Genomic DNA, 138,446 nt, shown 5'->3' with positions numbered 1-138,446 from the left:
AAGTTCTCGGAACGCTCTCCTCTCGCACTGTTTTGAAGCTCTCGGAACGCTCTCCTCTCCTGCTGTTTTGAAGCACTCGGAACGCAATCCTCTTGCACTGTTTTGAAGCTCTCGGAACGCTCTCCTCTCCTGCTGTTTTGAAGTTCTCGGAACGCTATCCTCACCCGCTGTTTTGAAGCTCTCGGAAACCTCTCCTCTCCCGCCGTTTAGAAGATCGCGGAACGCTCTCCTCTCGCTCTGTTTTGAAGCTCTCGGAACGCTCTCCTCTCCCGCTGTTTTGAAGCTCTCGGAATGCTCTCCTCTCGCACTGTTTTGAAGCTCTCGGAACGCTCTCCTCTCGCACTGTTTTGAAGCTCTCGGAACGCTATCCTCACCTGCTGTTTTGAAGCTCTGGGAACCCTCTCCTTTCCCGCTGTTTAGAAGATCGCGGAACGCTCTCCTCTCACATTGTTTTGAAGCTCTCGGAACGCTCTCCTCTCCCGCTGTTTAGAAGCTCTCAGAACGCTCTCCTCTCGCACTGTTTTGGAGCTCCCGGAACGCTCTCCTCTCCCACTGTTTTGAAGTTCTCGGAACGCTCTCCTCTCGCACTGTTTTGAAGCTCTCGGAACGCTCTCCTCTCCCACTGTTTTGAAGTTCTCGGAACGCTCTCCTCTCGCACTGTTTTGAAGCTCTCGGAACGCTCTCCTCTCCCGCTGTTTTGAAGCTCTCGGAACGCTCTCCTCTCCCGCTGTTTTGAAGCTCCTGGAATGCTCTCCTCACCCGCTGTTTTGAAGCTCTCGGAACGCTCTCCTCTCCCGCTGTTTTGAAGCTCCCGGAACGCCCTCCTCTTGCACTGTTTTGAAGCTCTTGGAACGCTCTCCTCTCCCACTGTTTTGAAGCTCTCGGAACGCTCTCCTCTCCCGCTGTTTAGAAGATCGCGGAACGCTCTCCTCTCACATTGTTTTGAAGCTCTCGGAACGATCTCCTCTCCCGCTGGTTAGAAGATCGCGGAACGCTCCCCTCTCACATTGTTTTGAAGCTCTTGGAACGCTCTCCTCTCCCGTGTGCTGAAGCTCCCGGAACGCCCTCCTCTTGCACTGTTTTGAAGCTCGCGGAACGCTCAACTCACCCGCTGTTTTGAAGCTCTCAGAACGCTCTCCTCTCGCTCTGTATAGAAGATCGCGGAACGCTCTCCTCTCACATTGTTTTGAAGCTCTTGGAACGATCCCCTCTCCCGCTGTTTAGAAGATCACGGAACGCTCTCCTCTCACCTTGTTTTGAAGCTTTCGGAACGATCTCCTCTCCCGCTGTTTTGAAGATCGCGGAACGCTCTCCTCTCACATTGTTTTGAAGCTCTCGGAACGCATATCTCTCGCACTGTTTTGGAGCTCCCGGAACGCTCTCCTCTCCCGCTATTCTGAAGCTCTCGGAACGTTCACCTCTCCTGCTGTTTTGAAGCTCTCGGAACGCTCTCCTCTCGCTCTCTTTTGGAGCTCCCGGAACGCTTTCCTCTCCCGCTGTTTTGAAGCTCTCGGAACGCTCTCCTCTCCCGCTGTTTTGAAGATCCCAGAACACTCTCCTCTCCCGCTGTTTTGAAGCTCTCGGAACGCTCTCCTCTCCCGCTGTTTTGAAGCTCCCGGAATGCTCTCCTCACCCGCTGTTTTGAAGCTCTCGGAACGCTCTCCTCTCCCGCTGTTTTGAAGCTCCCGGAACGCCCTCCTGTTGCACTGTTTTGAAGCTCTCGGAACGCACTCCTCTCCCGCTGTTTAGAAGCTCTCGGAACGCTCTCCTCTCACATTGTTTTGAAGCTCTTGGAACGCTCTCCTCTCCCGTGTGCTGAAGCTCCCGGAACGCCCTCCTCTTGCACTGTTTTGAAGCTCTCGGAACGCTCTCCTCTCCCGCTGTTTAGAAGCTCTCAGAACGCTCTCCTCTCGCACTGTTTTGAAGCTCTCGGAACGCTCTCCTCTCCCACTGTTTTGAAGTTCTCGGAACGCCCTCCTCTTGCACTGTTTTGAAGCTCTCGGAACGCTCTCCTCTCCCACTGTTTTGAAGTTCTCGGAACGCTCTCCTCTCGCACTGTTTTGAAGCTCTCGGAACGCTCTCCTCTCCCACTGTTTTGAAGTTCTCGGAACGCTCTCCTCTCGCACTGTTTTGAAGCTCTCGGAACGCTCTCCTCTCCCGCTGTTTTGAAGCTCTCGGAACGCTCTCCACTCCCGCTGTTTTGAAGCTCCTGGAATGCTCTCCTCACCCGCTGTTTTGAAGCTCTCGGAACGCTCTCCTCTCCCGCTGTTTTGAAGCTCCCGGAACGCCCTCCTCTTGCACTGTTTTGAAGCTCTTGGAACGCTCTCCTCTCCCACTGTTTTGAAGCTCTCGGAACGCTCTCCTCTCCCGCTGTTTAGAAGATCGCGGAACGCTCTCCTCTCACATTGTTTTGAAGCTCTCGGAACGATCTCCTCTCCCGCTGGTTAGAAGATCGCGGAACGCTCCCCTCTCACATTGTTTTGAAGCTCTTGGAACGCTCTCCTCTCCCGTGTGCTGAAGCTCCCGGAACGCCCTCCTCTTGCACTGTTTTGAAGCTCGCGGAACGCTCAACTCACCCGCTGTTTTGAAGCTCTTGGAACGCTCTCCTCTGGCTCTGTATAGAAGATCGCGGAACGCTCTCCTCTCACATTGTTTTGAAGCTCTTGGAACGATCCCCTCTCCCGCTGTTTAGAAGATCACGGAACGCTCTCCTCTCACCTTGTTTTGAAGCTCTCGGAACAATCTCCTCTCCCGCTGTTTTGAAGATCGCGGAACGCTCTCCTCTCACATTGTTTTGAAGCTCTCGGAACGCTTATCTCTCGCACTGTTTTGGAGCTCCCGGAACGCTCTCCTCTCCCGCTATTCTGAAGCTCTCGGAACGTTCACCTCTCACTCTGTTTTGAAGCTCTCGGAACGCTCTCCTCTCGCACTGTTTTGAAGCTCCCGGAATGCTCTCCTCTCGCATTGTTTTAAAGCTCTCGGAACGCTCTCCTCTCGATCTGCTTAGGTGCTGCCGGAACGCACACCTCTGCCGCTGTGTTGAAGCTCTCGGAACGCTCTCCTCTCGCTCTCTTTTGGAGCTCCCGGAACGCTTTCCTCTCCCGCTGTTTTGAAGCTCTCGGAACGCTCTCCTCTCCCGCTGTTTTGAAGATCCCAGAACGCTCTCCTCTCCCGCTGTTTTGAAGCTCTCGGAACGCTCTCCTCTCCCGCTGTTTTGAAGCTCCCGGAATGCTCTCCTCACCCGCTGTTTTGAAGCTCTCGGAACGCTCTCCTCTCCCGCTGTTTTGAAGCTCCCGGAACGCCCTCCTCTTGCACTGTTTTGAAGCTCTCGGAACGCTCTCCTCTCCCGCTGTTTTGAAGCTCCCGGAATGCTCTCCTCACCCGCTGTTTTGAAGCTCTCGGAACGCTCTCCTCTCCCGCTGTTTTGAAGCTCCCGGAACGCCCTCCTCTTGCACTGTTTTGAAGCTCTCGGAACGCTCTCCTCTCCCGCTGTTTTGAAGCTCTCGGAACGCTCTCCTCTCGCATTGTTTTGAAGCTCTCGGAACGATCCCCTCTCCCGCTGTTTAGAAGATCGCGGAACGCTCTCCTCTCACATTGTTTTGAAGCTCTCGGAACGATCTCCTCTCCCGCTGTTTTGAAGATCGCGGAACGCTCTCCTCTCACATTGTTTTGAAGCTCTCGGAACGCATACCTCTCGCACTGTTTTGGAGCTCCCGGAACGCTCTCCTCTCCCGCTATTCTGAAGCTCTCGGAACGCCCTCCTCTCCCGCTGTTTTGAAGCTCTCGGAACTCTCTCCTCTCACTCTGTTTTGAAGCTCTCGGAACGCTCTCCTCTCCCGCTGTTTTGAAGCTCACGGAACGCTCTCCTCTCCCGCTGTTTAGAAGCTCTTGGAACGCTCTCCTCTCACACTGTTTGGAAGATTGCGGAACGCTCTCCTCTCGCACTGTTTTGAAGCTCTCGGAACGATCTCCTCTCCCGCTGTTTAGAAGCTCTCGGAATGCTCTCCTCTCGCAATCTTTTGAAGTTCTCTGAACGCTCTCCGCTCGCTCTGCTTTGGTTCTCCCGGAACGCACTCCTCTGCCGCTGTGTTGAAGCTCTCGGAACGCACTCCTCTCGCACTGTTTTGAAGCTCTCGGAACGCTCTCCTCTCCCGCTGTTTTGAAGCTCCCGGAACGCTCTCCTCTCCCGCTGTTTTGAAGCTCCCGGAACGCTCGCCTCTCCCGCTGTTTAGAAGATCGCGGAACGCTGTCCTCTCACATTGTTTTGAAGCTCTTGGAACGCTCTCCTCTCCCACTGTTTTGAAGCTCTTGGATCGCAATCCTCTTGCACTGTTTTGAAGCTCTCGGAAAGCTCTCCTCTCCTGCTGTTTTGAAGTTCTCGGAACGCTATCCTCACCCGCTGTTTTGAAGCTCTCGGAACCCTCTCCTCTCCCGCCGATTAGAAGATCGCGGAACGCTCTCCTCTCGCTCTGTTTTGAAGCTCTCGGAACGCTCTCCTCTCCCGCTGTTTTGAAGCTCTCGGAATGCTCTCCTCTCGCACTGTTTTGAAGCTCTCGGAATGCTCTCCTCTCGCACTGTTTTGAAGCTCTCGGAACGCTATCCTCACCTGCTGTTTTGAAGCTCTCGGAACCCTCTCCTCTCCCGCTGTTTAGAAGATCGCGGAACGCTCTCCTCTCACATTGTTTTGAAGCTCTCGGAACGCTCTCCTCTCCCGCTGTTTAGAAGCTCTCAGAACGCTCTCCTCTCGCACTGTTTTGGAGCTCCCGGAACGCTCTCCTCTCCCACTGTTTTGAAGTTCTCGGAACGCTCTCCTCTCCCACTGTTATGAAGTTCTCGGAACGCTCTCCTCTCGCACTGTTTTGAAGCTCTCGGAATGCTCTCCTCTCCCGCTGTTTTGAAGCTCTCGGAACGCTCTCCTCTCCCGCTGTTTTGAAGCTCCTGGAATGCTCTCCTCACCCGCTGTTTTGAAGCTCTCGGAACGCTCTCCTCTCCCGCTGTTTTGAAGCTCCCGGAACGCCCTCCTCTTGCACTGTTTTGAAGCTCTTGGAACGCTCTCCTCTCCCACTGTTTTGAAGCTCTCGGAACGCTCTCCTCTCCCGCTGTTTAGAAGATCGCGGAACGCTCTCCTCTCACATTGTTTTGAAGCTCTCGGAACGATCTCCTCTCCCGCTGGTTAGAAGATCGCGGAACGCTCCCCTCTCACATTGTTTTGAAGCTCTTGGAACGCTCTCCTCTCCCGTGTGCTGAAGCTCCCGGAACGCCCTCCTCTTGCACTGTTTTGAAGCTCGCGGAACGCTCAACTCACCCGCTGTTTTGAAGCTCTCGGAACGCTCTCCTCTCGCTCTGTTTAGAAGATCGCGGAACGCTCTCCTCTCACATTGTTTTGAAGCTCTTGGAACGATCCCCTCTCCCGCTGTTTAGAAGATCACGGAACGCTCTCCTCTCACCTTGTTTTGAAGCTCTCGGAACGATCTCCTCTCCCGCTGTTTTGAAGATCGCGGAACGCTCTCCTCTCACATTGTTTTGAAGCTCTCGGAACGCATATCTCTCGCACTGTTTTGGAGCTCCCGGCACGCTCTCCTCTCCCGCTATTCTGAAGCTCTCGGAACGTTCACCTCTCACTCTGTTTTGAAGCTCTCGGAACGCTCTCCTCTCGCACTGTTTTGGAACTCCCGGAACGCTCTCCTCTCCCGCTATTTTGAAGCTCTCGGAACGTTCACCTCTCCCGCTGTTTTGAAGCTCCCGGAACGCCGTCCACTTGCACTGTTTTGAAGCTCTTGGAACGCTCTCCTCTCCCACTGTTTTGAAGTTCTCGGAAAGCTCTCCTCTCCCGCTGTTTTGAAGCTCTCGGAACGCTCTCCTCTCCCGCTATTTTGAAGCTCTCGGAACGTTCACCTCTCCCGCTGTTTTGAAGCTCCCGGAACGCCGTCCACTTGCACTGTTTTGAAGCTCTTGGAACGCTCTCCTCTCCCACTGTTTTGAAGTTCTCGGAAAGCTCTCCTCTCCCGCAGTTTTGAAGCTCTCGGAACGTTCTCCTCTCGCACTGTTTTGAAGCACTTGGAACGCTCTCCTTTCCCGCTGTTTTGAAGCTCTCGGAACCCTCTCCTCTCCCGCCATTTAGAAGCTCTCGGAACGCTCTCCTCTCGCACTGTTTTGAAGCACTTGGAACTCTCTCCTCTCACTCTGTTTTGAAGCTCTCCGAACCCTCTCCTCTCCCGCTGTTTAGAAGCTCTTGGAATGCTCTCCTCTCACACTGTTTCGAAAATTGCGGAACGCTCTCCTCTCGCACTGTTTTGAAGCTCTCGGAACGATCTCCTCTCCCGCTGTTTAGAAGCTCTCGGAATGCTCTCCTCTCGCAATCTTTTGAAGTTCTCGGAACGCTCTCCGCTCGCTCTGCTTTGGTGCTCCCGGAACGCACTCCTCTGCCGCTGTGTTGAAGCTCTCGGAACGCACTCCTCTCGCACTGTTTTGAAGCTCTCGGAACGCTCTCCTCTCCCGCTGTTTTGAAGCTCCCGGAACGCTCTCCTCTCCCGCTGTTTTGAAGCTCTCGGAACGCTCTCCTCTCACATTGTTTTGAAGCTCTTGGAACGCTCTCCTCTCCCACTGTTTTGAAGCTCTCGGAACTCTCGCCTCTCCCGCTGTTTAGAAGATCACGCAACGCTCTCCTCTCCCGCTGTTTTGAAGCTCTCGGAACGCTCTGCTCTCCCGCTGTTTTGAAGCTCTTGGATCGCAATCCTCTTGCACTGTTTTGAAGCTCTCGGAACGCTCTCCTCTCCTGCTGTTTTGAAGTTCTCGGTACGCTATCCTCACCCGCTGTTTTGAAGCTCTCGGAACCCTCTCCTCTCCCGCCGTTTAGAAGATCGCGGAACGCTCTCCTCTCGCACTGTTTTGAAGCTCTCGGAACGCTCTCCTCTCCCGCTGTTTTGAAGCTCTCGGAATGCTCTCCTCTCGCACTGTTTTGAAGCTCTCGGAACGCTCTCCTCTCGCACTGTTTTGAAGCTCTCGGAACGCTATCCTCACCCGCTGTTTTGAAGCTCTCGGAACCCTCTCCTCTCCCGCTGTTTGGAAGATCGCGGAACGCTCTCCTCTCACATTGTTTTGAAGCTTTCGGAACGCTCTCCTCTCCCGCTGTTTAGAAGCTCTCGGAACGCTCTCCTCTCGCACTGTTTTGAAGCTCTCGGAACGCTCTCCTCTCCCACTGTTTTGAAGCTCTCGGAACGCTCTCCTCTCCCGCTGTTTTGAAGCTCTCGGAACGCTCTCCTCTCCCGCTGTTTTGAAGCTCCCGGAACGCTCTCCTCACCTGCTGTTTTGAAGCTCTCGGAACGCTCTCCTCTCCCGCTGTTTTGAAGCTCCCGGAACGCTCTCCTCTCCCACTGTTTTGAAGCTCTCAGAACGCTCTCCTCTCCCGCTGTTTAGAAGATCGCGGAACGCTCTCCTCTCACATTGTTTTGAAGCTCTCGGAACGATCTCCTCTCCCGCTGGTTAGAAGATCGCGGAACGCTCCCCTCTCACATTGTTTTGAAGCTCTTGGAACGCTCTCCTCTCCCGTGTGCTGAAGCTCCCGGAACGCCCTCCTCTTGCACTGTTTTGAAGCTCGCGGAACGCTCAACTCACCCGCTGTTTTGAAGCTCTCGGAACGCTCTCCTCTCGCTCTGTTTAGAAGATCGCGGAACGCTCTCCTCTCACATTGTTTTGAAGCTCTTGGAACGATCCCCTCTCCCGCTGTTTAGAAGATCACGGAACTCTCTCCTCTCACCTTGTTTTGAAGCTCTCGGAACGCATATCTCTCGCACTGTTTTGGAGCTCCCGGAACGCTCTCCTCTCCCGCTATTCTGAAGCTCTCGGAACGTTCACCTCTCACTCTGTTTTGAAGCTCTCGGAACGCTCTCCTCTCGCACTGTTTTGGAGCTCCCGGAACGCTCTCCTCTCGCGCTATTTTGAAGCTCTCGGAACGTTCACCTCTCCCGCTGTTTTGAAGCTCCCGGAATGCCGTCCACTTGCACTGTTTTGAAGCTCTTGGAACGCTCTCCTCTCCCACTGTTTTGAAGTTCTCGGAAAGCTCTCCTCTCCCGCTGTTTTGAAGCTCTCGGAACGCTCTCCTCTCGCACTGTTTTGAAGCACTTGGAACGCTCTCCTTTCCCGCTGTTTTGAAGCTCACGGAATGCTCTCCTCTCCCGCTGTTTTCAAGCTCTCAGAACACTCTCCTCTCCCGCTGTTTTGAAGCTCTCGGAACGCTCTCCTCTCCCGCTGTTTTGGAGCTCTCGCAATGCTCTCCTTTCCCGCTGTTTTGAAGCTCTCGGAACGCTCTGCTCTCCCGCTGTTTCGAAGCTCTTGGATCGCAATCCTCTTGCACTGTTTTGAAGCTCTCGGAACGCTCTCCTCTCCTGCTGTTTTGAAGTTCTCGGAACGCTATCCTCTCCCGCTGTTTTGAAGCTCTCGGAACCCTCTCCTCTCCCGCCATTTAGAAGATCGCGGAACGCTCTCCTCTCACATTGTTTTGAAGCTCTCGGAACGCTCTCCTCTCCCGCTGTTTTGAAGCTCTCGGAACTCTCTCCTCTCATTCTGTTTTGAAGCTCTCGGAACGCTCTCCTCTCCCGCTGTTTTGAAGCTCTCGGAACGCTCTCCTCTCGCACTGTTTAGAAGCTCTCGGAATGCTCTCCTCTCGCACTCTTTTGAAGTTCTCGGAACGCTCTCCTTTCGCCCTGTTTTGAAGCTCCCGGAACGCTCGCCGCTCGCTCTGCTTTGGTGCTCCCCGAACGCACTCCTCTGCCGCTGTGTTGAAGCTCTCGGAACGCACTCCTCTCGCACAGTTTTGAAGCTCTCGGAACGCTCTCCTCTCCCGCTGTTTTGAAGCTCTCGGAACTCTCTCCTCTCACTCTGTTTTGAAGCTCTCGGAACCCTCTCCTCTCCCGCTGTTTTGAAGCTCTCGGAACGCTCTCCTCTCCCGCTGTTTAGAAGCTCTTGGAACGCTCTCCTCTCACACTGTTTCGAAGATTGCGGAACGTTCTCCTCTCGCACTGTTTTGAAGCTCTCGGAACGATCTCCTCTCCCGCTGTTTAGAAGCTCTCGGAATGCTCTCCTCTCGCAATCTTTTGAAGTTCTCGGAACGCTCTCCGCTCGCTCTGCTTTGGTGCTCCCGGAACGCACTCCTCTGCCGCTGTGTTGAAGCTCTCGGAACGCACTCCTCTTGCACTGTTTTGAAGCTCTCGGAACGCTCTCCTCTCCCACTGTTTTGAAGCTCCCGGAACGCTCTCCTCTCCCGCTGTTTTGAAGCTCTCGGAACGCTCTCCTCTCACGCTGTTTTGAAGCTCCCGGAACGCTCGCCTCTCCCGCTGTTTAGAAGATCGCGGAACGCTGTCCTCTCACATTGTTTTGAAGCTCTTGGAACGCTCACCTCTCCCACTGTTTTGAAGCTCTCGGAACTCTCGCCTCTCCCGCTGTTTAGAAGATCACGGAACGCTCTCCTCTCCCGCTGTTTTGTAGCTCTCGGAACGCTCTGCTCTCCCGCTGTTTTGAAGCTCTTGGATCGCAATCCTCTTGCACTGTTTTGAAGCTCTCGGAACGCTCTCCTCTCCTGCTGTTTTGAAGTTCTCGGAACGCTATCCTCACCCGCTGTTTTGAAGATCTCGGAACCCTCTCCTCTCCCGCCGTTTAGAAGATCGCGGAACGCTCTCCTCTCACTCTGTTTTGAAACTCTCGGAACGCTCTCCTCTCCCGCTGTTTTGAAGCTCTCGGAATGCTCTCCTCTCGCACTGTTTTGAAGCTCTCGGAACGCTCTCCTCTCGCACTGTTTTGAAGCTCTCGGAACGCTATCCTCACCCGCTGTTTTGAAGCTCTCGGAACCCTCTCCTCTCCCGCTGTTTGGAAGATTGCGGAACGCTCTCCTGTCACATTGTTTTGAAGCTTTCGGAACGCTCTCCTCTCCCGCTGTTTAGAAGCTCTCGGAACGCTCTCCTCTCGCACTGTTTTGAAGCTCTCGCAACGCTCTCCTCTCCCGCTGTTTTGAAGCTCTCGGAACGCTCTCCTCTCCCGCTGTTTTGAAGCTCCCGGAATGCTCTCCTCACCCGCTGTTTTGAAGCTCTCGGAACGCTCTCCTCTCCCGCTGTTTTGAAGCTCCCGGAACGCTCTCCTCTCCCACTGTTTTGAAGCTCTCGGAACGCTCTCCTCTCCCGCTGTTTAGAAGATCGCGGAACGCTCTCCTCTCACATTGTTTTGAAGCTCTCAGAACGATCTCTTCTCCCGCTGGTTAGAAGATCGCGGAACGCTCCCCTCTCACATTGTTTTGAAGCTCTTGGAACACTCTCCTCTCCCGTGTGCGGAAGCTCCCGGAACGCCCTCCTCTTGCACTGTTTTGAAGCTCGCGGAACGCTCAACTCACCCGCTGTTTTGAAGCTCTCGGAACGCTCTCCTCTCGCTCTGTTTAGAAGATCGCGGAACGCTCTCCTCTCACATTGTTTTGAAGCTCTTGGAACGATCCCCTCTCCCGCTGTTTAGAAGATCACGGAACGCTCTCCTCTCACCTTGTTTTGAAGCTCTCGGAACAATCTCCTCTCCCGCTGTTTTGAAGATCGCGGAACGCTCTCCTCTCACATTGTTTTGAAGCTCTCGGAACGCATATCTCTCGCACTGTTTTGGAGCTCCCGGAACGCTCTCCTCTCCCGCTATTCTGAAGCTCTCGGAACGTTCACCTCTCACTCTGTTTTGAAGCTCTCGGAACGCTCTCCTCTCGCACTGTTTTGGAGCTCCCGGAACGCTCTCCTCTCCCGCTATTTTGAAGCTCTCGGAACGTTCACCTCTCCCGCTGTTTTGAAGCTCCCGGAATGCCGTCCACTTGCACTGTTTTGAAGCTCTTGGAACGCTCTCCTCTCCCACTGTTTTGAAGTTCTCGGAAAGCTCTCCTCTCCCGCTGTTTTGAAGCTCTCGGAACGCTCTCCTCTCCCGCTATTTTGAAGCTCTCGGAACGTTCACCTCTCCCGCTGTTTTGAAGCTCCCGGAACGCCGTCCACTTGCACTGTTTTGAAGCTCTTGGAACGCTCTCCTCTCCCACTGTTTTGAAGTTCTCGGAAAGCTCTCCTCTCCCGCTGTTTTGAAGCTCTCGGAACGCTCTCCTCTCGCACTGTTTTGAAGCACTTGGAACGCTCTCCTTTCCCGCTGTTTTGAAGCTCACGGAATGCTCTCCTCTCCCGCTGTTTTCAAGCTCTCAGAACACTCTCCTCTCCCGCTGTTTTGAAGCTCTCGGAACGCTCTCCTCTCCCGCTGTTTTGGAGCTCTCGCAATGCTCTCCTTTCCCGCTGTTTTGAAGCTCTCGGAACGCTCTGCTCTCCCACTGTTTCGAAGCTCTTGGATCGCAATCCTCTTGCACTGCTTTGAAGCTCTCGGAATGCTCTACTCTCCTGCTGTTTTGAAGTTCTCGGAACGCTATCCTCTCCCGCTGTTTTGAAGCTCTCTGAACCCTCTCCTCTCCCGCCATTTAGAAGATCGCGGAACGCTCTCCTCTCACATTGTTTTGAAGCTCTCGGAACGCTCTCCTCTCCCGCTGTTTTGAAGCTCTCGGAACTCTCTCCTCTCACTCTGTTTTGAAGCTCTCGGAACGCTCTACTCTCCCGCTGTTTTGAAGCTCTCGGAACGCTCTCCTCTCGCACTGTTTAGAAGCTCACGGAATGCTCTCCTCTCGCACTCTTTTGAAGTTCTCGGAACGCTCTCCTTTCGCCCTGTTTTGAAGCTCCCGGAACGCTCTCCGCTCGCTCTGCTTTGGTGCTCCCGGAACGCACTCCTCTGCCGCAGTGTTGAAGCTCTCGGAACGCACTTCTCTCGCACAGTTTTGAAGCTCTCGGAACGCTCTCCTCTCCCGCTGTTTTGAAGCTCCCGGAACGCTCTCCTCTCCCGCTGTTTTGAAGCTCTCGGAACGCTCTCCTCTCCCGCTGTTTTGAAGCTCCCGGAACGTTCACCTCTCCCGCTGTTTAGAAGATCGCGGAACGCTCTCCTCTCACATTGTTTTGAAGCTCTCGGAACGATCTCCTCCCCCGCTGCTTAGAAGATCGCGGAACGCTCCCCTCTCACATTGTTTTGAAGCTCTCGGAACGCTCTGCTCTCCCGCTGTTTTGAAGCTCTTGGATCGCAATCCTCTTGCACTGTTTTGAAGCTCTCGGAACGCTCTCCTCTCCTGCTGTTTTGAAGTTCTCGGAACGCTATCCTCACCCGCTGTTTTGAAGCTCTCGGAACCCTCTCCTCTCCCGCCGTTTAGAAGATCGCGGAACGCTCTCCTCTCGCTCTGTTTTGAAGCTCTCGGAACGCTCTCCTCTCCTGCTGTTTTGAAGCTCTCGGAATGCTCTCCTCTCGCACTGTTTTGAAGCTCTCGGAACGCTCTCCTCTCGCACTGTTTTGAAGCTCTCGGAACGCTATCCTCACCCGCTGTTTTGAAGCTCTCGGAACCCTCTCCTCTCCCGCTGTTTGGAAGATCGCGGAACGCTCTCCTCTCACATTGTTTTGAAGCTTTCGGAACGCTCTCCTCTCCCGCTGTTTAGAAGCTCTCGGAACGCTCTCCTCTCGCACTGTTTTGAAGCTCTCGGAACGCTCTCCTCTCCCACTGTTTTGAAGTTCTCGGAACGCTCTCCTCTCGCACTGTTTTGAAGCTCTCGGAACTCTCTCCTCTCCCGCTGTTTTGAAGCTCTCGGAACGCTCTCCTCTCCTGCTGTTTTGAAGCTCCCGGAATGCTCTCCTCACCCGCTGTTTTGAAGCTCTCGGAACGCTCTCCTCTCCCGCTGTTTTGAAGCTCCCGGAACGCTCTCCTCTCCCACTGTTTTGAAGCTCTCGGAACGCTCTCCTCTCCCGCTGTTTAGAAGATCGCGGAACGCTCTCCTCTCACATTGTTTTGAAGCTCTCGGAACGATCTCTTCTCCCGCTGGTTAGAAGATCGCGGAACGCTCCCCTCTCACATTGTTTTGAAGCTCTTGGAACGCTCTCCTCTCCCGTGTGCTGACGCTCCCGGAACGCCCTCCTCTTGCACTGTTTTGAAGCTCGCGGAACGCTCAACTCACCCGCTGTTTTGAAGCTCTCGGAACGCTCTCCTCTCGCTCTGTTTAGAAGATCGCGGAACGCTCTCCTCTCACATTGTTTTGAAGCTCTTGGAACGATCCCCTCTCCCGCTGTTTAGAAGATCACGGAACGCTCTCCTCTCACCTTGTTTTGAAGCTCTCGGAACGATCTCCTCTCCCGCTGTTTTGAAGATCGCGGAACGCTCTCCTCTCACATTGTTTTGAAGCTCTCGGAACGCATATCTCTCGCACTGTTTTGGAGCTCCCGGAACGCTCTCCTCTCCCGCCATTCTGAAGCTCTCGGAATGTTCACCTCTCACTCTGTTTTGAAGCTCTCGGAACGCTCTCCTCTCACACTGTTTTGGAGCTCCCGGAACGCTCTCCTCTCCCGCTATTTTGAAGCTCTCGGAACGTTCACCTCTCCCGCTGTTTTGAAGCTCCCGGAATGCCGTCCACTTGCCCTGCTTTGAAGCTCTTGGAACGCTCTCCTCTCCCACTGTTTTGAAGTTCTCGGAAAGCTCTCCTCTCCCGCTGTTTTGAAGCTCTCGGAACGCTCTCCTCTCCCGCTATTTTGAAGCTCTCGGAACGTTCACCTCTCCCGCTGCTTTGAAGCTCTTGGATCGCAATCCTCTTGCACTGTTTTGAAGCTCTCGGAACGCTCTCCTCTCCTGCTGTTTTGAAGTTCTCGGAACGCTATCCTCACCCGCTGTTTTGAAGCTCTCGGAACCCTCTCCTCTCCCGCCGTTTAGAAGATCGCGGAACGCTCTCCTCTCGCTCTGTTTTGAAGCTCTCGGAACACTCTCCTCTCCCGCTGTTTTGAAGCTCTCGGAATGCTCTCCTCTCGCACTGTTTTGAAGCTCTCGGAACGCTCTCCTCTCGCACTGTTTTGAATCTCTCGGAACGCTATCCTCACCCGCTGTTTTGAAGCTCTCGGAACCCTCTCCTCTCCCGCTGTTTAGAAGATCGCGGAACGCTCTCCTCTCACATTGTTTTGAAGCTTTCGGAACGCTCTCCTCTCCCGCTGTTTAGAAGCTCTCGGAACGCTCTCCTCTCGCACTGTTTTGAAGCTCTCGGAACGCTCTCCTCTCCCACTGTTTTGAAGTTCTCGGAACGCTCTCCTCTCGCACTGTTTTGAAGCTCTCGGAACTCTCTCCTCTCCCGCTGTTTTGAAGCTCTCGGAACGCTCTCCTCTCCTGCTGTTTTGAAGCTCCCGGAATGCTCTCCTCACCCGCTGTTTTGAAGCTCTCGGAACGCTCTCCTCTCGCACTGTTTTGAAGCACTTGAAACGCTCTCCTTTCCCGCTGTTTTGAAGCTCACGGAATGCTCTCCTCTCCCGCTGTTTTAAAGCTCTCAGAACACTCTCCTCTCCCGCTGTTTTGAAGCTCTCGGAACGCTCTCCTCTCCTGCTGTTTTGAAGCTCCCGGAATGCTCTCCTCACCCGCTGTTTTGAAGCTCTCGGAACGCTCTCCTCTCCCGCTGTTTTGAAGCTCCCAGAACGCTCTCCTCTCTCACTGTTTTGAAGCTCTCGGAACGCTCTCCTCTCCCGCTGTTTAGAAGATCGCGGAACGCTCTCCTCTCACATTGTTTTGAAGCTCTCGGAACGATCTCTTCTCCCGCTGGTTAGAAGATCGCGGAACGCTCCCCTCTCACATTGTTTTGAAGCTCTTGGAACGCTCTCCTCTCCCGTGTGCTGAAGCTCCCGGAACGCCCTCCTCTTGCACTGTTTTGAAGCTCGCGGAACGCTCAACTCACCCGCTGTTTTGAAGCTCTCGGAACGCTCTCCTCTCGCTCTGTTTAGAAGATCGCGGAACGCTCTCCTCTCACATTGTTTTGAAGCTCTTGAAACGATCCCCTCTCCCGCTGTTTAGAAGATCACGGAACGCTCTCCTCTCACCTTGTTTTGAAGCTCTCGGAACGATCTCCTCTCCCGCTGTTTTGAAGATCGCGGAACGCTCTCCTCTCACATTGTTTTGAAGCTCTCGGAACGCATATCTCTCGCACTGTTTTGGAGCTCCCGGAACGCTCTCCTCTCCCGCTATTCTGAAGCTCTCGGAACGTTCACCTCTCACTCTGTTTTGAAGCTCTCGGAACGCTCTCCTCTTGCACTGTTTTGGAGCTCCCGGAACGCTCTCCTCTCCCGCTATTTTGAAGCTCTCGGAACGTTCACCTCTCCCGCTGTTTTGAAGCTCCCGGAATGCCGTCCACTTGCACTGTTTTGAAGCTCTTGGAACGCTCTCCTCTCCCACTGTTTTGAAGTTCTCGGAAAGCTCTCCTCTCCCGCTGTTTTGAAGCTCTCGGAACGCTCTCCTCTCCCGCTATTTTGAAGCTCTCGGAACGTTCACCTCTCCCGCTGTTTTGAAGCTCTTGGATCGCAATCCTCTTGCACTGTTTTGAAGCTCTCGGAACGCTCTCCTCTCCTGCTGTTTTGAAGTTCTCGGAACGCTATCCTCACCCGCTGTTTTGAAGCTCTTGGATCGCAATCCTCTTGCACTGTTTTGAAGCTCTTGGAACGATCCCCTCTCCCGCTGTTTAGAAGATCACGGAACGCTCTCCTCTCACCTTGTTTTGAAGCTCTCGGAACGATCTCCTCTCCCGCTGTTTTGAAGATCGCGGAACGCTCTCCTCTCACATTGTTTTGAAGCTCTCGGAACGCATATCTCTCGCACTGTTTTGGAGCTCCCGGAACGCTCTCCTCTCCCGCCATTCTGAAGCTCTCGGAACGTTCACCTCTCACTCTGTTTTGAAGCTCTCGGAACGCTCTCCTCTCACACTGTTTTGGAGCTCCCGGAACGCTCTCCTCTCCCGCTATTTTGAAGCTCTCGGAACGTTCACCTCTCCCGCTGTTTTGAAGCTCCCGGAATGCCGTCCACTTGCACTGCTTTGAAGCTCTTGGAACGCTCTCCTCTCCCACTGTTTTGAAGTTCTCGGAAAGCTCTCCTCTCCCGCTGTTTTGAAGCTCTCGGAACGCTCTCCTCTCCCGCTATTTTGAAGCTCTCGGAACGTTCACCTCTCCCGCTGCTTTGAAGCTCTTGGATCGCAATCCTCTTGCACTGTTTTGAAGCTCTCGGAACGCTCTCCTCTCCTGCTGTTTTGAAGTTCTCGGAACGCTATCCTCACCCGCTGTTTTGAAGCTCTCGGAACCCTCTCCTCTCCCGCCGTTTAGAAGATCGCGGAACGCTCTCCTCTCGCTCTGTTTTGAAGCTCTCGGAACGCTCTCCTCTCCCGCTGTTTTGAAGCTCTCGGAATGCTCTCCTCTCGCACTGTTTTGAAGCTCTCGGAACGCTCTCCTCTCGCACTGTTTTGAAGCTCTCGGAACGCTATCCTCACCCGCTGTTTTGAAGCTCTCGGAACCCTCTCCTCTCCCGCTGTTTAGAAGATCGCGGAACGCTCTCCTCTCACATTGTTTTGAAGCTTTCGGAACGCTCTCCTCTCCCGCTGTTTAGAAGCTCTCGGAACGCTCTCCTCTCGCACTGTTTTGAAGCTCTCGGAACGCTCTCCTCTCCCACTGTTTTGAAGTTCTCGGAACGCTCTCCTCTCGCACTGTTTTGAAGCTCTCGGAACTCTCTCCTCTCCCGCTGTTTTGAAGCTCTCGGAACGCTCTCCTCTCCTGCTGTTTTGAAGCTCCCGGAATGCTCTCCTCACCCGCTGTTTTGAAGCTCTCGGAACGCTCTCCTCTCGCACTGTTTTGAAGCACTTGAAACGCTCTCCTTTCCCGCTGTTTTGAAGCTCACGGAATGCTCTCCTCTCCCGCTGTTTTAAAGCTCTCAGAACACTCTCCTCTCCCGCTGTTTTGAAGCTCTCGGAACGCTCTCCTCTCCTGCTGTTTTGAAGCTCCCGGAATGCTCTCCTCACCCGCTGTTTTGAAGCTCTCGGAACGCTCTCCTCTCCCGCTGTTTTGAAGCTCCCAGAACGCTCTCCTCTCCCACTGTTTTGAAGCTCTCGGAACGCTCTCCTCTCCCGCTGTTTAGAAGATCGCGGAACGCTCTCCTCTCACATTGTTTTGAAGCTCTCGGAACGATCTCTTCTCCCGCTGGTTAGAAGATCGCGGAACGCTCCCCTCTCACATTGTTTTGAAGCTCTTGGAACGCTCTCCTCTCCCGTGTGCTGAAGCTCCCGGAACGCCCTCCTCTTGCACTGTTTTGAAGCTCGCGGAACGCTCTCCTCTCGCTCTGTTTAGAAGATCGCGGAACGCTCTCCTCTCACATTGTTTTGAAGCTCTTGAAACGATCCCCTCTCCCGCTGTTTAGAAGATCACGGAACGCTCTCCTCTCACCTTGTTTTGAAGCTCTCGGAACGATCTCCTCTCCCGCTGTTTTGAAGATCGCGGAACGCTCTCCTCTCACATTGTTTTGAAGCTCTCGGAACGCATATCTCTCGCACAGTTTTGGAGCTCCCGGAACGCTCTCCTCTCCCGCTATTCTGAAGCTCTCGGAACTTTCACCTCTCACTCTGTTTTGAAGCTCTCGGAACGCTCTCCTCTCGCACTGTTTTGGAGCTCCCGGAACGCTCTCCTCTCCCGCTATTTTGAAGCTCTCGGAACGTTCACCTCTCCCGCTGTTTTGAAGCTCCCGGAATGCCGTCCACTTGCACTGTTTTGAAGCTCTTGGAACGCTCTCCTCTCCCACTGTTTTGAAGTTCTCGGAAAGCTCTCCTCTCCCGCTGTTTTGAAGCTCTCGGAACGCTCTCCTCTCCCGCTATTTTGAAGCTCTCGGAACGTTCACCTCTCCCGCTGTTTTGAAGCTCTTGGATCGCAATCCTCTTGCACTGTTTTGAAGCTCTCGGAACGCTCTCCTCTCCTGCTGTTTTGAAGTTCTCGGAACGCTATCCTCTCCCGCTGTTTTGAAGCTCTCGGAACCCTCTCCTCTCCCGCCGTTTAGAAGATCGCGGAACGCTCTCCTCTCGCTCTGTTTTGAAGCTCTCGGAACGCTCTCCTCTCCCGCTGTTTTGAAGCTCTCGGAATGCTCTCCTCTCGCACTGTTTTGAAGCTCTCAGAACGCTCTCCTCTCGCACTGTTTTGAAGCTCTCGGAACGCTATCCTCACCCGCTGTTTTGAAGCTCTCGGAACCCTCTCCTCTCCCGCTGTTTAGAAGATCGCGGAACGCTCTCCTCTCACATTGTTTTGAAGCTTTCGGAACGCTCTCCTCTCCCGCTGTTTAGAAGCTCTCGGAACGCTCTCCTCTCGCACTGTTTTGAAGCTCTCGGAACGCTCTCCTCTCCCACTGTTTTGAAGTTCTCGGAACGCTCTCCTCTCGCACTGTTTTGAAGCTCTCGGAACTCTCTACTCTCCCGCTGTTTTGAAGCTCTCGGAACGCTCTCCTCTCCTGCTGTTTTGAAGCTCTCGGAACGCTCTCCTCTCGCACTGTTTTGAAGCACTTGGAACGCTCTCCTTTCCCGCTGTTTTGAAGCTCACGGAATGCTCTCCTCTCCCGCTGTTTTAAAGCTCTCAGAACACTCTCCTCTCCCGCTGTTTTGAAGCTCTCGGAACGCTCTCCTCTCCCGCTGTTTTGGAGCTCTCGCAATGCTCTCCTTTCCCGCTGTTTTGAAGCTCTCGGAACGCTCTGCTCTCCCGCTGTTTCGAAGCTCTTGGATCGCAATCCTCTTGCACTGTTTTGAAGCTCTCGGAACGCTCTACTCTCCTGCTGTTTTGAAGTTCTCGGAACGCTATCCTCTCCCGCTGTTCTGAAGCTCTCGGAACCCTCTCCTCTCCCGCCATTTAGAAGATCGCGGAACGCTCTCCTCTCACATTGTTTTGAAGCTCTCGGAACGCTCTCCTCTCCCGCTGTTTTGAAGCTCTCGGAACTCTCTCCTCTCACTCTGTTTTGAAGCTCTCGGAACGCTCTCCTCTCCCGCTGTTTTGAAGCTCTTGGAACGCTCTCCTCTCGCACAGTTTAGAAGCTCTCGGAATGCTCTCCTCTCGCACTCTTTTGAAGTTCTCGGAACGCTCTCCTTTCGCCCTGTTTTGAAGCTCCCGGAACGCTCTCCGCTCGCTCTGCTTTGGTGCTCCCGGAACGCACTCCTCTGCCGCTGTGTTGAAGCTCTCGGAACGCACTCCTCTCGCACAGTTTTGAAGCTCTCGGAACGCTCTCCTCTCCCGCTGTTTTGAAGCTCCCGGAACGCTCTCCTCTCCCGCTGTTTTGAAGCTCTCGGAACGCTCTCCTCTCCCGCTGTTTTGAAGCTCCCGGAACGCTCGCCTCTCCCGCTGTTTAGAAGATCGCGGAACGCTCTCCTCTCACATTGTTTTGAAGCTCTCGGAACGATCTCCTCTCCCGCTGCTTAGAAGATCGCGGAACGCTCCCCTCTCACATTGTTTTGAAGCTCTTGGAATGCTCTCCTCTCCCACTGTTTTGAAGATCACGGAACGCTCTCCTCTCCCGCTGTTTTGAAGCTCTCGGAACGCTCTGCTCTCCCGCTGTTTTGAAGCTCTCGGAATGCTCTCCTCTCCTGCTGTTTTGAAGCTCTCGGAATGCTCTCCTCTCGCACTGTTTTGAAGCTCTCGGAACGCTCTCCTCTCGCACTGTTTTGAAGCTCTCGGAATGCTCTCCTCTCCTGCTGTTTTGAAGCTCTCGGAATGCTCTCCTCTCGCACTGTTTTGAAGCTCTCGGAACGCTCTCCTCTCGCACTGTTTTGAAGCTCTCGGAACGCTATCCTCACCCGCTGTTTTGAAGCTCTCGGAACCCTCTCCTCTCCCGCTGTTTAGAAGATCGCGGAACGCTCTCCTCTCACATTGTTTTGAAGCTTTCGGAACGCTCTCCTCTCCCGCTGTTTAGAAGCTCTCGGAACGCTCTCCTCTCGCACTGTTTTGAAGCTCTCGGAACGCTCTCCTCTCCCACTGTTTTGAAGTTCTCGGAACGCTCTCCTCTCGCACTGTTTTGAAGCTCTCGGAACTCTCTCCTCTCCCGCTGTTTTGAAGCTCTCGGAACGCTCTCCTCTCCTGCTGTTTTGAAGCTCCCGGAATGCTCTCCTCACCCGCTGTTTTGAAGCTCTCGGAACGCTCTCCTCTCGCACTGTTTTGAAGCACTTGGAATGCTCTCCTTTCCCGCTGTTTTGAAGCTCACGGAATGCTCTCCTCTCCCGCTGTTTTAAAGCTCTCAGAACACTCTCCTCTCCCGCTGTTTTGAAGCTCTCGGAACGCTCTCCTCTCCTGCTGTTTTGAAGCTCCCGGAATGCTCTCCTCACCCGCTGTTTTGAAGCTCTCGGAACGCTCTCCTCTCCCGCTGTTTTGAAGCTCCCGGAACGCTCTCCTCTCCCACTGTTTTGAAGCTCTCGGAACGCTCTCCTCTCCCGCTGTTTAGAAGATCGCGGAACGCTCTCCTCTCACATTGTTTTGAAGCTCTCGGAACGATCTCTTCTCCCGCTGGTTAGAAGATCGCGGAACGCTCCCCTCTCACATTGTTTTGAAGCTCTTGGAACGCTCTCCTCTCCCGTGTGCTGAAGCTCCCGGAACGCCCTCCTCTTGCACTGTTTTGAAGCTCGCGGAACGCACAACTCACCCGCTGTTTTGAAGCTCTCGGAACGCTCTCCTCTCGCTCTGTTTAGAAGATCGCGGAACGCTCTCCTCTCACATTGTTTTGAAGCTCTTGAAACGATCCCCTCTCCCGCTGTTTAGAAGATCACGGAACGCTCTCCTCTCACCTTGTTTTGAAGCTCTCGGAACGATCTCCTCTCCTGCTGTTTTGAAGTTCTCGGAACGCTATCCTCACCCGCTGTTTTGAAGCTCTTGGAAACCTCTCCTCTCCCGCCGTTTAGAAGATCGCGGAACGCTCTCCTCTCGCTCTGTTTTGAAGCTCTCGGAACGCTCTCCTCTCCCGCTGTTTTGAAGCTCTCGGAATGCTTTCCTCTCGCACTGTTTTGAAGCTCTCGGAACGCTCTCCTCTCCCGCTGTTTTGAAGCTCTCGGAATGCTCTCCTCTCGCACTGTTTTGAAGCTCTCGGAACGCTCTCCTCTCGCACTGTTTTGAATCTCTCGGAACGCTATCCTCACCCGCTGTTTTGAAGCTCTCGGAACCCTCTCCTCTCCCGCTGTTTAGAAGATCGCGGAACGCTCTCCTCTCACATTGTTTTGAAGCTTTCGGAACGCTCTCCTCTCCCGCTGTTTAGAAGCTCTCGGAACGCTCTCCTCTCGCACTGTTTTGAAGCTCTCGGAACGCTCTCCTCTCCCACTGTTTTGAAGTTCTCGGAACGCTCTCCTCTCGCACTGTTTTGAAGCTCTCGGAAATCTCTCCTCTCCCACTGTTTTGAAGCTCTCGGAACGCTCTCCTCTCCCGCTGTTTAGAAGATCGCGGAACGCTCTCCTCTCACACTGTTTTGGAGCTCCCGGAACGCTCTCCTCTCCCGCTATTTTGAAGCTCTCGGAACGTTCACCTCTCCCGCTGTTTTGAAGCTCCCGGAATGCCGTCCACTTGCCCTGCTTTGAAGCTCTTGGAACGCTCTCCTCTCCCACTGTTTTGAAGTTCTCGGAAAGCTCTCCTCTCCCGCTGTTTTGAAGCTCTCGGAACGCTCTCCTCTCCCGCTATTTTGAAGCTCTCGGAACGTTCACCTCTCCCGCTGCTTTGAAGCTCTTGGATCGCAATCCTCTTGCACTGTTTTGAAGCTCTCGGAACGCTCTCCTCTCCTGCTGTTTTGAAGTTCTCGGAACGCTATCCTCACCCGCTGTTTTGAAGCTCTCGGAACCCTCTCCTCTCCCGCCGTTTAGAAGATCGCGGAACGCTCTCCTCTCGCTCTGTTTTGAAGCTCTCGGAACACTCTCCTCTCCCGCTGTTTTGAAGCTCTCGGAATGCTCTCCTCTCGCACTGTTTTGAAGCTCTCGGAACGCTCTCCTCTCGCACTGTTTTGAATCTCTCGGAACGCTATCCTCACCCGCTGTTTTGAAGCTCTCGGAACCCTCTCCTCTCCCGCTGTTTAGAAGATCGCGGAACGCTCTCCTCTCACATTGTTTTGAAGCTTTCGGAACGCTCTCCTCTCCCGCTGTTTAGAAGCTCTCGGAACGCTCTCCTCTCGCACTGTTTTGAAGCTCTCGGAACGCTCTCCTCTCCCACTGTTTTGAAGTTCTCGGAACGCTCTCCTCTCGCACTGTTTTGAAGCTCTCGGAACTCTCTCCTCTCCCGCTGTTTTGAAGCTCTCGGAACGCTCTCCTCTCCTGCTGTTTTGAAGCTCCCGGAATGCTCTCCTCACCCGCTGTTTTGAAGCTCTCGGAACGCTCTCCTCTCGCACTGTTTTGAAGCACTTGAAACGCTCTCCTTTCCCGCTGTTTTGAAGCTCACGGAATGCTCTCCTCTCCCGCTGTTTTAAAGCTCTCAGAACACTCTCCTCTCCCGCTGTTTTGAAGCTCTCGGAACGCTCTCCTCTCCTGCTGTTTTGAAGCTCCCGGAATGCTCTCCTCACCCGCTGTTTTGAAGCTCTCGGAACGCTCTCCTCTCCCGCTGTTTTGAAGCTCCCAGAACGCTCTCCTCTCTCACTGTTTTGAAGCTCTCGGAACGCTCTCCTCTCCCGCTGTTTAGAAGATCGCGGAACGCTCTCCTCTCACATTGTTTTGAAGCTCTCGGAACGATCTCTTCTCCCGCTGGTTAGAAGATCGCGGAACGCTCCCCTCTCACATTGTTTTGAAGCTCTTGGAACGCTCTCCTCTCCCGTGTGCTGAAGCTCCCGGAACGCCCTCCTCTTGCACTGTTTTGAAGCTCGCGGAACGCTCAACTCACCCGCTGTTTTGAAGCTCTCGGAACGCTCTCCTCTCGCTCTGTTTAGAAGATCGCGGAACGCTCTCCTCTCACATTGTTTTGAAGCTCTTGAAACGATCCCCTCTCCCGCTGTTTAGAAGATCACGGAACGCTCTCCTCTCACCTTGTTTTGAAGCTCTCGGAACGATCTCCTCTCCCGCTGTTTTGAAGATCGCGGAACGCTCTCCTCTCACATTGTTTTGAAGCTCTCGGAACGCATATCTCTCGCACTGTTTTGGAGCTCCCGGAACGCTCTCCTCTCCCGCTATTCTGAAGCTCTCGGAACGTTCACCTCTCACTCTGTTTTGAAGCTCTCGGAACGCTCTCCTCTTGCACTGTTTTGGAGCTCCCGGAACGCTCTCCTCTCCCGCTATTTTGAAGCTCTCGGAACGTTCACCTCTCCCGCTGTTTTGAAGCTCCCGGAATGCCGTCCACTTGCACTGTTTTGAAGCTCTTGGAACGCTCTCCTCTCCCACTGTTTTGAAGTTCTCGGAAAGCTCTCCTCTCCCGCTGTTTTGAAGCTCTCGGAACGCTCTCCTCTCCCGCTATTTTGAAGCTCTCGGAACGTTCACCTCTCCCGCTGTTTTGAAGCTCTTGGATCGCAATCCTCTTGCACTGTTTTGAAGCTCTCGGAACGCTCTCCTCTCCTGCTGTTTTGAAGTTCTCGGAACGCTATCCTCACCCGCTGTTTTGAAGCTCTTGGATCGCAATCCTCTTGCACTGTTTTGAAGCTCTTGGAACGATCCCCTCTCCCGCTGTTTAGAAGATCACGGAACGCTCTCCTCTCACCTTGTTTTGAAGCTCTCGGAACGATCTCCTCTCCCGCTGTTTTGAAGATCGCGGAACGCTCTCCTCTCACATTGTTTTGAAGCTCTCGGAACGCATATCTCTCGCACTGTTTTGGAGCTCCCGGAACGCTCTCCTCTCCCGCCATTCTGAAGCTCTCGGAACGTTCACCTCTCACTCTGTTTTGAAGCTCTCGGAACGCTCTCCTCTCACACTGTTTTGGAGCTCCCGGAACGCTCTCCTCTCCCGCTATTTTGAAGCTCTCGGAACGTTCACCTCTCCCGCTGTTTTGAAGCTCCCGGAATGCCGTCCACTTGCACTGCTTTGAAGCTCTTGGAACGCTCTCCTCTCCCACTGTTTTGAAGTTCTCGGAAAGCTCTCCTCTCCCGCTGTTTTGAAGCTCTCGGAACGCTCTCCTCTCCCGCTATTTTGAAGCTCTCGGAACGTTCACCTCTCCCGCTGCTTTGAAGCTCTTGGATCGCAATCCTCTTGCACTGTTTTGAAGCTCTCGGAACGCTCTCCTCTCCTGCTGTTTTGAAGTTCTCGGAACGCTATCCTCACCCGCTGTTTTGAAGCTCTCGGAACCCTCTCCTCTCCCGCCGTTTAGAAGATCGCGGAACGCTCTCCTCTCGCTCTGTTTTGAAGCTCTCGGAACGCTCTCCTCTCCCGCTGTTTTGAAGCTCTCGGAATGCTCTCCTCTCGCACTGTTTTGAAGCTCTCGGAACGCTCTCCTCTCGCACTGTTTTGAAGCTCTCGGAACGCTATCCTCACCCGCTGTTTTGAAGCTCTCGGAACCCTCTCCTCTCCCGCTGTTTAGAAGATCGCGGAACGCTCTCCTCTCACATTGTTTTGAAGCTTTCGGAACGCTCTCCTCTCCCGCTGTTTAGAAGCTCTCGGAACGCTCTCCTCTCGCACTGTTTTGAAGCTCTCGGAACGCTCTCCTCTCCCACTGTTTTGAAGTTCTCGGAACGCTCTCCTCTCGCACTGTTTTGAAGCTCTCGGAACTCTCTCCTCTCCCGCTGTTTTGAAGCTCTCGGAACGCTCTCCTCTCCTGCTGTTTTGAAGCTCCCGGAATGCTCTCCTCACCCGCTGTTTTGAAGCTCTCGGAACGCTCTCCTCTCGCACTGTTTTGAAGCACTTGAAACGCTCTCCTTTCCCGCTGTTTTGAAGCTCACGGAATGCTCTCCTCTCCCGCTGTTTTAAAGCTCTCAGAACACTCTCCTCTCCCGCTGTTTTGAAGCTCTCGGAACGCTCTCCTCTCCTGCTGTTTTGAAGCTCCCGGAATGCTCTCCTCACCCGCTGTTTTGAAGCTCTCGGAACGCTCTCCTCTCCCGCTGTTTTGAAGCTCCCAGAACGCTCTCCTCTCCCACTGTTTTGAAGCTCTCGGAACGCTCTCCTCTCCCGCTGTTTAGAAGATCGCGGAACGCTCTCCTCTCACATTGTTTTGAAGCTCTCGGAACGATCTCTTCTCCCGCTGGTTAGAAGATCGCGGAACGCTCCCCTCTCACATTGTTTTGAAGCTCTTGGAACGCTCTCCTCTCCCGTGTGCTGAAGCTCCCGGAACGCCCTCCTCTTGCACTGTTTTGAAGCTCGCGGAACGCTCTCCTCTCGCTCTGTTTAGAAGATCGCGGAACGCTCTCCTCTCACATTGTTTTGAAGCTCTTGAAACGATCCCCTCTCCCGCTGTTTAGAAGATCACGGAACGCTCTCCTCTCACCTTGTTTTGAAGCTCTCGGAACGATCTCCTCTCCCGCTGTTTTGAAGATCGCGGAACGCTCTCCTCTCACATTGTTTTGAAGCTCTCGGAACGCATATCTCTCGCACAGTTTTGGAGCTCCCGGAACGCTCTCCTCTCCCGCTATTCTGAAGCTCTCGGAACTTTCACCTCTCACTCTGTTTTGAAGCTCTCGGAACGCTCTCCTCTCGCACTGTTTTGGAGCTCCCGGAACGCTCTCCTCTCCCGCTATTTTGAAGCTCTCGGAACGTTCACCTCTCCCGCTGTTTTGAAGCTCCCGGAATGCCGTCCACTTGCACTGTTTTGAAGCTCTTGGAACGCTCTCCTCTCCCACTGTTTTGAAGTTCTCGGAAAGCTCTCCTCTCCCGCTGTTTTGAAGCTCTCGGAACGCTCTCCTCTCCCGCTATTTTGAAGCTCTCGGAACGTTCACCTCTCCCGCTGTTTTGAAGCTCTTGGATCGCAATCCTCTTGCACTGTTTTGAAGCTCTCGGAACGCTCTCCTCTCCTGCTGTTTTGAAGTTCTCGGAACGCTATCCTCTCCCGCTGTTTTGAAGCTCTCGGAACCCTCTCCTCTCCCGCCGTTTAGAAGATCGCGGAACGCTCTCCTCTCGCTCTGTTTTGAAGCTCTCGGAACGCTCTCCTCTCCCGCTGTTTTGAAGCTCTCGGAATGCTCTCCTCTCGCACTGTTTTGAAGCTCTCAGAACGCTCTCCTCTCGCACTGTTTTGAAGCTCTCGGAACGCTATCCTCACCCGCTGTTTTGAAGCTCTCGGAACCCTCTCCTCTCCCGCTGTTTAGAAGATCGCGGAACGCTCTCCTCTCACATTGTTTTGAAGCTTTCGGAACGCTCTCCTCTCCCGCTGTTTAGAAGCTCTCGGAACGCTCTCCTCTCGCACTGTTTTGAAGCTCTCGGAACGCTCTCCTCTCCCACTGTTTTGAAGTTCTCGGAACGCTCTCCTCTCGCACTGTTTTGAAGCTCTCGGAACTCTCTACTCTCCCGCTGTTTTGAAGCTCTCGGAACGCTCTCCTCTCCTGCTGTTTTGAAGCTCTCGGAACGCTCTCCTCTCGCACTGTTTTGAAGCACTTGGAACGCTCTCCTTTCCCGCTGTTTTGAAGCTCACGGAATGCTCTCCTCTCCCGCTGTTTTAAAGCTCTCAGAACACTCTCCTCTCCCGCTGTTTTGAAGCTCTCGGAACGCTCTCCTCTCCCGCTGTTTTGGAGCTCTCGCAATGCTCTCCTTTCCCGCTGTTTTGAAGCTCTCGGAACGCTCTGCTCTCCCGCTGTTTCGAAGCTCTTGGATCGCAATCCTCTTGCACTGTTTTGAAGCTCTCGGAACGCTCTACTCTCCTGCTGTTTTGAAGTTCTCGGAACGCTATCCTCTCCCGCTGTTCTGAAGCTCTCGGAACCCTCTCCTCTCCCGCCATTTAGAAGATCGCGGAACGCTCTCCTCTCACATTGTTTTGAAGCTCTCGGAACGCTCTCCTCTCCCGCTGTTTTGAAGCTCTCGGAACTCTCTCCTCTCACTCTGTTTTGAAGCTCTCGGAACGCTCTCCTCTCCCGCTGTTTTGAAGCTCTTGGAACGCTCTCCTCTCGCACAGTTTAGAAGCTCTCGGAATGCTCTCCTCTCGCACTCTTTTGAAGTTCTCGGAACGCTCTCCTTTCGCCCTGTTTTGAAGCTCCCGGAACGCTCTCCGCTCGCTCTGCTTTGGTGCTCCCGGAACGCACTCCTCTGCCGCTGTGTTGAAGCTCTCGGAACGCACTCCTCTCGCACAGTTTTGAAGCTCTCGGAACGCTCTCCTCTCCCGCTGTTTTGAAGCTCCCGGAACGCTCTCCTCTCCCGCTGTTTTGAAGCTCTCGGAACGCTCTCCTCTCCCGCTGTTTTGAAGCTCCCGGAACGCTCGCCTCTCCCGCTGTTTAGAAGATCGCGGAACGCTCTCCTCTCACATTGTTTTGAAGCTCTCGGAACGATCTCCTCTCCCGCTGCTTAGAAGATCGCGGAACGCTCCCCTCTCACATTGTTTTGAAGCTCTTGGAATGCTCTCCTCTCCCACTGTTTTGAAGATCACGGAACGCTCTCCTCTCCCGCTGTTTTGAAGCTCTCGGAACGCTCTGCTCTCCCGCTGTTTTGAAGCTCTCGGAATGCTCTCCTCTCCTGCTGTTTTGAAGCTCTCGGAATGCTCTCCTCTCGCACTGTTTTGAAGCTCTCGGAACGCTCTCCTCTCGCACTGTTTTGAAGCTCTCGGAATGCTCTCCTCTCCTGCTGTTTTGAAGCTCTCGGAATGCTCTCCTCTCGCACTGTTTTGAAGCTCTCGGAACGCTCTCCTCTCGCACTGTTTTGAAGCTCTCGGAACGCTATCCTCACCCGCTGTTTTGAAGCTCTCGGAACCCTCTCCTCTCCCGCTGTTTAGAAGATCGCGGAACGCTCTCCTCTCACATTGTTTTGAAGCTTTCGGAACGCTCTCCTCTCCCGCTGTTTAGAAGCTCTCGGAACGCTCTCCTCTCGCACTGTTTTGAAGCTCTCGGAACGCTCTCCTCTCCCACTGTTTTGAAGTTCTCGGAACGCTCTCCTCTCGCACTGTTTTGAAGCTCTCGGAACTCTCTCCTCTCCCGCTGTTTTGAAGCTCTCGGAACGCTCTCCTCTCCTGCTGTTTTGAAGCTCCCGGAATGCTCTCCTCACCCGCTGTTTTGAAGCTCTCGGAACGCTCTCCTCTCGCACTGTTTTGAAGCACTTGGAATGCTCTCCTTTCCCGCTGTTTTGAAGCTCACGGAATGCTCTCCTCTCCCGCTGTTTTAAAGCTCTCAGAACACTCTCCTCTCCCGCTGTTTTGAAGCTCTCGGAACGCTCTCCTCTCCTGCTGTTTTGAAGCTCCCGGAATGCTCTCCTCACCCGCTGTTTTGAAGCTCTCGGAACGCTCTCCTCTCCCGCTGTTTTGAAGCTCCCGGAACGCTCTCCTCTCCCACTGTTTTGAAGCTCTCGGAACGCTCTCCTCTCCCGCTGTTTAGAAGATCGCGGAACGCTCTCCTCTCACATTGTTTTGAAGCTCTCGGAACGATCTCTTCTCCCGCTGGTTAGAAGATCGCGGAACGCTCCCCTCTCACATTGTTTTGAAGCTCTTGGAACGCTCTCCTCTCCCGTGTGCTGAAGCTCCCGGAACGCCCTCCTCTTGCACTGTTTTGAAGCTCGCGGAACGCACAACTCACCCGCTGTTTTGAAGCTCTCGGAACGCTCTCCTCTCGCTCTGTTTAGAAGATCGCGGAACGCTCTCCTCTCACATTGTTTTGAAGCTCTTGAAACGATCCCCTCTCCCGCTGTTTAGAAGATCACGGAACGCTCTCCTCTCACCTTGTTTTGAAGCTCTCGGAACGATCTCCTCTCCTGCTGTTTTGAAGTTCTCGGAACGCTATCCTCACCCGCTGTTTTGAAGCTCTTGGAAACCTCTCCTCTCCCGCCGTTTAGAAGATCGCGGAACGCTCTCCTCTCGCTCTGTTTTGAAGCTCTCGGAACGCTCTCCTCTCCCGCTGTTTTGAAGCTCTCGGAATGCTTTCCTCTCGCACTGTTTTGAAGCTCTCGGAACGCTCTCCTCTCCCGCTGTTTTGAAGCTCTCGGAATGCTCTCCTCTCGCACTGTTTTGAAGCTCTCGGAACGCTCTCCTCTCGCACTGTTTTGAATCTCTCGGAACGCTATCCTCACCCGCTGTTTTGAAGCTCTCGGAACCCTCTCCTCTCCCGCTGTTTAGAAGATCGCGGAACGCTCTCCTCTCACATTGTTTTGAAGCTTTCGGAACGCTCTCCTCTCCCGCTGTTTAGAAGCTCTCGGAACGCTCTCCTCTCGCACTGTTTTGAAGCTCTCGGAACGCTCTCCTCTCCCACTGTTTTGAAGTTCTCGGAACGCTCTCCTCTCGCACTGTTTTGAAGCTCTCGGAAATCTCTCCTCTCCCACTGTTTTGAAGCTCTCGGAACGCTCTCCTCTCCCGCTGTTTAGAAGATCGCGGAACGCTCTCCTCTCACATTGTTTTGAAGCTCTCGGAACGATCTCTTCTCCCGCTGGTTAGAAGATCGCGGAACGCTCCCCTCTCACATTGTTTTGAAGCTCTTGGAACGCTCTCCTCTCCCGTGTGCTGAAGCTCCCGGAACGCCCTCCTCTTGCACTGTTTTGAAGCTCGCGGAACGCTCAACTCACCCGCTGTTTTGAAGCTCTCGGAACGCTCTCCTCTCGCTCTGTTTAGAAGATCGCGGAACGCTCTCCTCTCACATTGTTTTGAAGCTCTTGAAACGATCCCCTCTCCCGCTGTTTAGAAGATCACGGAACGCTCTCCTCTCACCTTGTTTTGAAGCTCTCGGAACGATCTCCTCTCCCGCTGTTTTGAAGATCGCGGAACGCTCTCCTCTCACATTGTTTTGAAGCTCTCGGAACGCATATCTCTCGCACAGTTTTGGAGCTCCCGGAACGCTCTCCTCTCCCGCTATTCTGAAGCTCTCGGAACTTTCACCTCTCACTCTGTTTTGAAGCTCTCGGAACGCTCTCCTCTCGCACTGTTTTGGAGCTCCCGGAACGCTCTCCTCTCCCGCTATTTTGAAGCTCTCGGAACGTTCACCTCTCCCGCTGTTTTGAAGCTCCCGGAATGCCGTCCACTTGCACTGTTTTGAAGCTCTTGGAACGCTCTCCTCTCCCACTGTTTTGAAGTTCTCGGAAAGCTCTCCTCTCCCGCTGTTTTGAAGCTCTCGGAACGCTCTCCTCTCCCGCTATTTTGAAGCTCTCGGAACGTTCACCTCTCCCGCTGTTTTGAAGCTCTTGGATCGCAATCCTCTTGCACTGTTTTGAAGCTCTCAGAACGCTCTCCTCTCCTGCTGTTTTGAAGTTCTCGGAACGCTATCCTCTCCCGCTGTTTTGAAGCTCTCGGAACCCTCTCCTCTCCCGCCGTTTAGAAGATCGCGGAACGCTCTCCTCTCGCTCTGTTTTGAAGCTCTCGGAACGCTCTCCTCTCCCGCTGTTTTGAAGCTCTCGGAATGCTCTCCTCTCGCACTGTTTTGAAGCTCTCAGAACGCTCTCCTCTCGCACTGTTTTGAAGCTCTCGGAACGCTATCCTCACCCGCTGTTTTGAAGCTCTCGGAACCCTCTCCTCTCCCGCTGTTTAGAAGATCGCGGAACGCTCTCCTCTCACATTGTTTTGAAGCTTTCGGAACGCTCTCCTCTCCCGCTGTTTAGAAGCTCTCGGAACGCTCTCCTCTCGCACTGTTTTGAAGCTCTCGGAACGCTCTCCTCTCCCACTGTTTTGAAGTTCTCGGAATGCTCTCCTCTCGCACTGTTTTGAAGCTCTCGGAACTCTCTCCTCTCCCGCTGTTTTGAAGCTCTCGGAACGCTCTCCTCTCCTGCTGTTTTGAAGCTCTCGGAACGCTCTCCTCTCGCACTGTTTTGAAGCACTTGGAACGCTCTCCTTTCCCGCTGTTTTGAAGCTCACGGAATGCTCTCCTCTCCCGCTGTTTTAAAGCTCTCAGAACACTCTCCTCTCCCGCTGTTTTGAAGCTCTCGGAACGCTCTCCTCTCCCGCTGTTTTGGAGCTCTCGCAATGCTCTCCTTTCCCGCTGTTTTGAAGCTCTCGGAACGCTCTGCTCTCCCGCTGTTTCGAAGCTCTTGGATCGCAATCCTCTTGCACTGTTTTGAAGCTCTCGGAACGCTCTACTCTCCTGCTGTTTTGAAGTTCTCGGAACGCTATCCTCTCCCGCTGTTCTGAAGCTCTCGGAACCCTCTCCTCTCCCGCCATTTAGAAGATCGCGGAACGCTCTCCTCTCACATTGTTTTGAAGCTCTCGGAACGCTCTCCTCTCCCGCTGTTTTGAAGCTCTCGGAACTCTCTCCTCTCACTCTGTTTTGAAGCTCTCGGAACGCTCTCCTCTCCCGCTGTTTTGAAGCTCTTGGAACGCTCTCCTCTCGCACAGTTTAGAAGCTCTCGGCATGCTCTCCTCTCGCACTCTTTTGAAGTTCTCGGAACGCTCTCCTTTCGCCCTGTTTTGAAGCTCCCGGAACGCTCTCCGCTCGCTCTGCTTTGGTGCTCCCGGAACGCACTCCTCTGCCGCTGTGTTGAAGCTCTCGGAACGCACTCCTCTCGCACAGTTTTGAAGCTCTCGGAACGCTCTCCTCTCCCGCTGTTTTGAAGCTCCCGGAACGCTCTCCTCTCCCGCTGTTTTGAAGCTCTCGGAACGCTCTCCTCTCCCGCTGTTTTGAAGCTCCCGGAACGCTCGCCTCTCCCGCTGTTTAGAAGATCGCGGAACGCTCTCCTCTCACATTGTTTTGAAGCTCTCGGAACGATCTCCTCTCCCGCTGCTTAGAAGATCGCGGAACGCTCCCCTCTCACATTGTTTTGAAGCTCTTGGAATGCTCTCCTCTCCCACTGTTTTGAAGATCACGGAACGCTCTCCTCTCCCGCTGTTTTGAAGCTCTCGGAACGCTCTGCTCTCCGGCTGTTTTGAAGCTCTCGGAATGCTCTCCTCTCCTGCTGTTTTGAAGCTCTCGGAATGCTCTCCTCTCGCACTGTTTTGAAGCTCTCGGAACGCTCTCCTCTCGCACTGTTTTGAAGCTCTCGGAATGCTCTCCTCTCCTGCTGTTTTGAAGCTCTCGGAATGCTCTCCTCTCGCACTGTTTTGAAGCTCTCGGAACGCTCTCCTCTCGCACTGTTTTGAAGCTCTCGGAACGCTATCCTCACCCGCTGTTTTGAAGCTCTCGGAACCCTCTCCTCTCCCGCTGTTTAGAAGATCGCGGAACGCTCTCCTCTCACATTGTTTTGAAGCTTTCGGAACGCTCTCCTCTCCCGCTGTTTAGAAGCTCTCGGAATGCTCTCCTCTCGCACTGTTTTGAAGCTCTCGGAACGCTCTCCTCTCCCACTGTTTTGAAGTTCTCGGAACGCTCTCCTCTCGCACTGTTTTGAAGCTCTCGGAACTCTCTCCTCTCCCGCTGTTTTGAAGCTCTCGGAACGCTCTCCTCTCCTGCTGTTTTGAAGCTCCCGGAATGCTCTCCTCACCCGCTGTTTTGAAGCTCTCGGAACGCTCTCCTCTCGCACTGTTTTGAAGCACTTGGAATGCTCTCCTTTCCCGCTGTTTTGAAGCTCACGGAATGCTCTCCTCTCCCGCTGTTTTAAAGCTCTCAGAACACTCTCCTCTCCCGCTGTTTTGAAGCTCTCGGAACGCTCTCCTCTCCTGCTGTTTTGAAGCTCCCGGAATGCTCTCCTCACCCGCTGTTTTGAAGCTCTCGGAACGCTCTCCTCTCCCGCTGTTTTGAAGCTCCCGGAACGCTCTCCTCTCCCACTGTTTTGAAGCTCTCGGAACGCTCTCCTCTCCCGCTGTTTAGAAGATCGCGGAACGCTCTCCTCTCACATTGTTTTGAAGCTCTCGGAACGATCTCTTCTCCCGCTGGTTAGAAGATCGCGGAACGCTCCCCTCTCACATTGTTTTGAAGCTCTTGGAACGCTCTCCTCTCCCGTGTGCTGAAGCTCCCGGAACGCCCTCCTCTTGCACTGTTTTGAAGCTCGCGGAACGCACAACTCACCCGCTGTTTTGAAGCTCTCGGAACGCTCTCCTCTCGCTCTGTTTAGAAGATCGCGGAACGCTCTCCTCTCACATTGTTTTGAAGCTCTTGAAACGATCCCCTCTCCCGCTGTTTAGAAGATCACGGAACGCTCTCCTCTCACCTTGTTTTGAAGCTCTCGGAACGATCTCCTCTCCTGCTGTTTTGAAGTTCTCGGAACGCTATCCTCACCCGCTGTTTTGAAGCTCTTGGAACCCTCTCCTCTCCCGCCGTTTAGAAGATCGCGGAACGCTCTCCTCTCGCTCTGTTTTGAAGCTCTCGGAACGCTCTCCTCTCCCGCTGTTTTGAAGCTCTCGGAATGCTCTCCTCTCGCACTGTTTTGAAGCTCTCGGAACGCTCTCCTCTCGCACTGTTTTGAAGCTCTCGGAACGCTATCCTCACCCGCTGTTTTGAAGCTCTCGGAACCCTCTCCTTTCCCTCTGTTTAGAAGATCGCGGAACGCTCTCCTCTCACATTGTTTTGAAGCTTTCGGAACGCTCTCCTCTCCCGCTGTTTAGAAGCTCTCGGAACGCTCTCCTCTCGCACTGTTTTGAAGCTCTCGGAACGCTCTCCTCTCCCACTGTTTTGAAGTTCTCGGAACGCTCTCCTCTCGCACTGTTTTGAAGCTCTCGGAACTCTCTCCTCTCCCGCTGTTTTGAAGCTCTCGGAACGCTCTCCTCTCCTGCTGTTTTGAAGCTCCCGGAATGCTCTACTCACCCGCTGTTTTGAAGCTCTCGGAACGCTCTCCTCTCGCACTGTTTTGAAGCACTTGGAACGCTCTCCTTTCCCGCTGTTTTGAAGCTCACGGAATGCTCTCCTCTCCCGCTGTTTTAAAGCTCTCAGAACACTCTCCTCTCCCGCTGTTTTGAAGCTCTCGGAACGCTCTCCTCTCCCGCTGTTTTGGAGCTCTCGCAATGCTCTCCTTTCCCGCTGTTTTGAAGCTCTCGGAACGCTCTGCTCTCCCGCTGTTTCGAAGCTCTTGGATCGCAATCCTCTTGCACTGTTTTGAAGCTCTCGGAACGCTCTACTCTCCTGCTGTTTTGAAGTTCTCGGAACGCTATCCTCTCCCGCTGTTTTGAAGCTCTCGGAACCCTCTCCTCTCCCGCCGTTTAGAAGATCGCGGAACGCTCTCCTCTCGCTCTGTTTTGAAGCTCTCGGAACACTCTCCTCTCCCGCTGTTTTGAAGCTCTCGGAATGCTCTCCTCTCGCACTGTTTTGAAGCTCTCGGAACGCTCTCCTCTCGCACTGTTTTGAATCTCTCGGAACGCTATCCTCACCCGCTGTTTTGAAGCTCTCGGAACCCTCTCCTCTCCCGCTGTTTAGAAGATCGCGGAACGCTCTCCTCTCACATTGTTTTGAAGCTTTCGGAACGCTCTCCTCTCCCGCTGTTTAGAAGCTCTCGGAACGCTCTCCTCTCGCACTGTTTTGAAGCTCTCGGAACGCTCTCCTCTCCCACTGTTTTGAAGTTCTCGGAACGCTCTCCTCTCGCACTGTTTTGAAGCTCTCGGAACTCTCTCCTCTCCCGCTGTTTTGAAGCTCTCGGAACGCTCTCCTCTCCTGCTGTTTTGAAGCTCCCGGAATGCTCTCCTCACCCGCTGTTTTGAAGCTCTCGGAACGCTCTCCTCTCGCACTGTTTTGAAGCACTTGAAACGCTCTCCTTTCCCGCTGTTTTGAAGCTCACGGAATGCTCTCCTCTCCCGCTGTTTTAAAGCTCTCAGAACACTCTCCTCTCCCGCTGTTTTGAAGCTCTCGGAACGCTCTCCTCTCCTGCTGTTTTGAAGCTCCCGGAATGCTCTCCTCACCCGCTGTTTTGAAGCTCTCGGAACGCTCTCCTCTCCCGCTGTTTTGAAGCTCCCAGAACGCTCTCCTCTCTCACTGTTTTGAAGCTCTCGGAACGCTCTCCTCTCCCGCTGTTTAGAAGATCGCGGAACGCTCTCCTCTCACATTGTTTTGAAGCTCTCGGAACGATCTCTTCTCCCGCTGGTTAGAAGATCGCGGAACGCTCCCCTCTCACATTGTTTTGAAGCTCTTGGAACGCTCTCCTCTCCCGTGTGCTGAAGCTCCCGGAACGCCCTCCTCTTGCACTGTTTTGAAGCTCGCGGAACGCTCAACTCACCCGCTGTTTTGAAGCTCTCGGAACGCTCTCCTCTCGCTCTGTTTAGAAGATCGCGGAACGCTCTCCTCTCACATTGTTTTGAAGCTCTTGAAACGATCCCCTCTCCCGCTGTTTAGAAGATCACGGAACGCTCTCCTCTCACCTTGTTTTGAAGCTCTCGGAACGATCTCCTCTCCCGCTGTTTTGAAGATCGCGGAACGCTCTCCTCTCACATTGTTTTGAAGCTCTCGGAACGCATATCTCTCGCACTGTTTTGGAGCTCCCGGAACGCTCTCCTCTCCCGCTATTCTGAAGCTCTCGGAACGTTCACCTCTCACTCTGTTTTGAAGCTCTCGGAACGCTCTCCTCTTGCACTGTTTTGGAGCTCCCGGAACGCTCTCCTCTCCCGCTATTTTGAAGCTCTCGGAACGTTCACCTCTCCCGCTGTTTTGAAGCTCCCGGAATGCCGTCCACTTGCACTGTTTTGAAGCTCTTGGAACGCTCTCCTCTCCCACTGTTTTGAAGTTCTCGGAAAGCTCTCCTCTCCCGCTGTTTTGAAGCTCTCGGAACGCTCTCCTCTCCCGCTATTTTGAAGCTCTCGGAACGTTCACCTCTCCCGCTGTTTTGAAGCTCTTGGATCGCAATCCTCTTGCACTGTTTTGAAGCTCTCGGAACGCTCTCCTCTCCTGCTGTTTTGAAGTTCTCGGAACGCTATCCTCACCCGCTGTTTTGAAGCTCTTGGATCGCAATCCTCTTGCACTGTTTTGAAGCTCTTGGAACGATCCCCTCTCCCGCTGTTTAGAAGATCACGGAACGCTCTCCTCTCACCTTGTTTTGAAGCTCTCGGAACGATCTCCTCTCCCGCTGTTTTGAAGATCGCGGAACGCTCTCCTCTCACATTGTTTTGAAGCTCTCGGAACGCATATCTCTCGCACTGTTTTGGAGCTCCCGGAACGCTCTCCTCTCCCGCCATTCTGAAGCTCTCGGAACGTTCACCTCTCACTCTGTTTTGAAGCTCTCGGAACGCTCTCCTCTCACACTGTTTTGGAGCTCCCGGAACGCTCTCCTCTCCCGCTATTTTGAAGCTCTCGGAACGTTCACCTCTCCCGCTGTTTTGAAGCTCCCGGAATGCCGTCCACTTGCACTGCTTTGAAGCTCTTGGAACGCTCTCCTCTCCCACTGTTTTGAAGTTCTCGGAAAGCTCTCCTCTCCCGCTGTTTTGAAGCTCTCGGAACGCTCTCCTCTCCCGCTATTTTGAAGCTCTCGGAACGTTCACCTCTCCCGCTGCTTTGAAGCTCTTGGATCGCAATCCTCTTGCACTGTTTTGAAGCTCTCGGAACGCTCTCCTCTCCTGCTGTTTTGAAGTTCTCGGAACGCTATCCTCACCCGCTGTTTTGAAGCTCTCGGAACCCTCTCCTCTCCCGCCGTTTAGAAGATCGCGGAACGCTCTCCTCTCGCTCTGTTTTGAAGCTCTCGGAACGCTCTCCTCTCCCGCTGTTTTGAAGCTCTCGGAATGCTCTCCTCTCGCACTGTTTTGAAGCTCTCGGAACGCTCTCCTCTCGCACTGTTTTGAAGCTCTCGGAACGCTATCCTCACCCGCTGTTTTGAAGCTCTCGGAACCCTCTCCTCTCCCGCTGTTTAGAAGATCGCGGAACGCTCTCCTCTCACATTGTTTTGAAGCTTTCGGAACGCTCTCCTCTCCCGCTGTTTAGAAGCTCTCGGAACGCTCTCCTCTCGCACTGTTTTGAAGCTCTCGGAACGCTCTCCTCTCCCACTGTTTTGAAGTTCTCGGAACGCTCTCCTCTCGCACTGTTTTGAAGCTCTCGGAACTCTCTCCTCTCCCGCTGTTTTGAAGCTCTCGGAACGCTCTCCTCTCCTGCTGTTTTGAAGCTCCCGGAATGCTCTCCTCACCCGCTGTTTTGAAGCTCTCGGAACGCTCTCCTCTCGCACTGTTTTGAAGCACTTGAAACGCTCTCCTTTCCCGCTGTTTTGAAGCTCACGGAATGCTCTCCTCTCCCGCTGTTTTAAAGCTCTCAGAACACTCTCCTCTCCCGCTGTTTTGAAGCTCTCGGAACGCTCTCCTCTCCTGCTGTTTTGAAGCTCCCGGAATGCTCTCCTCACCCGCTGTTTTGAAGCTCTCGGAACGCTCTCCTCTCCCGCTGTTTTGAAGCTCCCAGAACGCTCTCCTCTCCCACTGTTTTGAAGCTCTCGGAACGCTCTCCTCTCCCGCTGTTTAGAAGATCGCGGAACGCTCTCCTCTCACATTGTTTTGAAGCTCTCGGAACGATCTCTTCTCCCGCTGGTTAGAAGATCGCGGAACGCTCCCCTCTCACATTGTTTTGAAGCTCTTGGAACGCTCTCCTCTCCCGTGTGCTGAAGCTCCCGGAACGCCCTCCTCTTGCACTGTTTTGAAGCTCGCGGAACGCTCTCCTCTCGCTCTGTTTAGAAGATCGCGGAACGCTCTCCTCTCACATTGTTTTGAAGCTCTTGAAACGATCCCCTCTCCCGCTGTTTAGAAGATCACGGAACGCTCTCCTCTCACCTTGTTTTGAAGCTCTCGGAACGATCTCCTCTCCCGCTGTTTTGAAGATCGCGGAACGCTCTCCTCTCACATTGTTTTGAAGCTCTCGGAACGCATATCTCTCGCACAGTTTTGGAGCTCCCGGAACGCTCTCCTCTCCCGCTATTCTGAAGCTCTCGGAACTTTCACCTCTCACTCTGTTTTGAAGCTCTCGGAACGCTCTCCTCTCGCACTGTTTTGGAGCTCCCGGAACGCTCTCCTCTCCCGCTATTTTGAAGCTCTCGGAACGTTCACCTCTCCCGCTGTTTTGAAGCTCCCGGAATGCCGTCCACTTGCACTGTTTTGAAGCTCTTGGAACGCTCTCCTCTCCCACTGTTTTGAAGTTCTCGGAAAGCTCTCCTCTCCCGCTGTTTTGAAGCTCTCGGAACGCTCTCCTCTCCCGCTATTTTGAAGCTCTCGGAACGTTCACCTCTCCCGCTGTTTTGAAGCTCTTGGATCGCAATCCTCTTGCACTGTTTTGAAGCTCTCGGAACGCTCTCCTCTCCTGCTGTTTTGAAGTTCTCGGAACGCTATCCTCTCCCGCTGTTTTGAAGCTCTCGGAACCCTCTCCTCTCCCGCCGTTTAGAAGATCGCGGAACGCTCTCCTCTCGCTCTGTTTTGAAGCTCTCGGAACGCTCTCCTCTCCCGCTGTTTTGAAGCTCTCGGAATGCTCTCCTCTCGCACTGTTTTGAAGCTCTCAGAACGCTCTCCTCTCGCACTGTTTTGAAGCTCTCGGAACGCTATCCTCACCCGCTGTTTTGAAGCTCTCGGAACCCTCTCCTCTCCCGCTGTTTAGAAGATCGCGGAACGCTCTCCTCTCACATTGTTTTGAAGCTTTCGGAACGCTCTCCTCTCCCGCTGTTTAGAAGCTCTCGGAACGCTCTCCTCTCGCACTGTTTTGAAGCTCTCGGAACGCTCTCCTCTCCCACTGTTTTGAAGTTCTCGGAACGCTCTCCTCTCGCACTGTTTTGAAGCTCTCGGAACTCTCTACTCTCCCGCTGTTTTGAAGCTCTCGGAACGCTCTCCTCTCCTGCTGTTTTGAAGCTCTCGGAACGCTCTCCTCTCGCACTGTTTTGAAGCACTTGGAACGCTCTCCTTTCCCGCTGTTTTGAAGCTCACGGAATGCTCTCCTCTCCCGCTGTTTTAAAGCTCTCAGAACACTCTCCTCTCCCGCTGTTTTGAAGCTCTCGGAACGCTCTCCTCTCCCGCTGTTTTGGAGCTCTCGCAATGCTCTCCTTTCCCGCTGTTTTGAAGCTCTCGGAACGCTCTGCTCTCCCGCTGTTTCGAAGCTCTTGGATCGCAATCCTCTTGCACTGTTTTGAAGCTCTCGGAACGCTCTACTCTCCTGCTGTTTTGAAGTTCTCGGAACGCTATCCTCTCCCGCTGTTCTGAAGCTCTCGGAACCCTCTCCTCTCCCGCCATTTAGAAGATCGCGGAACGCTCTCCTCTCACATTGTTTTGAAGCTCTCGGAACGCTCTCCTCTCCCGCTGTTTTGAAGCTCTCGGAACTCTCTCCTCTCACTCTGTTTTGAAGCTCTCGGAACGCTCTCCTCTCCCGCTGTTTTGAAGCTCTTGGAACGCTCTCCTCTCGCACAGTTTAGAAGCTCTCGGAATGCTCTCCTCTCGCACTCTTTTGAAGTTCTCGGAACGCTCTCCTTTCGCCCTGTTTTGAAGCTCCCGGAACGCTCTCCGCTCGCTCTGCTTTGGTGCTCCCGGAACGCACTCCTCTGCCGCTGTGTTGAAGCTCTCGGAACGCACTCCTCTCGCACAGTTTTGAAGCTCTCGGAACGCTCTCCTCTCCCGCTGTTTTGAAGCTCCCGGAACGCTCTCCTCTCCCGCTGTTTTGAAGCTCTCGGAACGCTCTCCTCTCCCGCTGTTTTGAAGCTCCCGGAACGCTCGCCTCTCCCGCTGTTTAGAAGATCGCGGAACGCTCTCCTCTCACATTGTTTTGAAGCTCTCGGAACGATCTCCTCTCCCGCTGCTTAGAAGATCGCGGAACGCTCCCCTCTCACATTGTTTTGAAGCTCTTGGAATGCTCTCCTCTCCCACTGTTTTGAAGATCACGGAACGCTCTCCTCTCCCGCTGTTTTGAAGCTCTCGGAACGCTCTGCTCTCCCGCTGTTTTGAAGCTCTCGGAATGCTCTCCTCTCCTGCTGTTTTGAAGCTCTCGGAATGCTCTCCTCTCGCACTGTTTTGAAGCTCTCGGAACGCTCTCCTCTCGCACTGTTTTGAAGCTCTCGGAATGCTCTCCTCTCCTGCTGTTTTGAAGCTCTCGGAATGCTCTCCTCTCGCACTGTTTTGAAGCTCTCGGAACGCTCTCCTCTCGCACTGTTTTGAAGCTCTCGGAACGCTATCCTCACCCGCTGTTTTGAAGCTCTCGGAACCCTCTCCTCTCCCGCTGTTTAGAAGATCGCGGAACGCTCTCCTCTCACATTGTTTTGAAGCTTTCGGAACGCTCTCCTCTCCCGCTGTTTAGAAGCTCTCGGAACGCTCTCCTCTCGCACTGTTTTGAAGCTCTCGGAACGCTCTCCTCTCCCACTGTTTTGAAGTTCTCGGAACGCTCTCCTCTCGCACTGTTTTGAAGCTCTCGGAACTCTCTCCTCTCCCGCTGTTTTGAAGCTCTCGGAACGCTCTCCTCTCCTGCTGTTTTGAAGCTCCCGGAATGCTCTCCTCACCCGCTGTTTTGAAGCTCTCGGAACGCTCTCCTCTCGCACTGTTTTGAAGCACTTGGAATGCTCTCCTTTCCCGCTGTTTTGAAGCTCACGGAATGCTCTCCTCTCCCGCTGTTTTAAAGCTCTCAGAACACTCTCCTCTCCCGCTGTTTTGAAGCTCTCGGAACGCTCTCCTCTCCTGCTGTTTTGAAGCTCCCGGAATGCTCTCCTCACCCGCTGTTTTGAAGCTCTCGGAACGCTCTCCTCTCCCGCTGTTTTGAAGCTCCCGGAACGCTCTCCTCTCCCACTGTTTTGAAGCTCTCGGAACGCTCTCCTCTCCCGCTGTTTAGAAGATCGCGGAACGCTCTCCTCTCACATTGTTTTGAAGCTCTCGGAACGATCTCTTCTCCCGCTGGTTAGAAGATCGCGGAACGCTCCCCTCTCACATTGTTTTGAAGCTCTTGGAACGCTCTCCTCTCCCGTGTGCTGAAGCTCCCGGAACGCCCTCCTCTTGCACTGTTTTGAAGCTCGCGGAACGCACAACTCACCCGCTGTTTTGAAGCTCTCGGAACGCTCTCCTCTCGCTCTGTTTAGAAGATCGCGGAACGCTCTCCTCTCACATTGTTTTGAAGCTCTTGAAACGATCCCCTCTCCCGCTGTTTAGAAGATCACGGAACGCTCTCCTCTCACCTTGTTTTGAAGCTCTCGGAACGATCTCCTCTCCTGCTGTTTTGAAGTTCTCGGAACGCTATCCTCACCCGCTGTTTTGAAGCTCTTGGAAACCTCTCCTCTCCCGCCGTTTAGAAGATCGCGGAACGCTCTCCTCTCGCTCTGTTTTGAAGCTCTCGGAACGCTCTCCTCTCCCGCTGTTTTGAAGCTCTCGGAATGCTTTCCTCTCGCACTGTTTTGAAGCTCTCGGAACGCTCTCCTCTCCCGCTGTTTTGAAGCTCTCGGAATGCTCTCCTCTCGCACTGTTTTGAAGCTCTCGGAACGCTCTCCTCTCGCACTGTTTTGAATCTCTCGGAACGCTATCCTCACCCGCTGTTTTGAAGCTCTCGGAACCCTCTCCTCTCCCGCTGTTTAGAAGATCGCGGAACGCTCTCCTCTCACATTGTTTTGAAGCTTTCGGAACGCTCTCCTCTCCCGCTGTTTAGAAGCTCTCGGAACGCTCTCCTCTCGCACTGTTTTGAAGCTCTCGGAACGCTCTCCTCTCCCACTGTTTTGAAGTTCTCGGAACGCTCTCCTCTCGCACTGTTTTGAAGCTCTCGGAAATCTCTCCTCTCCCACTGTTTTGAAGCTCTCGGAACGCTCTCCTCTCCCGCTGTTTAGAAGATCGCGGAACGCTCTCCTCTCACATTGTTTTGAAGCTCTCGGAACGATCTCTTCTCCCGCTGGTTAGAAGATCGCGGAACGCTCCCCTCTCACATTGTTTTGAAGCTCTTGGAACGCTCTCCTCTCCCGTGTGCTGAAGCTCCCGGAACGCCCTCCTCTTGCACTGTTTTGAAGCTCGCGGAACGCTCAACTCACCCGCTGTTTTGAAGCTCTCGGAACGCTCTCCTCTCGCTCTGTTTAGAAGATCGCGGAACGCTCTCCTCTCACATTGTTTTGAAGCTCTTGAAACGATCCCCTCTCCCGCTGTTTAGAAGATCACGGAACGCTCTCCTCTCACCTTGTTTTGAAGCTCTCGGAACGATCTCCTCTCCCGCTGTTTTGAAGATCGCGGAACGCTCTCCTCTCACATTGTTTTGAAGCTCTCGGAACGCATATCTCTCGCACAGTTTTGGAGCTCCCGGAACGCTCTCCTCTCCCGCTATTCTGAAGCTCTCGGAACTTTCACCTCTCACTCTGTTTTGAAGCTCTCGGAACGCTCTCCTCTCGCACTGTTTTGGAGCTCCCGGAACGCTCTCCTCTCCCGCTATTTTGAAGCTCTCGGAACGTTCACCTCTCCCGCTGTTTTGAAGCTCCCGGAATGCCGTCCACTTGCACTGTTTTGAAGCTCTTGGAACGCTCTCCTCTCCCACTGTTTTGAAGTTCTCGGAAAGCTCTCCTCTCCCGCTGTTTTGAAGCTCTCGGAACGCTCTCCTCTCCCGCTATTTTGAAGCTCTCGGAACGTTCACCTCTCCCGCTGTTTTGAAGCTCTTGGATCGCAATCCTCTTGCACTGTTTTGAAGCTCTCAGAACGCTCTCCTCTCCTGCTGTTTTGAAGTTCTCGGAACGCTATCCTCTCCCGCTGTTTTGAAGCTCTCGGAACCCTCTCCTCTCCCGCCGTTTAGAAGATCGCGGAACGCTCTCCTCTCGCTCTGTTTTGAAGCTCTCGGAACGCTCTCCTCTCCCGCTGTTTTGAAGCTCTCGGAATGCTCTCCTCTCGCACTGTTTTGAAGCTCTCAGAACGCTCTCCTCTCGCACTGTTTTGAAGCTCTCGGAACGCTATCCTCACCCGCTGTTTTGAAGCTCTCGGAACCCTCTCCTCTCCCGCTGTTTAGAAGATCGCGGAACGCTCTCCTCTCACATTGTTTTGAAGCTTTCGGAACGCTCTCCTCTCCCGCTGTTTAGAAGCTCTCGGAACGCTCTCCTCTCGCACTGTTTTGAAGCTCTCGGAACGCTCTCCTCTCCCACTGTTTTGAAGTTCTCGGAACGCTCTCCTCTCGCACTGTTTTGAAGCTCTCGGAACTCTCTCCTCTCCCGCTGTTTTGAAGCTCTCGGAACGCTCTCCTCTCCTGCTGTTTTGAAGCTCTCGGAACGCTCTCCTCTCGCACTGTTTTGAAGCACTTGGAACGCTCTCCTTTCCCGCTGTTTTGAAGCTCACGGAATGCTCTCCTCTCCCGCTGTTTTAAAGCTCTCAGAACACTCTCCTCTCCCGCTGTTTTGAAGCTCTCGGAACGCTCTCCTCTCCCGCTGTTTTGGAGCTCTCGCAATGCTCTCCTTTCCCGCTGTTTTGAAGCTCTCGGAACGCTCTGCTCTCCCGCTGTTTCGAAGCTCTTGGATCGCAATCCTCTTGCACTGTTTTGAAGCTCTCGGAACGCTCTACTCTCCTGCTGTTTTGAAGTTCTCGGAACGCTATCCTCTCCCGCTGTTCTGAAGCTCTCGGAACCCTCTCCTCTCCCGCCATTTAGAAGATCGCGGAACGCTCTCCTCTCACATTGTTTTGAAGCTCTCGGAACGCTCTCCTCTCCCGCTGTTTTGAAGCTCTCGGAACTCTCTCCTCTCACTCTGTTTTGAAGCTCTCGGAACGCTCTCCTCTCCCGCTGTTTTGAAGCTCTTGGAACGCTCTCCTCTCGCACAGTTTAGAAGCTCTCGGCATGCTCTCCTCTCGCACTCTTTTGAAGTTCTCGGAACGCTCTCCTTTCGCCCTGTTTTGAAGCTCCCGGAACGCTCTCCGCTCGCTCTGCTTTGGTGCTCCCGGAACGCACTCCTCTGCCGCTGTGTTGAAGCTCTCGGAACGCACTCCTCTCGCACAGTTTTGAAGCTCTCGGAACGCTCTCCTCTCCCGCTGTTTTGAAGCTCCCGGAACGCTCTCCTCTCCCGCTGTTTTGAAGCTCTCGGAACGCTCTCCTCTCCCGCTGTTTTGAAGCTCCCGGAACGCTCGCCTCTCCCGCTGTTTAGAAGATCGCGGAACGCTCTCCTCTCACATTGTTTTGAAGCTCTCGGAACGATCTCCTCTCCCGCTGCTTAGAAGATCGCGGAACGCTCCCCTCTCACATTGTTTTGAAGCTCTTGGAATGCTCTCCTCTCCCACTGTTTTGAAGATCACGGAACGCTCTCCTCTCCCGCTGTTTTGAAGCTCTCGGAACGCTCTGCTCTCCGGCTGTTTTGAAGCTCTCGGAATGCTCTCCTCTCCTGCTGTTTTGAAGCTCTCGGAATGCTCTCCTCTCGCACTGTTTTGAAGCTCTCGGAACGCTCTCCTCTCGCACTGTTTTGAAGCTCTCGGAATGCTCTCCTCTCCTGCTGTTTTGAAGCTCTCGGAATGCTCTCCTCTCGCACTGTTTTGAAGCTCTCGGAACGCTCTCCTCTCGCACTGTTTTGAAGCTCTCGGAACGCTATCCTCACCCGCTGTTTTGAAGCTCTCGGAACCCTCTCCTCTCCCGCTGTTTAGAAGATCGCGGAACGCTCTCCTCTCACATTGTTTTGAAGCTTTCGGAACGCTCTCCTCTCCCGCTGTTTAGAAGCTCTCGGAATGCTCTCCTCTCGCACTGTTTTGAAGCTCTCGGAACGCTCTCCTCTCCCACTGTTTTGAAGTTCTCGGAACGCTCTCCTCTCGCACTGTTTTGAAGCTCTCGGAACTCTCTCCTCTCCCGCTGTTTTGAAGCTCTCGGAACGCTCTCCTCTCCTGCTGTTTTGAAGCTCCCGGAATGCTCTCCTCACCCGCTGTTTTGAAGCTCTCGGAACGCTCTCCTCTCGCACTGTTTTGAAGCACTTGGAATGCTCTCCTTTCCCGCTGTTTTGAAGCTCACGGAATGCTCTCCTCTCCCGCTGTTTTAAAGCTCTCAGAACACTCTCCTCTCCCGCTGTTTTGAAGCTCTCGGAACGCTCTCCTCTCCTGCTGTTTTGAAGCTCCCGGAATGCTCTCCTCACCCGCTGTTTTGAAGCTCTCGGAACGCTCTCCTCTCCCGCTGTTTTGAAGCTCCCGGAACGCTCTCCTCTCCCACTGTTTTGAAGCTCTCGGAACGCTCTCCTCTCCCGCTGTTTAGAAGATCGCGGAACGCTCTCCTCTCACATTGTTTTGAAGCTCTCGGAACGATCTCTTCTCCCGCTGGTTAGAAGATCGCGGAACGCTCCCCTCTCACATTGTTTTGAAGCTCTTGGAACGCTCTCCTCTCCCGTGTGCTGAAGCTCCCGGAACGCCCTCCTCTTGCACTGTTTTGAAGCTCGCGGAACGCACAACTCACCCGCTGTTTTGAAGCTCTCGGAACGCTCTCCTCTCGCTCTGTTTAGAAGATCGCGGAACGCTCTCCTCTCACATTGTTTTGAAGCTCTTGAAACGATCCCCTCTCCCGCTGTTTAGAAGATCACGGAACGCTCTCCTCTCACCTTGTTTTGAAGCTCTCGGAACGATCTCCTCTCCTGCTGTTTTGAAGTTCTCGGAACGCTATCCTCACCCGCTGTTTTGAAGCTCTTGGAACCCTCTCCTCTCCCGCCGTTTAGAAGATCGCGGAACGCTCTCCTCTCGCTCTGTTTTGAAGCTCTCGGAACGCTCTCCTCTCCCGCTGTTTTGAAGCTCTCGGAATGCTCTCCTCTCGCACTGTTTTGAAGCTCTCGGAACGCTCTCCTCTCGCACTGTTTTGAAGCTCTCGGAACGCTATCCTCACCCGCTGTTTTGAAGCTCTCGGAACCCTCTCCTTTCCCTCTGTTTAGAAGATCGCGGAACGCTCTCCTCTCACATTGTTTTGAAGCTTTCGGAACGCTCTCCTCTCCCGCTGTTTAGAAGCTCTCGGAACGCTCTCCTCTCGCACTGTTTTGAAGCTCTCGGAACGCTCTCCTCTCCCACTGTTTTGAAGTTCTCGGAACGCTCTCCTCTCGCACTGTTTTGAAGCTCTCGGAACTCTCTCCTCTCCCGCTGTTTTGAAGCTCTCGGAACGCTCTCCTCTCCTGCTGTTTTGAAGCTCCCGGAATGCTCTACTCACCCGCTGTTTTGAAGCTCTCGGAACGCTCTCCTCTCGCACTGTTTTGAAGCACTTGGAACGCTCTCCTTTCCCGCTGTTTTGAAGCTCACGGAATGCTCTCCTCTCCCGCTGTTTTAAAGCTCTCAGAACACTCTCCTCTCCCGCTGTTTTGAAGCTCTCGGAACGCTCTCCTCTCCCGCTGTTTTGGAGCTCTCGCAATGCTCTCCTTTCCCGCTGTTTTGAAGCTCTCGGAACGCTCTGCTCTCCCGCTGTTTCGAAGCTCTTGGATCGCAATCCTCTTGCACTGTTTTGAAGCTCTCGGAACGCTCTACTCTCCTGCTGTTTTGAAGTTCTCGGAACGCTATCCTCTCCCGCTGTTTTGAAGCTCTCGGAACCCTCTCCTCTCCCGCCATTTAGAAGATCGCGGAACGCTCTCCTCTCACATTGTTTTGAAGCTCTCGGAACGCTCTCCTCTCCCGCTGTTTTGAAGCTCTCGGAACTCTCTCCTCTCACTCTGTTTTGAAGCTCTCGGAACGCTCTCCTCTCCCGCTGATTTGAAGCTCTCGGAACGCTCTCCTCTCGCACTGTTTAGAAGCTCTCGGAATGCTCTCCTCTCGCACTCTTTTGAAGTTCTCGGAACGCTCTCCTTTCGCCCTGTTTTGAAGCTCCCGGAACGCTCTCTGCTCGCTCTGCTTTGGTGCTCCCGGAACGCACTCCTCTGCCGCTGTGTTGAAGCTCTCGGAACGCACTCCTCCCGCACAGTTTTGAAGCTCTCGGAACGCTCTCCTCTCCCGCTGTTTTGAAGCTCCCGGAACGCTCTCCTCTCCCGCTGTTTTGAAGCTCTCGGAACGCTCTCCTCTCCCGCTGTTTTGAAGCTCCCGGAACGCTCGCCTCTCCCGCTGTTTAGAAGATCGCGGAACGCTCTCCTCTCACATTGTTTTGAAGCTCTCGGAACGATCTCCTCTCCCGCTGCTTAGAAGATCGCGGAACACTCCCCTCTCACATTGTTTTGAAGCTCTTGGAACGCTCTCCTCTCCCACTGCTTTGAAGATCACGGAACGCTCTCCTCTCCCGCTGTTTTGAAGCTCTCGGAACGCTCTGCTCTCCCGCTGTTTTGAAGCTCTTGGATCACAATCCTCTTGCACTGTTTTGAAGCTCTCGGAACGCTCTCCTCTCCTGCTGTTTTGAAGCTCTCGGAATGCTCTCCTGTCGCACTGTTTTGAAGCTCTCGGAACGCTCTCCTCTCGCACTGTTTTGAAGCTCTCGGAACGCTATCCTCACCCGCTGTTTTGAAGCTCTCGGAACCCTCTCCTCTCCCGCTATTTAAAAGATCGCGGAACGCTCTCCTCTCACATTGTTTTGAAGCTTTCGGAACGCTCTCCTCTCCCGCTGTTTAGAAGCTCTCGGAACGCTCTCCTCTCGCACTGTTTTGAAGCTCTCGGAACGCTCTCCTCTCCCACTGTTTTGAAGTTCTCGGAACGCTCTCCTCTCGCACTGTTTTGAAGCTCTCGGAACTCTCTCCTCTCCCGCTGTTTTGAAGCTCTCGGAACGCTCTCCTCTCCTGCTGTTTTGAAGCTCCCGGAATGCTCTCCTCACCCGCTGTTTTGAAGCTCTCGGAACGCTCTCCTCTCCCGCTGTTTTGAAGCTCCCGGAACGCTCTCCTCTCCCACTGTTTTGAAGCTCTCGGAACGCTCTCCTCTCCCGCTGTTTAGAAGATCGCGGAACGCTCTCCTCTCACATTGTTTTGAAGCTCTCGGAATGATCTCTTCTCCCGCTGGTTAGAAGATCGCGGAACGCTCCCCTCTCACATTGTTTTGAAGCTCTTGGAACGCTCTCCTCTCCCGTGTGCTGAAGCTCCCGGAACGCCCTCCTCTTGCACTGTTTTGAAGCTCGCGGAACGCTCCACTCACCCGCTGTTTTGAAGCTCTCGGAACGCTCTCCTCTCGCTCTGTTTAGAAGATCGCGGAACGCTCTCCTCTCACATTGTTTTGAAGCTCTTGGAACGATCCCCTCTCCCGCTGTTTAGAAGATCACGGAACGCTCTCCTCTCACCTTGTTTTGAAGCTCTCGGAACGATCTCCTCTCCCGCTGTTTTGAAGATCGCGGAACGCTCTCCTCTCACATTGTTTTGAAGCTCTCGGAACGCATATCTCTCGCACTGTTTTGGAGCTCCCGGAACGCTCTCCTCTCCCGCTATTCTGAAGCTCTCGGAACGTTCACCTCTCACTCTGTTTTGAAGCTCTCGGAACGCTCTCCTCTCGCACTGTTTTGGAGCTCCCGGAACGCTCTCCTCTCCCGCTATTTTGAAGCTCTCGGAACGTTCACCTCTCCCGCTGTTTTGAAGCTCCCGGAATGCCGTCCACTTGCACTGTTTTGAAGCTCTTGGAACGCTCTCCTCTCCCACTGTTTTGAAGTTCTCGGAAAGCTCTCCTCTCCCGCTGTTTTGAAGCTCTCGGAACGCTCTCCTCTCCCGCTATTTTGAAGCTCTCGGAACGTTCACCTCTCCCGCTGTTTTGAAGCTCTTGGATCGCAATCCTCTTGCACTGTTTTGAAGCTCTCGGAACGCTCTCCTCTCCTGCTGTTTTGAAGTTCTCGGAACGCTATCCTCACCCGCTGTTTTGAAGCTCTCGGAACCCTCTCCTCTCCCGCCGTTTAGAAGATCGCGGAACGCTCTCCTCTCGCTCTGTTTTGAAGCTCTCGGAACGCTCTCCTCTCCCGCTGTTTTGAAGCTCTCGGAATGCTCTCCTCTCGCACTGTTTTGAAGCTCTCGGAACGCTCTCCTCTCGCACTGTTTTGAAGCTCTCGGAACGCTATCCTCACCCGCTGTTTTGATGCTCTCGGAACGCTCTCCTCTCCCGCTGTTTCGAAGATCGCGGAACGCTCTCCTCTCACATTGTTTTGAAGCTTTCGGAACGCTCTCCTCTCCCGCTGTTTAGAAGCTCTCGGAACGCTCTCCTCTCGCACTGTTTTGAAGCTCTCGGAACGCTCTCCTCTCCCACTGTTTTGAAGCTCTCGGAACTCTCTCCTCTCCCGCTGTTTTGAAGCTCTCGGAACGCTCTCCTCTCCTGCTGTTTTGAAGCTCCCGGAATGCTCTCCTCACCCGCTGTTTTGAAGCTCTCGGAACGCTCTCCTCTCGCACTGTTTTGAAGCACTTGGAACGCTCTCCTTTCCCGCTGTTTTGAAGCTCACGGAATGCTCTCCTCTCCCGCTGTTTTAAAGCTCTCAGAACACTCTCCTCTCCCGCTGTTTTGAAGCTCTCGGAACGCTCTCCTCTCCCGCTGTTTTTGAGCTCTCGCAATGCTCTCCTTTCCCGCTGTTTTGAAGCTCTCGGAACGCACTGCTCTCCCGCTGTTTCGAAGCTCTTGGATCGCAATCCTCTTGCACTGTTTTGAAGCTCTCGGAACGCTCTACTCTCCTGCTGTTTTGAAGTTCTCGGAACGCTATCCTCTCCCGCTGTTTTGAAGCTCTCGGAACCCTCTCCTCTCCCGCCATTTAGAAGATCGCGGAACGCTCTCCTCTCACATTGTTTTGAAGCTCTCGGAACGCTCTCCTCTCCCGCTGTTTTGAAGGTCTCGGAACTCTCTCCTCTCACTCTGTTTTGAAGCTCTCGGAACGCTCTCCTCTCCCGCTGTTTTGAAGCTCTCGGAACGCTCTCCTCTCGCACTGTTTAGAAGCTCTCGGAATGCTCTCCTCTCGCACTCTTTTGAAGTTCTCGGAACGCTCTCCTTTCGCCCTGTTTTGAAGCTCCCGGAACGCTCTCCGCTCGCTCTGCTTTGGTGCTCCCGGAACGCACTCCTCTGCCGCTGTGTTGAAGCTCTCGGAACGCACTCCTCTCGCACAGTTTTGAAGCTCTCGGAACGCTCTCCTCTCCCGCTGTTTTGAAGCTCTCGGAACGCTCTCCTCTCCCGCTGTTTTGAAGCTCCCGGAACGCTCGCCTCTCCCGCTGTTTAGAAGATCGCGGAACGCTCTCCTCTCACATTGTTTTGAAGCTCTCGGAACGATCTCCTCTCCCGCTGCTTAGAAGATCGCGGAACGCTCCCCTCTCACATTGTTTTGAAGCTCTTGGAACGCTCTCCTCTCCCACTGTTTAGAAGATCGCGGAACGCTCTCCTCTCACATTGTTTTGAAGCTCTCGGAACGATCTCCTCTCCCGCTGCTTAGAAGATCGCGGAACGATCTCCTCTCCTGTGTTCAGAAGCTCCCGGAACGCCCTCCTCTTGCACTGTTTGGAAGATCGCGGAACGCTCTCCTCTCACCTTGTTTTGAAGCTCTCGGAACGATCTCCTCTCCCGCTGTTTCGAAGATCGCGGAACGCTCTCCTCTCACACTGTTTTGAAGCTCTTGGAACGATCTCCTCTCCCGCTGTTTTGAAGCTCTCGGAACGCTCTCCTCTCGCACTCTTTTGAAGCTCTCGGAACGATCTCCGCTTGCACTGTTTTGAAGCTCTCAGACGCTAAACTCTCCCGCTGTTTTGAAGCTCTCGGAACGATCTCCTCTCCCGCTGTTTTGAAGCTCGTGGAACGATCTCCTCTCCCGCTGTTTAGAAGATTGCGGAACGCTCTCCTCTCACATTGTTTTGAAGCTCTTGGAAGCATCTGCTCTCCTGCTGTTTTGAAGCTCTCGGAACGCTCTCCTCTCGCACTGTTTTGAAGTTCTCGGAACGCTCTCCTCTCACACTGTTTTGAAGCTCTCGGAACGCTCTTCTCTCGCACTGTTTTGAAGCACTTGGAACGCTCTCCTGTCCCGCTGTTTAGAAGATCGCGGAACGCTCTCCTCTCCCACTGTTTTGAAGCACTCGGAATGCTCTCCTCTCCCACCGTTTTGAAGCTCTCGGAACGCTCTCCTCTCACATTGTTTTGAAGCTCTCGGAACGATCTCCTCTCCCGCTGTTTTGAAGCTCTCGGAACGCTCTCCTCTCACATTGTTTTGAAGCTCTCGGAACGCTCTCCTCTCGCACTGTTTTGAAGCTCTCGGAACGATCTCCGCTTGCACTGTTTTGAAGCTCTCGGATGCTAACCTCTCCCGCTGTTTTGAAGCTCTCGGAACGCTCTCCTCTCCCGCTGTTTTGAAGCTCTCGGAACGCTCTCCTCTCCCGCTATTCTGAAGCTCTCGGAACGTTCACCTCTCACTCTGTTTTGAAGCTCTCGGAACGCTCTCCTCTCGCACTGTTTTGGAGCTCCCGGAACGCTCTCCTCTCCCGCTATTTTGAAGCTCTCGGAACGTTCACCTCTCCCGCTGTTTTGAAGCTCCCGGAATGCCATCCACTTGCACTGTTTTGAAGCTCTTGGAACGCTCTCCTCTCCCACTGTTTTGAAGTTCTCGGAAAGCTCTCCTCTCCCGCTGTTTTGAAGCTCTCGGAACGCTCTCCTCTCCCGCTATTTTGAAGCTCTCGGAACGTTCACCTCTCCCGCTGTTTTGAAGCTCCCGGAACGCCATCCACTTGCACTGTTTTGAAGCTCTTGGAACGCTCTCCTCTCCCACTGTTTTGAAGTTCTCGGAAAGCTCTCCTCTCCCGCTGTTTTGAAGTTCTCGGAACGCTCTCCTCTCGCACTGTTTTGAAGCACTTGGAACGCTCTCCTTTCCCGCTGTTTTGAAGCTCACGGAATGCTCTCCTCTCCCGCTGTTTTCAAGCTCTCAGAACACTCTCCTCTCCCGCCATTTAGAAGATCGCGGAACGCTCTCCTCTCACATTGTTTTGAAGCTCTCGGAACTCTCTCCTCTCACTCTGTTTTGAAGCTCTCGGAACGCTCTCCTCTCCCGCTGTTTTGAAGCTCTCGGAACGCTCTCCTCTCGCACTGTTTAGAAGCTCTCGGAATGCTCTCCTCTCGCACTCTTTGGAAGTTCTCGGAACGCTCTCCTTTCGCCCTGTTTTGAAGCTCCCGGAACGCTCTCCGCTCGCTCTGCTTTGGTGCTCCCGGAACGCACTCCTCTGCCGCTGTGTTGAAGCTCTCGGAACGCACTCCTCTCGCACAGTTTTGAAGCTCTCGGAACGCTCTCCTCTCCCGCTGTTTTGAAGCTCCCGGAACGCTCTCCTCTCCCGCTGTTTTGAAGCTCTCGGAACGCTCTCCTCTCCCGCTGTTTTGAAGCTCCCGGAACGCTCGCCTCTCCCGCTGTTTAGAAGATCGCGGAACGCTCTCCTCTCACATTGTTTTGAAGCTCTCGGAACGATCTCCTCTCCCGCTGCTTAGAAGATCGCGGAACGCTCCCCTCTCACATTGTTTTGAAGCTCTTGGAACGCTCTCCTCTCCCACTGTTTAGAAGATCGCGGAACGCTCTCCTCTCACATTGTTTTGAAGCTCTCGGAACGATCTCCTCTCCCGCTGCTTAGAAGATCGCGGAACGATCTCCTCTCCCGTGTTCTGAAGTTCCCGGAACGCCCTCCTCTTGCACTGTTTGGAAGATCGCGGAACGCTCTCCACTCACCTTGTTTTGAAGCTCTCGGAACGATCTCCTCTCCCGCTGTTTCGAAGATCGCGGAACGCTCTCCTCTCACATTGTTTTGAAGCTCTTGGAACGATCTCCTCTCCCGCTGTTTTGAAGCTCTCGGAACGCTCTCCTCTCGCACTCTTTTGAAGCTCTCGGAACGATCTCCGCTTGCACTGTTTTGAAGCTCTCGGACGCTAAACTCTCCCGCTGTTTTGAAGCTCTCGGAACGATCTCCTCTCCCGCTGTTTTGAAGCTCGTGGAACGATCTCCTCTCCCGCTGTTTAGAAGATTGCGGAACGCTCTCCTCTCACATTGTTTTGAAGCTCTTGGAAGCATCTGCTCTCCTGCTGTTTTGAAGCTCTCGGAACGCTCTCCTCTCGCACTGTTTTGAAGTTCTCGGAACGATCTCCTCTCACACTGTTTTGAAGTTCTCGGAACGCTCTCCTCTCGCACTGTTTTGAAGCTCTCAGAACGCTCTTCTCTCGCACTGTTTTGAAGCACTTGGAACGCTCTCCTGTCCCGCTGTTTAGAAGATCGCGGAACGCTCTCCTCTCGCTCTGTTTTGAAGCTCCCGGAACGCTCTCCTCTCCCGCTGTTTTGAAGTTCTCGGAACGCTCTACTCTCACACTGTTTTGAAGCTCTCGGAACGCTCTTCTCTCACACTGATTTGAAGCTCTCGGAACGCACTCCTCTCACACTGTTTTGGAGCTCCCGGAACGCTCTCCTCTCCCGCTGTTTTGAAGCTCTCGGTACGCTCTCCTCTCACACTGTTTTGAAGCTCTCGGAACGCTCTCCTCTCGCACTGTTTTGAAGCTCTCGGAACGCACTCCTCACGCACTGTTTTGGTGCTCCCGGAACGCTCTCCTCTCCCGCTGTTTTGAAGCTCTCGGTACGCTCTCCTCTCCCGCTGTTTTGAAGCTCCCGGAACGCTCTCCTCTCTCGCTGTTTTGAAGCTCTTGGAACGCTCTCCTCTCCCGCTGTTTTGAAGCTCCCGGAACGCTCTCCTCTCCCGCTGTTTTGAAGCTCTCGGAATGCTCTCCTCTCCCGCTGTTTTGAAGCTCCCGGAACGCCCTCCTCTTGCACTGTTTTGAAGCTCTTGGAACGCTCTCCTCTCCCACTGTTTTGAAGCTCTCGGAACGCTCGCCTCTCGCTCTGTTTGGAAGATCGCGGAACGCTCTCCTCTCACATTGTTTTGAAGCTCTCGGAACGATCTCCTCTCCCGCTGTTTCGAAGATCGCGGAACGCTCTCCTCTCACATTGTTTTGAAGCTCTCGGAACGATCTCCTCTCCCGCTGTTTTGAAGCTCTCAGAACGCTCTCCTCTCACATTGTTTTGAAGCTCTCGGAACGCTCTCCTCTCGCACTGTTTTGAAGCTCTCGGAACGATCTCCGCTTGCACTGTTTTGAAGCTCTCGGACGCTAACCTCTCCCGCTGTTTTGAAGCTCTCGGAACGCTCTCCTCTCCCGCTGTTTTGAAGCTCTCGGAACGCTCTCCTCTCCCGCTGTTTTGAAGCTCGCGGAACGATCTCCTCTCCTGCTGTTTAGAAGATCGCGGAACGCTCTCCTCTCACATTGTTTTGAAGCTCTTGGAAAGATCTCCTCTCGCACTTTTTTGAAGCTCTCGCAACGCTCTCCTCTCGCACTGTTTTGAAGCTCTCGGAAAGCTCTCCTCTCGCACTGTTTTGAAGCTCTCGGAACGCTCTCGTCTCGCACTGTTTTCAAGGACTTGGAACGCTCTCCTGTCCCGCTGTTTAGAAGATCGCGGAGCGCTCTCCTCTCGCTCTGTTTTGAAGCTCCCGGAACACTCTCCTCTCCCACTGTTTTGAAGCACTCGGAATGCTCTCCTCTCCCACTGTTTTGAAGCTCTCGCAATGCTCCCCTCTCCCGCTGTTTTGAATTTCTCGGAACGCTCTCCTCTCACACTGTTTTGAAGCTCTCGCAATGCTCCCCTCTCCCGCTGTTTTGAAGTACTCGGAACGCTGTCCTCTCGCACTGTTTTGAAGCTCTCGGAACGCTCTTCTCTCACACTGTTTTGAAGCTCTCGGAACGCTCTCCTCTCGCACTGTTTTGACGCTCTTGGACCGCTCTCCTCTCCCAGTGTTTGGAAGATCACGGAACGCTCTCCTCTCACCTTGTTTTGTAGCTCTCGGAACGATCTCCTCTCCCGCTGTTTAGAAGATCGCGGAACGCTCTCCTCTCACATTGTTTTGAAGCTCTCGGAACGATTTCCTCTCCCGCTGTTTTGAAGTCATCGGAACGCTCTCCTCTCGCATTGTTTTGAAGCTCTCGGAACGCATACCTCTCGCACTGTTTTGGAGCTCCCGGAATGCTCTCCTCTCCTGCTATTCTGAAGCTCTCGGAACGTTCACCTCTCACTCTGTTTTGAAGCTCTCGGACCGCTCTCCTCTCGCACTGTTTTGGAGCTCCCGGAACGCTCTCCTCTCCCGCTATTTTGAAGCTCTCGGAATGCTCTCCTCTCCCGCTGTTTTGAAGCTCGCGGAACGCTCTCCTCTCCCGCTGTTTTGAAGCTCTCGGAACGCTCTCCTCTCCCGCTGTTTTGAAGCTCGCGGAACGATCTCCTCTCCTGCTGTTTAGAAGATCGCGGAACGCTCTCCTCTCACATTGTTTGGAAGCTCTTGGAAAGATCTCCTCTCGCACTTTTTTGAAGCTCTCGCAACGCTCTCCTCTCGCACTGTTTTGAAGCTCTCGGAAAGCTCTCCTCTCGCACTGTTTTGAAGCTCTCGGAACGCTCTCGTCTCGCACTGTTTTCAAGGACTTGGAACGCTCTCCTGTCCCGCTGTTTAGAAGATCGCGGAGCGCTCTCCTCTCGCTCTGTTTTGAAGCTCCCGGAACACTCTCCTCTCCCACTGTTTTGAAGCACTCGGAATGCTCTCCTCTCCCACTGTTTTGAAGCTCTCGCAATGCTCCCCTCTCCCGCTGTTTTGAATTTCTCGGAACGCTCTCCTCTCACACTGTTTTGAAGCTCTCGCAATGCTCCCCTCTCCCGCTGTTTTGAAGTACTCGGAACGCTGTCCTCTCGCACTGTTTTGAAGCTCTCGGAACGCTCTTCTCTCACACTGTTTTGAAGCTCTCGGAACGCTCTCCTCTCGCACTGTTTTGACGCTCTTGGACCGCTCTCCTCTCCCAGTGTTTGGAAGATCACGGAACGCTCTCCTCTCACCTTGTTTTGTAGCTCTCGGAACGATCTCCTCTCCCACTGTTTAGAAGATCGCGGAACGCTCTCCTCTCACATTGTTTTGAAGCTCTCGGAACGATTTCCTCTCCCGCTGTTTTGAAGTCATCGGAACGCTCTCCTCTCGCATTGTTTTGAAGCTCTCGGAACGCATACCTCTCGCACTGTTTTGGAGCTCCCGGAATGCTCTCCTCTCCTGCTATTCTGAAGCTCTCGGAACGTTCACCTCTCACTCTGTTTTGAAGCTCTCGGAACGCTCTCCTCTCGCACTGTTTTGGAGCTCCCGGAACGCTCTCCTCTCCCGCTATTTTGAAGCTCTCGGAATGCTCTCCTCTCCCGCTGTTTTGAAGCTCCCGGAACGCCCTCCTCTTGCACTGTTTTGAAGCTCTTGGAACGCTCTCCTCTCCCACTGTTTTGAAGCTCTCGGAACGCTCGCCTCTCGCTCTGTTTAGAAGATCGCGGAACGCTCTCCTCTCACATTGTTTTGAAGCTCTCGGAACGATCTCCTCTCCCGCTGTTTCGAAGATCGCGGAACGCTCTCCTCTCACATTGTTTTGAAGCTCTCGGAACGATCTCCTCTCCCGCTGTTTTGAAGCTCTCGGAACGCTCTCCTCTCACATTGTTTTGAAGCTCTCGGAACGCTCTCCTCTCGCACTGTTTTGAAGCTCTCGGAACGATCTCCGCTTGCACTGTTTTGAAGCTCTCGGACGCTAACCTCTCCCGCTGTTTTGAAGCTCTCGGAACGCTCTCCTCTCACACTGTTTTGAAGCTCTCGCAATGCTCCCCTCTCCCGATGTTTTGAAGGACTCGGAACGCTCTCCTCTCGCACTGTTTTGAAGCTCTCGGAACGCTCTTCTCTCACACTGTTTTGAAGCTCTCGGAACGCTCTCCTCTCGCACTGTTTTGACGCTCTTGGACCGCTCTCCTCTCCCAGTGTTTGGAAGATCGCGGAACGCTCTCCTCTCACCTTGTTTTGTAGCTCTCGGAACGATCTCCTCTCCCGCTGTTTAGAAGATCGCGGAACGCTCTCCTCTCACATTGTTTTGAAGCTCTCGGAACGATTTCCTCTCCCGCTGTTTTGAAGTCATCGGAACGCTCTCCTCTCGCATTGTTTTGAAGCTCTCGGAACGCATACCTCTCGCACTGTTTTGGAGCTCCCGGAAAGCTCTCCTCTCCTGCTATTCTGAAGCTCTCGGAACGTTCACCTCTCACTCTGTTTTGGAGCTCCCGGAACGCTCTCCTCTCCCGCTATTTTGAAGCTCTCGGAATGCTCTCCTCTCCCGCTGTTTTGAAGCTCCCGGAACGCCCTCCTCTTGCACTGTTTTGAAGCTCTTGGAACGCTCTCCTCTCCCACTGTTTTGAAGCTCTCGGAACGCTCGCCTCTCGCTCTGTTTAGAAGATCGCGGAACGCTCTCCTCTCACATTGTTTTGAAGCTCTCGGAACGATCTCCTCTCCCGCTGTTTTGAAGCTCTCGGAACGCTCTCCTCTCACATTGTTTTGAAGCTCTCGGAACGCTCTCCTCTCGCACTGTTTTGAAGCTCTCGGAACGATCTCCGCTTGCACTGTTTTGAAGCTCTCGGACGCTAACCTCTCCCGCTGTTTTGAAGCTCTCGGAACGCTCTCCTCTCCCGCTGTTTTGAAGCTCTCGGAACGCTCTCCTCTCCCGCTGTTTTGAAGCTCGCGGAACGATCTCCTCTCCTGCTGTTTAGAAGATCGCGGAACGCTCTCCTCTCACATTGTTTTGAAGCTCTTGGAAAGATCTCCTCTCGCACTGTTTTGAAGCTCTCGCAACGCTCTCCTCTCGCACTGTTTTGAAGTTCTCGGAACGCTCTCGTCTCGCACTGTTTTGAAGTTCTCGGAACGCTCTCTTCTCGCACTGTTTTGAAGCTCTCGGAACGCTCTCCTCTCGCACTGTTTTGAAGCTCTCGGAACGCTCTCGTCTCGCACTGTTTTCAAGGACTTGGAACGCTCTCCTGTCCCGCTGTTTAGAAGATCGCGGAGCGCTCTCCTCTCGCTCTGTTTTGAAGCTCCCGGAACGCTCTCCTCTCCCACTGTTTTGAAGCACTCGGAATGCTCTCCTCTCCCACTGTTTTGAAGCTCTCGCAATGCTCCCCTCTCCCGCTGTTTTGAATTTCTCGGAACGCTCTCCTCTCACACTGTTTTGAAGCTCTCGCAATGCTCCCCTCTCCCGCTGTTTTGAAGTACTCGGACCGCTCTCCTCTCGCACTGTTTTGAAGCTCTCGGAACGCTCTTCTCTCACACTGTTTTGAAGCTCTCGGAACGCTCTCCTCTCGCACTGTTTTGACGCTCTTGGACCGCTCTCCTCTCCCAGTGTTTGGAAGATCGCGGAACGCTCTCCTCTCACCTTGTTTTGTAGCTCTGGAACGATTTCCTCTCTCGCTGTTTTGAAGTCATCGGAACGCTCTCCTCTCGCATTGTTTTGAAGCTCTCGGAATGCATACCTCTCGCACTGTTTTGGAGCTCCCGGAAAGCTCTCCTCTCCTGCTATTCTGAAGCTCTCGGAACGTTCACCTCTCACTCTGTTTTGAAGCTCTCGGAACGCTCTCCTCTCGCACTGTTTTGGAGCTCCCGGAACGCTCTTCTCTCCCGCTATTTTGAAGCTCTCGGAATGCTCTCCTCTCCCGCTGTTTTGAAGCTCCCAGAACGCCCTCCTCTTGCACTGTTTTGAAGCTCTTGGAACGCTCTCCTCTCCCACTGTTTTGAAGCTCTCGGAACGCTCGCCTCTCGCTCTGTTTAGAAGATCGCGGAACGCTCTCCTCTCACATTGTTTTGAAGCTCTCGGAACGATCTCCTCTCCCGCTGTTTTGAAGCTCTCGGAACGCTCTCCTCTCACATTGTTTTGAAGCTCTCGGAACGCTCTCCTCTCGCACTGTTTTGAAGCTCTCGGAACGATCTCCGCTTGCACTGTTTTGAAGCTCTCGGACGCTAACCTCTCCCGCTGTTTTGAAGCTCTCGGAACGCTCTCCTCTCCCGCTGTTTTGAAGCTCTCGGAACGCTCTCCTCTCCCGCTGTTTTGAAGCTCGCGGAACGATCTCCTCTCCTGCTGTTTAGAAGATCGCGGAACGCTCTCCTCTCACATTGTTTTGAAGCTCTTGGAAAGATCTCCTCTCGCACTGTTTTGAAGCTCTCGCAACGCTCTCCTCTCGCACTGTTTTGAAGTTCTCGGAACGCTCTCGTCTCGCACTGTTTTGAAGTTCTCGGAACGCTCTCTTCTCGCACTGTTTTGAAGCTCTCGGAACGCTCTCCTCTCGCACTGTTTTGAAGCTCTCGGAACGCTCTCGTCTCGCACTGTTTTCAAGGACTTGGAACGCTCTCCTGTCCCGCTGTTTAGAAGATCGCGGAGCGCTCTCCTCTCGCTCTGTTTTGAAGCTCCCGGAACGCTCTCCTCTCCCACTGTTTTGAAGCACTCGGAATGCTCTCCTCTCCCACTGTTTTGAAGCTCTCGCAATGCTCCCCTCTCCCGCTGTTTTGAATTTCTCGGAACGCTCTCCTCTCACACTGTTTTGAAGCTCTCGCAATGCTCCCCTCTCCCGCTGTTTTGTAGTACTCGGACCGCTCTCCTCTCGCACTGTTTTGAAGCTCTCGGAACGCTCTTCTCTCACACTGTTTTGAAGCTCTCGGAACGCTCTCCTCTCGCACTGTTTTGACGATCTTGGACCGCTCTCCTCTCCCAGTGTTTGGAAGATCGCGGAACGCTCTCCTCTCACCTTGTTTTGTAGCTCTGGAACGATTTCCTCTCCCGCTGTTTTGAAGTCATCGGAACGCTCTCCTCTCGCATTGTTTTGAAGCTCTCGGAACGCATACCTCTCGCACTGTTTTGGAGCTCCCGGAAAGCTCTCCTCTCCTGCTATTCTGAAGCTCTCGGAACGTTCACCTCTCACTCTGTTTTGAAGCTCTCGGAACGCTCTCCTCTCGCACTGTTTTGGAGCTCCCGGAACGCTCTCCTCTCCCGCTATTTTGAAGCTCTCGGAATGCTCTCCTCTCCCGCTGTTTTCAAGCTCCCGGAACGCCCTCCTCTTGCACTGTTTTGAAGCTCTTGGAACGCTCTCCTCTCCCACTGTTTTGAAGCTCTCGGAACGCTCGCCTCTCACATTGTTTTGAAGCTCTCGGAATGCTCTCCTCTCGCACTGTTTTGAAGCTCTCGGAACGATCTCCGCTTGCACTGTTTTGAAGCTCTCGGACGCTAACCTCTCCCGCTGTTTTGAAGCTCTCGGAACGCTCTCCTCTCCCGCTGTTTTGAAGCTCTCGGAACGCTCTCCTCTCCCGCTGTTTTGAAGCTCGCAGAACGATCTCCTCTCCTGCTGTTTAGAAGATCGCGGAACGCTCTCCTCTCACATTGTTTTGAAGTTCTCGGAACGCTCTCGTCTCGCACTGTTTTGAAGCTCTCGCAACGCTCTCCTCTCGCACTGTTTTGAAGTTCTCGGAACGCTCTCGTCTCGCACTGTTTTGAAGTTCTCGGAACGCTCTCTTCTCGCACTGTTTTGAAGCTCTCGGAACGCTCTCCTCTCGCACTGTTTTGAAGCTCTCGGAACGCTCTCCTCTCGCACTGTTTTGAAGCTCTCGGAACGCTCTCGTCTCGCACTGTTTTCAAGGACTTGGAACGCTCTCCTGTCCCGCTGTTTAGAAGATCGCGGAGCGCTCTCCTCTCGCTCTGTTTTGAAGCTCCCGGAACGCTCTCCTCTCCCACTGTTTTGAAGCACTCGGAATGCTCTCCTCTCCCACTGTTTTGAAGCTCTCGCAATGCTCCCCTCTCCCGCTGTTTTGAATTTCTCGGAACGCTCTCCTCTCACACTGTTTTGAAGCTCTCGCAATGCTCCCCTCTCCCGCTGTTTTGAAGTACTCGGACCGCTCTCCTCTCGCACTGTTTTGAAGCTCTCGGAACGCTCTTCTCTCACACTGTTTTGAAGCTCTCGGAACGCTCTCCTCTCGCACTGTTTTGACGCTCTTGGACCGCTCTCCTCTCCCAGTGTTTGGAAGATCGCGGAACGCTCTCCTCTCACCTTGTTTTGTAGCTCTGGAACGATCTCCTCTCCCGCTGTTTAGAAGATCGCGGAACGCTCTCCTCTCACATTGTTTTGAAGCTCACGGAACGATTTCCTCTCCCGCTGTTTTGAAGTCATCGGAACGCTCTCCTCTTGCATTGTTTTGAAGCTCTCGGAACGCATACCTCTCGCACTGTTTTGGAGCTCCCAGAACGCTCTCCTCTCCTGCTATTCTGAAGCTCTCGGAACGTTCACCTCTCACTCTGTTTTGAAGCTCTTGGAACGCTCTCCTCTCGCACTGTTTTGGAGCTCTCGGAACGTTCACCTCTCCCGCTGTTTTGAAGCTCCCGGAACGCCGTCCACTTGCACTGTTTTGAAGTTCTCGGAAAGCTCTCCTCTCCCGCTGTTTTGAAGCTCTCGGAACGCTCTCCTCTCGCACTGTTTTGAAGCTCTCGGAATGCTCTCCTCTCGCACTGTTTTGAAGCACTTGGAACGCTCTCCTTTCCCGCTGTTTTGAAGTTCTCGGAATCCTCTCCTCTCCCGCTGTTTTCAAGCTCTCAAAACGCTCTCCTCTCCCACTGTTTTGAAGCTCTCGGAACGCTCTCCTCTCCCGCTGTTTTGAAGCTCTCGGAATGCTCTCCTTTCCGGCTGATTTGAAGCTCTCGGAATGCTCTCCTTTCCCGCTGATTTGAAGCTCTCGGAACGCTCTACTCTCCCGCTGTTTTGAAGCTCTTGGATCGCAATCCTCTTGCACTGTTTTGAAGCTCTCGGAACGCTCTCCTCTCCTGCTGTTTTGAAGCTCTCGGAACCCTCCCCTCTCCCGCCATTTAGAAGAATGCGGAACGCTCTCATCTCACATTGTTTTGAAGATCTCGGAACGCTCTCCTCTCCCGCTGTTTTGAAGCTCTCGGAACGCTCTCCTCTCCCGCTGTTTTGAAGCTCTCGGAACGCTCTCCTCTCGCTCTGTTTTGAAGCACTCGGAATGCGCTCCTCTCCCACTGTTTTCAAGCTCTCGGAAGGCTCTCCTCTCCCGCTGTTTTGAAGTTCTCGGAACGCTCTCCTCTCACACTGTTTTGAAGCTCACGGAACGCTCTCCTCTCACACTGTTTTGAAGCTCTCGGAACGCTCTCCTCTCACACTGTTTTGAAGCTCTCGGAACGCTCTCCTCTCACACTGTTTTGAAGCTCTCGGAACGCTCTCCTCTCGTACTGTTTTGAAGCTCTCGGAACGCTCTACTCTCGCACTGTTTTGAAGCTCTCGGAACGCTCTCCTCTCCCGCTGTTTTGAAGCTCTCGGAACGCTCTCCCCTCGCTCTGTTTTGAAGCTCTCGGAACGCTCTCCTCTCCCGCTGTTTTGAAGCTCTCGGAATGCTCTCCTCTCCCGCTGTTTTGAAGCTCTCGGAACGCTCTCCTTTCCTGCTGTTTTGAAGCTCTCGGAACGCTCTCCTCTCGCTCTGTTTTGAAGCTCTCGGAACGCTCTCTTCTCACACTGTTTTGAAGCTCTCGGAACGCTCTCCTCTCACATTGTTTTGAAGCTCTCGGAACGATCTCCTCTCCCGCTGTTTCGAAGATCGCGGAACTCTCTCCTCTCACATTGTTTTGAAGCTCTCGGAACGATCTCCTCTCCCGCTGTTTTGAAGCTCTCGGAACGCTCTCCTCTCGCTCTGTTTTGAAGCTCTCGGAACGCTCTCCTCTCCCGCTGTTTTGAAGCTCTCGGAACGCTCTCCTCTCGCTCTGTTTTGAAGCTCTCGGAACGCTCTTCTCTCACACTGTTTTGAAGCTCTCGGAACGCTCTCCTCTCACTTGTTTTGAAGCTCTCGGAACGATCTCCTCTCCCGCTGTTTCGAAGATCGCGGAACTCTCTCCTGTCTCATTGTTTTGAAGCTCTCGGAACGATCTCCTCTCCCGCTGTTTTGAAGCACTTGGAACGCTCTCCTCTCCCGCTGTTTTGAAGCTCTCGGAATGCTCTCCTCTCCCGCTGTTTAGAAGATCGCGGAACGCTCTCCTCTCGCTCTGTTTTGAAGCTCCCGGAACGCTCTCCTCTCCCACTGTTTTGAAGCTCTCGGAATGCTTTCCTCTCCCACTGTTCTGAAGCTGTTGCAAGGCTCTCCTCTCGCACTGTTTTGAAGCTGTCGGACGCTAACCTCTCCCGCTGTTTTGAAGCTCTCGGAACGCTCTCCTCTCCCGCTGTTTTGAAGTTCTCGGAATGCTCTCCTCTCCCGCTGTTTTGAAGCTCTCGGAACGCTCTGCTCTCCCGCTGTTTTGAAGCTCTCGGAATGCTCTCCTTTCCCGCTGTTTTGAAGCTCTCGGAACGCTCTGCTCTCCCGCTGTTTTGAAGCTCTTGGATTGCAATCCTCTTGCACTTTTTTGAAGCATTCGGCACGCTCTCCTCTCCTGCTGATTTGAAGTTCTTGGAACGCTATCCTCACCCGCTGTTTTGAAGCTCTCGGGATGCTCTCCTCTCCCGCTGTTTAGAAGTTCTCGGAATGCTCTCCTCTCCCGCTGTTTTGAAGCTCTCGGAACGCTCTGCTCTCCCGCTGTTTTGAAGCTCTCGGAATGCTCTCCTTTCCCGCTGTTTTGAAGCTCTCGGAACGCTCTGCTCTCCCGCTGTTTTGAAGCTCTTGGATTGCAATCCTCTTGCACTTTTTTGAAGCATTCGGCACGCTCTCCTCTCCTGCTGATTTGAAGTTCTTGGAACGCTATCCTCACCCGCTGTTTTGAAGCTCTCGGAATGCTCTCCTCACCCGCTGTTTTGAAGCTCTCGGAACACTCTCCTCTCCCGCTGTTTTGAAGCTTTCGGAACGCTCTCCTTTCCCGCTGTTTTGAAGCTCTCGCAACGCTCTCCTCTCCCGCTGTTTTGAAGCGCTCGGAACGCTCTCCTCTCGCACTGTTTTGAAGCTCTCGGAACGCTCTCCTCTCGCACTGTTTTGAAGCTGTGGGAACACTCTCCTCTCCCGCTGTTTTGAAGCTCTCGGAACGCTCTCCTCTCACATTGTTTTGAAGCTCTTGGAACGATCTCCTCTCCCGCTGTTTTGAACCCCTCGGAACACTCTCCTCTCACATTGCTTTGAAGCTCTTGGAACGATCTCCTCTCCCTCTGTTTTGAAGCTCTCGGAACGCTCTCCTCTCGCTCTGTTTTGAAGCTCTCGGAACGCTCTCCTCTCCCGCTGTTTTGAAGCTCTCGGAACGCTCTCCTCTCGCTCTGTTTTGAAGCTCTCGGAACGCTCTTCTCTCACACTGTTTTGAAGCTCTCGGAACGCTCTCCTCTCACTTGTTTTGAAGCTCTCGGAACGATCTCCTCTCCCGCTGTTTCGAAGATCGCGGAACTCTCTCCTGTCACATTGTTTTGAAGCTCTCGGAACGCTCTGCTCTCCCGCTGTTTTGAAGCACTTGGAACGCTCTCCTCTCCCGCTGTTTTGAAGCTCTCGGAATGCTCTCCTCTCCCGCTGTTTAGAAGATCGCGGAACGCTCTCCTCTCGCTCTGTTTTGAAGCTCCCGGAACGCTCTCCTCTCCCACTGTTTTGAAGCTCTCGGAATGCTTTCCTCTCCCACTGTTCTGAAGCTGTTGCAAGGCTCTCCTCTCGCACTGTTTTGAAGCTGTCGGACGCTAACCTCTCCCGCTGTTTTGAAGCTCTCGGAACGCTCTCCTCTCCCGCTGTTTTGAAGTTCTCGGAATGCTCTCCTCTCCCGCTGTTTTGAAGCTCTCGGAACGCTCTGCTCTCCCGCTGTTTTGAAGCTCTCGGAATGCTCTCCTTTCCCGCTGTTTTGAAGCTCTCGGAACGCTCTGCTCTCCCGCTGTTTTGAAGCTCTTGGATTGCAATCCTCTTGCACTTTTTTGAAGCATTCGGCACGCTCTCCTCTCCTGCTGATTTGAAGTTCTTGGAACGCTATCCTCACCCACTGTTTTGAAGCTTTCGGAACGCTCTCCTTTCCCGCTGTTTTGAAGCTTTCGGAACGCTCTCCTTTCCCGCTGTTTTGAAGCTCTCGGAACGCTCTCCTCTCCCGCTGTTTTGAAGCGCTCGGAACGCTCTCCTCTCCCGCTGTTTTGAAGCTCTCGGAACGTTCACCTCTCACACTGTTTTGAAGCTCTCGGAACGCTCTCCTCTGCTGCTGTTTTCGAGCTCCCGGAACGCTCTCCTCTCCCGCTGTTTTGAAGCGCTCGGAACGCTCTCCTCTCCCGCTGTTTTGAAGCTCTCGGAACGTTCACCTCTCACACTGTTTTGAAGCTCTCGGAACGTTCAGCTCTCCCACTGTTTTAAAGCTCCCGGAACGCCATCCACTTGCACTGTTTTGAAGCTCTCGGAATGCTCTCCTCTCGCACTGTTAAGAAGCTCTCGGAATGCTCTCCTTTCCGGCTGATTTGAAGCTCTCGGAATGCTCTCCTTTCCTGCTGTTTTGAAGCTCTCGGAACGCTCTGCTCTCCCGCTGTTTTGAAGCTCTTGGATCGCAATCCTCTTGCACTGTTTTGAAGCTCTCGGAACGCTCTCCTCTCCAGCTGTTTTGAAGTTCTCGGAACGCTATCCTCACCCGCTGTTTTGAAGCTCTCGGAACGCTCTCCATTCCTGCTGTTTTGAAGCTCTCGGAACGCTCTCCTCTCGCTCTGTTTTGAAGCTCTCGGAACGCTCTCCTCTCACACTGTTTTGAAGCTCTCGGAACGCTCTCCTCTCACATTGTTTTGAAGCTCTCGGAACGATCTCCTCTCCCGCTGTTTCGAAGATCGCGGAACGCTCTCTTCTCACATTGTTTTGAAGCTCTCGGAACGATCTCCTCTCCCGCTGTTTTGAAGCTCTCGGAACGCTCTCCTCTCGCTCTGTTTTGAAGCTCTCGGAACGCTCTCCTCTCCCGCTGTTTTGAAGCTCTCGGAACGCTCTCCTCTAGCTCTGTTTTGAAGCTCTCGGAACCCTCTTCTCTCACACTGTTTTGAAGCTCTCGGAACGCTCTCCTCTCACTTGTTTTGAAGCTCTCGGAACGATCTCCTCTCCCGCTGTTTCGAAGATCGCGTAACTCTCTCCTGTCACATTGTTTTGAAGCTCTCGGAACGATCTCCTCTCCCGCTGTTTTGAAGCTCTCGGAACGCTCTCCTCTCGCCCTGTTTTGAAGTTCTCGGAAAGCTCTCCTCTCGCACTGTTTTGAAGCACTTGGAACGCTCTCCTCTCCCGCTGTTTTGAAGCAATTGGAATGCTCTCCTCTCCCGCTGTTTAGAAGATCGCGGAACGCTCTCCTCTCGCTCTGTTTTGAAGCTCCCGGAACGCTCTCCTCTCCCACTGTTTTGAAGCTCTCGGAATGCTTTCCTCTCCCACTGTTCTGAAGCTGTTGCAAGGCTCTCCTCTCGCACTGTTTTGAAGCTGTCGGACGCTAACCTCTCCCGCTGTTTTGAAGCTCTCGGAACGCTCTCCTCTCCCGCTGTTTTGAAGTTCTCGGAATGCTCTCCTCTCCCGCTGTTTTGAAGCTCTCGGAACGCTCTGCTCTCCCGCTGTTTTGAAGCTCTCGGAATGCTCTCCTTTCCCGCTGTTTTGAAGCTCTCGGAACGCTCTGCTCTCCCGCTGTTTTGAAGCTCTTGGATTGCAATCCTCTTGCACTTTTTTGAAGCATTCGGCACGCTCTCCTCTCCTGCTGATTTGAAGTTCTTGGAACGCTATCCTCACCCGCTGTTTTGAAGCTCTCGGAATGCTCTCCTCACCCGCTGTTTTGAAGCTCTCGGAACACTCTCCTCTCCCGCTGTTTTGAAGCTTTCGGAACGCTCTCCTTTCCCGCTGTTTTGAAGTTCTCGGAACGCTCTACTCTCCCGCTGTTTTGAAGCGCTCGGAACGCTCTCCTCTCGCACTGTTTTGAAGCTCTCGGAACGCTCTCCTCTCGCACTGTTTTGAAGCTGTGGGAACACTCTCCTCTCCCGCTGTTTTGAAGCTCTCGGAACGCTCTCCTCTCACATTGTTTTGAAGCTCTTGGAACGATCTCCTCTCCCGCTGTTTTGAACCCCTCGGAACGCTCTCCTCTCACATTGTTTTGAAGCTCTTGGAACGATCTCCTCTCCCTCTGTTTTGAAGCTCTCAGAACGCTCTCCTCTCGCACTGTTTTGAAGCTCTCGCAAGGCTCTCCTCTCGCACTGTTTTGAAGCTCTCGGAATGCTTTCCTCTCCCACTGTTTTGAAGCTCTCGCAAGGCTCTCCTCTCGCACTGTTTTGAAGCTCTCGGAATGCTCTCCTCTCCCGCTGTTTTGAAGCTCTCCGAACGCTCTCCTCTCCCGCTGTTTTGAAGCTCTCGGAACGCTCTCCTTTCCCGCTGTTTTGAAGCTCTCGGAACGCTCTGCTCTCCCGCTGTTTTGAAGCTCTTGGATCGCAATCCTCTTGCACTTTTTTGAAGCTCTCGGAACGCTCTCCTCTCCTGCTGCTTTGAGGTTCTCGGAACGCTCTCCTCTCACATTGTTTTGAAGCTCTCGGAACGCTCTCCTCTCACATTGTTTTGAAGCTCTCGGAACAATCTCCTCTCCCGCTGTTTAGTAGATCGCGGAACGCTCTCCTCTCACATTGTTTTGAAGCTCTGGGAAGGATCACCTCTCACACTGTTTTGAAGCTCTCGTAACGCTCTCCTCTCACACTGTTTTGAAGCTCTCGGAACGCTCTCCTCTCGCACTGTTTTGAAGCTCTCGGAACGCTCTCCTCTCACACTGTTTTGAAGCTCTCGGAACGCTCTCCTCTCCCGCTGTTTTGAAGCTTTCGGAACGCTCTCCTTTCCCGCTGTTTTGAAGCTTTCGGAACGCTCTCCTTTCCCGCTGTTTTGAAGCTCTCGGAACGCTCTCCTCTCCCGCTGTTTTGAAGCGCTCGGAACGCTCTCCTCTCCCGCTGTTTTGAAGCTCTCGGAACGTTCACCTCTCACACTGTTTTGAAGCTCTCGGAACGCTCTCCTCTGCCGCTGTTTTCGAGCGCCCGGAACGCTCTCCTCTCCCGCTGTTTAGAAGCGCTCGGAACGCTCTCCTCTCCCGCTGTTTTGAAGCTCTCGGAACGTTCACCTCTCACACTGTTTTGAAGCTCTCGGAACGTTCACCTCTCCCACTGTTTTAAAGCTCCCGGAACGCCATCCACTTGCACTGTTTTGAAGCTCTCGGAATGCTCTCCTCTCGCACTGTTTTGAAGCTCTCGGAATGCTCTCCTTTCCGGCTGATTTGAAGCTCTCGGAATGCTCTCCTTTCCTGCTGTTTTGAAGCTCTCGGAACGCTCTGCTCTCCCGCTGTTTTGAAGCTCTTGGATCGCAATCCTCTTGCACTGTTTTGAAGCTCTCGGAACGCTCTCCTCTCCTGCTGTTTTGAAGTTCTCGGAACGCTATCCTCACCCTCTGTTTTGAAGTTCTCGGAACCCTCCCCTCTCCCGCCATTTAGAAGATTGCGGAACGCTCTCCTCTCACATTGTTTTGAAGCTCTCGGAACGCTCTCCTCTCCCGCTGTTTTGAAGCTCTCGGAACGCTCTCCTCTCGCTCTGTTTTGAAGCTCTTGGAACGCTCTCCTCTCACATTGTTTTGAAGCTCTTGGAACGATCTCCTCTCCCTCTGTTTTGAAGCTCTCGGAAACGCTCTCCTCTCGCACTGTTTTGAAGCACTTGGAACGCTCTCCTCTCCTGCTGTTTAGAAGATCGCGGAACGCTCTCCTCTCGCTCTGTTTTGAAGCTCCCGGAACGCTCTCCTCTCCCACTGTTTTGAAGCTCTCGGAATGCTCTCCTCTCCCACTGTTCTGAAGCTCTCGCAAGGCTCTCCTCTCGCACTGTTTTGAAGCTCTCGGAATGCTCTCCTCTCCCGCTGTTTTGAAGCTCTCGGAACGCTCTCCTCTCCCGCTGTTTTGAAGCTCTCGGAACGCTCTCCTCTCCCGCTGTTTTGAAGCTCTCGGAATGCTCTCCTTTCCCGCTGTTTTGAAGTTCTCGAAACGCTCTGCTCTCCCGCTGTTTTGAAGCTCTTGGATCGCAATCCTCTCACATTGTTTTGAAGCTCTCGGAACGCTCTCCTCTCACATTGTTTTGAAGCTCTCGGAACGATCTCCTCTCCCGCTGTTTAGTAGATCGCAGAACGCTCTCCTCTCACATTGTTTTGAAGCTCTGGGAAGGATCTCCTCTCACACTGTTTTGAAGCTCTCGGAACGCTCTCCTCTCACACTGTTTTGAAGCTCTCGGAACGCTCTCCTCTCACACTGTTTTGAAGCTCTCGGAACGCTCTCCTCTCGCACTGTTTTGGAGCTCCCGGAACGCTCTCCTCTCCCGCTATTTTGAAGCTCTCGGAACGTTCACCTCTCCCACTGTTTTGAAGCTCCCGGAACGGCGTCCACTTGCACTGTTTTGAAGCTCTTGGAACGCTCTCCTCTCGCACTGTTTTGAAGCACTTGGAACGCTCTCCTTTCCCGCTGTTTTGAAGCTCTCGGAATGCTCTCCTCTCCCACTGTTTTGAAGCACTTGGAACGCTCTCCTCTCCTGCTGTTTAGAAGATCGCGGAACGCTCTCCTCTCGCTCTGTTTTGAAGCTCCCGGAACGCTCTCCTCTCCCACTGTTTTGAAGCTCTCGGAACGCTCTCCTCTCACACTGTTTTGAAGCTCTCGGAACGCTCTCCTCTCACACTGTTTTGAAGCTCTCGGAACGCTCTCCTCTCGCACTGTTTTGGAGCTCCCGGAACGCTCTCCTCTCCCGCTATTTTGAAGCTCTCGGAACGTTCACCTCTCCCACTGTTTTGAAGCTCCCGGAACGGCGTCCACTTGCACTGTTTTGAAGCTCTTGGAACGCTCTCCTCTCGCACTGTTTTGAAGCACTTGGAACGCTCTCCTTTCCCGCTGTTTTGAAGCTCTCGGAATGCTCTCCTCTCCCACTGTTTTGAAGCACTTGGAACGCTCTCCTCTCCTGCTGTTTAGAAGATCGCGGAACGCTCTCCTCTCGCTCTGTTTTGAAGCTCCCGGAACGCTCTCCTCTCCCACTGTTTTGAAGCTCTCGGAATGCTCTCCTCTCCCACTGTTCTGAAGCTCTCGCAAGGCTCTCCTCTCGCACTGTTTTGAAGCTCTTGGATTGCAATCCTCTTGCACTTTTTTGAAGCATTCGGCACGCTCTCCTCTCCTGCTGATTTGAAGTTCTTGGAACGCTATCCTCACCCGCTGTTTTGAAGCTCTCGGAATGCTCTCCTCACCCGCTGTTTTGAAGCTCTCGGAACACTCTCCTCTCCCGCTGTTTTGAAGCTTTCGGAACGCTCTCCTTTCCCGCTGTTTTGAAGTTCTCGGAACGCTCTCCTCTCCCGCTGTTTTGAAGCGCTCGGAACGCTCTCCTCTCGCACTGTTTTGAAGCTGTGGGAACACTCTCCTCTCCCGCTGTTTTGAAGCTCTCGGAATGCTCTCCTCTCACATTGTTTTGAAGCTCTTGGAACGATCTCCTCTCCCGCTGTTTTGAACCCCTCGGAACGCTCTCCTCTCACATTGTTTTGAAGCTCTTGGAACGATCTCCTCTCCCTCTGTTTTGAAGCTCTCGGAACGCTCTCCTCTCGCACTGTTTAGAAGCACTTGGAACGCTCTCCTCTCCTGCTGTTTATAAGATCGCGGAACGCTCTCCTCTCGCTCTGTTTTGAAGCTCCCGGAACGCTCTCCTCTCCCACTGTTTTGAAGCTCTCGGAATGCTCTCTTCTCCCACTGTTTTGAAGCTCTCGCAAGGCTCTCCTCTCGCACTGTTTTGAAGCTCTCGGAATGCTCTCCTCTCCCGCTGTTTTGAAGCTCTCCGAACGCTCTCCTCTCCCGCTGTTTTGAAGCTCTCGGAACGCTCTCCTTTCCCGCTGTTTTGAAGCTCTCGAAACGCTCTGCGCTCCCGCTGTTTTGAAGCTCTTGGATCGCAATCCTCTTGCACTTTTTTGAAGCTCTCGGAACGCTCTCCTCTCCTGCTGTTTTGAAGCTCTCGGAACGCTCTCCTCTCACATTGTTTTGAAGCTCTCGGAACGCTCTCCTCTCACATTGTTTTGAAGCTCTCGGAGCGATCTCCTCTCCCGCTGTTTAGTAGATCGCGGAACGCTCTCCTCTCACGTTGTTTTGAAGCTCTGGGAAGGATCTCCTCTCACACTGTTTTGAAGCTCTCGGAACGCTCTCCTCTCACACTGTTTTGAAGCTCTCGGAACGCTCTCCTCTCGCACTGTTTTGAAGCTCTCGGAACGCTCTCCTCTCGCACTGTTTTGAAGCTCTCGGAACGCTCTCCTCTCCCGCTGTTTTGAAGCTTTCGGAACGCTCTCCTTTCCCGCTGTTTTGAAGCTTTCGGAACGCTCTCCTTTCCCGCTGTTTTGAAGCTCTCGGAACGCTCTCCTCTCCCGCTGTTTTGAAGCGCTCGGAACCCTCTCCTCTCCCGCTGTTTTGAAGCTCTCGGAACGTTCACCTCTCACACTGTTTTGAAGCTCTCGGAACGCTCTCCCCTGCCGCTGTTTTCGAGCTCCCGGAACGCTCTCCTCTCCCGCTGTTTAGAAGCGCTCGGAACGCTCTCCTCTCCCGCTGTTTTGAAGCTCTCGGAACGTTCACCTCTCACACTGTTTTGAAGCTCTCGGAACGTTCACCTCTCCCACTGTTTTAAAGCTCCCGGAACGCCATCCACTTGCACTGTTTTGAAGCTCTCGGAATGCTCTCCTCTCGCACTGTTTTGAAGCTCTCGGAATGCTCTCCTTTCCGGCTGATTTGAAGCTCTTGGATCGCAATCCTCTTGCACTGTTTTGAAGCTCTCGGAACGCTCTCCTTTCCTGCTGTTTTGAAGCTCTCGGAACGCTCTGCTCTCCCGCTGTTTTGAAGCTCTTGGATCGCAATCCTCTTGCACTGTTTTGAAGCTCTCGGAACGCTCTCCTCTCCTGCTGTTTTGAAGTTCTCGGAACGCTATCCTCACCCTCTGTTTTGAAGTTCTCGGAACCCTCCCCTCTCCCGCCATTTAGAAGATTGCGGAACGCTCTCCTCTCACATTGTTTTGAAGCTCTCGGAACGCTCTCCTCTCCCGCTGTTTTGAAGCTCTCGGAACGCTCTCCTCTCGCTCTGTTTTGAAGCTCTCGGAACGCTCTCCTCTCACATTGTTTTGAAGCTCTTGGAACGATCTCCTCTCCCTCTGTTTTGAAGCTCTCGGAAACGCTCTCCTCTCGCACTGTTTTGAAGCACTTGGAACGCTCTCCTCTCCTGCTGTTTAGAAGATCGCGGAACGCTCTCCTCTCGCTCTGTTTTGAAGCTCCCGGAACGCTCTCCTCTCCCACTGTTTTGAAGCTCTCGGAATGCTCTCCTCTCCCACTGTTCTGAAGCTCTCGCAAGGCTCTCCTCTCGCACTGTTTTGAAGCTCTCGGAATGCTCTCCTCTCCCGCTGTTTTGAAGCTCTCGGAACGCTCTCCTCTCCCGCTGTTTTGAAGCTCTCGGAACGCTCTCCTCTCCCGCTGTTTTGAAGCTCTCGGAATGCTCTCCTTTCCCGCTGTTTTGAAGTTCTCGAAACGCTCTGCTCTCCCGCTGTTTTGAAGCTCTTGGATCGCAATCCTCTCACATTGTTTTGAAGCTCTCGGAACGCTCTCCTCTCACATTGTTTTGAAGCTCTCGGAACGATCTCCTCTCCCGCTGTTTAGTAGATCGCGGAACGCTCTCCTCTCACATTGTTTTGAAGCTCTGGGAAGGATCTCCTCTCACACTGTTTTGAAGCTCTCGGAACGCTCTCCTCTCCTGCTGTTTTGAAGTTCTCGGAACGCTATCCTCACCCGCTGTTTTGAAGCTCTCGGAAACCTCCCCTCTCCCGCCATTTTGAAGATTGCGGAACGCTCTCCTCTCACATTGTTTTCAAGCTCTCGGAACGCTCTCCTCTCCCGCTGTTTTGAAGCTCTCGGAACGCTCTCCTCTCGCTCTGTTTTGAAGCTCTCGGAACGCTCTCCTCTCCCACTGTTTTGAAGCACTCGGAATGCGCTCCTCTCCCACTGTTTTGAAGCTCTCGCAAGGCTCTCCTCTCCCGCTGTTTTGAAGTTCTCGGAACGCTCTCCTCTCACACTGTTTTGAAGCTCTCGGAACGCTCTCCTCTCACACTGTTTTGAAGCTCTCGGAACGCTCTCCTCTCCCGCTGTTTTGAAGCTCTCGGAACGCTCTCCTCTTGCTCTGTTTTGAAGCTCTCGGAACGCTCTCCTCTCCCGCTGTTTTGAAGTTCTCGGAACGCTCTCCTCTCCCGCTGTTTTGAAGCTCTCGGAACGCTCTCCTCTTGCTCTGTTTTGAAGCTCTCGGAACGCTCTCCTCTCCCGCTGTTTTGAAGTTCTCGGAACGCTCTCCTCTCCCGCTGTTTTGAAGCTCTCGGAACGCTCTCCTCTCGCTCATTTTTGAAGCTCTCGGAACGCTCTCCTCTCACACTGTTTTGAAGCTCTTGGAACGCTCTCCTCTCGCACTGTTTTGAAGCTCTTGGAATGCTCTCCTCTCGCACTGTTTTGAAGCACTTGGAACGCTCTCCTCTCGCTCTGTTTTGAAGCTCTCGGAACGCTCTCCTCTCACACTGTTTTGAAGCTCTTGGAACGCTCTCCTCTCGCACTGTTTTGAAGCTCTTGGAACGCTCTCCTCTCGCACTGTTTTGAAGTTCTCGGAAAGCTCTCCTCTCGCACTGTTTTGAAGCACTTGGAACGCTCTCTCCTCTCCCGCTGTTTTGAAGCACTTGGAATGCTCTCCTCTCCCGCTGTTCAGAAGATCGCGGAACGCTCTCCTCTCGCTCTGTTTTGAAGCTCCCGGAAAGCTCTCCTCTCCCACTGTTTTGAAGCTCTCGGAATGCTCTCCTCTCCCACTGTTCTGAAGCTCTCACAAGGCTCTCCTCTCGCACTGTTTTGAAGCTCTCGGAATGCTCTCCTCTCCCACTGTTCTGAAGCTCTCACAAGGCTCTCCTCTCGCACTGTTTTGAAGCTCTCGGAATGCTCTCCTCTCCCACTGTTCTGAAGCTCTCACAAGGCTCTCCTCTCGCGCTGTTGTGAAGCTCTCGGAACGCTCTCCTCTCCCGCAGTTTTGAAGCTCTCGGAACGCTCTCCTCTCCCGCTGTTTTGAAGCTCTCGGAATGCTCTCCTTTCCCACTGGTTTGAAGCTCTCGAAACGCTCTGCTCTCCCGCTGTTTTGAAGCTCTTGGATCGCAATCCTCTCACATTGTTTTGAAGCTCTCGGAACGCTCTCCTCTCACATTGTTTTGAAGCTCTCGGAACGATCTCCTCTCCCGCTGTTTAGTAGATCGCGGAACGCTCTCCTCTCACATTGTTTTGAAGCTCTGGGAAGGATCTCCTCTCACACTGTTTTGAAGCTCTCGGAACGCTCTCCTCTCACACTGTTTTGAAGCTCTCGGAACGCTCTCCTCTCGCACTGTTTTGAAGCTCTTGGAATGCTCTCCTCTCGCACTGTTTTGAAGCACTTGGAACGCTCTCCTTTCCCGCTGTTTTGAAGCTCTCGGAATGCTCTCCTCTCCCACTGTTTTGAAGCACTTGGAACGCTCTCCTCTCCTGCTGTTTAGAAGATCGCGGAACGCTCTCCTCTCGCACTGTTTTGAAGCTCTCGGAACATTCACCTCTCCCACTGTTTTGAAGCTCCCGGAACGGCGTCCACTTGCACTGTTTTGAAGCTCTTGGAACGCTCTCCTCTCGCACTGTTTTGAAGCTCTCGGAATGCTCTCCTCTCGCACTGTTTTGAAGCACTTGGAACGCTCTCCTTTCCCGCTGTTTTGAAGCTCTCGGAATGCTCTCCTCTCCCGCTGTTTTCAATCTCTCAGAACGCTCTCCTCTCCCGCTGCTTTGAAGCTCTCGGAACGCTCTCCTCTCCCGCTGTTTTGAAGCACTCGGAATGCTCTCCTTTCCGGCTGATTTGAAGCTCTCGGAATGCTCACCTTTCCCGCTGTTTTGAAGCTCTCGGAACGCTCTGCTCTCCCGCTGTTTTGAAGCTCTTGGATCGCAATCCTCTTGCACTGTTTTGAAGCTCTCGGAACGCTCTCCTCTCCTGCTGTTTTGAAGTTCTCGGAACGCTATCCTCACCCGCTGTTTTGAAGCTCTCGGAAACCTCCCCTCTCCCGCCATTTTGAAGATTGTGGAACGCTCTCCTCTCACATTGTTTTGAAGCTCTCGGAACGCTCTCCTCTCCCGCTGTTTTGAAGCTCTCGGAACGCTCTCCTCTCGCTCTGTTTTGAAGCTCTCGGAACGCTCTCCTCTCCCACTGTTTTGAAGCACTCGGAATGCGCTCCTCTCCCACTGTTTTGAAGCTCTCGCAAGGCTCTCCTCTCCCGCTGTTTTGAAGTTCTCGGAACGCTCTCCTCTCACACTGTTTTTAAGCTCTCGGAACGCTCTCCTCTCGCACTGTTTTGAAGCTCTCGGAACGCTCTGCTCTCGTACTGTTTTGAAGCTCTCGGAACGCTCTACTCTCGCACTGTTTTGAAGCTCTCAGAACGCTCTCCTCTCCCGCTGTTTTGAAGCTCTCGGAACGCTCTCCTCTCCCGCTGTTTTGAAGCTCTCGGAACGCTCTCCTCTCGCTCTTTTTGGAAGCTCTCGGAACGCTCTCCTCTCACACTGTTTTGAAGCTCTCGGAACGCTCTCCTCTCACATTGTTTTGAAGCTCTCGGAACGATCTCCTCTCCCGCTGTTTCGTAGATCGCGGAACGCTCTCCTCTCACATTGTTTTGAAGCTCTCGGAACGATCTCCTCTCCCGCTGTTTTGAAGCTCTCGGAAACCTCCCCTCTCCCGCCATTTTGAAGATTGCGGAACGCTCTCCTCTCACATTGTTTTGAAGCTCTCGGAACACTCTCCTCTCGCTCTGTTTTGAAGCTCTCGGAACGCTCTCCTCTCCCACTGTTTTGAAGCACTCGGAATGCGCTCCTCTCCCACTGTTTTGAAGCTCTCGCAAGGCTCTCCTCTCCCGCTGTTTTGAAGTTCTCGGAACGCTCTCCTCTCACACTGTTTTGAAGCTCTCGGAACGCTCTCCTCTCACACTGTTTTGAAGCTCTCGGAACGCTCTGCTCTCGTACTGTTTTGAAGCTCTCGGAACGCTCTACTCTCGCACTGTTTTGAAGCTCTCGGAACGCTCTCCTCTCCCGCTGTTTTGAAGCTCTCGGAACGCTCTCCTCTTGCTCTGTTTTGAAGCTCTCGGAACGCTCTCCTCTCCCGCTGTTTTGAAGCTCTCGGAACGCTCTCCTCTCCCGCTGTTTTGAAGCTCTCGGAACGCTCTCCTCTCGCTCTGTTTTGAAGCTCTCGGAACGCTCTCCTCTCACACTGTTTTGAAGCTCTCGGAACGCTCTCCTCTCACATTGTTTTGAAGCTCTCGGAACGATCTCCTCTCCCGCTGTTTCGAAGATCGCGGAACGCTATCCTCTCACATTGTTTTGAAGCTCTCGGAACGATCTCCTCTCCCGCTGTTTTGAAGCTCTCGGAACGCTCTCCTCTCGCACTGTTTTGAAGTTCTCGGAAAGCTCTCCTCTCGCACTGTTTTGAAGCACTTGGAACGCTCTCCTCTCGCTCTGTTTTGAAGCTCTCGGAACGCTCTCCTCTCACATTGTTTTGAAGCTCTCGGAACGATCTCCTCTCCCGCTGTTTCGAAGCTCTCGGAACGCTCTCCTCTCGCTCTGTTTTGAAGCTCTCGGAACGCTCTCCTCTCCCGCTGTTTTGAAGCTCTCGGAACGCTCTCCTCTCCCGCTGTTTTGAAGCTCTCGGAACGCTCTCCTCTCGCTCAGTTTTGAAGCTCTCGGAACGCTCTTCTCACACTGTTTTGAAGCTCTCGGAACGCTCTCCTCTCACTTGTTTTGAAGCTCTCGGAACGATCTCCTCTCCCGCTGTTTCGAAGATCGCGGAACGCTCTCCTCTCACATTGTTTTGAAGCTCTCGGAACGATCTCCTCTCCCGCTGTTTTGAAGCTCTCGGAACGCTCTCCTCTCGCCCTGTTTTGAAGTTCTCGGAAAGCTCTCCTCTCACACTGTTTTGAAGCACTTGGAACGCTCTCCTCTCCCGCTGTTTTGAAGCACTTGGAATGCTCTCCTCTCCCGCTGTTCAGAAGATCGCGGAAAGCTCTCCTCTCGCTCTGTTTTGAAGCTCCCAGAACGCTCTCCTCTCCCACTGTTTTGAAGCTCTCGGAATGCTCTCCTCTCCCACTGTTCTGAAGCTCTCACAAGGCTCTCCTCTCGCACTGTTTTGAAGCTCTCGGAATGCTCTCCTCTCGCGCTGTTGTGAAGCTCTCGGAACGCTCTCCTCTCCCACTGTTTTGAAGCTCTCGGAACGCTCTCCTCTCCCGCTGTTTTGAAGCTCTCGGAATGCTCTCCTTTCCCACTGTTTTGAAGCTCTCGAAACGCTCTGCTCTCCCGCTGTTTTGAAGCTCTTGGATCGCAATCCTCTCACATTGTTTTGAAGTTCTCGGAAAGCTCTCCTCTCGCACTGTTTTGAAGCACTTGGAACGCTCTCCTCTCGCTCTGTTTTGAAGCTCTCGGAACGCTCTCCTCTCACATTGTTTTGAAGCTCTCGGAACGATCTCCTCTCCCGCTGTTTCGAAGCTCTCGGAACGCTCTCCTCTCGCTCTGTTTTGAAGCTCTCGGAACGCTCTCCTCTCCCGCTGTTTTGAAGCTCTCGGAACGCTCTCCTCTCCCGCTGTTTTGAAGCTCTCGGAACGCTCTCCTCTCGCTCTGTTTTGAAGCTCTCGGAACGCTCTTCTCTCACACTGTTTTGAAGCTCTCGGAACGCTCTCCTCTCACTTGTTTTGAAGCTCTCGGAACGATCTCCTCTCCCGCTGTTTCGAAGATCGCGGAACGCTCTCCTCTCACATTGTTTTGAAGCTCTCGGAACGATCTCCTCTCCCGCTGTTTTGAAGCTCTCGGAAACCTCCCCTCTCCCGCCATTTTGAAGATTGCGGAACGCTCTCCTCTCACATTGTTTTGAAGCTCTCGGAACGCACTCCTCTCCCGCTGTTTTGAAGCTCTCGGAACGCTCTCCTCTCGCTCTGTTTTGAAGCTCTCGGAACGCTCTCCTCTCCCACTGTTTTGAAGCTCTCACAAGGCTCTCCTCTCCCGCTGTTTTGAAGTTCTCGGAACGCTCTCCTCTCACACTGTTTTGAAGCTCTCGGAACGCTCTCCTCTCACACTGTTTTGAAGCTCTCGGAACGCTCTGCTCTCGTACTGTTTTGAAGCTCTCGGAACGCTCTCCTCTCGCACTGTTTTGAAGCTCTCGGAACGCTCTCCTCTCCCGCTGTTTTGAAGCTCTCGGAACGCTCTCCTCTTGCTCTGTTTTGAAGCTCTCGGAACGCTCTCCTCTCCCGCTGTTTTGAAGCTCTCGGAACGCTCTCCTCTCCCGCTGTTTTGAAGCTCTCGGAACGCTCTCCTCTCGCTCTGTTTTGAAGCTCTCGGAACGCTCTCCTCTCACACTGTTTTGAAGCTCTCGGAACGCTCTCCTCTCACATTGTTTTGAAGCTCTCGGAACGATCTCCTCTCCCGCTGTTTCGAAGATCGCGGAACGCTATCCTCTCACATTGTTTTGAAGCTCTCGGAACGATCTCCTCTCCCGCTGTTTTGAAGCTCTCGGAACGCTCTCCTCTCGCACTGTTTTGAAGTTCTCGGAAAGCTCTCCTCTCGCACTGTTTTGAAGCACTTGGAACGCTCTCCTCTCGCTCTGTTTTGAAGCTCTCGGAACGCTCTCCTCTCACATTGTTTTGAAGCTCTCGGAACGATCTCCTCTCCCGCTGTTTCGAAGCTCTCGGAACGCTCTCCTCTCGCTCTGTTTTGAAGCTCTCGGAACGCTCTCCTCTCCCGCTGTTTTGAAGCTCTCGGAACGCTCTCCTCTCCCGCTGTTTTGAAGCTCTCGGAACGCTCTCCTCTCGCTCTGTTTTGAAGCTCTCGGAACGCTCTTCTCTCACACTGTTTTGAAGCTCTTGGAACGCTCTCCTCTCACTTGTTTTGAAGCTCTCGGAACGATCTCCTCTCCCGCTGTTTCGAAGATCGCGGAACGCTCTCCTCTCACATTGTTTTGAAGCTCTCGGAACGATCTCCTCTCCCGCTGTTTTGAAGCTCTCGGAACGCTCTCCTCTCGCCCTGTTTTGAAGTTCTCGGAAAGCTCTCCTCTCGCACTGTTTTGAAGCACTTGGAACGCTCTCCTCTCCCGCTGTTTTGAAGCACTTGGAATGCTCTCCTCTCCCGCTGTTCAGAAGATCGCGGAACGCTCTCCTCTCGCTCTGTTTTGAAGCTCCCGGAACGCTCTCCTCTCCCACTGTTTTGAAGCTCTCGGAATGCTCTCCTCTCCCACTGTTCTGAAGCTCTCACAAGGCTCTCCTCTCGCACTGTTTTGAAGCTCTCGGAATGCTCTCCTCTCGCGCTGTTGTGAAGCTCTCGGAACGCTCTCCTCTCCCGCAGTTTTGAAGCTCTCGGAACGCTCTCCTCTCCCGCTGTTTTGAAGCTCTCGGAATGCTCTCCTTTCCCACTGTTTTGAAGCTCTCGAAACGCTCTGCTCTCCCGCTGTTTTGAAGCTCTTGGATCGCAATCCTCTCACATTGTTTTGAAGCTCTCGGAACGCTCTCCTCTCACATTGTTTTGAAGCTCTCGGAACGATCTCCTCTCCCGCTGTTTAGTAGATCGCGGAACGCTCTCCTCTCACATTGTTTTGAAGCTCTGGGAAGGATCTCCTCTCACACTGTTTTGAAGCTCTCGGAACGCTCTCCTCTCACACTGTTTTGAAGCTCTCGGAACGCTCTCCTCTCGCACTGTTTTGAAGCTCTCAGAACGCTCCCCTCTCACACTGTTTTGAAGCTCTCGGAATGCTCTCCTCTCGCACTGTTTTGAAGCACGTGGAACGCTCTCCTTTCCCGCTGTTTTGAAGCTCTCGGAATGCTCTCCTCTCCCGCTGTTTTCAATCTCTCAGAACGCTCTCCTCTCCCGCTGTTTTGAAGCTCTCGGAACGCTCTCCTCTCCCGCTGTTTTGAAGCTCTCGGAACGCTCTCCTCTCCCGCTGTTTTGAAGCTCTCGGAACGCTCTTCTCTCACACTGTTTTGAAGCTCTCGGAACGCTCTCCTCTCACTTGTTTTGAAGCTCTCGGAACGATCTCCTCTCCCGCTGTTTCGAAGATCGCGGAATGCTCTCCTCTCACATTGTTTTGAAGCTCTCGGAACGATCTCCTCTCCCGCTGTTTTGAAGCTCTCAGAACGCTCTCCTCTCGCCCTGTTTTGAAGCTCTCGGAAAGCTCTCCTCTCGCACTGTTTTGAAGCACTTGGAACGCTCTCCTCTCCCGCTGTTTTGAAGCACTTGGAATGCTCTCCTCTCCCGCTGTTCAGAAGATCGCGGAACGCTCTCCTCTCGCTCTGTTTTGAAGCTCCCGGAACGCTCTCCTCTCCCACTGTTTTGAAGCTCTCGGAATGCTCTCCTCTCCCACTGTTCTGAAGCTCTCACAAGGCTCTCCTCTCGCACTGTTTTGAAGCTCTCGGAATGCTCTCCTCTCGCTCTGTTGTGAAGCTCTCGGAACGCTCTCCTCTCCCGCTGTTTTGAAGCTCTCGGAACGCTCTCCTCTCCCGCTGTTTTGAAGCTCTCGGAATGCTCTCCTTTCCCACTGTTTTGAAGCTCTCGAAACGCTCTGCTCTCCCGCTGTTTTGAAGCTCTTGGATCGCAATCCTCTCACATTGTTTTGAAGCTCTCGGAACGCTCTCCTCTCACATTGTTTTGAAGCTCTCGGAACGATCTCCTCTCCCGCTGTTTAGTAGATCGCGGAACGCTCTCCTCTCACATTGTTTTGAAGCTCTGGGAAGGATCTCCTCTCACACTGTTTTGAAGCTCTCGGAACGCTCTCCTCTCACACTGTTTTGAAGCTCTCGGAACGCTCTCCTCTCGCACTGTTTTGAAGCTCTCGGAACGCTCTCCTCTCACACTGTTTTGAAGCTCTCGGAACGCTCTCCTCTCGCACTGTTTTGGAGCTCCTGGAACGCTCTCCTCTCCCGCTATTTTGAAGCTCTCGGAACGTTCACCTCTCCCACTGTTTTGAAGCTCCCGGAACGGCGTGCACTTGCACTGTTTTGAAGCTCTTGGAACGCTCTCCTCTCGCACTGTTTTGAAGCTCTCGGAATGCTCTCCTCTCGCACTGTTTTGAAGCACTTGGAACGCTCTCCTTTCCCGCTGTTTTGAAGCTCTCGGAATGCTCTCCTCTCCCGCTGTTTTCAATCTCTCAGAACGCTCTCCTCTCCCGCTGTTTTGAAGCTCTCGGAACGCTCTCCTCTCCCGCTGTTTTGAAGCTCTCGGAATGCTCTCCTTTCCGGCTGATTTGAAGCTCTCGGAATGCTCTCCTTTCCCGCTGTTTTGAAGCTCTCGGAACGCTCTGCTCTCCCGCTGTTTTGAAGCTCTTGGATCGCAATCCTCTTGCACTGTTTTGAAGCTCTCGGAACGCTCTCCTCTCCTGCTGTTTTGAAGTTCTCGGAACGCTATCCTCACCCGCTGTTTTGAAGCTCTCGGAACCCTCCCCTCTCCCGCCATTTAGAAGATTGCGGAACGCTCTCCTCTCACATTGTTTTGAAGCTCTCGGAACGCTCTCCTCTCCCGCTGTTTTGAAGCTCTCGGAACGCTCTCCTCTCGCTCTGTTTTGAAGCTCTCGGAACACTCTCCTCTCCCACTGTTTTGAAGCACTCGGAATGCGCTCCTCTCCCGCTGTTTTGAAGCTCTCGGAACCCTCCCCTCTCCCGCCATTTAGAAGATTGCGGAACGCTCTCCTCTCACATTGTTTTGAAGCTCTCAGAACGCTCTCCTCTCACACTGTTTTGAAGCTCTCGGAACGCTCTCCTCTCGTACTGTTTTGAAGCTCTCGGAACGCTCTACTCTCACACTGTTTTGAAGCTCTCGGAACGCTCACCTCTCGTACTGTTTTGAAGCTCTCGGAACGCTCTCCTCTCCCGCTGTTTTGAAGCTCTCGTAAAGCTCTCCTCTCGCTCTGTTTTGAAGCTCTCGGAACGCTCTCCTCTCCCGCTGTTTTGAAGCTCTCGGAACGCTCTCCTCTCCCGCTGTTTTGAAGCTCTCGGAACGCTCTCCTCTCGCTCCGTTTTGAAGCTCTCGGAACGCTCTCCTCTCACACTGTTTTGAAGCTCTCGGAACGCTCTCCTCTCACATTGTTTTGAAGCTCTCGGAACGATCTCCTCTCCCGCTGTTTCGAAGATCGCGGAACGCTATCCTCTCACATTGTTTTGAAGCTCTCGGAACGATCTCCTCTCCCGCTGTTTTGAAGCTCTCGGAACGCTCTCCTCTCGCACTGTTTTGAAGTTCTCGGAAAGCTCTCCTCTCGCACTGTTTTGAAGCACTTGGAACGCTCTTCTCTCGCTCTGTTTTGAAGCTCTCGGAACGCTCTCCTCTCACATTGTTTTGAAGCTCTCGGAACGATCTCCTCTCCCGCTGTTTTGAAGCTCTCGGAACGCTCTCCACTCCCGCTGTTTTGAAGCTCTCGGAACGCTCTCCTCTCGCTCTGTTTTGAAGCTCTCGGAAAGCTCATCTTTCACACTGTTTTGAAGCTCTCGGAACGCTCTCCTCTCACTTGTTTTGAAGCTCTCGGAACGATCTCCTCTCCCGCTGTTTCGAAGATCGCGGAACGCTCTCCTCTCACATTATTTTGATGCTCTCGGAACGATCTCCTCTCCCGCTGTTTTGAAGCTCTCGGAATGCTCTCCTCTCGCCCTGTTTTGAAGTTCTCGGAAAGCTCTCCTCTCGCACTGTTTTGAAGCACTTGGAACGCTCTCCTCTCCCGCTGTTTTGAAGCACTTGGAACGCTCTCCTCTCCCGCTGTTTAGAAGATTGCGGAACGCTCTCCTCTCGCTCTGTTTTGAAGCTCCCGGAACGCTCTCCTCTCCCACTGTTTTGAAGCTCTCGGAATGCTTTCCTCTCCCACTGTTCTGAAGCTGTTGCAAGGCTCTCCTCTCGCACTGTTTTGAAGCTCTCGGACGCTAACCTCTCCCGCTGTTTTGAAGCTCTCGGAACGCTCTCCTCTCCCGCTGTTTTGAAGTTCTCGGAATGCTCTCCTCCCCGCTGTTTTGAAGCTCGCTAAACGCTCTGCTCTCCCGCTGCTTTGAAGCTCTCGGAATGCTCTCCTTTCCCGCTGTTTTGAAGCTCTCGGAACGCTCTGCTCTCCCGCTGTTTTGAAGCTCTTGGATTGCAATCCTCTTGCACTTTTTTGAAGCACTCGGAACGCTCTCCTCTCCTGCTGATTTGAAGTTCTTGGAACGCTATCCTCACCCGCTGTTTTGAAGCTCTCGGCATGCTCTCCTCACCCGCTGTTTTGAAGCTCTCGGAACACTCTCCTCTCCCGCTGTTTTGAAGCTTTCGGAACGATCTCCACACCCACTGTTTTGAAGCTCTCTGAATGCTCTCCTCACCCGCTGTTTTGAAGCTCTCGGAACACTCTCCTCTCGCACTGTTTTGAAGCTCTCGGAACGCTCTCCTCTCGCACTGTTTTGAAGCTGTCGGAACACTCTCCTCTCCCGCTGTTTTGAAGCACTTGTATTGCTCTCCTCTCCCGCTGTTTTGAAGCTCTCGGAACGCTCTCCTCTCACATTGTTTTGAAGCTCTTGGAACGATCTCCTCTCCCTCTGTTTTGAAGCTCTCGGAACGCTCTCCTCTCCCGCTGTTTTGAAGCTCTCGGAACGCTCTCCTCTCCCGCTGTTTTGAAGCTCTCGGAACGCTCTCCTCTCCTGCTGTTTTGAAGCTCTCGGAATGCTCTCCTTTCATGCTTTTTTGAAGCTCTCGAAACGCTCTCCTCTCCCGCTGTTTTGAAGCTCTTGGATCGCAATCCTCTTGCACTTTTTTGAAGCTCTCGGAACGCTCTCCTCTCCTGCTGTTTTGAAGTTCTCGGAACGCTCTCCTCTCACATTGTTTTGAAGCTCTCGGAACGCTCTCCTCTCACATTGTTTTGAAGCTCTCGGAACGATCTCCTCTCCCGCTGTTTAGTAGATCGCGGAACGCTCTCCTCTCACATTGTTTTGAAGCTCTGGGAAGGATCTCCTCTCACACTGTTTTGAAGCTCTCGGAACGCTCTCCTCTCGCACTGTTTTGAAGCTCTCGGAACGCTCTCCTCTCGCACTGTTTTGAAGCTCTCGGAACGCTCTCCTCTCGCACTGTTTTGAAGCTCTCGGAACGCTCTCCTCTCGCACTGTTTTGAAGCTCTCGGAACGCTCTCCTCTCGCACTGTTTTGAAGCTCTCGGAACGCTCTCCTCTCCCGCTGTTTTGAAGCTCTCGGAACGCTCTCCTCTCGCTCTGTTTTGAAGCTCTCGGAACGCTCTCCTCTCCCGCTGATTTGAAGCTCTCGGAACGCTCTCCTCTCCCGCTGTTTTGAAGCTCTCGGAACGCTCTCCTCTCGCTCTGTTTTGAAGCTCTCGGAACGCTCTCCTCTCACCCTGTTTTGAAGCTCTCGGAACGCTCTTCTCTCACATTGTTTTGAAGCTCTCGGAACGATCTCCTCTCCCACTGTTTCGAAGATTGCGGAACGCTCTCCTCTCACATTGATTTGAAGCTCTCGGAACGATCTCCTCTCCCGCTGTTTTGAAGCTCTCGGAACGCTCTCCTCTCGCACTGTTTTGAAGTTCTCGGAAAGCTCTCCTCTCGCACTGTTTTGAAGCACTTGGAACGCTCTCCTCTCGCTCTGTTTTGAAGCTCTCGGAACGCTCTCCTCTCACATTGTTTTGAAGCTCTCGGAACGCTCTCCTCTCACATTGTTTTGAAGCTCTCGGAACGATCTCCTCTCCCGCTGTTTCGAAGCTCTCGGAATGCTCTCCTCTCGCTCTGTTTTGAAGCTCTCGGAACGCTCTCCTCTCCCGCTGTTTTGAAGCTCTCGGAACGCTCTCCTCTCCCGCTGTTTTGAAGCTCTCGGAACGCTCTCCTCTCGCTCTGTTTTGAAGCTCTCGGAACGCTCTCCTCTCCCGCTGTTCTGAAGCTCTCGGAACGCTCTCCTCTCGCACTGTTTTGAAGCTCTCGGAACACTCTCCTCTCGCACTGTTTTGAAGCTCTCGGAAAACTCTCCTCTCCCGCTGTTTTGAAGCACTTGGATTGCTCTCCTCTCCCGCTGTTTTGAAGCTCTCGGAACGCTCTCCTCTCACATTGTTTTGAAGCTCTTGGAACGATCTCCTCTCCAGCTGTTTTGAAGCTCTCGGAACGCTCTCCTCTCACATTGTTTTGAAGCTCTTGGAACGATCTCCTCTCCCTCTGTTTTGAAGCTCTCGGAACGCTCTCCTCTCCCGCTGTTTTGAAGCTCTCGGAACGCACTCCTCTCCCGCTGTTTTGAAGCTCTCGGAACGCTCTCCTCTACCGCTGTTTTGAAGTTCTCGGAATGCTCTCCTTTCCCGCTTTTTTGAAGCTCTCGAAAAGCTCTGCTCTCCCGGTGTTTTGAAGCTCTTTGATCGCAATCCTCTTGCACTTTTTTGAAGCTGTCGGAACGCTCTCCTCTCCTGCTGTTTTGAAGTTCTCGGAACGCTCTCCTCTCACATTGTTTTGAAGCTCTCGGAACGCTCTCCTCTCACATTGTTTTGAAGCTCTCGGAACGATCTCCTCTCCCGCTGTTTAGTAGATCGCGGAACGCTCTCCTCTCACACTGTTTTGAAGCTCTCGGAACGCTCTCCTCTCGCACTGTTTTGAAGCTCTCGGAACGCACTCCTCTCGCACTGTTTTGAAGCACTTGGAACGCTCTCCTCTCGCACTGTTTTGAAGCTCTCAGAACGCTCTCCTCTCGCACTGTTTTGAAGCTCTCGGAACGCTCTCCTCTCGCACTGTTTTGAAGCTCTCGGAACGCTCTCCTCTCCCGCCGTTTTGAAGCTCTCGGAATGCTCTCCTCTCGCTCTGATTTGAAGCTCTCGGAACGCTCTCCACTCCCGCTGTTTTGAAGTTCTCGGAACGCTCTCCTCTCGCTCTGTTTTGAAGCTCTCGGAACGCTCTCCTCTCGCTCTGTTTTGAAGCTCTCGGAACGCTCTCCTCTCACCCTGTTTTGAAGCTCTTGGAACGCTCTTCTCTCTCATTGTTTTGAAGCTCTCGGAACGATCTCCTCTCCCGCTGTTTTGAAGCTCTCGGAACGCTCTCCTCTTGCACTGTTTTGAAGTTCTCGGAAAGCTCTCCTCTCGCACTGTTTTGAAGCACTTGGAACGCTCTCCTCTCGCTCTGTTTTGAAGCTCTCGGAACGCTCTCCTCTCACACTGTTTTGAAGCTCTCGGAACGATCTCCTCTCCCGCTATTTTGAAGCTCTCGGAACGCTCTCCTCTCGCACTGTTTTGAAGTTCTCGGAAAGCTCTCCTCTCGCACTGTTTTGAAGCACTTGGAACGCTCTCCTCTCGCTCTGTTTTGAAGCTCTCGGAACGCTCTCCTCTCACACTGTTTTGAAGCTCTCGGAACGCTCTCCTCTCACATTGTTTTGAAGCTCTCAGAACGATCTCCTCTCCCGCTGTTTCGAAGCTCTCGGAATGCTCTCCTCTCGCTCTGTTTTGAAGCTCTCGGAACGCTCTCCTCTCCTGCTGTTTTGAAGCTCTCGGAACGCTCTCCTCTCCCGCTGTTTTGAAGCTCTCGGAACGCTCTCCTCTCACACTGTTTTGAAGCTCTCGGAACGATCTCCTCTCCCGCTGTTTTGAAGATCGCGGAACGCTCTCCTCTCACACTGTTTTGAATCTCTCGGAACGATCTCCTCTCCCGCTGTTTTGAAGCTCTCGGAACGCTCTCCTCTCGCACTGTTTTGAAGCTCTTGGAACGATCTCCTCTCCCTCTGTTTTGAAGCTCTCGGAACGCTCTCCTCTCCCGCTGTTTTGAAGCTCTCGGAACGCTCTCCTCTCCCGCTGTTTTGAAGCTCTCGGAACGCTCTCCTCTCGCTCTGTTTTGAAGCTCTCGGAACGCTCTCCTCTCCCGCTGTTTTGAAGCTCTCGGAACGATCTCCTCACCCGCTGTTTTGAAGCCCTCGGAACGCTCTCCTCTCGCACTGTTTTGAAGCTCTTGGAACGATCTCCTCTCCCTCTGTTTTGAAGCTCTCGGAACGCTCTCCTCTCCCGCTGTTTTGAAGCTCTCGGAACGCTCTCCTCTCCCGCTGTTTTGAAGCTCTCGGAACGCTCTCCTCTCCCACTGTTTTGAAGCTCTGGGAAGGATCTCCTCTCACACCGTTTTGAAGCTCTCGGAACGCTCTCCTCTCGCACTGTTTTGAAGCTCTCGGAACGCTCCCCTCTCGCACTGTTTTGAAGCTCTTGGAATGCTCTCCTCTCCCGCTGTTTTGAAGCATTTGGAACGCTCTCCTCTCCCGCTGTTTAGAAGATCGCGGAACGCTCTCCTCGCGCTCTGTTTTGAAGCTCCCGGAACGCTCCCCTCTCCCACTGTTTTGAAGCTCTCGGAATGCTCTCCTCTCCCACTGTTCTGAAGCTGTTGCAAGGCTCTCCTCTCGCACTGTTTTGAAGCTCTCGGACGCTAACCTCTCCCGCTGCTTTGAAGTTCTCGGAACGCTCTCCTCTCCCGCTGTTTAGAAGATCGCGGAACGCTCTCCTCTAGCTCTGTTTTGAAGTTCCCGGAACGCTCTCCTCTCCCGCTGTTTCGAAGCTCTCGGAATGCTCTCCTCTCGCTCTGTTTTGAAGCTCTCGGAACGCTCTCCTCTCCCGCTGTTTTGAAGCTCTCGGAACGCTCTCCTCTCCCGCTGTTTTGAAGCTCTCGGAACGCTCTCCTCTCGCTCTGTTTTGAAGCTCTCGGAACGCTCTCCTCTCACACTGTTTTGAAGCTCTCGGAACGATCTCCTCTCCCGCTGTTTTGAAGATCGCGGAACGCTCTCCTCTCACACTGTTTTGAAGCTCTCGGAACGATCTCCTCTCCCGCTGTTTTGAAGCTCTCGGAACGCTCTCCTCTCGCACTGTTTTGAAGTTCTCGGAAAGCTCCCCTCTCGCACTGTTTTGAAGCTCTTGGAATGCTCTCCTCTCCCGCTGTTTTGAAGCACTTGGAACGCTCTCCTCTCCTGCTGTTTGGAAGATCGCGGAACGCTCTCCTCTCGCTCTGTTTTGAAGCTCCCGGAACGCTCCCCTCTCCCACTGTTTTGAAGCTCTCGGAATGCTCTCCTCTCCCACTGTTCTGAAGCTGTTGCAAGGCTCTCCTCTCGCACTGTTTTGAAGCTCTTGGACGCTAACCTCTCCCGCTGCTTTGAAGCTCTCGGAACGCTCTCCACTCCCGCTGTTTAGAAGATCGCGGAACGCTCTCCTCTTGCTCTGTTTTGAAGCTCCCGGAACGCTCTCCTCTCGCACTGTTTTGAAGCTCTCGGACGCTAACCTCTCCCGCTGTTTTGAAGCTCTCGGAACGCTCTCCTCTCCCGCTGTTTTGAAGCTCTCGGAATGCTCTCCTCTCCCGCTGTTTTGAAGCTCTCGGAACGCTCTCCTCACCCGCTGTTTTGAAGCTCTCGGAATGCTCCCCTTTCCCGCTGTTTTGAAGCTCTCGGAACGCTCTGCTCTCCCGCTGTTTTGAAGCTCTTGGATCGCAATCCTCTCCTGCTGATTTGAAGTTCTCGGAATGCTATCCTCACCCGCTGTTTTGAAGCTCTCGGAACACTCACCTCTCCCGCTGTTTTGAAGCTCTCGGAATGCTCTCCTATCCCGCTGTTTTGAAGCCCTCGGAAGGCTCTCCTCTCGCTCTGTTTTGAAGCTCTCGGAACACTCACCTCTCCCGCTGTTTTGAAGCACTCGGAATGCTCTCCTCTCCCGCTGTTTTGAAGCCCTCGGAACGCTCTCCTCTCGCTCTGTTTTGAAGCTCTCGGAACGCTCTCCTCTCCCGCTGTTTTGAAGCTCTCGGAACGCTCTCCTCTCGCTCTGTTTTGAAGCTCTCGGAACGCTCTCCTCTCACACTGTTTTGAAGCTCTCGGAACGCTCTCCTCTCACATTGTTTTGAAGCTCTCAGAACGATCTCCTCTCCCGCTGTTTCGAAGCTCTCGGAATGCTCTCCTCTCGCTCTGTTTTGAAGCTCTCGGAACGCTCTCCTCTCCTGCTGTTTTGAAGCTCTCGGAACGCTCTCCTCTCCCGCTGTTTTGAAGCTCTCGGAACGCTCTCCTCTCACACTGTTTTGAAGCTCTCGGAACGATCTCCTCTCCCGCTGTTTTGAAGATCGCGGAACGCTCTCCTCTCACACTGTTTTGAATCTCTCGGAACGATCTCCTCTCCCGCTGTTTTGAAGCTCTCGGAACGCTCTCCTCTCGCACTGTTTTGAAGCTCTTGGAACGATCTCCTCTCCCTCTGTTTTGAAGCTCTCGGAACGCTCTCCTCTCCCGCTGTTTTGAAGCTCTCGGAACGCTCTCCTCTCCCGCTGTTTTGAAGCTCTCGGAACGCTCTCCTCTCGCTCTGTTTTGAAGCTCTCGGAACGCTCTCCTCTCCCGCTGTTTTGAAGCTCTCGGAACGATCTCCTCACCCGCTGTTTTGAAGCCCTCGGAACGCTCTCCTCTCGCACTGTTTTGAAGCTCTTGGAACGATCTCCTCTCCCTCTGTTTTGAAGCTCTCGGAACGCTCTCCTCTCCCGCTGTTTTGAAGCTCTCGGAACGCTCTCCTCTCCCGCTGTTTTGAAGCTCTCGGAACGCTCTCCTCTCCCACTGTTTTGAAGCTCTGGGAAGGATCTCCTCTCACACCGTTTTGAAGCTCTCGGAACGCTCTCCTCTCGCACTGTTTTGAAGCTCTCGGAACGCTCCCCTCTCGCACTGTTTTGAAGCTCTTGGAATGCTCTCCTCTCCCGCTGTTTTGAAGCATTTGGAACGCTCTCCTCTCCCGCTGTTTAGAAGATCGCGGAACGCTCTCCTCGCGCTCTGTTTTGAAGCTCCCGGAACGCTCCCCTCTCCCACTGTTTTGAAGCTCTCGGAATGCTCTCCTCTCCCACTGTTCTGAAGCTGTTGCAAGGCTCTCCTCTCGCACTGTTTTGAAGCTCTCGGACGCTAACCTCTCCCGCTGCTTTGAAGTTCTCGGAACGCTCTCCTCTCCCGCTGTTTAGAAGATCGCGGAACGCTCTCCTCTAGCTCTGTTTTGAAGTTCCCGGAACGCTCTCCTCTCCCGCTGTTTCGAAGCTCTCGGAATGCTCTCCTCTCGCTCTGTTTTGAAGCTCTCGGAACGCTCTCCTCTCCCGCTGTTTTGAAGCTCTCGGAACGCTCTCCTCTCCCGCTGTTTTGAAGCTCTCGGAACGCTCTCCTCTCGCTCTGTTTTGAAGCTCTCGGAACGCTCTCCTCTCACACTGTTTTGAAGCTCTCGGAACAATCTCCTCTCCCGCTGTTTTGAAGATCGCGGAACGCTCTCCTCTCACACTGTTTTGAAGCTCTCGGAACGATCTCCTCTCCCGCTGTTTTGAAGCTCTCGGAACGCTCTCCTCTCGCACTGTTTTGAAGTTCTCGGAAAGCTCCCCTCTCGCACTGTTTTGAAGCTCTTGGAATGCTCTCCTCTCCCGCTGTTTTGAAGCACTTGGAACGCTTTCCTCTCCTGCTGTTTGGAAGATCGCGGAACGCTCTCCTCTCGCTCTGTTTTGAAGCTCCCGGAACGCTCCCCTCTCCCACTGTTTTGAAGCTCTCGGAATGCTCTCCTCTCCCACTGTTCTGAAGCTGTTGCAAGGCTCTCCTCTCGCACTGTTTTGAAGCTCTTGGACGCTAACCTCTCCCGCTGCTTTGAAGCTCTCGGAACGCTCTCCACTCCCGCTGTTTAGAAGATCGCGGAACGCTCTCCTCTTGCTCTGTTTTGAAGCTCCCGGAACGCTCTCCTCTCGCACTGTTTTGAAGCTCTCGGACGCTAACCTCTCCCGCTGTTTTGAAGCTCTCGGAACGCTCTCCTCTCCCGCTGTTTTGAAGCTCTCGGAATGCTCTCCTCTCCCGCTGTTTTGAAGCTCTCGGAACGCTCTCCTCACCCGCTGTTTTGAAGCTCTCGGAATGCTCCCCTTTCCCGCTGTTTTGAAGCTCTCGGAACGCTCTGCTCTCCCGCTGTTTTGAAGCTCTTGGATCGCAATCCTGTCCTGCTGATTTGAAGTTCTCGGAATGCTATCCTCACCCGCTGTTTTGAAGCTCTCGGAACACTCACCTCTCCCGCTGTTTTGAAGCTCTCGGAATGCTCTCCTATCCCGCTGTTTTGAAGCCCTCGGAAGGCTCTCCTCTCGCTCTGTTTTGAAGCTCTCGGAACACTCACCTCTCCCGCTGTTTTGAAGCACTCGGAATGCTCTCCTCTCCCGCTGTTTTGAAGCCCTCGGAACGCTCTCCTCTCGCTCTGTTTTGAAGCTCTCGGAACGCTCTCCTCTCCCGCTGTTTTGAAGCTCTCGGAACGCTCTCCTCTCGCTCTGTTTTGAAGCCCTCGGAACGCTCTCCTCTCACCCTGTTTTGAAGCTCTCGGAACGCTCTTCTCTCACATTGTTTTGAAGCTCTCGGAACGATCTCCTCTCCCGCTGTTTCGAAGCCCTCGGAAGGCTCTCCTCTCGCTCTGTTTTGAAGCTCTCGGAACACTCACCTCTCCCGCTGTTTTGAAGCTCTCGGAACGCTCTTCTCTCACATTGTTTTGAAGCTCTCGGAACGATCTCCTCTCCCGCTGTTTCGAAGATCGCGGAACGATCTACTCTCACATTGTTTTGAAGCTCTCGGAACGATCTCCTCTCGCACTGTTTTGAAGTTCTGGGAAACCTCTCCTCTCGCACTGTTTTGAAGCACTTGGAACGCTCTCCTCTCGCTCTGTTTTGAAGCTCTCGGAACGCTCTCCTCTCACACTGTTTTGAAGCTCTCGGAACGCTCTCCTCTCACATTGTTTTGAAGCTCTCGGAACGGTCTCCTCTCCCGCTGTTTCGAAGCTCTCGGAATGCTCTCCTCTCGCTCTGTATTGAAGCTCTCGGAACGCTCTCCTCTCACATTGTTTTGAAGCTCTCGGAACGATCTCCGCTTGCACTGTTTTGAAGCTCTCGGACGCTAACCTCTCCCGCTGTTTTGAAGCTCTCGGAACGCTCTCCTCTCCCGCTGTTTTGAAGCTCGCGGAACGATCTCCTCTCCCGCTGTTTAGAAGATCGCGGAACGCTCTCCTCTCACATTGTTTTGAAGCTCTTGGAAAGATCTCCTCTCCTGCTGTTTTGAAGCTTTCGGAACGCTCTCCTCTCGCACTGTTTTGAAGTTCTCGGAACGCTCTTCTCTCGCTCTGTTTTGAAGCTCCCGGAACGCTCTCCTCTCGCACTGTTTTGAAGCTCTCGGACGCTAACCTCTCCTGCTGCTTTGAAGCTCTCGGAACGCTCTCCTCTCCCGCTGTTATGAAGCTCTCGGAACGCTCTCCTTTCCCGCTGTTTTGAAGCTCTTGGAACGCTCTCCGCTCCCGCTGTTTTGAAGCTCTCAGAATGCTCTCCTCTCCCGCTGTTTTGAAGCCCTCAGAACGCTCTCCTCTCGCTCTGTTTTGAAGCTCCCGGAACGCACTCCTCTCGCACTGTTTTGAAGCACTTGGAACGCTCTCCTCTCCCGCTGTTTTGAAGCACTTGGAACGCTCTCCTCTCCTGCTGTTTAGAAGATCGCGGAACGCTCTCCTCTCACATTGTTTTGAAGCTCTTGGAAAGATCTCCTCTCCTGCTGTTTTGAAGCTTTCGGAACGCTCTCCTCTCGCACTGTTTTGAAGTTCTCGGAACGCTCTCCTCTCGCACTGTTTTGAAACACTTGTAACGCTCTCCTCTCCCGCTGTTTTGAAGCACTTAGAACGCTCTCCTCTCCCGCTGTTTAGAAGATCGCGGAACGCTCTCCTCTCGCTCTGTTTTGAAGCTCCCGGAACGCTCTCCTCTCGCACTGTTTTGAAGTTCTCGGACGCTAACCTCTCCCGCTGCTTTGAAGCTCTCGGAACGCTCTCCTCTCCCGCTGTTATGAAGCTCTCGGAACGCTCTCCTTTCCCGCTGTTTTGAAGCTCTCGGAACGCTCTCCGCTCCCGCTGTTTTGAAGCTCTCGGAATGCTCTCCTCTCCCGCTGTTATGAAGCTCTCAGAACGCTCTCCTTTCCCGCTGTTTTGAAGCTCTCGGAACGCTCTCCGCTCCAGATGTTTTGAAGCTCTCGGAATGCTCTCCTCTCCCGCTGTTTTGAAGCCCTCAGAACGCTCTCCTCTCGCTCTGTTTTGAAGCTCCCGGAACGCACTCCTCTCGCACTGTTTTGAAGCACTTGGAACGCTCTCCTCTCCCGCTGTTTTGAAGCACTTGGAACGCTCTCCTCTCCTGCTGTTTAGAAGATCGCGGAACGCTCTCCTCTTGCTCTGTTTTGAAGCTCCCGGAACGCTCTCCTCTCGCACTGTTTTGAAGCTCTCGGACGCTAACCTCTCCCGCTGTTTTGAAGCTCTCGGAACGCTCTCCTCTCCCGCTGTTTTGAAGCTCTCGGAATGCTCTCCTCTCCCGCTGTTTTGAAGCTCTCGGAATGCTCTCCTTTCCCGCTGTTTTGAAGCTCTCGGAACGCTCTCCGCTCCCGCTGTTTTGAAGCTCTCGGAATGCTCTCCTCTCCCGCTGTTTTGAAGCCCTCAGAACGCTCTCCTCTCGCTCTGTTTTGAAGCACTTGTATCGCTCTCCTCTCACATTGTTTTGAAGCTCTTGGAAAGATCTCCTCTCGCACTGTTTTGAAGCTCTCGGAACGCTCTCCTCTCGCACTGTTTTGAAGTTCTCGGAACGCTCTCCTGTCGCACTGTTTTGAAGCACTTGAAACGCTCTCCTCTCCCGCTGTTTGGAAGATCGCGGAACGCTCTCCTCTTGCTCTGTTTTGACGCTCCCGGAACGCTCTCCTCTCGCACTGTTTTGAAGCTCTCGGAATGCTCTCCTCTCCCGCTGTTTTGAAGCTCTCGTAACGCTCTGCTCTCCCGCTGTTTTGAAGCTCTTGCAAGGCTCTCCTCTCGCACTGTTTTGAAGCTCCCGGACGCTAACCTCTTCCGCTGTTTAGAAGATCGCGGAACGCTCTCCTCTCCCGCTGTTTTGAAGCTCTCGGAATGCTCTCCTCTCCCGCTGTTTTGAAGCTCTCGGAACGCTCTCCTCTCCCGCTGTTTTGAAGATCTCGGAATGCTTTCCTTTCCCGCTGTTTTGAAGCTCTCGGAACGCTCTGCTCTCCCGCTGTTTAGAAGCTCTTGGATCGCGATCCTCTTGCACTTTTTTGAAGCTCTCGGAACGCTCTCCTCTCCTGCTGTTTTGAAGCTCTCGGAACGCTCTCCTCACCCGCTGTTTTGAAGTTCTTGGAACGCTCTCCTCTCGCTCTGTTTTGAAGCTCCCGGAACGCTCTCCTCTTGCACTGTTTTGAAGCTCTCGGACGCTAACCTCTCCTGCTGCTTTGAAGCTCTCGGAATGCTCTCCTCTCCCGCTGTTATGAAGCTCTCGGAACGCTCTCCTTTCCCGCTGTTTTGAAGCTCTCGGAACGCTCTCCGCTCCCGCTGTTTTGAAGCTCTCGGAATGCTCTCCTCTCCCGCTGTTTTGAAGCCCTCAGAACGCTCTCCTCTCGCTCTGTTTTGAAGCTCCCGGAACGCACTCCTCTCGCACTGTTTTGAAGCACTTGGAACGCTCTCCTCTCCCGCTGTTTTGAAGCACTTGGAACGCTCTCCTCTCCTGCTGTTTAGAAGATCGCGGAACGCTCTCCTCTCACATTGTTTTGAAGCTCTTGGAAAGATCTCCTCTCCTGCTGTTTTGAAGCTTTCGGAACGCTCTCCTCTCGCACTGTTTTGAAGTTCTCGGAACGCTCTCCTCTCGCACTGTTTTGAAACACTTGTAACGCTGTCCTCTCCCGCTGTTTTGAAGCACTTAGAACGCTCTCCTCTCCCGCTGTTTAGAAGATCGCGGAACGCTCTCCTCTCGCTCTGTTTTGAAGCTCCCGGAACGCTCTCCTCTCGCACTGTTTTGAAGCTCTCGGACGCTAACCTCTCCCGCTGCTTTGAAGCTCTCGGAACGCTCTCCTCTCCCGCTGTTATGAAGCTCTCGGAACGCTCTCCTTTCCCGCTGTTTTGAAGCTCTCGGAACGCTCTCCGCTCCCGCTGTTTTGAAGCTCTCGGAATGCTCTCCTCTCCCGCTGTTATGAAGCTCTCAGAACGCTCTCCTTTCCCGCTGTTTTGAAGCTCTCGGAACGCTCTCCGCTCCCGCTGTTTTGAAGCTCTCGGAATGCTCTCCTCTCCCGCTGTTTTGAAGCCCTCAGAACGCTCTCCTCTCGCTCTGTTTTGAAGCTCCCGGAACGCACTCCTCTCGCACTGTTTTGAAGCACTTGGAAAGCTCTCCTCTCCCGCTGTTTTGAAGCACTTGGAACGCTCTCCTCTCCTGCTGTTTAGAAGATCGCGGAACGCTCTCCTCTTGCTCTGTTTTGAAGCTCCCGGAACGCTCTCCTCTCGCACTGTTTTGAAGCTCTCGGACGCTAACCTCTCCCGCTGTTTTGAAGCTCTCGGAACGCTCTCCTCTCCCGCTGTTTTGAAGCTCTCGGAATGCTCTCCTCTCCCGCTGTTTTGAAGCTCTCGGAATGCTCTCCTTTCCCGCTGTTTTGAAGCTCTCGGAACGCTCTCCGCTCCCGCTGTTTTGAAGCTCTCGGAATGCTCTCCTCTCCCGCTGTTTTGAACCCCTCAGAACGCTCTCCTCTCGCTCTGTTTTGAAGCACTTGTTTCGCTCTCCTCTCACATTGTTTTGAAGCTCTTGGAAAGATCTCCTCTCGCACTGTTTTGAAGCTCTCGGAACGCTCTCCTCTCGCACTGTTTTGAAGTTCTCGGAACGCTCTCCTCTCGCACTGTTTTGAAGCACTTGAAACGCTCTCCTCTCCCGCTGTTCTAAAGCACTTGGAACGCTCTCCTCTCCCGCTGTTTGGAAGATCGCGGAACGCTCTCCTCTTGCTCTGTTTTGACGCTCCCGGAACGCTCTCCTCTCGCACTGTTTTGAAGCTCTCGGAATGCTCTCCTCTCCCGCTGTTTTGAAGCTCTCGTAACGCTCTGCTCTCCCGCTGTTTTGAAGCTCTTGCAAGGCTCTCCTCTCGCACTGTTTTGAAGCTCCCGGACGCTAACCTCTTCCGCTGTTTAGAAGATCGCGGAACGCTCTCCTCTCCCGCTGTTTTGAAGCTCTCGGAATGCTCTCCTCTCCCGCTGTTTTGAAGCTCTCGGAACGCTCTCCTCTCCCGCTGTTTTGAAGCTCTCGGAATGCTTTCCTTTCCCGCTGTTTTGAAGCTCTCGGAACGCTCTGCTCTCCCGCTGTTTAGAAGCTCTTGGATCGCGATCCTCTTGCACTTTTTTGAAGCTCTCGGAACGCTCTCCTCTCCTGCTGTTTTGAAGCTCTCGGAACGCTCTCCTCACCCGCTGTTTTGAAGCTCTCGGAACACTACCTCTCCCGCTGTTTTGAAGCTCTCGGAATTCTCTCTTCTCCCGCTGTTTTGAAGCCCTCGGAACGCTCTCCTCTCGCTCTGTTTTGAAGCCCTTGGATTGCTCTCCTCTCCCGCTGTTTTGAAGCTCTCGGAACGCTCTCCTCTCACACTGTTTTGAAGCTCTTGAAAGGCTCACCTCTCCCGTGTTCTGAAGCTCCCGGAACGCCCTCCTCTTGCACTCTTTGGAAGATCGCGGAACGCTCTCCTCTCACCTTGTTTTGAAGCTCTCGGAACGATCTCCTCTCCCGCTGTTTAGAAGATCGCGGAACGCTCTCCTCTCACATTGTTTTGAAGCTCTCGGAACGATCTCCTCTCCCGCTGTTTTGAAGCTCTCGGAATGCTCTCCTTTCCCGATGTTTTGAAGCTCTCGGAACGCTCTGCTCTCCCGCTGTTTTGAAGCTCTTGGTTCGCAATCCTCTTGCACGTTTTTGAAGCTCTCGGAACGCTCTCCTCTCCTGCTGTTTTGAAGTTCTCGGAACGCTCTCCTCTCACATTATTTTGAAGCTCTCGGAACGCTCTCCTCTCACATTGTTTTGAAGCTCTGGGAAGGATCTCCTCTCCCACTGTTTTGAAGCACTTGGAACGCTCTCCTGTCCCGCTGTTTAGAAGATCGCGGAACGCTCTCCTGTTGCACTGTTTTGAAGCTCTCGGAACGCTCTCCTCTCGCACTGTTTTGAAGTTCTCGGAAAGCTCTCCTCTCGCACTGTTTTGAAGCACTTGGAAGGCTCTCCTGTCCCGCTGTTTAGAAGATCGTGGAACGCTCTCCTCTTGCTCTGTTTTGAAGCTCCCGGAACGCTCTCCTCTCGCACTGTTTTGAAGCTCTCGGACGCTAACCTCTCCCGCTGTTTTGAAGCTCTCGGAACGCTCTCCTCTCCCGCTGTTTTGAAGCTCTCGGAATGCTCTCCTCTCCCGCTGTTTTGAAGCTCTCGGAACGCTCTCCTCTCCCGCTGTTTTGAAGCTCTCGGAACGCTCTCCTTTCCCGCTGTTTTGAAGCTCTTGGAATGCTCTCCTTTCCCGCTGTTTTGAAGCTCTCGGAACGCTCTGCTCTCCCGCTGTTTTGAAGCTCTTGGATCGCAATCCTCTTGCACTTTTTTGAAGCTCTCGGAACGCTCTCCTCTCTTGCTGATTTGAAGTTCTCGGAATGCTATCCTCACCCGCTGTTTTGAAGCTCTCGGAACGCTCTCCTCACCCGCTGTTTTGAAGCTCTCGGAACACTCACCTCTCCCGCTGTTTTGAAGCTCTCGGAATGCTCTCCTCTCCCGCTGTTTTGAAGCCCTCGGAACGCTCTCCTCTCGCTCTGTTTTGAAGCACTTGGATTGCTCTCCTCTCACATTGTTTTGAAGCTCTTGGAACGCTCTCCTCTCGCTCTGTTTTGAAGCACTTGGATTGCTCTCCTCTCACATTGTTTTGAAGCTCTTGGAACGCTCTCCTCTCACACTGTTTTGAAGCTCTCGGAAGGCTCACCTCTCCCGTGTTCTGAAGCTCCCGGAACGCCCTCCTCTTGCACTGTTTGGAAGATCGCGGAACGCTCTCCTCTCACCTTGTTTTGAAGCTCTCGGAACGATCTCCTCTCCCGCTGTTTAGAAGATCGCGGAACGCTCTCCTCTCACATTGTTTTGAAGCTCTCAGAACGATCTCCTCTCCCGCTGTTTTGAAGATCGCGGAACGCTCTCCTCTCACATTGTTTTGAAGCTCTCGGAACGCTCTCCTCTCTCATTGTTTTGAAGCTCTCGGAACGCTCTCCTCTCGCACTGTTTTGAAGCTCTCGGAACGCTCTCCTCTCGCACTGTTTTGAAGTTCTCGGAACGCTCTCCTCTCGCTCTGTTTTGAAGTTCTCGGAACGCTCTCCTCTCACACTGTTTTGAAGTTCTCGGAACGCTCTCCTCTCGCACTGTTTTGAAGCTCTCGGAACGCTTTCCTCTCCCGCTGTTTAGAAGATCGCGGAACGCTCTCCTCTCACATTGTTTTGAAGCTCTTGGAAAGATCTCCTCTCGCACTGTTTTGAAGTTCTCGGAACGCTCTCCTCTCACACTGTTGTGAAGTTCTCGGAACGCTCTCCTCTCGCACTGTTTTGAAGCTCTCGGAACGCTCTCCTCTCCCGCTGTTTAGAAGATCGCGGAACGCTCTCCTCTCACATTGTTTTGAAGCTCTTGGAAAGATCTCCTCTCGCACTGTTTTGAAGTTCTCGGAACGCTCTCCTCTCGCACTGTTTTGAAGCTCTCGGAACGCTCTCCTCTCGCACTGTTTTGAAGTTCTCGGAACGCTCTCCTCGCGCACTGTTTTGAAGCTGTCGGAACGCCCTCCTCTCGCACTGTTTTGAAGCATTTGGAACGATCTCCTCTCCCGCTGTTTTGAAGCTCTCGGAACGCTCTCCTCTCGCACTGTTTTGAAGCTCTTGGAACGCTCTCCTCTCGCACTGTTTTGAAGCTCTCGGAACGCTCTCCTCTCGCTCTGTTTTGAAGTTCTCGGAACGCTCTCCTCGCGCACTGTTTTGAAGCTCTCGGAACGCTCTCCTCTCGCACTCTTTTGAAGCTCTCGGAACGCTCTCCTCTCACATTGTTTTGAAGCTCTCGGAACGCTCTCCTCTCGCACTGTTTTGAAGCTCTTGGAACGATCTCCGCTTGCACTGTTTTGAAGCTCTCGGACGCTAACCTCTCCTGCTGTTTTGAAGCTCTCGGAACGCTCTCCTCTTCCGCTGTTTTGAAGCTCGCGGAACGATCTCCTGTCCCGCTGTTTGGAAGATCGCGGAACGCTCTCCTCTCACATTGTTTTGAAGCTCTTGGAAAGATCTCCTCTCCTGCTGTTTTGAAGCTCTCGGAACGCTCTCCTCTCGCACTGTTTTGAAGTTCTCGGAACGCTCTCCTCTCGCACTCTTTTGAAGTTCTCGGAACGCTCTCCTCTCACACTGTTTTGAAGTTCTCGGAACGCTCTCCTCTCACACTGTTTTGAAGCTCTCGGAACGCTCTCCTCTCCCACTGTTTAGAAGATCGCGGAACGCTCTCCTCTCACATTGTTTTGAAGCTCTTGGAAAGATCTCCTCTCGCACTGTTTTGAAGCTCTCGGAACGCTCTCCTCTCGCACTGTTTTGAAGTTCTCGGAACGCTCTCCTCTCGCACTGTTTTGAAGCTCTCGGAACGCTCTCCTCTCGCACTGTTTTGAAGTTCTCGGAACGCTCTCCTCGCGCACTGTTTTGAAGCTCTCGGAACGCTCTCCTCTCGCATTGTTTTGAAGCACTTGGAACGCTCTCCTGTCCCGCTGTTTAGAAGATCGCGGAACGCTCTGCTCTCGCTCTGTTTTGAAGCTCCCGGAACGCTCTCCTCTCCCACTGTTTTGAAGCACTCGGAATGCTCTCCTCTCCCACTGTTTTGAAGCTCTCGCATGGCTCTCCTCTCCCGCTGTTTTGAAGCTCTCGGAACGCTCTCCTCTCGCACTGTTTTGACTCTCTCGGAACGCTCTCCTCTCACACTATTTTGAAGCTCTCGGAACGCTCTCCTCTCGCACTGTTTTGAAGCTCTCGGAACGCTCTCCTCTCGCACTGTTTTGAAGCTCTCGGAATGCTCTCCTCTCCCGCTGTTTTGAAGCTCTCGGAACGCTCTCCTCTCGCTCTGTTTTGAAGCTCTCAGAACGCTCTCCTCTCCTGCTGTTTTGAAGCTCTCGGAACGCTCTCCTCTCACATTGTTTTGAAGCTCTCGGAACGCTCTCCTCTCGCACTGTTTTGAAGCTCTCGGAACGCTCTCCTCTCACACTGTTTTGAAGCTCTCGGAACGCTCTACTCTCACATTGTTTTGAAGCTCTCGGAACGATCTCCTCTCCCGCTGTTTCGAAGATCGCGGAACGCTCTCCTCTCACATTGTTTTGAAGCTCTCGGAACGATCTCCTCTCCCGCTGTTTTGAAGCTCTCGGAACGCTCTCCTCTCGCACTGTTTTGAAGCTCTCAGAACGCTCTCCTCTCGCTCAGTTTTGAAGCTCTTGGAATGATCTCCTCTCGCACTGTTTTGAAGCTCTCGGAAATCTCTCCTCTCGCACTGTTTTGAAGTTCTCAGAACGCTCTCCTCTCGCACTGTTTTGAAGCTCTCGGAAATCTCTCCTCTCGCACTGTTTTGAAGCTCTCAGAACGCTCTCCTCTCGCACTGTTTTGAAGCTCTCGGAAATCTCTCCTCTCGCACTGTTTTGAAGCACTCAGAACGCTCTCCTCTCGCACTGTTTTGAAGCTCTCGGAAATCTCTCCTCTCGCACTGTTTTGAAGCTCTCAGAACGCTCTCCTCTCGCACTGTTTTGAAGCTCTCGGAACGCTCTCCTTTCGCACTGTTTTGCTGTTGGTCATAGGATCACTTTTCTGTCCGCTGCTCCTTCCACTGTTTTGTAAGTGTGTAATCTTGTGTTGTAGCTTCAGCAGGTTGTCATCTCATTTTTATGTATGCCTGGTGCTGCTCCTGGCCTACTCTTCTCCACTCCTCATTGAACCGGGATTGGTCCTCTCATTTCATGTTAATGATTGAATGAGGGATATTACAGACCATGAGGTTAAAGATTGTGGTTGAATACAATTCTGCTGCTGCTGATGGCCTGCAGTGCCTCATGGATGCCCTGTTTTGAGCTGCTGGATCTGTTCTGAAACTATCCAGTTTAGCACATTGGTAGTGCCACATAACACAATGGAACGTGTCATCAGTGTGAAGTTGGGACTTTGTCTCCACAAGGACTGTGCGGTGGTCTATCCTACCAACACTGTCATGGACAGATGCATCTGCAACAGGTAGATTGGTGAGGATGAGGTCAAGTAAGTTTATCCCTCTAATTGGTTCTGTCATTACCTGCTGCAGGTCCAATCTAGAACATAGGAACATACAAAATTGGCCGCAGGAGTAGGCCAATTAGCCTCTCGAGCCTGCTCTGCCATTCCATAAGATCATGACTGATCTGCTTGTGGCCTTAACTCCACTTTCCTGCCTGCCCCCCATAACCCTGGACTCCCTTCTGGATCAAAAAGCTGTCTAGCTCATCCTTGAATATATTCAATGACCCAGCCTCCACTGTTCTCTGGGGTCGAGAATTCCCAAGATTAATGACCCTCTAAGAGAAGAAATTCATCCTCATCTCTGTTTAAATGAGAGGTCCCTTATTTTGAAACTGTGCCGCCTGGTTCTAGATTCCCCCACAAGAGGAAATATTTTCTCAGCATCTACCGTGTCAAGCCCCCTCAGAATCTTATCTGTTTCAATAAGTTCATCTCTCATTCTTCTAAACTCCAATGAGTATAGGCCCAACCTGCTGAACCTGTCCTCATAAGACAATCCTTCATCCCAGGAATCAGCCTGTGAACCTTCTCTGAATTGCTTCCAATGCAAGCATATCTATCCTTAAATAAGGAGACCTAAACTGTGTGCAGTACTCTAGGTGTGGTCTCACCAAAGCCCTGTAATTGTAGCAAGACTTTTATATTCCAGCTCCCTTGCAATAAAGGCCAACATTCCATCTGCCTTCCTAATTATTTGCTGCTGTCATGCTGGCAGTTATGTCCTTCAGGACCCAGCCAGTTTGCTCAGTACTGGTGCTATCAAACTACTCTTGGTGATGGACATTGATGCTCCCCATGCAGAGTACATTCTGTACCCTTGCTACCCTGAGTGCTTCTTAAGAGTAGTGTTCAACATGGAGGAGCACTGATTCATCAGCTTTGCAAGGGTAGGAGGTTTCCTTGCCCCTGTTTGACTTGATGCCATGAGAGTGCATGGGGTCCAGAGTCAATGCTTAGGACACACAGGGCTACCTCTCCTGACTGTATACCACTGTGCTGCCATCTATGGTAGGTCTGTCCTGCTGGTGGGACAGGACATGCCCAGGAATGGTGATGGTGGAGTCTGGGACATTGGCTGTAAAGTATGAGTATGACTATGTCAGGCTTTGCTGGACTAGTCTGTGGGACAACTCTCCCAGTTTTGGCACAAGTCTCCAGATGTTAGTGAGGAAGACTTTGCAGGGTGTGCCTTTGTTGTTTCCAGTGCCTAGGTCAACGCTGGGTTGTCTATACAATTTTATTCTCATTTGGCTTTTCTCTTGCGGTTTGGTACAACTGAGTGGCCTGCTAGGCCATTCCAGAGGGCAGTTAAGAGTCAACCACATTGTTGGGGTTCTGGAGTAACATGTAGGCCAGACCAGGTAAGGACGGCATATTTCCTTCCCTGAAGGACATTAGTGAATCAAATGGGTTCTTAATGTCAATCCAATAGTTTTATGATAATTATTAATGAGACCAGCTTTTAATTCCAGATTTGTGAATTTGTTGAATTTAAATTAGTGGGTTGATTTTGAACTCATGTCTCTGGAGCATTTGTCCAGGCTTCTGGATTACCAGTGCAGTAACATCACCAATGTGCTATCGTCACTTTAATCTGTATCAGTAAAAATTTACCACAGTATCATTTTTGTCTGCTCATAAGCAGTTCCGCAGAAATATCTAAGCCTGATATGTGTTATTGTTTTCATTCTACTTCCATACTGGGGGTTGTCTTCTGTTGTTAAACGTTTCTTTTACAGAATCAATATCAGTAAGCACACTTGTGTAGCCAGATGTATTGAGTCACTGTCTTAGAGAAATTACATTCCTATTTCTACAAAGTCATTGGAGACCGTCTCCATAAAACATGGCTGGACATCTGGGGCTCATCTTCCTTATCCAAACACTTCCGAAAAAAGAAATAAGAAGGAGAGACAAATAGGTTTGTTTGATACATCTGTTCAAATCATTAAAACTATCGTGGTACAACATATCTGCTCACATTGTCATTCTTGTTTGTCAGTATAAATTGATTTATGAGAAAATGATCTTTCTTTCCTCTGGCATCTTGCCACTGTTGTTGTTTGAGTGATAGTGTAAACATAATAAAGGACATAACTGCCAGCAACTTTGGGGCTGATGTTAAATTTGGGTGATAGTGTAAAACAGCAAAAACTACTTTTATTGTTGGAGATGATCATTTCCTGGCACTTGTGTGGCGTGAATGTTACTTGCCACTTATCAGCCCAAGTCTGGATATTGTCCAGGTCTTGCTGCATTTCTACACGGACTGCTTCAGTATCTGCATCAGTGAACATCCCCACTTCTGACCTTATGATTGAAGGAAGGTCATTGATGAAGCAGCTGAAGATGGTTGGGCCTAGGACACTACCCTGAGGAACTCCTGCAGTGATGTCCTGGAGCTCAGATGATTGACTTCCAACAACCACAACCATCTTCCTTTGCGTTAGGTATGACTGCAACCAGCGGAGAGTTTTCCCCCTGATTCCCATTGACTCCAGTTTTGCTAGGGCTCCTTGATGCCATACTCGGTCAAATGCTGCCTTGGTGTCAAAGGCAGTCACTCTCACCTCACCTCTTGAGTTCAGCTCTTTTGCCCATGTTTGAACCAAGGCTGTAATGAGGTCAGCTGCTGAGTGGCCCTGGCGGAACCCATACTGAGCGTCACTGAGCAGGTTATTGTGAAGCGTGCGGCTTGACGGCACTGTTGATGAAACCTTCCATCACTTTACTGATGACTGAGAGTAGACTGATGAGGTGGTAATTGGCCGGGTTGGACTTGTCCTGCTTTTTGTGTACATACCTGGGGAATTTTCCACATTGCCGAGTAGATGCCAGTGTTGTAGCTGTACTGGAACAGCTTGGCTAGGGGCGCAGCAAGTTCTGGAGCACAGGTCTTCAGTACTATTGCCGGAATATTGTCAGGGCCCATAGCCTTTGCAGTATCTAGTGCCTTCAGTCGTTTCTTGATATCACGCGGAGTGAATCGAATTGGCTGAAGTCTGGCATCAGTGATGCTGGGGACTTCAGGAGGCTGAAATGGATCATCAACTTGGCACTTCTGGCTGAAGATTGTTGCAACTGCTTCTGCCTTATCTTTCGCACTAATGTGCTGGGCTCCCCCATCATTGAGGATGGGGATATTTGTGGAGCCACCTCCTCTAGTTAATCATTTAATTGTCCACCACCATTCATGGTTGGATGTGGCAGGACTACAGAGCGTAGACCTGATCCGTTGGTTATGGGATCACTTAGCTCTGTCTATTAGTAACTGTAACTAGTAATGTTGATGAGGGGGAGCCAATGGATGTGGTTTATTTGGACTTTCAGAAGGCTTTCGACAAAGTCCCACATCAGAGATTCGCTTGTAAAATTAAAGTGCATGGGATTGGGGGTAGTGTATTGCGATGGACAGAAAACTGGTTGGCAGACAGGAAACAAAGAGCAGGGATAAATGGGTCTTTTTCTGACTGGCAGGCAGTGACTAGTGAGGTACCACAGGGTGCTAGGACCGCAGCTATTCACAATATCTATTAATGATTTAGGTGAGGGAACTAAATGTAATATCTCCAAATTTGCAGATGACACAAAACTGGGTGGGAGGATGAGTTGTGAGGAGGATGCAGAGAGGCTTCAGGGTGATTTGGACAAGTTGAGTGAGTGGGAAAATTCAGGGCAGATGTGGTATAATGTGGATAAATGTGAGGTTATCCACTTTGGTAGCAAAAACAGGAAGGCAGATTCTTAGCTGAATGGCTATAAACTGAGAGAGGGGAATATGCAACGAGACCTGGGTGTTCTCATACACCAGTCGCTGAAGATAAGCATACAGGTCCAACAGGTGGTAAAAAAGGCAAATGGTATGTTGACCTTCATAGCGAGAAGATTCGAGTACAGAAGCAGGGATGTCTTGCTGCAATTATACAGGGCCTTGGTGAGGCCACACCTGGAATACTGTGTGCAGTTCTGGTCTCCTGGAAGGATGTTTTTGCTATAGAGGGAATGCAGCGAAGGTTTACCAGACTGATTCCTGAGATGGCGGGACTGACGTATGAGAAGAGATTGAGTCGGTTAGGATTATATTCGCTGGAGTTCAGAAGAGTGAGGGGGGATCTCATAGAAACCTAGAAAATTCTAACAGGACTTGACAGAGTAGATGCAGGAAGGATGTTTCCGATGGTGGGGGAATCCAGAACCAGGGGTTGTAGTCTAAGGATATGGGGTAAACCTTTCAGGACTGAGATGAGGAGAAATTTCTTCACCCAGAGAGTGGTGAACCTGTGGAATTCATGACCACAGAAAGCAGTTGAGACCAAAACATTGTTTGTTTTCAAGAAAGAGTTAGATATAGCTCTTGGGGCGAAAGGGATGAAAGGGTATGGGGCGAAAGCGACAACAGGCTACTGAGTTGGATGATCAGCCATGATCATAATGAATGGCGGAGCAGGCTCGAAGGGCCTAATGGTCTACTCCTGCTCCTATTTTCTATGTTTCCTATTTTCTATGTTTCTATGTCCTTCGACTGTCTAAAAAATTAAGTGGTTTGATGAATTGGAAGTGATCTGTTGCTTTGGAATTCCATGTTTGGGTTGGGCACATGTTTATTTGGGTCAACTTTAATAATATTGAGCCATACATTTAAGGAAGCTGACTGGCATTTTGAGTGGACATGGCAGAAAGAGACTGATTTAAACTCCTGTGGGATAAAGATCTTGTGTTGCACTTTGTGGAATTGCGTTATTTATATTTCGTCAAGATAGCCAACAAGAATAATTAATATTTATTTCATGCCGCTAATGAATTGCAGAAGTTAGTCATTGTTACACACTTGATGGAGAAAACATTTTTGAATTATGGGAAAATGTATGGTTTTGGTATAGACTATATAAATATTTGAGTTAACTTGTACAGCCAGCGTCACAGCTCATTGTTTTTCAAGGAATAAAAACAACATGTAACAGCAGGAGAAGGTTGAGGGTCTGCTGAGAAAGCTGCTCTTCCCTTTGTGTGGTTTCAATATTATTTAGCATCATCTAGACCCCTTGGAAGTTTTATGGAAATGTCAACTAGTGCTAGGTGGCTTGGAAATGGTGCCAAGCTCAGCAGGATGAATCTCATGTTGTGTGGACGTAATAAGATAAATGATCTGGGAGCCAACCTCAATAACCCAGGAACTGCAGTGATTATTTTACATGACTGATGCAAGGTAATGTGATTATAACTTACTAGTCTGGGATTTTTTTGAACTCGGCAATTACTACTTAACCATTGTCTACAAATTCTGTTCTGTTACAAATAAAGAGTTAATGGCTTAGAAATTCTTAAGCAGGGCTGGGGAGGTGGGGTTCAGGGCCGTACCATTGGTGCCTGTTCATGTGGCACAAAGCAAGACATTAACTTCGAGCTGGCAGCTCATTGAAATAAGTTTCGCTGGCACTATTAGTGCTACACACTGGCTGCATGCCTGTTTGGATGGGGTTTGGGGTGCTGGAAATCAACTGTCTCTGACACTACCTAAAGGCAGCCAGCAGCTCTTAAAGGGGTGGTGCATTCTGGCTGCAGACAACGGAGAAAGCTTCTCAGCGCAGAAACGCCTGCAAAACCTGCAGATCGGGCCCTAATGTTCTCAGATGCTGTTTTGGTGTCCCTGGTCCAGGCAATGGGCAGGAGGAGGGAGATCTGTTCCTAAAAGGAGGCAGAAAGCCCTCCAGGTGACACCTTAGCTGTGCAGATCAATGCCAGGAGATTCACTCCATAAACATGGCTGCAATGCTAGAAAAAGTGCAATGACCTCACCAGAGTTGTCAAGGTAAGAAGACTGTTCCCTTGCTCTCTGCTTGTACCTCCACCACCTCCAGCCACACTACTCACAGTATTCCCCTCTGCCATTTCCCTTCACTGTACCACACTGCACTACACCTCCTTTTTCTCATACACACATGCTCACCAGTATTGCATCCATCACTTTCCCTTGTCTCGCATCTTATACAGAGATCCCAGAGATTTCTTGCCAGGAAATGGTGATTTTATGAAGGGAAGATGATTTGAATGCTTTTTTTTTGGACCTGAAATGGTTTTTGAGGACCTCAGGAAGAGTGAGCATATACTGCGCACCTTCCAAGGGTGGATTGGAAAGGGCAGCACTGAGTACTCCTGTAGATGCTGGTGATCCATCCTGATAGGATGAGGTCATAGCCTTGTGAGTGTACATATTGGGGTTCCATTCCACTGCATTTAAGCCTGCAGAATGGAACTACTGGATGTTCCGATCCATTACAGTCTAAAACACAAAAGAAAGCCATGCACCTAAACAACACAAAAACAATTGTTGGTATCAATAGATTTATGTAACTGTGGTATCCATTTATCACAAAGAAATGGGTTAACACCTGCATTAAAATAGCATAGACAGAAACTAAGCCAATCATAATATATATTTTATGCACAAATTTTAAGATTCTCATACTTGTTCTAAAATCTCTCCATGACTTTGCCCCTACTTATTTCTGTAACTCCCTCCAGTTTTACAACCCACTGAGATTTCTGTATGCTCCAATTTTCACGTCTTGTGCATCCCTAATTTCCTTCGCTCCAGGCCAAAATCTCTGTAATTCCTTCCCTAAACATCTCCGCCTCTCTACCTCTCCTCCATTAAGTCACCCATTAAAACCTATCTGTTTGGCCAGCGGAATGGTTTCTATGCTCCACCTGACTGAATTTGTGGCTCAGTGTCAGATTTTCTCTGATAATGCCCCTGTTAAGCGCCTTCGGATGTTTTTACTATGTTGACTATATAAATGCAAGTTGTTGTTTATTATCTGGAACCAATAAAAACACTTGCTTCACTGTTTCTGAAGAGGTCTGACATGAAGGTGCTGTGATGAAATAAACAATGAAATGGGAGAATAATGGATTTAAAAAGTCAATTGTGAAACAAAACCATAAGAACATGGACACTTGTCACAGGCCAAATAGAATAGTGGTCACGTGACCCCTCCTGTACTGGAAACCAACAATCCAGTCTGAAAAGATGGAACTTGTTAACCTCATCTGAAATAGATCTGGGGAAAACCACTTTGAAATTGAAAAGAACACTATTGCATTTTAATGACTCTTATCGACATGAATGAACTAACAAAGGATTCTGGAGACAGATGGACTCACAGTCCAATCCAAAATTGAATAGGTGTGAGATAGCACCATGTTAACAGAATGGTGCCCATTCATACATCAGACGATAGCCATGGTCTCCACATCCTGGTCAATTGTGTGGTCACACCAGGGAGAGGGCCATGCGTCTCCTAACAGAAACTCTAATGTGATGGGTTTTTTTAACCTTAAAAAAGTAACTCAATTGAGAGGGGGGAGATCAAACCAACACCTTCAGAAAGTAGTCCAGACATAAGTTGTGAAAGAGATCCAGCCAAGCAAGTAGAATTCTGCTGAACAATAACTGAACAACCACCAGAGCAGAGACATCACAAAGTGAATTTAAGACTTGCCATCTGTGAAGGTAATAAAATCCACACTATCAGCTTTGTGTTGCATTGTAACCCCTAGAACTCGACAACAACTAAATAAGTTCAAGACTACAAACACCCAGGCCTGCACCTTTAAAAGAGACTGTCCTCCTGAGAAGATTCAGAAGGTCCACTGTAAACCACGAATACTTACCTCACTTTGAACTTTAAACTACTTACCCTTTTTTTCCTCTATCTATTCTTGTATATGTGTATGTGCGTGAATATGTGCATGGGTGAGGTTTTGGGAATTATGTAAAAATAAATAATTACTTTTTTTAACCGAAGAGAAAACCTGTCAGTTGTCTGTTTATTTTACCCGAAAGACACTCAGGGGCTAATGCAATATTTTAACAAAACACGATTGTGGTCAGTTGGGAGGTGAACATTGGGAACCACCTTTCCACCTGTCCATAACAGGTCTCACAAACCTCTTTCCAAATTCTTTCACGCCAGCCCAATTCCTTCCCTTCCTCCCACAAGCCCCCAACCCTTGCAACAGTTGACTGACTGACTAATTCCTTGGCAGGTATATGAAGAATATTGGCCTATATTGGGCCTCACTTACATGAGGCTGATGCGCTACAGAAACCTGCTAATCATCCCCCAGGCAGCTTGCCAGAAAAGAGATTGTGACATCACTGGCAGCGACCTTCAGTTAAGTCCTGGGAGAAGGGTGGAAGTGATCTTAATGGGAGGTGGTTGTGACTGAGAGAAGAGAAGGAGGGGCAGAGATCACGGGAGGGAAGAGACAATGATCGGGAGAGGGAGGGACGGAGTGGGGTAGTGATCGAGAGAGGTGGGAGACACTGGACACTGGAAGTAGCCTTTGGATTTGCAGCTGAGCCAGTAGGACCACTTCTGGTCTTAGACCAATAAAATGGGGGACACGCACACTTTTATTAAGCATGTACACATTCCTGCCACCTGGAAGCTTTTCTGTTCATTTTTACAGCCATAAAATAGTGCAGCATCATCAAATTTCTAGGCCATCGTGTCTTGCAAGTCCTCGTTACATTCAAGATGTTACATGCCAAAATGCCGTACCTTGCTACTGATGACAAACAATCTTTTAAAAAGGCTAGCAATGTCATGCTGGAGCCAAAAAATTGCAAACAACCACAGGTGTGTTCAAATGGTCACAGGCGCTGACAAGCAGCTTCATTACCTGGATCTGTCTGCTGAAAAACCTTCCCTAAAGAGGGTCTTAAAAAAGGATAGAGATAAAAACTTGGATGAGCCACAATTTCCCTCAGTTAAACACTGTCAAAAATTCTGTACCATTCTAGGATCATGACCTTTGGCTTGGTGGTAGTTTTCCCTCTGAGTCAGAACCTGCTCCCATTCGCTCTGGTGTGTGAGATTAGAGCTCTGGTTCTGAATGCTAGGTTGATGTTCAGTGGGAAACTTATGTCTGGTGGATTTAGGTGGCCACTCCTTTATCATATGGATTGTGGGAACCTATTAAAATGTTCCCACTCCAAGGGGCTATCCACCCTATTTGCTGGTATAATGATGGTTCTGGCCATAGAGGGAGTGCTCCTGTCAAACTGTTTTTCAGTTTGTGAGTCCCTCTGCTGAATCACTCGATTGTCCAAAGGAAGACTGTGAAGAAACAAACAGCAACCAACTCTCCTTGGATGCTATCTCGGGTTGAGCCAGACTGTTTGGCATTCTGATTTGATCCCATTTCTGTACCATCACCTACTAGTGCTCCAACCTCAGCATCTAAAACTCTCATCCATACTTTTTTCAATTCCTGCACCATGACCAGTTTACCCTTGTCCTTGCTGACTTACATTGGTCTCCAGCACATCAAAATTTCAGTTTTTCTCTCGCATTTAAATCTTTCTATGGACTTATCCCTCCATATCTCTGTATCATCCTGTGGCATTACAATCCCTCCCAATCCTTATGCATCCCTCCCTTTGCCCCTATTGATGGCTATATTGTCAATCACCTGGGCCCCATGCTCTGGCATTCCCTCTATAAATGCCTGGAATCTCCTTTAAGATTGTTCTTGAAAGCCACTTTCTTTGATTACCACTCCTAATATCTCCTTCTTTGGGTCAGTGTCCATTTTTCCTTTATGCCTTTGTGAAGCACCTTGGGAATACATTAAAGGCCCTGTTTAAATATTATTATTGTTGATGTTGTTACTGTTCCCTCTGTGTCTTAATTATATGTAATAGAGGTGACAAAGTCAAATACTGCGATGCCTTTCTTGATTACTAGAGGGTGATATTTGCTGAATAGGTGCTAAAAAGGTAAAGAGGTGGCCAAGATAGGGTTTTTAAGCTGAAACATTGGCTTAGTCCGCGTTTAGCACAAAATGCCATCTTGGTAAAGGAATTGAAGCCAGCACTAGGAACAGTCACCTGGAGGCTCGTTAAGCAACTGATTGTCACTTAAAATGCCTGATAGCGCTCATTAAAGAGGCTGCATGGCATTTTGGTGGTTAGCACTTCAACGAATGCCCTCTCCTATCAGCGACGAGCTGTTTTGGGAGCAGAGAGGGCACTGATATCGATTTCAAGTGCTACTTAAAGGGATACTCACAACTTAAAGGGATACTCACAATTTCATGGTCATTGCAGCTGGAGCTGTGAAGAGGATGTCAGAAACACATCGGAAGACTTTCGGGGACATTTTGTCAAGATGTTGCCAACGCTCGGGCAACATTTATTAGAAATTCTCTGAGGACGTCACCAAAAAGAATGAGTGCTGTGTTACTCTACATTATCAGCCACCTTATAGCATTTACCAGAGAGTGCTTGGTCGTGGGCATCTTGATAGGGGTCCCGTTGGTCTGGATAACGAGCTGGAGGAGGACCTGCAACAGTTGCTTCAGGAGGGAGGGACAGGAGTGAGAGGAGGGTGAAGTTGGTGTCCTTCCTCTATTTTTATTATTCTTTTCATGGGACGTGGGCATCGCTGGCAAGGCCAGCATTTGTTGCCCATCCCTAATTGCCCTTAAACTGAGTGGCTTGCTAGGCCATTTCAGAGAGCAGTTAAGAGTCAACCACATTGCTGTGGGTCTGGATCACATGTAGGCCAGACCAGGTAAGGATGGCCGATTTCCTTTCCTAAAGTACATTAGTGAACCAGATGGGTTTTTACGACAATCGATGATAGTCTCAGTAAAGGTGCCGTGAAACTAGCTTTCAATTCCAGATTTGAATTAATTAACCAATTGGTACCCTGCCAGTACAGGATATCCCTCCTCCTCTGGACCTCCTCCACCAGGATCTCCAGTGCCGCATCTGAGAACCTGTGCGCCCTTTCCCTTCCTGAGCCATCCTGCAACGTGCCACTGTGTGCCAGGAAAGCAGTCCAAACCCTCAGTGGAAGTGAATGCGAGGAGCCCACAAAAATCGTGTCTTAATTCACATTTGAATGCGAAACCTGTAGGTTTCTGTTTAGCACCTCCAGGCAAGTTCAAATTAGGGTAATCAGCAATTAGAACCAAGATTGTGCGCTAAATCCGGAATTTCAAACTGGCGTATCTTATTGGCATCGCATCCATATTTCACCCTTTGGCCAAAATACCCCTTAAGGTTGTACAAAGTATACCAACTCTGAACTTTATCTTATAGCCACATAATTCGACTCAGCAAGTTGTTCAGTCCACTGGTCGAAGGTGGCTTGTCCAGCTGGGGACTTTTAATTAGGCATTAGGAGTTAGTGAAATGATTTTTGATGCTCATCTGATTGTGAAGTATTAAGGTGAAGAAGGGCTGGAATAGTTACTGCGGAAGGCTTATTACCTTTGCGTGAGGTTTCCAAAAATGTGTGTCTAAGGCTATCAATATCAGAGGCAGGTTGTTGGCCTGGATTCCAAGTTTCAACCCCATGGATTCCTCCTTAGGCAATTGGCATCTGACCATGGTTGCATTTTTCTACATAACAGTCACTGTGTCTCAAAAGTAATTTACTGTTCCTGAAGCCTTTTGAAACATTTCTGAGAGAAGGGACGAGGGTGTGACGTTTAAATGCAAGTCTTTTTCTTTTTTCATAAAATAGTTTTCTGTCAAGGCTTACACAAGATGAAGAGCACTTGGGCGATGTTAAACATCCCAGCATAAATTGACAGCTTCAGAAAAATGAGAAAGGAAACTGGATAAAAATAAAAAGTTGGTCAAGTTGTTCAAAAACTAAGCTCTGCACTTTTCGCTAACAAATTTAGTGTGTGATATTAGTCTGATCTCATGACTACCTTTAGTACCTGGTTACTCTTATAATTCTAGGGACACGAGAGCATCATGCAACCCTTTCTCTCTTAGAAGTGTCTCCAAAGACATGCTGCATTTCTCAAAAAGCTCTTTTAACCAGACAAGGCAACATGACTACTGTGTGCTACAACATCATGCACAGTGAACTGGAAATAGGAAAATGATTTGAGATCCCTGAGCTTGCTCTTTGTGCCATATGTCAGCAGTGTTGTTAACTAAGGGGTGTGGTGGATGATTATTATGGGTTAGGCTTGGCAGTTCTCCATGTGCCTATTGCTGAGTACAATGCAATTTTTCTTGTGGGTTTCCCCAGAGATTTAATGATTGTTACAACAATCACTCTTTGTACTGTATCCTAAATAGATTAAAAAGGACTGCAGATTGTCTTAAATTTAAGTACAAGAGGATTGTCTTCACTTCAAAGTCTGGCTCATGCGTTTTCAATTCAGGACAGAATTTCTGCAGAAATGTGCTGCTTACTGCGGAAACAAGAGATGATACACAATTATTTTGTGGTTGGATTTGTTTGAGTAGGACGATAATGCTGCATGAAATTTCCTGACTGTTATTTTTATGATTCAGAAAAGCTATTTGAACATGATGACTTCGCTGCAAGCCATCTTATCAGCCAGGACCTTAGTCATGCAAGCTCCCACAGCCTGCGTGCATTTGAAATCAAATTCATCTCATGATATTGCGATTGTGTGGGGAAGGATAAGAAGGCATGGTAAGATATAAGACCATTCAGGGGCTTACAACCCTAGCAGCAGGATGCATTGTCAGGATAACCTTCACAGCTCCTGGGGAAAAGTGTGTTGTGCAAGCATTCTAGGCCACTCATGCAGTTTCTATTAGACCTGTCCCATGAGGAGAACATAGAATGAATGGCATTGCAGACCATCTTGAACTCTTCACAAGGTAGACATGGGTGTTGAGGAGCAGGTAGTCCAGTCTTCCCTCCTGGAGTAGGATGTATGTCCCATACCTTATTATGCTCCCTCTTGGAAGCCTATTGGCAGGGTTAAGTGCCCCGCCTGTTCTGACCTCCCCTATATTAATAGTTTCAAACCTCCTTCCGTGATAGCTCCCATTTCAAATATTGCTAATAACCTGCCCTCATTTCCAAAAGACGGTGTCAGCAACCTAAAGGGAAGCTGTTAGAGAAAACATTTATTAATGTACAGCAAATACAACAACATGCAATAGCAGGTCAATAGATACAGAAAAAAGTATAGAATACAGAATTCTTGATATACTGTGTTTCATGGGCCCCGAGAGATGTTGCCTGCCTGCCTTCTATTAATACTTCAATGGGCTGAATAAGGTTAAATTATGAGATAAAAGCAAAATACCACAGATGCTGGAAATCTGAAAGAAAAACAGAAAGTGCTTGAAATACTCAGCAGGTCAGGCTAAAGGCTGGCTACCCGACTTGAACCGGACGGGATCCAATGACATATGTCGGGTCCGGGTCGGGTCGCATGTCCAGGTCCGGCATTCGGCCTCGGGCCGGGTTGGACACGCTCTATCACAACCTCAGGTAAGAGGCTCCAATGTTAATGTAATTTTTTGACTAGAAAGGTGGTTTTGTTGCAGTTATTTTAAATCTGTGCAGATAAGCAACAAAGTGAAAAATGGAAGGTAGGTTAACTGATGGTCGGGTCGGGTCGAGTTGGGTGCAGGAAAAAATGGAAGGACTCGGGCCGGGTCAGGCTTGGGGTTGGATTTGGTTCTGTTGGGCTCAGGTTGTGTTTCATTTGCAGACGCGAGCCGGCCTTTATGTCAGGCAGCATCTGTGAAGCGAGAAACAGAGATAACGGGCTGCATTTTACGCTGCCCCAGCAGGTTGGATGATGGGGTGGGGGTGGCGTAAAATTGAGCGGGAGGCTCCGGGGAGCCTTTCACCTCGACTCCCCCCTCTGGCTATCTTTACGGTGGTCGGGTGGGGGAGAAAATGGCCTGCCCGCCCAAGGCCAATCAAGGTCCTTAACGGCCCGATTGAGGGCCGCCCCCACCTCCCAACTACCCCTGAAACCGAAGACGTCCCCCACTCCTCCCAAATGACTACCCTAGCCTCGCTGGCATGACCGATCATCCCCCCTCGGCGAGACAAGCCCAACTTGCCTGAAGTCCTGGCTCCATGGCGTTGGCTGGGCTGCAGTCCCAGCAGTGGCCACCGCTACCGATGGTGCTGCTGGCACTACAAGCTGCCGGCCCGCTGATTGGCCAACAGCTCAGTGAGGCGGGACCTCCTCCCTCAAACGGGTGGAAGTCCCGCCTCGGGACAATTAAAGCCTGGGGACCCGTAAAATGCGGGTTGGATCCCCGGGCTAGACGGAAGCGGGTTCGCCACCAGCGTAGAAGTCGGTGGCAACGTCCCGTCCGCCTAAGGTAAAATCCAGCCCAATGTTTCGGGTCCATGAGTTCTGATGAACTCTGATGAGTTAACTCTGTTTCTCTCTTCACAGATGCTGCCTGACCTGCTGAGTATTTCCAGCACTTTCTGTTTTATTTAGGTTAAATTATGAGGACAGGTTGCATAGACTAGGCTTTTATTTCCTTGAGTATAGAAGATTAAGGATTGATATAATTGAGGTGTTTCAGATGATTAAAGGAGTTGAGAGGGTAAATAGAAAGAAACCTCTTTCCTGAAGGCACTGGCTCACATTGGGGTTCAGCTCCACAAGTTGCCAACAAGGGCACAACAGAGCATAAGATGGGCTTGCATGAGATTGGAAGTCCAACTATGTAACATATTTATTGAACTATGTAAATTTGCAGTGACCCTACCTTCCTGAGGTGTTTAAGATGATTGAAGGATTTGATAGGGTAGATAGGGAGAAACTATTTCCTCTGGTGGGCAAGCCAAGAACCAGGAGGCCTAACCTTAAAATTTGAACTAGACCATTCAGGGGTGATGACAGGAAGAACTCTTCACGCAAAGGGTAGTGGTAATCTGGAACTCTCTCCCCAACAAGCTGTTGAGGCTAGAGGTCAATTGAAAATTTCAAAACTGAGATCGATAGGTTTCTTTTTGGGCAAGGTTATTAAGAGTTTCATAGCCAAGGTGAATAGATGGAGATTAGCTATGAACTAACTGAATGGCAGAACAGACTCGAGAAGTTGTAGGACTGTCAGCACACTTTCAAAGAAAGACTGGAAGAATGCTGATCATGGTATTTTTGCTGGTGATCGAATGTCAATCTGTTGGATTAAGAGTCAAAGGACTGGAAACTTGTTTAGGTCCATGGTCAGGTGTGATATTGGTGACAGATTGGGAGCATGTGCCAAATGCTGGAATCCCAAGGCTACCCCAAACTTGATCTAGGGCCATATGAGCATACTGTCTGCAAGCTGCGGACACTAATTGATGAGGGCTAAGTTGGACTGGCTGTACCACTGGCAGTGGGCTCAGGTAGTACCAGGAGTGGGGAAGAGAATGGTATGGAAGGCTGGGATTTGGGGAGGGTGAGGAAGGTTGTTGCGCATGGGCCTGCAATGGCCTTCACGAATGCTGTGGAATCAGGATCATTCTAGCTTCCCTTGAATCCATATAAAGGTAATTTTAAAAAATTGTACTTCCCTTGGGGGACCCAAAAATCTGAAATAAACAGGCCCTATGCCTGCGTCACTGAGAATCCACTGATTTCAGTGAAAGGTCTGTAGAAATGAGTTAGGCCCCTTATTAACATATTGATATAGTCTAATGCCTGTTTAAGGCATCTGCCTGGGTCACTTTGATATTGTTTTGATATAAAAATTTTCATTTTAGTTTTCAAATCCCACCATGGCCTCAGCCCATCCTATCTCTGTAACCCAGCCCTACAAACCTCCGAGATAACTGTGCTCCTCCAATTCTGGCTTCTTGCACACCTCTGATTTTAATCACTCCAGCATTGGTGGCTTTTCCTTCAGCCCTAAGCTCTGGAATTTCGCCCCACACCTGCCCCCTCGCCCCCCCCCTCCCCCCCGATCAAACTCTAGCTCTCTCGTCACCTTTAAGAATCTCCTTAAATCCTATCTCTTTGACAAAGTTTTTGGTCGCCTGTCCTAATATCTCTTTATATGGCTTGGTGTCAAATTCTGTTTGATAATTGCTCCTGTGAAGTGCTTTGGGGCATTCTACTATGTTTAAAGACACTATATAAATCCAAGTTGTTGTTGGTGCAGGATGTATTTCAGGCATACTTAGGGTGCAGGATATCGCCACTTCAGGAATCCAAAGGCAGCTAGCTGATTTGAACAAAATAGAGGTACCATTACACTATTGGGTGTTATGTTTATGCCATGCTGCTGGATATTATATATCTGATTTATCTCAGAGCAATGCAGATATCACATTTGTATTAAATCACAAACTGGTTTATTTACAATACTTTAAAATATCTTAGCACTCACAGGATTTGAGTACAATGCCTTCTCAGAACAGTCTGTTTTTTTAGTTTCAGTTTCAAACTCTTAAGCTCCACCCATAGGCTTAGGCAATCAAGCACAATAAACACTGAGCAAACTAATACAATCAAACCCAGATCAATCAAACACTCCATTTCCACCCCTTTTAACTAAAGACGTTATTTTCGAATTAAAGTATTCTGAACAACAGACATATATACATCAAGCTATTTCTTCGTGTTCAACTTGTCTGTTTTCTCTAAATACAGAAATAGTCTTTGAGATAGGAAGGATTCTTAGGTCTGCAATTAGATTCACGAATTTGAGGTTGTCGATCTGTTTGATCAGCTTGGTGATCAATATTATTCATAGGTAAAGGAAATGTATCCTCATAACCATTACACTCAAAATATCCTGGTCTGCTCCCTATCAAACATCTCACATTCCAGTCGGTATTGTCATCCAACAGATAAGCATTGGTACCTAACCAACATTTAATCTATTTTGGACCTATTACTGATGAAGCAAGTTTGTGGTCACGATTTGGCCATTTGATTCGAACCCAATCTCCAGCTTTATACTGTGGTTCCTTTGCTCCTGTACGTTTGTCAATGTATGCTTTTACTTTTAAATAAAAGCAAAATACTGCAGATGCTGAAAATCTGAAAGAAAAACAGAAAGTGCTGGGAATACTCAGCAGGTCAGGCAGCATCTGTGGAGAGAAACAGAGTTAACGTTTCAGGTCTGTGAACTTTCATCAGAACTGCCAAAGGATAGAAAAGACTTAGGTTTTAAACAAATGTAAGGGGGGTTTGTTTGGTGGGAAAGAGAACAAAAGGGAAGGTGTGTGATAGGGCAGAGGGCAGGAGAGATTAAATAACATGGGACAAAGGGAAAGAGTGCTTTGATGCTTGTGGTGAAAGACTGCCCTTAACATCAAGGCAGCATTTGACTGAGTGTGGCATCAAGGAGCCCTATCAAAATTGAAGACAATGGGAATCAGGGAGAAAACTCTCCACTGGTTAGATTCAGTCCTACCACAAAGTTGTGGTTGTTGGAGGCCAGTCATCTCAGTCCAGGACATCACTGCAGGAGTTCCTCAGGGTAGGAACATAGGAGTAGGAGTAGGCCATTCAGCCCATCGAGCCTGCCCTGCCATTCAATACAATCATGCCTGATCATCCACTTCAATGCCTTTTCCCCAAACTATCCCCATATCCCTTTATGTCATTGGTATTTAGAAATCTGTCCATTTCTACTTTAAATATACTCAGTAACTGAGCTTCCACGCCCTCTGGGGTAGAGAATTCCTAAGATTCACAACTCTCTGAGTAACGAAATTTCTCCTCATCTCTGTCCTAAGTGGTTTCCCCCTTATTTTGAAATTGTGTCTCCTGGTTCTAGACTCCCCAAGCATCTACCCTGTCTATCACTTTAAGTATTTTGTAGGTTTCAATGAGATCACCTCTCATTCTTCAAAACTCTAGAGAATACAGGCCCAGTTTCCCCAATCTCTCTTCATAGGACAATCTCACCATCCCAGGAACAAGTCTGGTGAATCTTCGTTGCACTCCCTCCATGGCAATAATATCCTTCCTATGGTAAGGGGACCAAAACTGCACACAGTACTCCAGGTGCGGTCTAACCAAGGTTCTATACAATTGAAGCAAGACTTCACTACTCCTGTACTCAAATCCTCTTGAGGTAAAGATTAACATACCATTAGCCTTCTTAATTGCCTGCTGCACCTGCATATTAGCTTTCAGTGACTTATTGACGAGGACACCCAGGTCCCTTTGTACATCTACACTTTCTAATCTCTTAACATTTAAGAAGTACTCTGCACATCTGTTCCTCCCACCAAAATGGATAACCTCACATTTTTCCACATTATGTTCCATCTGCCATGTTCTTGCCCACTCACTAAGCCTGTCCAAATCCCCTTGAAGCCTCTTTGCATCTTCATCACAATACATATTATCGCCTAGTTTTGTGTCATCTCCAAACTTGGAAATATTACACTTGGTCCCCACATCCAAATCATTGATATATATTGTGAACAGCTGGGGCCCAAGTACTGATCCTTGTGATACTCCACTAGTCACAGCCTGCCAATGCGAGAATGACCCCTTTAGTCCGACTGCCTGTTTTCTGGCTGTTAACCAATCCTTAATCCATGCCAGCATATTATCGCCTATCCCATGTGCATTCATTTTGCTAACCAACCTTCTGCAGGGGACTTTCTTAAAAGCCTTCTGAAAATCCAAGTATACTATGTCCACCAACTCTCCTTTATCAATTCTGTTAGTAACATCCTCAAAAACCTCCAACAGGTTTGTCAAGCATGATTTCCCATTCATAAATCCATGTTGATTGGGCCCACTCAGGTCATTATTAGACAAGTGTCCATTTATCACACCTTTAGAATAGATTCTAACATTTTTCCTACTACTGATGTCAGGCTAACAGGTCTGTAGTTCCCTGTTTTCTCTCTCCCTCCCTTCTTAAATAGTGGGGTGACATTTGCATTGTGTTCTAGGCTAAACCATCTTCAGCTGCTTCATCCATGACCTTCCCTCCAACATAAGGTCAAAAGTGAGGATCTTTGCTGATGTTTGTATGATGTTCAGTACCATTCGCAACTCCCCAGATACTGGAGCAGTCTGTTCCAAATGCAACAAGTCGCGGACAACATTTAGGTTCGGGCCGTTAAGTGCAAGGTAACATTTGCGTTTCAGAAATGTCAGGCAAAGACCATCTCCAACAACAGAGAATCTAACCATCACCCCTTAACATTCAGTGGCATTACCATCATTGAAAACTCCACCATCAACATCCTGGGGGTTACCATTGACCAGAACCAGCCACATAAATACTGTGTCTACAAGAGCAGGTCAAAGGCTGGGAATTCCGCAGCAAGCAACTTACCTCCTGACTCTCCAAAGCTTGTGCACCATCTACAAGGCATAAGTCAGGAGTGTGATGGAATACTCTACACTTGCCTGGATGAGTGCAGCTCCAGCAACACTCAAGAAGCTTGACACCCTCCAGGACAAAGCAGCCCGCTTGATTGGGACCCCATCCACTACCTTAAACATTCACTCCCTCCACCACCGGTGCACAGTGGCAGCAGTGTGTACCATATACAAGATGCACTGATGCACTGCAGCAACTCACCAATGCTACTTCGACAGCATTTTCCAAACCTGCGACCTCTACCACCTAGAAGGACAAGGGCAGCAGATGTATGTGAATATCACCACCTGGAAGTTCTGATTCAACTTACACAGCATCCTGAGTTTAACAATATCATCGTTCCACCACTGTCGCGGAGTCAAAATCCTGGATCTCTGTCCCTAACAGCACTGTGGGTCTACATGCATATCATGGACTGCAGCAGTTCAAAAAGGCAGCTCGCCACCACCTTCTCAAGGGCAATTAGGGATGGGCAATAAATGAATGCTTTGCCAGTGACGCTAAATACCCATGAATGAAGAAGATATTGATAGAAATGTTAAAAACATGAGGGTTATAGACAGAGTGATAGAGAAAAACTGTTCACATTGGTGGATGAATTGAGAACCAGAGGACACTGATTCAAGGTGATTGGCAAAATAACCAATGTCGTCATGAGGAAAAACTTTTTTATGGAACAAGTGATTACGATCTGGAATGTGCTGCCTGAGAGTGTGGTGGAGGCAGACATAATTGGGGCTTTCAAAAGGGAATTGGATAAGCACCTGGAACGAAAAAGTTTGTAGGGCCACAGGGAAGGAATGGGGTGTGGGATTAGCTGGGTTGCTCTTGCAAAGGGCTGGCATACACTTGATTGGCTGAATGGCCTCCCTCGGTGCTGTAACCATTCTATGAATCAATGATTTAATATAGGCTGGCTGCCTCGTCAGCTGTGGCCCTCAGGTTGTTGGGAAGTTTGCGGGGGAGGGGCAGAATGGGAGGGCAGGGAATCTTGGACCAACAGTGGCCCTCAGGAGTGCTGTGGAGCCGTGTGGTGCTCTCGTGCTCAAGCTGGCTCCACTTGGTAGATATAATAAAACTAAAAACTTACCCTTTTTGTTGGTGGTCGCTGGTTAGGCCACAGCAAATGCTGAAATACCTGAGTGAAATGTGAAAATGCCTGTCATATGCTACATTACGCATTTAACAATTCTTCAGAAGGGACCCTCGATTCGCATATTAAACAGCCTAATGCCCATTTAAAGTGGCCACACCAGACGCCCAAATATCATTGAGACCAAATATGGCGTTGAATGCATTTCTGGCATCCTGAAAAATGGGGTCCAATTTCTAAGGCAGCGAACACCTTTTCCAAATAAAAACCTCTTCACTATTTTACACAAAATTGACTATTTCTGTCCGTTTTTACAACACCTGAACTATGGATTTTCAGTTGAACCTATTCTGAACTCATCAAGGAGCTACAAATGACCTCTTTCTAATAGTTTCTGAAATGTGGAGAACCAGAAGCCCTTCTTGGCTGTTTACTATTTGTGTCATGATATTTAAATAAATCAAGCCGTTTTACCCTATTTAATTATTCCTATATTACATGCTATCACTGTAAATTTGAATGCGGTATTTAAGATTGGTTTGCTTCATGTGCCCAGAATGTGCTCAAGTGATTAATCATGGCGGTCTGGTTTCTGTTAAAGTGGCTGTATGCCCATACAGTACAAATGAGGATAGAGATCGTCTTGACTAGTAGGAACAGACAGATCTTCTATTGACCTTAAAAAGTACTGAGCAAGAAATGATTGCTTGACATATTGAACACCTCCTTCAGAAGCCATTTCCCCCAGAGAAAACATCAATAAAAGTCTCTATTGTGAGCTGAATTCAGCTTGTGTCCATCATTCTCCAAGCATGGATTAATGAATGAAAAGTGAGACAGAAGAGGTTGTGGCAAAGCCACGGGATTAATTTCTATCCCTTGTGGGAAAAGGCAGGTGTTTGTTCACCTTGGGTTAAGAAACACTTAAAACTTTCCGGAAGTTTCTTACTGATTTATAGGAAGTCAGGAATCAGCTATTATGAGGCCAGTGGCTTTGGCCATGACACTCAGACAAATTTAGATTACAAGAATAATTTAGACATTCTTAAAGGGGTACTCTGTTCAAAATGGTTCAGAAATTCCAAGCGTGAAGCCATCTAATTGTTACTTCCTGATTTAACTCATTTACTCTCATATTATTTTCGGTCCTATACTGTGGGCTTGGCCTTCCACTGGTTTTCTCAATAATAAAGAATACATTTTGAAATTACTTTCAGTCAAGTAGGAAGCTGGTGCCAGTGCACTCAGTTTCATTCATATTAAATCTCGTGGTTGTGACCATCTTCACTCCCTGCTGCACAATACTAAACACTGTGGCTGTATTCTGTACTGTGCAATGATCTTAACCAGTGATGTTACCCTTTCTATCCAGCTGCAGCTGTACCTGTGCAGCATTATTCTCTTATGTTGATTGATGCCTTAACCAGCAAAGGGATCAAGATCAAAATCTGAAGCACAAGGCGATGAATAGCATAACCAGTCTGATCCACAAAAAGCTTGTGTTTTTAGTCAAACACTTTGACACAAAAAAACACTTCGGAAAGTGATCTTTTCAAAATAATCTCTGATCCCTCTCCTGCTTCCGCATGGATCGCACGGTGTCATGCTACATGCCATAAGGTAGTAAGAGGACAGTTTGCAACAATAGTATTAAATGAAGCAGTATCAATGATACCTCCTGATGTTACATGTGCCACAGTTGGTGGTCTCAAGACAACGCTTAGATTGTATCATTGTTGTAGGTAGATCAACGATAGTATTGAGGGATTACAGTGGCACAATTGCAAAGGCCCTTTCCAGTAACTTGCAATTAGATCAGAGCAATGTACACAGTAGGATTGCAGTGGCTTTGAGTAATATGATCGCAATGGCCATGGCTAATGCAACCTGAAGGACCAAGTGGCAGAGCCACTGGGAGATCTGGGTGTCATGACCTCCCTCCCCCCAATCATTTTATGGTCAGCCAAAGCAGCTTTGGAGGACCACCTCCATTTTGCTCTCAGGAATCTCTTGTCAGAACTCTTCAGCCTCCAGTTTCAGCCTACCAGTCTGTGCGGTTCCCGGCTTGTCCTTTGGAGTAGGTCGGTCAGCATTTACCAGCTTCCCAAGCTTTCTCCCCTTCCTTCCAACTTAGCCAAATCTAGAGTTCAACGCCTAGTCGACCAGACTTAGCTCTGCTACTGTAGTGCAGCGAAGGCATAATTTGTTACAGACAGATGGGATGTGGTGTGGGTGACTTCCACTTTTCATCTCTCAACTGACTGCAGATAGTGTTTTAAAAATATTGTTTTAGTCCCTGAGTGTTTTAAGGGTCAAATAAATCGATAAACGACAGGTTTTCTTGTTGGTTAAAAAATAAAGATAAAATTTATTTCTACACAATAATCAAAAAATATTTGCGACTTCACCCACTCACACAAACACACACAAGAAAAAATAGAGAGTAGAGGGTAGCATGCAATTAGAGTCCAATTGTTGTAAAAGAGTTTGTTGTTTAAAAAAACCTTTTGAAGCATTTCGGGAGGAAATCATTCAGTGGTGCAGGCCTGAATGTTTTTTGTCTTGAAAAGGATGAAGTGTCGCAGGCTCCTTTGATTAAGCCTCAACCTGAAGTCGATGGCGGAAATCCTGGTTCACTTTCACAGATGGAGAGTTCCAAAGTCACTTTGCAATTTCTCTGCTGCATTAGTTAAAATATGTTATCAGCAGGGCTCCTGCTTAGCCGGAATTGTCTCACAGCTGTTCTGGCTGTAAAAGGCTTTCTCTGACTGTTCTCTCCCTCTCTCCTCAGAGAGATACCCTATTAAAGTAGAAACTTATCAGATGACTAAGGGCTCTCTCCCCAGGGGTGATTCATACACTATTCCAGGATATGGGAACCATTGTTACATAATGGCTTCTGAATGTGGTCCATTTTGATAAATAGGTATTATTTCATACCTTTTCTTTTGGCTTTGGCCTTGGAGTAGTCTGCCTGCAAAAGTCTTTGTTAGCTCCATTCCTGCAGACAGGAGTTGTTAACGTGGAATAGGCTGTTTCCATTTCAATGTGTTTCCCCCAAAGCTAATTCAGACATGGATAATGGATTTCATCTTCAACAGACAACATGTTTATTGACAGTACAGGAGGGGTCACCTGACCTCTACTCCAACTTGCCTGTCGCACAAATGTGCCTTTTTTTGTACTTCAGTTCAACAGTTGGCTTTTATTTCATATGTCCACCAGTTAATTTCATGTTTCATCATTATTCCTTTTGTGAAGATGACACTTGTGATCAGCAGGGAGACAGGAATGTCCAAGTGAAGTCGAATGACAATCTAACAAGATTACAGTAGTTTTGCTTAAAAAAAGGAAAAACCTGCATTTATACAATTCCTTTCATGATCTCAGGACATCCCAAAGTGTTTAACAGCCAATAAAATTCTGTAATCACTGTTGTGGTGTAGGAAACACAGAAGACAATTTGTGCACGGCAAACTCCCACAAAGAGCAATGTGATAATGACTGGTTAATCTGTTTTAGATATTAGTTGAGGGGAAAAACTGTGGCCAGGACATTGGGGAGAACTTCCCTACCCTTCTTCAAACAGTGCCTTGAATCTTTTGCATTCAGCTGTGAGGGCAGATGGGGCCTCTGTTTAACATTTCATCTGAAAGGTGGTACCTCCCTGAGTACGACACTGGGGTGTCAGGCTGGGTTCTGTGCCCAAGTCCCTAGAGTAGGACTATGAACCCCCAGTCTTCTGACTCAGAAGAGAGAGTGCTATGAACTGAGCCACAGCTAATACTCAGATGTGTATTGTCCACTCAATGACTAAGCACAGTGCAATCAAAATCAGATTCCAATTGTCTTGCGCAGTACAATAGCAATCAATGTACCCAGTGAAAACATCATGACTTTGGGTAATCAGATATCATGCCCCAAGTGTAATGAAATTTTATGTAATAAGAATTCACTGATAACTCAACACCAGTTAAGTTGTTTCAATCATGTTGTGCATTTGATGACCAGGCCATTGTACCTATACTCTAGAGGATGCTCTTCTGCCCTGAAAATTTAAGGCCGATCATTGTTATTACATCCTCTAAACTGCATTTGATCTGTGCTGTACTTAACCTTGGCGTGCTTGTCTAATAGCGACTGAGCTTTGGTGCCAAGTGGAAAATGCTGCAGACCCATGTCAAAGCCCAACCCTCTCCTTGATGACCGTAAATTCATGAGAAAACAGCAAAAGAAACGAAGGCCGATTACATCCTCCGCCTCTGAAGAGTGGAGTACTGAGCTGGGGCTCCCATGGAAAGCCTGTGCAGATCAACTTGAATCAGATCGAGTTCCAGTTGAAACCATATTTTAAGTGCCCCAAATTATTATTTTTGTGCAGTTTAAACCACAAAGAGATCAGGTTTCAGTTAAAATTGTATTGTACCCAGGCTGAGTTGCAGTAGCCACTTGCAGCTGTCTACATCAGCCACCATGACTATTATTTTTGTTTTGTGGAGGCAGTGTTTCGCATTCAGCTATATCATCCCCCTTGTTGCTTTCACAGCTGCGGATTTCAACTTCCCCTAACTTGGGAAATGGTCTCTGGTACAGGTAGACCTTTCTTTCTCATCATCTTCAATTGACATTTCTCTAGCAAGGTTCTCTCCTCGGTTCGGTTGGTGCCCACACCTTTAGAGTTATGTTTCAACTGGCACCTCAAGGCTAAGCTAATTGCTGATGCAGCGTTACATTGGGCTGGATTTTAACAAGCCCTCGATGTCGGGCTCCATAGCTGAGGGGGCCTGAAGAGGCTCCGGATGAGGCCTGCCACGAACCTCAACGCTCACAGGGCACGGCCCGATCTTCCTGGTGGCGGCGAGGCTCCGTGGCGCCCCCCCCCCCCCCTCCCCACCACTGGGCGATGGGACGACAATTTAAATCTGCAAATCAATTAAGTTAATAAATTTAAATACACTTACCTGAGATCTTGAGGGCCCGCTGCAATCTTCGGTGCAGCGGTCGACAGTCCCGCACATTCAGATCCCCATTCGGGAAAATGAGGTGCCACACTGGTGGGGAGGGAGTAGGAGGTAAGTTTATCAGTACGGTGGCTCTTTGGTGTGCAGCCTGCACAGGTGGGCTGCCATTTTTTGAGCTTGCCAACGATCTTAAAATTCACCCCATTGTGTAAACTCCCCAGTACAGTGCGGCACAGCTTTTAATGGGGTGGTTTGGCAGATCAAGTCAAAATGAATTAATTGAAGGATTCACCCTCCATGCAATGAAAATAAGAAGCACTGTGCAGGGGACAATTTTAACTTGCTGGAAGTGCTTCAGCCTCCATGTGGCTGTCTTTATTTCTGTGATTTGGCTGTTTCAATGAATTCGTTGCGAGCACAATAAAACTGTTTAATCAGGCTCTATTTGATCTTGAAGCCTGGAAATACCACTGGGATAGATCTTGACTTTGTATGATAGTGTCGAACAGGTTGGCAGCCTGTTGGCAGACTTCAATGGAAATAAAAATCAGGGGAGATGAACGGGCTGAATTTTACAAGTGCGCTGTAGTTTGGGGTGGCGCACTCTAAAAACGGTGTGCATCACGTGCGGCTGCGCCATCCCCGAGCCCCCGCGATATTACGTGCGGGGGCTCATTTAAATAGAGGGGCTGGAGCAGCTGCCCCCAATGATGTAAGGGGGCGGCCCCCGCATCCCTGGCGTCCAGCGCCTCCGCACAGGCGTCAGTGCTATTTTCAAAGGGCTGTAAGCCCTTCAGTCACCTGTTAAAATTTAAAGGTCCCAATCTCCGGGATGTAACAATACAATGTCATGTCAGATAGAAATCATTTCTCCCACCCCACCCCCACAACGGCTAAAGTAAACATTAATCGCAGTCTTCCCCGATAATAAACCTTTAATAGTATTTCGAGCTCTCCCCCCCCCACAAAATATGTTCCCTTTGACACTCAACCACTTCCCACCATCCCATTAGCCAGTAAAGATTGTTTACCCTGCTCCTCCACCCCTCCCATCCTGAAAATTCTATTGCTCCCCCCTCCCCACCAGGTTCTCGCCCGGAACTCTGTGTGGAGTTCCGAAGGTGTGCGGAGCTTGAACGGCGGCCATAATATTAGCGTGTGACAGCCGCTGCCTGCAGGTAAGTTTATTTGCATCTCATTTAGTACAGTTTGCATATGTATATGAAGGGCCCGCCGCCTGGCGACGGGTGTGGGGGGGCTGCACCGAGTTTCCCCCGCCGCCGGTATTATGCGGCAAGCCCTTCATGACGTCGCAGGTCGAGGCAGGCCTCTCCCCGTAGGATTTTACCGGCCCCTGTGCCATGACTCGCCGCGTTGAGGGTCCGGTAAAATTCAGCCCATAAGTGGGCTTCACAATTTCTATTACCCGTTCTACACAATCGCACAACGAAAAGGTCAATGCCACTGTTTCATAACAGCTTGTTAACACTTAATTTGTATGAAATTTCTTTGCCTGCTATTTAGCAGGAGCAGTAAGTGCTTAAAATAAAGCATTAGGTGTTCAAGTCATTATCGTCCAGTCTAATGTCCAGGTTCTGCAGTTGTGATGCGGGAAAGACTTGTGGAGTTTGAGTTTATTGCTACTTCCAAAATGCAAACTTAACAAATATGTTCTCTCCCTTCTCATTAGCAGGGCTAGGTCTCAAGTTGGAGGGAGAGTTGTTCTTATAAATATATTTGTTTAGTTCCTGTCAGGCTGAGATAGCTGGGTAGGCAAAGAGATGTCTTACCATTAATTATTGAATAGACTTTGCTGTTTTGGAAAGTTACTATTCCAGGCTGTACAGGTTTTCATACTTAACCTGCTTGGAATCATAGAATCCAACAGATAGCAGGAGGCCATGCAGCCCATTGTGCCTCTGCTTTCTGTTCGGTAGAGCTCTCCAATTAATCCTACTCCTCTGCTTTTCCCCACAGCTCTGTAAATGTTTTCCCTTCAAATATTTATCCAATCCTTGTTTTAATATTACTATTTAATCTGCTTCCACACCCTTTCATACAATGCATTCCAGATCACAATAACTTGATGTGTAAAAATATGTTTCCTCATATCGTCTCTTGTTCTTTTGCTAATACCTTAAATCTGTGTCCTTTGGTTACCAGCTGTTCTGCCAGTGGAAAGAATTTTTCCTTACTTACTCTATCAAAACAATTCATGATTTTGAACACTTCTAACAAAACTCCTCTTAACCTTCTCTATTCTAAGGAGAGTAACCCCAGCTTCTCCAGTCTCTTCACAAGTTTCTTCATAGGGCGGTGCAGTGGTTAGCATTGCAGCCTCACAGCTCCAGCAACCTAGGTTTGGTTCTGGATACTGCCTGTGTGGAGTTTGCAAGTTCTCCCTGTGACTGTGTGGGTTTATGCCAGGTGCTCTGGTTTCCTCCCACAGCCAGGTTGATAGGTAAATTGGCCATTGTAAATTGCCCCGAGTGTAGGTAGGTGGTAGGAGAATGGTGGGAGTATGGGATTAATGTAGGATTAGTATAAATGGGTGATTGTTGGTTGGCACAGACTCGGTGGGCCGAAGGGCCTGCTTCAGTGCTGTATCACTCTATAACTGAAATCCCTCGTTCCTGGTAACATTCTAATAAATCTCTTCTGCACCCTGTCAAAGGCCTTGACATCTTACCTAAAGTGAGAGGCTCAGAATTGAACATAATACTTTAGCCAAGGCCTAACCAGTATTTGATAGAGGTTTAGCATAACATCATTGTTTTATTCCTCTATTCCACTCTTAATAAAGTCAAGGTGCCATATGCTTTTTAATGGCCTTCTAAACCTGTCCTGCCACCTTCAAAGATTTGTGTACATACACCCGCAGGATTATCTGTTCCTGTATCCCCTTTAAAATTGTACTATTTATTTCATATGCTTCTACTTGTTCTTCCCACCAAAATGTATCACTTCACACTGCATTAAATTTCATCTGCTACCATCCCCATATCCAAGGATGATTGGAAGATTGAGAACAGAGCTTCCTCCATTCCCATCCTTACTTCCCTCCATAATCTAAGATGAGCTGCATCAGACCAGGTGATGACTGTCAACCTGATAAGTACACCATCTCTATCTATTTTAATTCTATCCAATATTTCTACTGTCTCTTCCTTTACTGCTATATTGGCAGCATCCTCTTCTGTAGTGAAGACAGACACAAAGTACACATTTAGTACCTCAACCATGACCTCTGTCTCCACAAAAATATCTCCTTTTAGTTTCCTAATCAGCCCTACCCTTCCTTTGACTACTCGTTTACTATTTATGTGTTTATAAAAGTTTTGTTTTCCCTTTTATTTTAGCCAGTCATCTATTCTCATACACTCTCTTTGCCTGTCTTTTTCAGATCTCCTTTGTACTTTCTATATTAAGCTTGGTTCTCTATTGTAATATGAACCTTACAATTATCATAAACCTCCTTTGCTGGCTCATTTTAGCCTTTATATTTTGCACCATCCAGAGAGCTCTAGCTTTGAATGCCCTGCCTTTTCCCATCCTGGGTAAACGTTTATTCTGTACCTGAACCAACACCTTGTTGAGGCCTCCCATTATTCAATTACTATTTTGCCTACTGATTTTTGATTCAAATCATTGGAACATAGGAGCGTAGGAACAGGAGAAGGCCATTTAGCCCCTGGAGCCTATTCTGCCATTCAATGAGCTCATGGCTGATCTGTGACCTAACTCCATAAGCACCTTGACCCATATCCCTTAATACCTTTGGATAACAAAAATTTATCAATCTCAGATTTGAAATTAACAATTGATCGAGCATCAACTACCATTTGCGGAAGACAGTTCCAAAAGTCTACCACACTCTGCGTGTGGACGTGTTTCCTAACTTCACTCTTGAAAGATCTGGTTCTAAGTTTTAGGCGATGACTCCTAGTCCTGGACTCCTAAACAGTTAAGATTGTTTCTCTCGATCTCTTCAGTTTCCCTAATGTCTTAAAAACTGATCAAATCACACCTTAATTGTCTACATTCCAGTTTCTGTAATCTTTCCTTGTCATTTAATCCTTGGAGTCCAGGTACCATTCTAATAAATCTACACTGTACTCCCTCCAAGGCCAATGTATCCTTCCCAAAGCTAGTCCCCATAATGGAACACAGTACTTTAGGGGTACCTAACCAAGCCTTTGTATAGCTGCAGCATGACTTGTAACCTCTTGTATTTTAGTCCTCTAGATATAAAGGGCAGCATTCCATTAAACTTTATTGACTTTTTTTGTACCTGTCCATGACATTTTAATGATCTATATACATGGACCTGTAAGTCTCTTTCGACCTCCTTTGCTTTTAGCTTTTAACCATTTAGAAAGTACTCTGTTCAATCTTTTTAGGTCCTAGCGAGGATGACCTCACACTTGCCGATATTGAAATCCATTTGCCAACGTTTTGCCCATTCACTAAATCTACTAAGATCTCTTTGTAATTTTATGCTACACTGCTTACAATGCTGCCTGTTTTAGTGGCATTGGCAAACTTGAAAATATGGTTTCCATCATCTAAGTTGTTAATAATTAAGTGAATATTTAAGACCTCAACACAGATTTATTTAGGACACCACTAGTCAGATCCTGCCTATTAGAGTACCTACCAATTATTCCTACTCTCTTCCTCCTTCCTCTTAACGAATCTCCTAACCATGTCAATAATTTTCCCTCAATTCCATGAGCATCAACTTTAACTAACAGTTTCTTATGAGGGACTGTATCGGGGGATTGTATCAAATGCCTTCTAGAAGTCCATGTAGAGAGAGCAAGACCTGGAGTGTTTAAAACAATGCAGCAGGGGGAAACAGCAAGAGAGTGCGGGACCCGGAGTGTTTAAAACAGGGAGAGAGAGAGTGAGACCCGGAGAGTTAATACAGCTATCCAGTCCTGTCTAGTCCAGACCGCCAGAGCGGTCAGACTACATTCTGAGAGAAAAAACAATCAAAGTGTGACAGGGAAATGTAGTTGATTTGCTGGTGAACTTTTCTCATTTATCTATCAAAAAACTCACAATATTTTAGTAATTGGATGGTTTATTTACCAATGGTACTAAAGTTTAATAGATTGCCTGGTGAGTATTTCCCACTAATTAAATGAATAGTTAATTAAAGATTTAAAACACAATAAAGATGGCAGGGCAGGTGATGTGTTGCAGTTGCAGTGTGCGGGAGCTGGTGGATAACAGCATGTCTGCAGTAAGTGTCTGTAGCTCGAGGAACTAAGGCTCAGAGTTGATGAGCTGGAGGCCAAGCTACAGACACTGCGGTGCATCAGGGAGGGTGTAAGTTACCTGGACATTTAGTTCCAGAAGGCAGTCACACCCCATAGGATAGGGTCTTCTGATTTGGTCAGTAGTCACGGACAGAGGGCTGTGGCTGTGAGTGAGGCAAATAAGGGGATCAAGAAGGCAGAAGTGGAGAAACCTCAGCCCTTGCAATTGTCCAACAGGTTTGAGGTTCTTTAAGCTTGTATGGATGAGAGTGAGGGCTGCAGGGTGGAAGAGCTAAGTGACCATGGCATTGTGGTGCAGGAAGCTATTCAAGCAGGGGGAGTTAATAGGAATTAATAGCTAGTGATAGTAGGGGACAATATAGTGAGGGGAATCGACACTGTTCGCTGCAGCAAAGAGCGAGAGTCCAGATGGTTGTGTTGTGTTCCCGGTGCTGGGGTTCGAGACATTTGCTCAGGGCTGGAGAGGAACTTACAGTGTGAGGGGGCGGATCCAGTTGTTGTGGTTCATGTGGGTACCAAGGACATAGGCAAGACAAGGAAAGAGGTTGCACGTAATTTGGTGCCTAGCTCTTCATATTAAGAAGCAGAACCTCAAAGGTAATAATCTCTGGATTATTACCTGAGCCACGTACAAATTGGAGTAGGGCAAATAAGATTAGAGAAATGAATGCGTGGTTCAAAGACTGGTGTGATAGAAGTGGGTTCCGGTTAATGTGGCACTGGCAGCGTTACTGGGGAATGTGGGGGCTGTACCGTTGGGACAGTCTACACCTGAAACATGCTGGGACCAGTGTTCAGGTGAGCCGCATAACTAGGGAAGTAGGGAGGGTTTTAAACTAAATAGTGGGGGCAAAGGATCAAATTTGGGAAGATGTGGTAAATCAAAGAATAGAGACAATGCAAGAGAGAAAGATATTAATATGGGAAATGCTAAACAGACCGTGACAGGAAGGGACAAAGAGTACAAATCTAAGAGTAAATCAGCAGATAAGGCTAGAGGTTACAAAAATAATAAAAGGACACAACCAAAGGCTCTATATCTGAATGCACGTAGCATCGAAACAAAAGAAATGAACTGATAGTGCAAATATAAATAAATAAGTACAATCTGATAGCCATTACAGAGACATGGCTGCAGGATGACAGAGATTGGGACCTGCATATTGAAGGGTACATGACATTTCGGAAGGACAGGAAGCTAGGATATTGGTGGAGGGGTGGCTCTGTTAATTAATGATGCTATTAACACAATGGAGAGGGATGACCTAAGTTCAGGAAACCATGATGTCGAAGTGATTTGGGTTGAGATGAGAAATAATAAATGCAATAAGTCACTTGTGGGAGTGGTGTACAGGCCCCCTAACACTAACCACATGGTAGGGTGGGGTATAAAGGAAAAAATAAAGGGAGCTTGGCAGAAAAATACCACGATAATCATAGGAATTTTAACCTACATTTAGACTGAAAGATCAGATGCGCAAAGGTAGCCTAGATGAGGAGTTCATAGAATGTTTTCAGGATAGTTTCTTCGAACAGCACGTTCTGGAGCCAACCAGAGAGCAGGCTATACTAGACCTGGTATTGTGTAACGATTAATTAATGACCTCATTGTGAAGGTGCCCCGAGACAGCAGTGATCATAATATGATTGAACTTTACATTCAGTTTGAGGGAGAGAAGAGTGAGTCTAAGATTAGGATTTTAAACTTAAATAAGGGCAATTATGAGGGTATGAAAGCAGAGCTAGCAATAGTGAACTGCCATAGAACCATAGAAAATTTACAGCACAGAAAGAGGCCACTCAGCCCATCGTGTCTGCGCCAGCTGATAAAACTAATCTAATGCCCAATCTAATCCCACCTTCCAGCACCTGGTCCGTAGCCTTGCAGGTTACAGCACTTCAGGTGCAGGTCCAGGTACCTTTTAAATGAGTTGAGGGTTTCTGACTCCACCACCGATCTGGGCAGTGAATTCCAGACACCCACTACAATCTGGGTGAAAAAGTTTTTCGTCATGTCCCCTCTAATCCTTCTACCAATCACCTTAAATCTGTGCCCCCTGGTAATCGACATCTCTGCTAGGGGAACCAGGTCCTTCCGGTCTACTTTATAAGGGCCCCTCATAATTTTATACACCTCAATTAAGTCACCCCTCAGCCTCCTCTGTTCTAAGGAAAACAACCCTAGCCAATCTAATCTTTCCTCATAGCTGCAATTTTCAAGCCCTGGCAACATTCTTGTAAATCTCCTCTGTACTCTCCCCAGAGCTATTATGTCCTTCCTGTAATGTGGTGACCAGAACTGTACGCAATACTCCAGCTATGGCCTAACCAGTATTTTATACAGTTCCAGCATTACATCCCTGTCTTTGTATTCTATACCTCAGCCAATAAAGTAACACATTCCATATGCCTTCTGCACAACTTTATCTACCTGTCCTGACACCTTCAGGGACATGTGAACATGCACTCCAAGGCAAATTAGGTTAAGAGATAGGCCAATAGAGATGCAGTGGCAGACATTTAAGGGGATATTTCAGAATACACAGAATAGATACATTCCAACAAGAAAGAAAAATTCCAAGGGAGGACCCACCATCTGTGACTAACTAAAAATGTTCAAGATAGTATCAACTTAATGAAAAGGTATATGATTGTGCAAAGATTGGTGGCTGATCAGAAGATTGGACAGAATATAAAAAGCAGCAAAGAATGACAAAAAGATTAATAAGGGAGTAAAAGATAGAGTAGAAGAAAAAGTTGGCTAGAAATATAAAAACAGACAGTGAGAGCTTCTATAGATATTTTTAAAAATGAGTTAACAAAGTGAGCGTTGGTCCTAAAGAAAGTGAGTCTGGGGAATTAATAATGGATAATAAGGAGATGGCAGATGGCAGGAACATTGGAACATAGGAGCAGGAGTAGGCCATTCAGCCCATCGAGCCTGCCCTGCCAGTCAATACGATAATGGCTGATCATCCTGTGACCGCATGGGTTTTCGCCAGGTGCTCCAGTTTCCTCCCACAGCCAAAGACTTGCAGGTGATAGGTAAATTGGCCGTTGTAAATTGCCCCTAGTGTAGGTAGGTGGTAGGGAATATGGGATTACTGTAGGGTTAGTATAAATGGGTGGTTGTTGGTCGGCACAGACTCGGTGGGCCGAAAGGCCTGTTTCAGTGCTGTATCTCTAAATAAATAAATAAATAAATGCCTTTCCCCTCCACACGATCTTCATATTCATTTATGTCATTGGTATTTAGAAATCTGTCAACCTCTGCTTTAAACATACTCAATGACTGAGCTTTCGTAGCCCTCTGGGGTAGAGAATTCCAAAGATTCACAACCCTCTGAGTAAAGAAATTTCTCCTCATCTCAGTCCTACGTGGCTTTCCCCTTATTTTGAAATTGTGTCCTCTGGTTCTAGACTTCCCAACCAGGGGAAACATCTTAGTTGCATTTACCCTGTCTATCCCTTTATGTATTTTATAGGTTTCAATGAAATCACCTCTCATTCTTCGAAACTTTAGAGAATACAGGCCCAGTTTCCCCAATCTCTCTTCAAAGGGCAGTCCCGCCATCCCGGGAACAAGTCTGGTGAACCTTCACTGCACACCTTCTATGGCAATAATATCCTTCCGAAGGTAAAGGGATCAAAATGGTCACAGTACTCCAGGTGCGGTCTCACCTAGGTTCTATACAATTGAAGCAAGACTTCACTACTCCTGTACTCAAATCCTCTGCGATAAAGGTTAACATACCATTAGCCTTCCTAATTGCTTGCTGCACTTGCATGTTCGCTTTCAATGACTTATTGACAAGGACACCCAGGTCCCTTTGTATATCTACACTTTCCAATCTCTTACCAATTAAGAAATACTCTGCACATCTGGTCCTCTTACCAAAATGGATAACCTCACATTTTTCCACATTATGTTCCATCTCCCATGTTCTTGCCCACTCACTGGGCTGAATTTTACATTGCCCCAGTGGGTTGGATGGTGGCATGGGGCAGCGTAAAACTGAGCGGGAGGCTCCGGGAGGCCTTCCCGCCCCGTTCCCACCTCCGGCCAACTTTACGGCGGTCGGGCGGAGTGGAGGGGGGGGGGCGGGTGGTGGGAACAGCCCACTCATCCGAGACCAATCAAGGCCCTTAAGTAGCCACTTAACGGCCACTTAAGGGCCCTCGCCCACTCCACGGGTATTTTACCCATGGCAAGCGGGTGTGCTGAGAACGTGAAAGGCTGCCCAGCGATAGCTACTGGCCTTTCTGTGTGCCGGGGGTTGCTATGGCAGTCGGGCACATGGTGCCTGATTGAGGGCCGCTCCCGCCTCCCATCCCACCACCAGGACCCAAGCCGCCCCCACCCAAACGACTACCCTTGCCTCGCCGCTATGGCCGATCACCCCCCTTGGCGAGGCAAGCCCAACTTACCTGAGTCCTGGCTCTATGGCGTAAGCTGGGCTGCAGTCCCAGCAGTGGTCACCACTCCTGGTGGCGCTGCTGAGATTAAGAGCTGCCGGGCCGCTGATTGGCCGGCAGCTCACTGAGGTGAGACCTCCTCCCTCAAGCGGGTGGAAGTACCCCCTCGGGACAATTAAAGCCCGGGGACCTGTAAAATGCGGGTCGGATCCCCGGGCTTGGTGGAAGCGGGTTCGCTACCATTTTTTACATCGTTGGTGAAGTCCCGTCTGTCTACGGTAAAATCCAGCCCACTAAGTCTGTCCAAATCCCCTTGAAATCGCTTTGCATCTTCCTCACAATACACATTCCCACCTAATTTTGTGTTAACTGCAAACTTGGAAATATTACATTTGGTCCACACATCAAAATCATTGATCTTTATTGTGAACAGCTGGGGCCCAAGTACTGATCCTTGCGGTATCCCACTAGTCACAGCCTGCCAATGCGTGAATGACCCGTTTATTACTATTCTCTGTTTTCTGCCTGTTAACCAATTCTTAATCCGTGCCAGTATATTACCTCCTATCCCATGCACTTTAGTTTTGCTAACCAACCTCCTGTGGGGGACTTTATCAAAAGCCTTCTGAAAATCCAAGTATATTACGTCCACCAACTCCCCTTTATCAATTGCTCAAAAAACTCCAACCGGTTCATCTAGCATGATTTCCCATTCATAAATCCATGTTGACTATGCCCAATCAGATCATTATTATCCAAGTGTCCATTTATCACATCCTATAGAATAGATTCCAGAATTTTCCCAATGACTGATGTAAGGCTAACAGGTCTGTAGTTCCCTGTTTTCTCTCTCCCTCCCTTCTTAAATAATGGGGTGACATTTGTCGCCTTCCAATCTGTAGGAACCATTCCAGAATCTATAAATTTTGGAAGATGATCACCAATGCATCCATTATCTCCATAACTACCTCTTTCAAAACTTTGGGATGTAAAATATCGAGTCCTGGGGACTTATCAACCTTCAGCCCCATTCATTTCTCCAATACAACCTACTTACAAATACTAATTTCCACCAACTCCTCATTCTCCCTAGTCCGTGGATCTCTAATTCTGGGAAATTTCTTGCATCTTCCTCAGTGAAGCCAGACACAAAGTAATCATTTAGTTTCTCTGCCATTTCTCTATTCCCATTATAAATTCCCCTGACTCTGCCTGTAATGGACCCACATTTGTCTTAGCCAAATGATTCCTTTTTATGTACCTATAGAAGCTTTTACTATCCATTTTTATATTTTTTGCTGGTTTACATTCATATTCTATTCTCCCTTTCTTTATCAGTTTCTTAGTCCTACTTTGCTGTATTCTCAATCCTCAGGTTTACTACTAATTCTGGCAACCTGATAAGCCTTTTCTTTTAATCTTATACAATCCTTGACTCCCTTTGTTAGCCATGGTTGACTGACTTTTCTTTGTGCCTTGAAGGAATGTACAGTTGCTGTAAACTATGTAATTTTTTTTTAAGGACTATCCATTGCCTCTGTATTGTCATACCTTTTAATGTATTTTCCCAATCCACCTCAGCCAATTTCCCCTTCATACCTTCATAATTTCCTTTGCTCAGATTTAACACCCTGGCTTCAGATTGAACTACCTCACTTTCAAGCGTAATGTAAAATTTGTTCACATTATAGTCACTCATCCCTAAAGGTTCTTTTATAACCAGATTATTAATTAGCCCTTTCTCATTACATAATACTAGATCTAAAATAGCCTGTTCTCTCGTCGGTTCCTCAACATACTGGTCAAGAAAACACAATCCAGAAAACTGTCCTCCGCAGTATTCGTGCTCCCTACATTTACCCAGTCTATATTGGTCTTCATCATAGAGGATATAAGTAACCTCCCAGAAATAGCTATAAATCAGGAAATGGAAGGGAGGGAGGAACTCAGGAAAATTACAATCACCAGGGAAGTGGTACTGAGCAAACTGTTGGATCTGCATGTTGCCAAGTCACCAGGTCCTGATTGGCTTCATCCTAGAAGTGACTAGTGAGACAGTTGATGCTTTGGTTTTCATTTTCCAAAATTCCTGAATTCAGGGAAGATTCCATTCAATTGGAAAATAGCCAATGTAACTTCTTTATTCAAAAAGGAAGGAGGCAGAAAGCAGGGAACTGCAGGCCAGGTAGCTTAACATCAGTCTTGGGGAAAATGTTAGAAGTTGTTATTAAATACAGTTAGGGCAGTTAGAAAAATTCAAGGTAATCAGGCAGAGTCAACATGGTTTTATGAAAGGGAAATCATGTTTAACCATTTATTGGAGTTCTTTAAAGAAGTAACATGTGCTGTGGATAAAGGGGAACCGGTGGATGTACTGTTCTTAGATTTCTAGAAGACATTTGATAAGGTGCCACATCAAAGGTTCTTGCAGAAAATAAAAGCTCATGGTGTAGGGGTAACATATTGGCATGGATAGAAGATTGACTAGCTAACAGGAAACAGAAAGTGGAAATAAATGGATCATTTTTTGGTTGTCAAGATGTAATGAGTGGTGTGCCACAGGGATCAGTGCTGGGGCCTCAACTTTTTACAATTTATATAAAAGACTTGGATGAAAGGGACCGAAGGTATGGTTGCTAAATTTGCTGATGACACAAAGATAGGGAGGAAAATAAGCTGTGAAGAGGACAGAAGGAGGCTACAAAGGAATATAGATAGGTTAAGTGAGTGGGCAAAGATCTGCCAAATGGAGTAAAATGTGGGAAAGTGTGAAATTGTCCATTTTGGCAGGAAGAATAATATAGAAGCATATTATCTAAATGGTGAGAGATTGCAGAGCTCTGAGATGTAGAGGGATCTGGGTGTCCTCGTGCATAGATTGCAAAAGGTTAGTAAGCTGGTAGAGCACATAATTAAAAAGCTAATAGAATGTTATCGTTAATTGCGAGAGGAATTGAATACAAAAGTAGCGAGGTTATGCTTCAGCTATACAGGGCATTGGTGAGACCACATCTCGAGTACTGGTCTCCTTATTTAAAGAAGGCTGTAAATGCATTGGAAGCAGTTCAGAGAAGGTTTACTAGATGAATACCTGGAATGGGTGGATTGTCTTATGAAGAAAGGTTGAACAGGCTAGGCTTATACCCGCTGGAGTTTAGAACCTGTAAGAGGCAACTTGATTGAAACATATA

At 50.6% G+C, this 138,446-nt stretch overlaps 2 protein-coding genes across 2 annotated transcripts; both read right to left on the bottom strand.

Moving 5' to 3' along the window:
* Positions 1–45,834: 45,834 nt before the first annotated feature.
* On the bottom strand, positions 45,835–60,533 carry LOC137374232 (trichohyalin-like). The gene is made up of 10 exons (XM_068040019.1): positions 60,455–60,533; positions 59,881–60,403; positions 58,588–59,436; positions 57,260–58,097; positions 54,882–55,370; positions 53,832–54,320; positions 52,013–52,117; positions 49,846–49,950; positions 48,918–49,146; positions 45,835–46,010 (listed from the first exon to the last, which is right to left on the bottom strand). Exons 1-10 carry the CDS (start codon positions 60,531–60,533, stop codon positions 45,835–45,837), a joined length of 3,882 nt encoding a protein of 1,293 aa, XP_067896120.1.
* Positions 60,534–60,899: 366 nt separating this feature from the next.
* LOC137374231 (axoneme-associated protein mst101(2)-like) lies at positions 60,900–100,482 on the bottom strand. Its single transcript, XM_068040018.1, has 9 exons — positions 100,397–100,482; positions 98,138–98,312; positions 93,912–94,329; positions 92,026–92,255; positions 90,626–90,801; positions 73,125–73,421; positions 69,290–69,425; positions 61,208–61,383; positions 60,900–61,068 (listed from the first exon to the last, which is right to left on the bottom strand). Exons 1-9 carry the CDS (start codon positions 100,480–100,482, stop codon positions 60,900–60,902), a joined length of 1,863 nt encoding a protein of 620 aa, XP_067896119.1.
* Positions 100,483–138,446: the final 37,964 nt, after the last annotated feature.

Source organism: Heterodontus francisci, chromosome 10 (assembly GCF_036365525.1).
Source record: "Heterodontus francisci isolate sHetFra1 chromosome 10, sHetFra1.hap1, whole genome shotgun sequence".
NCBI classification, from domain to species: Eukaryota; Metazoa; Chordata; class Chondrichthyes; order Heterodontiformes; family Heterodontidae; genus Heterodontus; species Heterodontus francisci.
Note: the sequence above shows the minus strand (reverse complement) of the source record. Positions and strands in the feature narration are given on the sequence as shown.

What these genes read in the sequence shown, in the direction of transcription:
- LOC137374232 (XM_068040019.1), bottom strand. Translation starts at nt 60,533, where the DNA reads ATGCGTTCCGAGAGCTTCAAAACAATGCAAGAGGAGAGCGTTCCGATG. An exon ending in GTTCCGAGAGCTTCAAAACA is followed by an intron (nt 52,118 to 53,831) that starts GTGCGAGAGGAG and finishes TCTTCCAAACAG; the next exon opens with TGCAAGAGGAGGGCGTTCCG. An exon ending in GCGGGAGAGGAGAGCATTCC is followed by an intron (nt 46,011 to 48,917) that starts GTGAGCTTCAAA and finishes TTGCGATCCAAG; the next exon opens with AGCTTCGAAACAGCGGGAGA.
- LOC137374231 (XM_068040018.1), bottom strand. Translation starts at nt 100,482, where the DNA reads ATGGCAGAGCAGGCTCGAGAGGCTAATTGGCCTACTCCTGCGGCCAAT. An exon ending in CGTCCGAGAACTTCAAAACA is followed by an intron (nt 90,802 to 92,025) that starts GTGCGAGAGGAG and finishes TCTTCGAAACAG; the next exon opens with CGGGAGAGGAGATCGTTCCG. An exon ending in ATTCCGAGAGCTTCAAAACA is followed by an intron (nt 61,384 to 69,289) that starts GTGGGAGAGGAG and finishes ACTTCAAAACAG; the next exon opens with CGGGAGAGGAGAGCCTTCCG.